Source organism: Lynx canadensis, chromosome C2, assembly GCF_007474595.2.
Source record: "Lynx canadensis isolate LIC74 chromosome C2, mLynCan4.pri.v2, whole genome shotgun sequence".
NCBI classification, from domain to species: domain Eukaryota; kingdom Metazoa; phylum Chordata; class Mammalia; order Carnivora; family Felidae; genus Lynx; species Lynx canadensis.
In genome coordinates, this window is record NC_044311.2 from 60908489 (window position 1) to 61052667 (window position 144179).

Sequence of the window (144179 nt, forward strand, 5' to 3'; positions counted from 1 at the left end):
TATTTTGCAAACAACCATCTGTCTACTTCCAAGAGTGAATAATTTATATCAAAAATAAAGAGTATTAAAATCACCAATTCCACTTGTTTTACTATGAACTTTTGAAAAAAAAAAAAACAATTCAGTAACATGTCCATAAATGATGAGATTTCATCCAATTGTCTATTTTTTTTTTTGCTTCTTTCCATATATTTCCTGTTCATATCTAATAGGAAGATATCCTCTTATGTTGCCCAAGATAGTAATTCTTTATATTTTTAGAAAAGAAAAAAGTTAAAAAAAACCTAAATTGCATTATAGCAAAGAAATTTGTATTGCCAAACAGAAATTTAGCTTAACATTTAAAATCTTTATAAAAGATAAACAAATCCTGAGTTTCCCTTTATTTTATCATAATTGAAAAATGAAATCACTTAATATGATCACCTGATACATAATTTCCGTAAAACTTCTCTATGATGAAACAAAGCTCTATATATTTAAAGAGTGTGTATAACATTTATAACTCATGACAATTCCAAACCAACTAGCACTGGTATAGCTCCAAATTACTATTAGTTGTGGCTATTTTTGGAAAAAAAAGGTACAAAGCTTATTAGGTAGGGCCCAGCATACCAGAAAAACTTAACTTTACATTGTCACAGAGTTCAAGAAGTGACATTACAGTGTGAAGACACTATAAACTGCCATTTCTTTCTCATAAGTTTCTTAAAACAGGTTGCAAAAATATTCAGTACCTCATATATAATAACTAACAAAAATATTTCCATTGGCTACTGTTTGCCCAGAGTGACTAAGGACCAAAAAATAGAATTCTTGTTGCTTTATTATCTGATAAACTGCTAGTAAGCTCCCGTTAGAAGTTCTTTAGACATTACACCAAGTTGTCTTGGTCTTCTGATCATATATATATATATTCATATATATATATATATATACATATATATATATGTATTTTTTCAAGTAAAGAAATGTTTAACAGATGTAAACTATTTATTGAATATTTGCCACCAAATATTGTTAAATACATTATCTTGCAGCATATCGCTTTCAAGTTAAAATGTCAAACAAACACCAATATTTACAATTCTTTTAAGGAATGTTATATAATGACACATTAAGGCGTAAATTCTTTTGGCTTATAATTCTTAAAAGAATGATAATAGCAAAAGTGATGCAAAATCTTCAGTGTGAGATTATGATTAAGCTACATTTTACAAAAATATGGTGTAAGATGGCAATAATCCCATTCAACATCCTGGATTAAATCCCTTCAGGAGGGACTGATAATTTATACAGTCAAACTTTAAAATTTACAGATAAAGGCAGTTCAATACTGCCACTGAGAAGTACATCTCTTAACATATACAACTTTCAGGCCACAGTTTTGAAGGTCTGAAGTATCAAGTTGGTTTGATGAATTAGTCGGTTGGCACTTATGAACACATTTATTGCCCTGTTTAAAAAAAAAAAAAAAAAAGCATTAATTTTACCAAAAAAAAAATCATCCTTTAAAAATATTTATACTTGACACCATCTGCTAACAGTAGCACTGAAATCAATTTAGGGGGAAAAAAAGAAAGGCAAGTTAGTACTGAGGATCTTATCCTTCATACCAGTTGGTACTGAATGCTCCTGCATCATTTGAAACTATCCTAGGAATTACTGCCCCCTAGTGGTTCTGGCTGGCAATAAGGTGTTGGGCTGCTAATGATAGGTGGCGCCTCAAAACCCAGATCTCATGGCTAGGTTGAACAAACTGGCCAAACAGGATTCAATGTAGTTTCCAGCTCCGATTTCATGTAAGTTACCAGAATAGAATCTTCTCCTCAAAGTCTCTATATCAATGGACATGATACTTAAGAAAAAAAAGTTAATTACTCGAAATCTGAATTATCCCAATCTCTCTTACCTTCTTTCAAAAACAAAAAACAAAACAAAAAACCAGGAGAATTCTAAACTACTTTTGAAATAAATCTACTTTTAAAATAATCATGTGGCTTCAATATTGAAAGCTGATGATATATAAATATATGTTCTTAGAAATTACTTTGTGCTGCACACATTTCTTCTATCAGCCCATCTTTGGGACAAAGAACTGATGCCCTAGTCCCATAGTGTGGTCTTATCAGTTTCTAAGTATCATAGCTAAAACTTGTATCTTTATCCTAGACATTTCTCAAAAAAGATGGACCAGAAAGAATTAGTGGAATTAATGCAAATACATCCCTCTATTGAAAGATGGCTCAAAGATCAGGTTCTGTTAACAGTTTCCAGTTTTGAGAAAGCAGGTACAAAACTCGTGGCACGTTATTCATACGCAAATAATTATAATTTAAAGAAGCTACTGAATGGAGAACTAGTAGTAGCAGGGAGCCTGAATAATCCATATGCAGAGTACGTAACTTCAGATTAATGAAAATTAGGCTCTAAAGGAATTTCAACCTTTCAATGTGCTTATTTCATGATAGTTCTTAATTAGAATCAGAAATAATGATCCCATCAAGTAAATTATTCTTTTAATGTGTTTTGGTTACTTGGGCTTAGCAGTGGAGACCAAGGAAAAACAGATGTAAGGTTATTTTCAGAACACACCTGCAAGCTTATTAAACTAAGTCGTCAAGGAACATTTCCCCTAGACTATCTGAACAGTAGTAGGGAATAACACAAAACCATTAATAAAATGTAGCTCAGTATCTTTAATTTATAATGTAAATGTAAATATTTCAACTTACTTGAACTGTTAAAAAATAACTGAAAATTAACAGACCATTCTAATGTATTTTATTGTTTTAAATATTATTATAATACTGTAATGGTTTGACATGGATTTAGGGATCTTTAAATTTCAAATGGCAGGATAAAATGTTAGAGGCCCCTGCCAGTTATAAATGAAATAATCACTACTTAGATGATTTTTCTGACTTTAAAAACAACGCCCAATTTACCTTTTTAGTATACTACTCGTAGAAGAACCCTGAAAGCTTCCCTCCTTCCACAAGTTAGTCACAACCTTTGCAGCACTTTTAAATCACCTGGAATACTTTTTTTTTTTTTTAAGTTTAATTATTTTGAGAGCAAGAGAGAATGGGGTAGGGGTACAGAGAGAGAGGGAGAAAGAGAGAATCCCAAGTAGGCTCCATGCTGTCAGCATGGAGTCCGACACGGGGCTCGATCTCACAAACTGTGAGATCGCGACCTGAGCTGAAATACAGGCGGAATGCTTGACTGAGCCACGCAGGCACCCCCTGGAATACTTTTTAAAAAGACTTAAACCCTAATTCCAAGCTAACTGAATCAGAACCTCCGAAATTGAGACCACGGCACTGGAATTTTTAAAAACTGAACCCAAGTGATTCTAATATGCAAAGTGCATTAAGAACCACTGCTTTAACTTTAGTTCTCAACAGACCTGGCAGCATCAGTATCATCTGGAAACTTCTTAGAAATGCAGATTCTTGGGTGCACTCTAGACCTACAGAATGGACAATCTGTTCTTTAATAAGCCCTTCCGGTGATTCTGAGGCTACTAAAATTTAAGAACCACAGCCTCAGGGGCTGGTAAAGTAGGGTAGTAAGCCAATCTCACTCCCCATGTTTCTGTATGGCTTGCAAGCTAAGAATACTTTTGTATTTTTAAACGGTTAAAAAAGAAGAAGAAAAATATTATGTAACAGGTGCAAATTATACAAAATTCAAATCTCAGTGTCTGTAAATAAAGTGTTGTTAGAACATGGCCATAATGCCACTTGCTCCCATACTATGACTGCTTTTGTACCGCAACAGTGGAGGTAAAGTACATAGTTCTGACAAGCCCAAGTCAAAATACTTGCCATGTGGCCTATTTCAGAAAAAGTCTGTCACCTTCTGCTCTCAACTAGTTATGACTGGATTATCAACCACACGCTATTTTTATAAACAGTCTATCTTTGTTACTAGTTAACTCGAGTATTAACAATATAGTAAAAGGGCGTAATTTACATGGTTTTAGTATTATATAAAACTACATAATTTAATTTTAAAAGACAAGGATGATAAATGACACTACTTACTTGCCATCTTTAAAATAGGTTTTCAAAGTATCACTGAAACTTTTGGAGTATTTTACAAATTCTTTCTTTTGGTGTTCAAGTGCCTATAGACATTAAACATAGTAAGAAACAAAATATTAAATAAGAAAAGAGAAATAACACAAAAGCCAAAATCAAAGACGGGAAGATTACACAGAATACAGAATGGACTTTATATTACGGATTAGAATTTTCAGAAGTATTTACTTAAATATATGTAACAGCATATTTTAATTCAATGACAAAACCAGTGGTTAATGATACAAAACTATTTCCCATAATCAAACCATCTTAGTATTTAATTCAATAAAGCAACTAAGTATAAAGCAACGTCTAAGGTGGTAGCTTATAAAGCTTCTACTAAACTTACCCTGCGGTTCTGGTATTGGTACTTCTTGAAGACATTATTCACTGTATCAAGAAGTTCTTTTATTGCACTAGCTATATCCCTGTTGGGTAAGGAAAAAAGAATCTCCTTTAAATCAGTTACATTTGGAAGAGGTTTGTCTCTGTGCATGTTTATTGTATATAATATATATAAATATACACACATATTTTAAGGATTACTAATCACGCAGTTAATGACCACACTAATCCTGCATCATGTGCAAACATCCGACTAGTAGTTTGAGTGGAGCTTTTAGCCCGTACCCTTCTGTGACCCTGACGTCTCTTGCACTGCTGACAGTTTGGTCTAGGTTTATTCTGCAACTTCAACCTTCCCAAATCAGTAACATTTCATTCAGCATTACTTACTCAAATTTTTAAGAATTATCTCTGCTTCTCATCTTTTCCAGTTATGATTTTTCCTTTCTCTGGCTAACGTAGCTAAATTCAAGCTACTATCTTCTTCACTTTTGCTATCTCATGAACAATTATATAAAATTTTTACACTACATGCAACTCCCTCCTATATTTACCAGCACTTCAAGTTACATATACCTCATACTCTGAATGTTTAAAATGAAATATTTCCTTCTCAGACTCTCTCTTTTTTATTTTTATTTTTTAATGTTTATTTATTTTTAAGAGACAGAGACAGAGTGTGAGCAGGGGAGGGGTAGAGAGAGGGGGAGACACAGAATCCGAAGCAGGCTCCAGGCTCTGAGCTGTCAGCACAGCTGAGAGGGCTCAAACTCACGAACTGTGAGATCATGACCTGAGCAGAAGTCGGACGCTTAACCGACTGAGCCACCCAGGTGCCCCATACATCTCTTAAGATATATTTACCTTCTAACAACTGCCTATCCTCCTCTTCCAAACCTTTGTTGTAATTATTTCCCTTGGAAAATACATTTAAATTTCTGAGAAAGGCAGTATCAGAATATTTTTTCTACTTTAACCCTTTTCAGCTATCATCCCTGGACTATATATGCAACAACACCTTCCTCTGCTTTTAAGGAGATAAAGAAATCAGTAATTCTTATGAGTTGAATGTTATTCTTATCCGTAAACCATTTTTTTTCTAAACTCTGGTCTTTTATATCTATGCCCTTTTCAATTTTCATCTTCTAACTTCATAGCAATATTTTTGGTCAAACTGAACTTAAACTTCTGCTATGCAAATGTAAATGTGAAGATATGAATTAGTAAGACATGAATCTAGACCATCCCAAAGATAATCTTTTATTACTGACTTTTTAATCACAAATGTCAGATTTTAGGTATTTCATACCTAAAACATTTCAGCTTTACTAAAGAAAAAAACCAAAAAAGCTCTGTGTCCAGATTTCTGTATGTGTTTCATAGATTTCCCATAAATAAGCAAGTGGGACGACTAAGAATTACAAGTATGCAGGATTTTGGTACAAAGGAAGTATTTTAGCCTATTCTGAAATAGTAAAATATTTTAATAAATATTTACTTATTACCTCCTGTATGTCAAACATTGATATCAGGCTGATACATTAAAATATGAAATATGCAAGTAGGACAATGAAGTTTACATAGAAATGGTATCTATCCACTCATTTTTTCCTCCTCTTTGCCTCTAGTTTAGGAACAGCAGTTTTAACTCATACAACAGTTCCTTTCATCTATGGTTTCAAGTAAGTTGACTCCTTCTGTATTGCTATGATGTGCATAAATTCATTACTGCTTAATAAAGTGATGTCACATGACTATGACATGAGAAAAATTATGATTTCAGAAAATAAATATTTGGAATGTACTTCAAATCCATAATGAGCCCATTTAAAACAGAACATAATGGAGCAAATTAGAGTGATCAAACAGGTGTTTATACAGAAGAACTTTGTAAATACTTTAATATTCTACTTTAAAGGAGGGATTAGGGGTGCCTGGGTGGCTCAGTCGGTTAAGTGACTTCGGCTCAGGTCATGATCTCAAGGTTTGTGAGTTCAAGCCCCGTGTTGGACTCTGTGCTGAGCATGAAGCCTGCCTGGGATTTTCTCTCTCCTTCTCTCTCTGCCCCTCCCCTGTCATGTGATTTCTCTCTCTCTCTCTCAAAATAAATAAAAATTTTTAAAAATAAAAATAAAAAAGGACAATAAGAATGTGCCTTCTGGGCTAATCAACAAGATGAATATATGCTCCATATATAATGACAATGGCTGGATTCTATAGGTCAAAAGAGCAGTGAGTTTCACCCACTCACCTCTTAGATAAAGCAAGGGTTTACTGAATAGCAGTGCCCCAGGTTTACTAATGAATATTGGGAAGCTATCTATATTTTAAAAGAAAACTTAAAAAATAAGCCCCCAGGTGATTTTGCTGATGAACCAAATTTGGAATCCAGTGTTTGGGAACCTAGAGCTTAGAACTAGGCCATAGAGTTTCATAAAGAATTCTATGGAATGATCAAGGCTGTTTATCCCTAGGCCTGCCCTCCTCTACAAACAATCTGTGGTTGGGGCACCTGGGTGGCTCAGTCAGTTAAGCATCTGACTTCGGCTCAAGTCATGGTCTCACGGTTCATGGGTTCAACCTCTGTGAGCCCAGAGCCTGCTTTGGATTCTGTGTCTCCCTCTCTCTCTCTGTTCCTCCTCCACTCACACTGTCTCATTCTCAAAAATAATAAACATTAAAAAAATTTAAAAACAATCTGGGCAATTTATGTCAAATATTACATCATCTGTATGTACACAGAAGAGTTTTTTCAGTTAAGGCACTAAGGTTTGCACCAGGGAAGCTAAACTGTATTAGTAGTTAAGGGTCCATTTCCAACAAGAGAAAATAATCAGCCCTAAAAAATACTTCAGACAATGTAACAGATCAAGAAATGGAGAAAACCTGAGGATAAAATAACTCCAGTGTAATTACAAACAGTCTGGAGTTAAGTGATTCTGTGAAAAGGGACATATAATACAGTTACAATAGGAAGGAATTTTAGCAATTTGTAGCTTTTAGTAGGGCAATTTTGGGGAAACATACACTTGAAAGAGAGGACAACAAGCATCAGACGAAATATAAACATACACCTTATCCAAAACTTGCATGGAATAGTAGAGCTTTTAATCATGTCACCCAAATTTATATAACATATGTTTATGTGAACACTTTAAAGGAAGGAAATTCCTATGCTGTATGTTTAGTTTGGTCTAGACTGGACAACTCTGGAAAGGCTATTCTGAAGCCATCTGGAAAACCAAACTCGTGAATTTTAGCATATAATTATGCAAATGAAGATTATAAAGAGTGAATAGATCAACGCATGGCTTTCTGCTTTATTAAGGTACAAGTCTCTACTAGTCATTCATTAGAATGTATCAGACTTTAAAAAAACCCCTATTAATTAATTTTATTAAATATTTGTATAAGCTTAACTGTAGTCAAACAGAAACATTCATTAATCAAAAGAACTTTTAACGTATTTGTTTGCCGGATCATTTTTCTAATCATCTCCATAGAGAAAAGGGGGAAAAAAGCCCTATAATACAATGCAACATGTGCTGTAAGCATATGTGCAGTTCTGTGTGAAGCACTTTGTGTATGTCATTTCTTTCAATTCTTGCAACTGTCACCCTCCTCTTCAGACAGAAGCTAGAAAGACAGAAGCTAATAAGCAATTTAACTGAGGCCACACTGCTAAATACTGGAATAGAAATTCAAACCCAGGTCTGCTAACATACACAAAAATACCTGGATATTTGTTAGTGGACAGGAGTCTTTTTTCTACTTTAATATAACCCATGAAATCACATGTAGTACTTGGTTTACCAAGTACATTTGATACAAATTTATTGAAAAATATTGCTAAAATAAATGAAGATAAAACTACCTCAAATATACAAAAGTAAAATATTTTAAAGAAAAAAACAGTAACTACATAATATGTTGTACCTGAAGGATAAGCCATTTTTTAATTTTGGTGTGATTTTATCCACTAATTTGTTAAACAATTAACCATGGGGACGATATGTACCAAAATGTATCAATCTATATCAGTGATACAAATAATTACACCTTACCTATCTATATTAATTCATACATGGTTGAATTTTAGTCTCAGAAATAATACATATTATCAACACAAACTTTCCATGGCCAATTATACCTCCTCAAACGGTTAAGAAATAAATGTGAATCGCCAATATTCTTAATTCAGTCATGCTGGGCACACTCCAGAAAACAGAACTGAAATATTAATACTGCCTGATAAATGAGAGACAAGCCCCTGATTCGGCCTCTGTCAAGGATTATGGACAAGACTCTTAGGCTCCTGACCTCGATTTCCTTACAATTAAAATGTGGTTGTTTACAAAGTGTTTTTCAAACCTCTCTCTCCACAGCCACAGTGGGTTTAGCAGGGATGCTTTGGGGACTCCACAGAGGGGAAAGATGGTGTCAAAGTAGCAGGATGAGGGTTCTGGGCCTATCATATCTACCCCAGCTTCAACCACAACACTGTTCTCTCTCTTACCTACCGGAATTCTATATTAAGATGTCCTTTATCACACCTCTTCCAAATGGTAGAAACTTTTTTTTTCAATCACCAGATTAGATCAGCATTATGCATCTCGGATTGGGAAGCAGCAGAGAAGACCATGGAGCGAGTTTGCCTGGGTTCAAAGCCAGATCTACCAACTTACCAGCTCTGTGACCTTGGAAAAATTACTTAATTTCTTCACTTGTTATGGCAGTGTTATAATAAGTTAATACACACAAAGCACTTAAGAAAGCACTGAATACATTATTCTAAGTGACTGCTATTACTATGAAGATGACATTGATTCTATAAGCTTCTCCTTCAATGACCTGAGGCAAAATCTGCCGAAAATATTATTTTTAAAATGTCATATTTTCATAGAAACGTAGCAGAGATTATAAGCAAATATATGATCAAAACACATTAAAATCTTATTAAATTTTTTTTGAAAATGCCAAAATAAGTTGTTTAAAAAACTGTGCTTCAGATCACTGGCAATTTATCCTTTTATGAGCTAAAACATGTTTACTTTTTATTAGACTAAAAATAAAATTTCATGCACAGTTGACTGTCTTCCTTTTTCACATATTAAAAATAGTTAAAGGAAGTTGAGGCTTTCCTATAAGGGTAAAATATCTACCTTGGTATTTGCTCCTGTGACATGAAATTTGGCTACCCAATGAAAAATCTTTCTCATACTTTCAGGTTCTCAATTAGAAGACCTACAAGAGGGGCACCTGGGGGGCTCAGTCCACTGAGCATCTGACTTCGGCTCAGGTCATGATCTCACAGTTGGTGGGTTTAAGCCCCGTGTGAAGCTCTATGTTGACAGCTCAGAGCTTGGAGCCTGCTTCCAGATTCTGTCTCCCTCTCTCTCTGCCCCTCCCCATTCGTGTTCTATCTCTCAGTCTCTCAAAAATAAAAAATGTTTAAAAAAAAAAGGGGGGGGGGTGGAAAAGAAGACCTAAAAGAGGAGGAGTGCTCCTTGATAGCTGGGTTGGGTGCCCAACATGAACCATTATTTTCTAAAATGGGATACTCCTCTCCCCATACCACTCAAAATAGGTGCCCAAACCAGCTAAAACAGCATTTTGTAATGTGAATTGCAAAGAATACTATTTCTAAGAGATGAATGTTATTATTTACTTTCAGTGAACCTCTTTATATTCTTCAACGATACGATGTATGTGAACAGACACCTTTCCAAAGAAGACATCCAGATGGCCGACACATGAAAAAATGCTCAACGTCACTCATCATCAGGGAATTACAAATCAAAACCACAATGAGATACCACCTCACACTTGTCAGAATGGCTAACATGAACAACTCAGGCAACAACAGATGTTGGCGAGGATGCGGAGAAAGAGAATCTCTTTGCATTGTTGGTGGGAATGCAAGCTGGTGCAGCCATTCTGGAAAACAGTATGGAGGTTCCTCAAAAAACCAAAAATAGAACTACCCTATGACCCAGCAATTGCACTACTAGGCATTTATCCAAGGGATACAGGTGTGCTGTTTCAAAGGGGCACACGCACCCCCATGTTTAGAGCAGCACTATAGACAATAGGCAAAGTATGGAAAGAGCCCAAATATCCATCGATGGATGAATGGATGAAGAAGATGTGGTGTGTGTGTGTGTGTGTGTGTGTATGTGTATGTATATATATATATATATATATACACATACATACATATAATGGAGTATTTCTCGGCAATCAAAAAGAATGAAATCTTGCCATTTGCAACTATGTGGCTGGAACTGGAGGGTATTATGCTAAGTGAAATTGGTCAGTAAGATAAAGACAAAAATCATATGACTTCACTCATATGAGGACTTTAAGAGACAAAACAGATGAACGTAAGGGAAGGGAAGCAAAAAGAACATAAAAACAGGGAGGGCTCTTAAATATGGAGAACAGAGTTACTGGAGGGGTTGTAGGAGGGGGGATGGGCTAAGTGGGTAAGGGGCATTAAGGAATCCACTACTGAAATCACTGTTGCACTACATGCTAACTTGGGTGTAAATTAAAAAAAATAAATTAAATAAAGATAGGATGTATGATGATGCAGCGTCTTCCAGAAAAACAAAAAAACAAAAAACAAAAACCTGAAAATCTTTCCTTGTCAGCATTTTCTACTTGTGGTTTCACTAAAAGGTTGCACTAATAATGCCATTCTAGTTATTCCCAATTTTCTTCATTTTATATCCAGTCAGGTTGAAGAAAATTATGAGACTCTTTACTCATCCGGAAATCATGTTTGGAGTTTCCCCCTCATTCTCCCACCCTTTCACCCCTGAGGAAAGTGCCCCTGGTTTGAGAACCACTACTCATGGATGATCCTTCTTGCTGCTGCTCACCAGTCAGCCTTCTGGCCCCACGCATATTCTCAGTCTAATTTAACCTGTATCCCAAAGGTAAGGATTTGGAGGTTTACGATTTGGCAAATATTAAAAAATGCTATTCAAGCCTAAGAGTACATTACTTATCTTAATGACTTATGCCATTTCTGAAACAAAAATAATACTGGTATCCTCTGTTACCGATACTATAATTTATCCAACTTCTCTATTCACTTTAATCTGACATTTACATTTTTCAATTATTTTCTATAGTTCAAACTGCATTCCAGTTTATGTACATTTCATTCACTTTTTATATTAGCATTCTAAAAAACATTACATTCTAATGCCAAATACCACAGCTTAAAAGTTAATAATAAAAAATACAGCATTTAAAAATTTCAAGTTTGATTTCAAATTAGCATTTCAATTTAATATTAATGTCATACCAAAATAAAACACCTAGAATTAGTGGTTCTTTTGAAGTATTTTCAAGAAAAGAAGAACCAAAGCCAAAAGTTGCTTACTTGATTGTCTGCAGAAACCTCACTCGGTCATTGATCTCATCTGGGATCTTACTGAGAATTTGTTTAAGTGCTCGTGCCTTTTCGTTTAGGTCCTGGAATTCTGGCTCTGGTCGTTCAATCATATACTCTGACAAAATACATAATAAAAAGCATCATGCAATTCCCTGCCAAATTCAAGTACAAGTATTCCCAGTATTGGTTAAAGAGGTGTGGCAGAGTGAGGAGAGAAAGGCCAGATGATTAGGAAAAACAAGGTTGCAAAAGCAAAATTCATTAAAATTCAACTTAGTTCGGAAATAGTATTAGGGTCTTCACTCTACAAGTGAAGTATCAGAAGATGAAAGACCAAACATTTTCCATTTTGGGATGAACGGAAATCCCATGAATCTTAAATAACTAAACAAACGTCTCAGTCAAGTTTATCAGGCCTCTGAAGCTATACTTGACACAGAAACCTTAAACCTTATGACATTCATAACAAATATAATGGCAACAGATATCTGTCAATGGGGTAGATGAGTTTAATAAAAACCTTTATATTTAATATATCAAAACCCAAACAACCTACTAATATCTTCAGCACATTCTTGAAATCTCACTTAAAACACAAACATAATTTACATTGATTTTTTTTCCCCACTATCATCACAATAATAATAACAGTAAGGAAGGGAAGGAGAAGGGAAGGGGCGGGAGGCCCTTTTGTCAAATAAAGATCTGGAGGAAATGCTTTTCAATAACTGTAAGAAAAGTAAACAAGACTCTCTGACTACCTTCTACATCATCAGCTGCCATTCGAAGAAGGGACTCTGTGAAGTTAACTTCTACACTTTTTTTCTCTAAAATTTTCATAATGATGTCTTGCGTGAGTCCTGGATTTTCTTTTTCAGCCTATAAAGAAGAGAAAGCTGGTTTTAAAATACGGAAGCTCAGTCAGCATTTTAAAGCCAAAACTTAATCGTTTAGAACCTGCTGAGAATTTCTTTCAGTGATCAACTTATGAGGGCAGAAACCTTTGTAAAGTAGGTGTCCTGATGGCATTCACTTATGTTTCCTCAGAGCTTATGCACGAGGTTTCTTGTTACAGCCAGGGTCTCTTTTGCCATTTGAACGTAAAGTACTTAACACTTCCTACTTCTCCTCTACGCTCACTTGCAATCAAACTAGTAACAAAAATAGAAATAAAGGTTATATATATTTTGATAATCCATCAATTACTCTTTTCAGTAGCTTAAATATACTAAGGATAGTTAGATTTTTTTCTCATTAGCTAATATTCCAACTTGAGAATCAAGTAATACTTATGTTACCAGTACTTTGCAGATCCTTGGCATTTAAATGAACAGTAAGTCAAGAAAAACAAAAATGAAACAAAAAAGCAGGGTTCCCTTTGCAGGTTTTATTTAAGCTATATAATCCCTTAACTACTTTCCCACATAATGATTTTCATTTCCTATTTTATTTTTGTAGCAAGAATATTTCCTTTTGTAGCAAGAATATTTGTAGCAAGGATAATTTACAGAACATCATTTCATCCTTTTGCTATCTCCTGAGCTTGTCTCACTAATGAGTTTGTATTGGTTCTATGTTACTTACATTCACCAGGGCACTAAAATCTTCCAGCCATTTCAGGACTGAACATAGGAGTTCTGAGCTTATCAAAGTTAACTTTCTGATTTGGGTCTTTCCCAGTGATTTTTGTCCCATTTTACTATTTTTAAAAATTTTGTAATGACATTCTAAGTTTGTTTTAAGATGCCTGTCAATTTGAATCATTGTGCTGATCATTTCTTATCATTTTTGCCCAATATTAAACGGCAGATAGAAACACCATTTATGATCATAATCGGATAGCGATCTATTTACTTCCTTATGTGTCAAGCACATTTAACCTCTGCCTTTACAATTCCTTTCTGGTATCACTGCAGATCTAGCTTTCTTCTGTTCCTATGCTCTTTCCATTATAACATCTTGTTTTTCAAGTACCAAACACTGAAAGGTTTTCGGATGGAATGGGAAAAGAAAATATGCACATGTATCTCAATCCTGGGACCATTTTAACTGCCGTCGTATGCTACTTAAGGAAGTCATTTTCATAGATGATTAATAACAATAAAGTGTATCCTATGAATTCACTCCCTTTATAACCTGTTTTGATTTTTCCTTCCATGAGTATATGTAAGATAGAATCTGTTTTTAAAATACAAGACTACCTTTCGAAGAAAAATTGTATAAATATGGGTTAAGATGGTATCAACATTAATTTGGTGAATTGTCACAAAATTATATACACTATGTAAATAAGCCCGTATTTGATAACAGTGGTTTATTTTCCTTCTCTGAGTAGCATTAAATTGCCTATATAATGCATTGTTTTAGGAGGCAGGAGCGCATTCCCCATCTGCTCACAAAAAGTTTCAGCAGGAAGACAATCTCTCTCTGATTAAGTTATAATACGGTGCCAAAAGAACTAAATGCTGACAGTCTGAGAATAAAGTTTCCAACATCAAGTTGGTCTGGAAACTGCCCAAACTGGAGCATTACAGAAATCTTGCAGAAGTATCGAGCCTTCTCAGTTCACAAGTGTTCTTAGTGCTAAGAAATATACCTTAATAGTGCTATGTATTAAGTAGTTAGGTTCAAACAACTTAATAAGTACTTGTGTTCTTCTAACAATGTAGTCGTCTTTAAGAAATACATAAATTGAAAGAAGAATATTTTCTTTAATTCTTAAATAACCAAGATTACTTGCTACTGAGATATATGCACCTGTTGGGCACTGCACAATTCTCAAATGTTGGAATCAGATTGGACCCTGCCCTCACTTCCTGTTGTATATTGATTTTCTTGTGGTACCTGCTTTTTCTCACAGCAATGGCCAAAATTCCAACCTCATAAAGATATGACATCATTGAAAGGAATAGGGCTTAATCTAGTATGTTGGAATTGCAAACTACTTCAAGCTAGCATAGTTCACAGGGTCTAACAGATGTTTAGCATCACTATGTTCCTTTAGATGTTTAACATAACTCATGGCACCCATCTGAGTTTGCTGTGGGGACGCAGGGTGCCTAGGCACATAGCTTAGGAATTACAGTCTTAGTATCTTCTGGCTGAAATCCTAATTAAGCTACTTACTTTTAATTTTAAATGCCTTAAATCTACCCAATTCTTCTGACTGACAAAATAAACAGATCTATGCTTAAACTGGTGACTTTATCTATCTATATCTTCAGGTCTGCCCCAGAATACAACCTTGCATTCTATGGTTGTCCAATTTTTATAAAGAACCCAACTATGACAGGAAACTATCCTCAAAGGCAGTAACATCCACTCTTGTGATTCAGTGATTCTCAACAGCAAAACCTATCAGAACTTTCCAAGAGGAAAAAGAACCAAGGAGAACAGGTATCTTAAAAGATAGTATTTATTAGTATTTCATCTTGGGAGAAACTATTTTAATCCTTTTTCTTGTGATAATAATACAAATAAATATTAAACCTTGATAGATGACACTGTGTTGTGGTCAAAGAACTGGAAACACAGGCATATATATTATGGATATTAATAGGGATATATTGGGTGAGTGAGGCTTTTAAAATCTTTTTCAGGGGCGCCTGGGTGGCTCAGTCGGTTAAGCAACCGACTCTTGATTTGGGCTCAAATCTTGCAGTTTTTAAGTGTGAGCTCTGCATAGGGCTCTGCACTGTCAGTGTGGAGCTTGCTCAGGATTCTCTCTCTCTCTCTCTCTCTCTCTCTCTCTCTGCCTCTCCCCCTCTCTCAAAATTAATAAACTTAAAAAAAATTGTCAAATAAGTTCTAGTTTTAAAAACACAAAATCTTCATCTTTTTAAGGCACGCCCTTTTAATTCCATTGGAAATTTAACAAATTAAATTTGCTCAGTCGATTAAGCATCTGACTTTGACTCAGGTCATGATCTCAAAGTTCTTGAGTTCAAGCCCGTCCTCGGGCTCTGTGCTGACAGCTCAGAGCCTGGAGCCTGCTTTGGATTCTTTGTCTCCCTCTCTCTGCTCCTTCCCCTGCCCCTCCCCACTCATAATGAGGGTCTTTCTCTCTCTCTCAAAAATGAATAAACATTTAAAACATTAACAAATTAAATATGATCATAATGATAAAATCAAGGCAAACTAATTTGTTTTCCTCTCAAAATAACTTCCACTTTCCCCAATTAAGAATCAGTGCCAAAGCTAATAAAATTTATCCATATGGTAAACCAGATCTATCATAACCACATACTTTAAACACAGTTTAAATTGTACTTTAGTGTTAAAACATCAGATTATATATAAGTATATTAAAAGAAAAAGCTTAACAAAATTATTTTGTCTCTTTTAGAAATAACATTGAGGATATCATCTACTACTTCAGACAGAGTCCTCTTTATGATGAGCAGGAGAAATTTCTCTCTGTTCTTGCTATCAGAAAAGCTGAAAAATGGACTTTTGCCTTATCAATACTATATTGTCATTTTTTGTTGTTTTTTTTTTTACATTTATTTATTTTTGAGAGATAGAGTGAGACAAAGTGAGAGTGCGGGAGGGGCAGAGAGAGAGGGACACACAGAATCTGAAGCAGGCTCCAGGCTCTGAGCTGTCAGCACAGAGCCCGACGCGGGGCTCGAACCCACAGACTGTGAGATCGTGACCTGAACCGAAGTCGGACGCTCCACTGACTGAGCCACCCAGGCGTCCCTCAATACTATATTGTGAAATAAGTTGCCTTTCCTTCCCTTCTTTGGCCACACTGAAAATAGGTTGAAAGTCAGCTTAAAACAGTTTCCATCATGCCTCCCTAATGACTAAATATGCCATTCCAAAACCACACCAAACTCAAAGAAAAAAAGAAACACAACACTGATGGTGTTACTTGATTCATTTTCTTCATTAACCCAATGATTTGTCAGAACATATTTTAATTAAGCTACTATGTACACATATACAGGCAGTGCATTTTAGAGTATTAATCACATCAAAATAGCTCTAATCTAATACATACAATGTAAATTCTTATGGTGAGGTAGGAGAGATGTCTAGTGACATAGTCTATGCTACCAGTTAAGAGTGGTATCGATAGGGGCGCCTGGGTGGCTCAGTCGGTTGGGCAGCCGACTTCAGCTCAGGTCATGATCTCGCGGTCCGTGAGTTCGAGCCCCGCGTCGGGCTCTGTGCTGACAGCTCAGAGCCTGGAGCCTGCTTCAGATTCTCCCTCTCTCTGACCCTCCCCCGTTCATGCTCTGTCTCTCTCTGTCTCAAAAAAATAAATGTTAAAAAAAAAAAATTAAAAAAAGAGTGGTATCGATAAACTAATCTTTGTCATAAAAAGAAATCAAGCTGGATGGCATTATGGTTTTATTCCAATAAAACTTAACTATACATTTTTTTTCCAGATTTAAACATTAAAATACTTTACCTGAAATATAAATTATCTTAGCTACAGACAGAAACAAATACACACAAAGTAAATAAAAATTAAAGATTTGGGCACCCTGATATGTACCGGGAAAGGAAGGGGGATGAATAAAGTTTTATATGAAAGACTGCACCCAATATGTAGGATAGGGATGTCCAACAGAAATATAACTCAAGCAACAAATGTCATTCATTGTAATTTTAAATTTCCTAGTGGCCACATTAGAAAAGTAAAAAGAAACACATGAAATCATTTTAGGAGTACAACCAAAATATTACCATTTCAGTATGTAATTACTATAAAATACTTATTGCTGAGTTATTTTACATTCTTTTTCTTGTACTAAGTCTTCAAAATCTGGTGTATATTTTATACTTGGAGTACAACTCAATTTGAACCAACCATATTTTAAGTATTCAACAGCAACACGTGGCTAGTAATTATTAAATAGTACGTGGCTAGTAATTATTAAATGTCTCCAAATCTGGAGACAATGAAAAAGTTGACTCTAAGTGACTCAACCGTATAAGGAAAAGGTATCCTTAATCTGACCTACACACAGTTCTTATTTTCCCATCAAAAATACTGTTTTATACTTAGGTTCTGTAAGTAAGCAATATGAAAAACATATTTTCAAATTATAATTTTACAAAAAGCTTTTTTTTTTTGATATTTTTGAGAGAGAGAGAGAGAGAACATGACCGAGCAGGGGAGGAGCAGAGAGTGAGGGAGACCGAGAAACCGAAGCAGGCTCCAGGTTCCAAGTTGTCAGTGCAGAGCCCGATGCAGGGCTTGACCCCGCGAACTGTGAGATCATGACCTGAGCCAAAGTCTGTCACCCAACTAACTGAGTCACCAAAAGGCTTTTATCAAGTCAAATAACAGGAAAATAAATTGAAAATATACTCTAAAGCTAAAGAGAAGAGACTCCAAAGAAATTAGTTTCAAAAGCATAAAAGTGATAAAAAGATGAATGCTAAGGAAACAGCATTTGTGTCAATTCACTTTTTGGAAGTGTTTTAAGCTTTAAAGAGTACACTAAAACAGACCTGAGATAGCTGAGAGGTTTTCACTAGAAGGAAATAAAGTGGCAATTATCACATGATATTCAGGTTTATACGTAACATACATTTTAATCATAATAAATTATGTGCACCTCACCTTAATGAAAGCTGCTCTCAGTGTCTGAGCTGCAGACAGGTTTACTCGTTCTAGCTGTAATAAAAATTTTAAATCACTGTTAATATCAATTTTCTTAGAAAAAGCACATTTCTGATATTCCACTCTATAGTAATCACACTGATACATCCATCATTTGACTAACAAAAACACTTGCTAATTATTCTAAATCACCATAATTCTTCAAATACACAGGCTATCTAAAATTTTCATTAGAGACCATGAGAAATTAAGGAATATATAGGAGTTTTTCATTGAGAGGAGAGGAGAGGAGAGGAGAGGAGAGGAGAGGAGAGGAGAGGAGAGGAGAGGAGAGGAGAAGAGAAGAGAAGAGAAGAGAAGAGAAGAAAAACACACTCGGGGCACCTGAGTGGCTCAGTTGGTTGAACTTCTGACTCTTATTTTGAGTCAGGTCATGAACTCAGGGTCCTGAGATCAAGTCCAGCATAGGGCTCCCTGCTGGGCATGGAGCCTGCTTAGGATTCTTTCTCCCTCTCCCTGCTCTCTCTCAAAATAACAAAAACAAAAACGAAGACAAGCTCTACTTTAAAAGTAGATTTAAAATAAGCATAGAATACAAAATAATATTAAGTCTCTACAGAAAGAATAAACATATTTACTTCAATTATTGAAAATGGGATTCAAGATCAATTCTCAATAGTCTATTGCAAGTACATGGTAAGTTGGGTGTGCACCGAATATAAAATGATCAATACCAAGAAAACATTTATTTAAGATTCTTTGCATTTTACTCCTTTTTAATTATTTTACAATTCCTCAGCCAGGAATTAAGCTGATGTTAGTATATTTTATTAATTAGAAAATAGCACTGATAAAAGGTTTGATACTAAATAAAGACTGTGGATCATCTGTCTTCTATGTTACCGGGATTAAAAAAAAGGTTACCTAAAATACTGTCTCAAAAGTTGAATTCCAAAGCTTTTAATTTTAGTATCAAAATGTGAGGTTTACAATTATGAAAAGTAAGTGTCCTTATCATATACTTTATAGAATTCATTTTTCAGTGAGCCAAAAATAAATAAATAAATAAAATTTCATTAAAAAAAAAAAAAAAAAAACGCCATTTGCTGGGGCACCTGGGTGGCTCAGTCGGTTAAGCATCCGACTTTGGCTCAGGTCATGATCTTGCAGTCTGTCAGTTCAAGCCCCGCATCGAGCTCTGTGCTGACAGCTCAGAGCCTGGAGCCTGCTTCGGATTCTGTGTCTCCTCTCTCTCTGCCCCTTCCATGCTCATGCTCTCTCAATAATAAATAAATGTTAAAAAAAAAAAAAAAAAGCCATTTGTTGAAGAGTTAGCTGCTAGGCTTAAAGTAACTACCTTTGGTTAAATTGATATTCCTTTGGTCTCTAAGGATTGGGCCAATTAACTCAGTAAAACTCAATGTGTATATATATGTGTATATGTGTGTGTATATTTTTGAGCTTTATATTTAAAAAAAATTATTAATGTCCATATCTGAGAGAGAGTACAAGTGGGGGAGGGGCAGAGAGAGGGGGACAGAGGAACTAAAGTAGCTTCGCCCCCACAGCAAGCAGCCCAATATGCAGCTCGAACTCACTAAGACCATGACTTGAGCTGAAGTTGGACACTCAACTGACCGAGCCACCTAAGTATCCTAAAGTATGTATTTTTTTACTGGGGACAATATTAAATGTTCAAAAACAATGTAACTTTTATAGATTTTTATGCAAGTGGAATATTTTGACAAAAACCTTATGAACATAGCATATTTTGCAGTAAATATTCCTTTCAATCCTTGGAGGCAATAAAATGTAACTTTGCCTTTATAAACAATATAAACATACATACATGTATTTAAGGAATGGCCTACACTTTATTTTCTAAACAAGACAGAAATGCCAAGAACCTTATCTCCCTACAAGTTATGCACCTGAAACATAAGGCAAAAACAACAAAATCTGCCAAGATAAATACTTTATCTCCAAAAATAAATAACAGACCATTTAATTCAGTATTTAGCTTGGCTTCTACAAATCCTGTAAAACTAACATCGCCGGGAAGATACAAGGGAACCACACAGGCAAATACAACAAAGAAGCAACTATGTAAGTTTATAAAATTAAAGAAAGTATGCTTCCAAAAATGAAAACTTCTTCCATGGAATTCATTTAATTATAATGAATACTACTTAAGATTAAAATAACAATACAGCTCTTCTCAAGTTCTTGTGCAAGGGAGGGAGAGGCAGGCAGACAGGATGAATGTTTTCCACTCTGATAGGAACCATTTCCTTATTTGGGTTTACACCACACTCTGACCTCTTTCAGCAAGTCAAAGGTCTGAGTCAGATGTGTACCTTCAAGTGTCAGCATTATTATCTCTTTCTGTACTGGTTGTTATGTGAAAGGGTCAAGGCAAGTAAAAGAGGCCCAGAAAATTCTGTGAAGAAGTAATAAAAGTACCAAGATAGACATCAGCATCTCTGGATTTCTAGATTAAGTTTACATAAGTGTATCTTAGAAAAGAAAAGGAAAAGTCAGGTATATACTAAATCAAATCTGTGAGCTGTGAAGCACCTCACCAGAACTCTGCTGGGAGTCATTTTGGGATACATTATATACCCACACAACTTGTAATAAACCCACTAGGCTTTATTACTCATATGATATCCACATTGCCCAGGGAATACCAGGCATGCAGGCACATATATATTTTTTGAATTGAACTTAATCTCTCATCCATAAATTTATCTAAATTGTTCTTGAATCTATTTATAATTTCAGCCTGTAATACTCAGGCAGCAAGATATGTTTTTATCTTCCCGAATAAAAAGTGCTTCCTTTTTAGATCTTTCACTTGTGATAGATGATTTGATTATAAAATCATGTTCATCCTACCTTTCATGACAATGTAAGGTTCTGTTGTATCCTAATGACAATTATCATTTACTTAGCACCTGTAATGAACTTTGTTATATACAGTATTTTTATAGAGTATCTCATCCTCACAATCTGTAACTAGCGATCATCATCTCTATTTTAAAAGGCAGAAATTCAGTTTGCATAAATTTACCCAATGTTCAGTAGCTATAAGTACAGAGCAGAATTCATAACAGTTCTGTCTGGTTCCAAAACCTATGCACAAGCCACTAATGCCACCCAGCCTCCCTGAATTCACCCTTTGCAGACTGGCAGTCCCCCTATCATTGAACCTCTTCAACTACTTAAGAACTAACAAATTCCTGAGTTTCTACCATGTGTAAGGAGGTCAGTGTAACAGATACAAAGAAATAGATTATAGTCCTGGAACCCCAGAAGATCAATTTAAGTAAGCCACTACACGGACACTGATGGGATCACTATCAGTTGAAGTAGGAAAAAAGTCTTAATGAAAGAGAGATCTGAATGGTCCTAAAGAGGGTATCCTCTTAAAATCTTCTTCCTTGGCTATTCTCCCACTTATGTATTTCTTCAGGTTGGTAACACATGGGGGTGTAAACACTGTATGTAAGTTCAGAACAGAAAAGAATTTCCATTTTGTTTCCAATGCTTTCATTAATTAGCCCAGTTGCTTTTTCTAGCTTTTGAGATAACAGTTGTTGGCTAGGGTATCTTTAATGAGCCAACATCCATCATTTCTTAGCTGTAATTGATAGTGCACACACCACATTTTGAATTCTAAGGAGGAGGAAAATATGATTACACCTTGATTAATGGATATCTATCTGGACAAGGAGGGACTTCCCTTGGGGCTCAGGCATCTAGGATTTCCATGTCACCAGTAAAAGGGTAAAGGAAAAAAAAATGACCACGAGAGAAAGGGGTACATAATATCTCATTTCACCAAAAACATAAGGACAAGTGCCTCAAGTCCTACCTAGAGGGTTATGATAGGCTGGGTGAAGCTAACAGCAAGGCTCACCTCACATCCTGCCTACTCTCAGTTTTGTGAGCTCCTCCTGGAACTTATTTTTGATAGCTTCTGAGAGCACTTAGTACTAACTGCAAACTTTGCCTTAGAATGTTCATGAAAATATTTCAAAAGGTTACACATAATTTTGATTCCATAGAGAGCTCATTTATTACATTGGTCCCTCCAAAAGTTATTAGTTCTTTCCTATACTTCCTTTTCTACGTATCAACCCAGTCTCTTACACCCATAATAAAAAAAAAAAGAAAAAAAATCCATTTAACCCTTTGGTTGCTCAAGTTTTACAGGTCTTGCATAAGACTTTTTTTCTTTTTTTAAATTTTGCTTCCTCAAAATCAAGCATGATTTCCCCCATGCTGACATCTTTCTCCCTTCCCCACAAAGACTACTGATCCTATTCTTTAAGGAACCAAACAGGGCCAGGACACCAGTATAAAAGGTACACTTCTTATGACTCAAATGAAAATGAGGTGAACCAGGTCAAAAAAAGAAAACAAACAAACAAACAAACAAAAAACCAAACCCTAGGACAAAAGTAGATAGAATCAAGAGGCCACCTACTAACTTCTGTGCTGCCACACAGAAGACAAATGCAGTCATGTGTTTTACACATAATAAATGCAGTTAACCGTTTCTAAATTGATCCATTCCTGGGGTTGCCAAGTTGTCCAGCAAAAAAGGTAAGCAGAGCCACCTAACTTTTACAAAAATGTCTCCTTAAGAATGGTCTATAGAAAATTACATGAAAGATTCCTGAATAACAGCTAATACTTCACTGCATGCTTGGTACTATTCTTAGCACTACAATGTTTGAAGTCATTTACTTCACAGAGTTATGAAAAATAAACATGTTACTGGTTATCATTATCTTATAAATAATAAAAGAAGATAAGATTATACAGCCTAAGTAAGAGGCAGAACGGTAATTCTTATGCACGATATCAAGTATGGTCACCTCTGGATGGTGGGATTTCAGGTAAAACCGGGTCTTCACTGTCGAGATGTTTACCATGCTCAAATTTTGGAGTTCGATTTTTTTCTTCCAATTAAAAAAAATTATACTTCACCTTAAAACAATTCCTCTACAAAGTCATAGGAAGGGGTGCCTAGGTGGCTCAATCGGTTAAGCAACCAACTTAATGCTCAGGTCATCATCTCGCGGTTCATGAGTTCGAGCCCCATGTCGGGCTCTGTGCTGACAGCTCGGAGCCTGGGGCTTGCTTCAGATTCTCTGTCTCCCTCTCTCTCTGTCCCTCCCCTGCTAGCACTTTGACTCTCTGTCTCTCTGTCTCTCAAAAATAAATAAACATTAAAAAAATTAAAAAAAAAATAATAAAATAAAAAGTCAAAGGAAAAAATGATACATGGTGTATCTTTTCCTGGAATGAAGAACTGAACTATACCTCTCTCCTCCTCCATACACAAAAATCAGTAGACAGTGATACCGTACCTGAGAATCTGATCTAAGACTTGTCATGAGGCTTCTATAAACTCATTATTTCATAATGCAACCAGGAGACCGATTACACAGTACATTTACAACACATGCAATATACTTGGGACTCTGAACTCTGCAGCAGCTGATTAAATAAGAAGCCTACTCCTTTCTCAGCGGTCTTGGCATAGCTTCATTAAGTTTAGCAAGCATCAAACTCCCAGAATACCATAAATAACTTTGCTTTGTGAGCTGGAGTAACAGTATTAAAATTTCCCAGGTGTAAGGATGTCCTACTATCTAAAACTCTGTTCTACAAGATGACTTCCAGATTACCACTGTCACTACTACGGATGTAATGTCAAGGTGAGAATGCATCAGCTTTTAAACTTACAATACACTGTGGACAAAATTAAGTGCAGCTTTTAGCTTCAGAGGAAAACATTCATCTCTACTCTGATACTATTTTCTATAAGATTAATTCGACAACCATTTTATCTTTAAATCCTCATAGCACAGAAAAACAGAGCCAAACTAGATTCTAATTTTCCCATTAGTAGACTTGTGGAAAAATCTATGTTTGAACTATAGTTAAATATTAATGTTTAACTGATTAGGTATCTTATTTAGGATGTTACGTTAATATACTGGAATGTCAGAGAACAATGCCAGTATTGTATTCTTTCCAACCAAACACTGCACATTTAAAGGCACAATTATTTTATGCCATTCCTAAATCAAGCCCCAGATTTCATTCATATCTCTATCAGAGAGGAGACCTACTACCACTATTTCTAAAAGACTTTATTTCTGAATACTTGTTTGTTTATTTTTTAATTTTTTAATGTTTATTTTTGAGAGAGACAGAGATGGAGTGTGAGCAGGGGAGGGGCAGAGAGAAAGGGAGACAGAATCCGGAACAGGCTCCAGGCTCCGAGCTGTCAGCACAGAGCCCGACATGGGGATCGAACTCACAAACCGTAAGATCATGACCGGAGTTGCAATCGGACGCTCAACCGACTGAGCCACCCAGGCGCCCCTCTGAATACTTGTGTTTAAATAACATGACAAATAATTTTTATACAAAGCTTGATACCATGGTGTTAGATCATAAATTCGAGAACTAGACCCTGACAATTTGATATAGTATCTCTCAGTCGGCTATCTCTTGCCATTTCATTTTCAAATTCGGTTCTAACAACTAATTCTTGAACCAACTATGAATCGTTTGGCAACATGTTCTAATTCTGGGCCCATTAACCCACATATTTTTTCAGATATCATCTGGCAAGAATCATTGCCTTTATTTCTGGAAAAGATTTACCAGTCCATTCATAGCCATTTCTTTTTCTTTCAAATTAATTTTTCTTACACATGAATAAATTAGAAAAGATGGATCAGTATCAATCCCAATAGTGCATTTTACCAGAATCTCATATCCTATGTAACTATTTTCCAAAGTGAAGATTCAAATAAAATCCATTTTCCATATGTAGGAAAAGATCACTCTAATTGTTAGAAAAAAAAAGCTTCTCGAATTCCTCTTCACTACCTAGAGAGTCAAACAGAAGCTCTACAATACACATTGCCCTTCCTTCAAGTAAAGACTCAAAATACTGGATGAATATAGAAATGCCCCAAAACAACTTGGACCAAAAGCCTACAGGGGTAGCTATATAGACCAGGAAAGAGAGAGCACCTCTGGGTAGAACTGCCATACTGCTTCTCGAAGTACCTGAGAAATTAAACACTAATCATCAACAAAGGTTACTCAACAGCTCTCAGTGACTATCTTCTTACCTCCTACATGGTACAAGGATAATTAAATGATGTATCTGCTTAAACATCTGTGCTCCCCACAATTCCTGAGGACAGGTATATTGCCTTTTTCTTCTCTACATCTCTAGGCCCTAGCAGGCTACTCAGCAAATAAATGGTTGACATTTAGTAAATATGTACTAAACAGAACTGAAGCATTTGCTTCTAACAATAACTGTAGTCTTGTAATAAATGGTAGGTATTAGAATAAATTGGTGGACTTACTGGAGTGTCGGTTATACTTGCAGAGATGGGTATATAACCAGACCTAAAAGAGTACCGCCATTGCTACCATGGTACCAGTGTAATAGGGACACGTTTTTCAAAAGATGCCTCCTATTGCTTCCTCTTTAGTAACAAAACTTCTAAATTTCCCAACATCCTTTGCAGGTAGGTGTGGCCATAAGACTAAGTCCTTGCCAATGAGATGTAAATGGAAGTCTTGTACAGGAATTCCAAAAAGGTTACTTTAAGGAAGCTGAATCAGCTAGAAAAAAACACCTCACCCCCTGCTCCATTTTTTTTGTACCTTCCAGACAACTTAGAACATGATGAATGGAGAATCAGCAGCCCAAGCACTATGATACTGAATCATAATAATACTAGCACTGGACCACTTACTGCCACAGTTTTTTCTGCAAGAGAAATAACTTGTATCCAAGCCACTGTTTTTGAGTTTTCTTTTATCCTCACTGAACATAACACTATTTGACAAATAGCATTTGGAATTCCAAAGTGTATGTCTGAAATGGCAACTATGTCTGTGGTTTCCAAGTTGAAGAGGATGAATCGTTCTCTATTGTCCCTAAGACTTAAGACCATAAATGCATCAAATACATGATCAATAAAACTAATAATATGGGAGAAATGGCTTTGAAACCCAGAATCTTACTCTAATATAAATACTTTACAAAAAGGAATAAAAAGTCCATGGAAATGGTGAGGGTTTCCAGGTTACAGTAGAAACAATAAGGTTAATGCTGTTGACAGCTTTATAATTAAGTGCAAAAAACCCCACAACAACCCAAAACAAACAACAACAAAAAAACGCCTTAATTAAATGGACAGAAAGGCTGAAGCCACTAAATTGAGAGTCCTAGCTCTTAGTCCTAAGTAATTTCAGGAACGCAATTTTATGTAATAGGAACTTGGCTCACGATTAAAAGGAAGGGTGATTAAATTATCTGTAAGGAACTTCCAGCTCTGTAATTCTCTACAAATCTTAGCATATTAATATTAAATTAAAAGAAAAAGTGCAAATGTACTATTATTAATTCCTAGAAAATTCCTCAAATACAAAAGCAACTACATCTGCTTTAGATACTAAAGCAATGGTATCTTCCCTTTATCAGTAGAAATGTTTTAACACTACTAATCATCAGGATATTTTTGTGCCTGTTCTTCTGCTACCTAAAATGTGCTTATCCCCAACTCTTCAACTGTCTAACCCTTTTATTTATCTCTTTTCTATCATAGTGTATAGGTCTCATCTTCACTGAGGCTGGTCCTGACCCCTAAAGCAGGTCCCACCTGCTAGGTAACAACAGGGTTTTTTTGTTGTTTACCACAACTTCCCCATTTATATAATTACTTGCATTGTTTTGTTCACTATTTGTCTTTCCCTCTATAGTGAAACTTCCAGATGGGAAGCAATATGTCTAGGTTTTTTCTTCCCCCACTTTTTTTTTTTTTTAATTTCTTTTTAACGTTTATTTCTGAGAGAGACAGAGCATGAGCAAGGGAGGGGCAGAGAGAGAGAGGGGGAGACACAGAATCTGAAGCAGGCTCCAGGCTCCGAGCTGTCAGCACAGAGCCCTATGCGGGGCCCGAACTCACAGATCGTGAGATCATGACCTAAGCCAAAGTCGGATGCTTAACCAACTGAGCTATCCAGGTGCCCCATTCCCTCTATTTTATGTCCAGTCCTGGTACAATGTCTAACACATAGATGAAACTAATTTATGCACTTGTTACATGAAGGAATAAATGAATAAATGAAGCAGGCATCAAGAATTGCAGAGACGGGGCGCCTGGGTGGCGCAGTCGGTTAAGCGTCCGACTTCAGCCAGGTCACGATCTCGCGGTTCGTGGGTTCGAGCCCTGCGTCGGGCTCTGGGCTGATGGCTCAGAGCCTGGAGCCTGCTTCCGATTCTGTGTCTCCCTCTCTCTCTGCCCCTCCCCCGTTCATGCTCTGTCTCTCTCTGTCCCAAAAATAAATAAACGTTGAAAAAAAAAAAAAATTTTAGGGGCGCCTGGGTGGCGCAGTCGGTTAAGCGTCCGACTTCAGCCAGGTCACGATCTCGCGGTCCGGGAGTTCGAGCCCCGCGTCAGGCTCTGGGCTGATGGCTCAGAGCCTGGAGCCTGTTTCCGATTCTGTGTCTCCCTCTCTCTCTGCCCCTCCCCCGTTCATGCTCTGTCTCTCTCTGTCCCAAAAATAAATAAATGTTGAAAAAAAAATTAAAAAAAAAAAAAAAAAGAATTGCAGAGACCATATGAGGAAATGTTGACCGACTTACCTCATTAAACACTGGATACATGACTGCATAGAGGGGCATAGAAACCATGGAAGTGGTCTCAGCTTCATTCTTCATCTCTTCCATTGTCATCCTCATTCAAAAGCCAACTACAGTAGAAAAGGCAGTGCTAAAATGCAGAGGAATCTTCATTCACTGCAGTATTTCTTCTCTTTTTTTGTGATAAAATAGGGCACAAAACATATACTGACCTGTTTAAAAGGGAAGAATGAACACAGGTTTACTACACAAACACCAGTAACTTTCTTTCCCAGTCCCTATCTTATGAACAACTGATTTGTTAGTATATCTTACTTATGAAGGTATCCCAGATCTGTGAGACATCTCTTCCTCCTCAGACTCAAGAATTTGCCCTTTCTTACAACAAATTTCCCTTATTAGGTACTAATTCACAAAGCTGTGATTCAGGAACCCACTCATCTTCAACTGAGACAGTGCTTTCTGAAGCACCATGGAATAATCATGCATCTAATTCCACTACATACAATCAAAAAATACAAGGAAGTACCAACAAAATACATAATTATAACATTTATATGTAATATAAAGCTGTAACTATAGAGAACCACATTAACGGACTAAGAATAAGGAATTAAGGTGTTTAGATTAAAATATTTTTTTGCTAGTAGTTCATTGATTTTGTCACCTAAACACAGCCAAGCACCAGAGATTTAAGACAAATCTTAAAACTGGGAAAATTCTATCAAATGTGGTCTATTTGGGGGGGAAAATGTTTATTTAATTTTGCTAGTGGTACTTTTCATATCTTGGTCCCCAAATCTGGCACAAAAACTTAAGTACAGAGATCCACAGACCCTGATAGCTTGGAATTAAAATACTGAGGAGCACCTGGGTGGCTCAGGTGGTTAAGCATCTGAATTCAGCTCAGGTCCTGATCTCACAGCTTATGAGTTTGAGCCCAGAGACAGGCCTTGTGCTGACAGCTCAGAGCCTGGAGCTTGCTTCAGATTCTCTGTCTCCCTCTTTCTCTGCCCCTCCCCTGCTCACACTCCGTCTCTGTCTCTCAAAAATAGATGAACATTGAAAAAATAAAAAATAAACAAAATAAAATACTGAGAATTTGGGGTGCCCGGGCAGCTCAGTTGGTTGGGCATCCAACTGTTGGTTTTGGTCATGATTCCATGGTTTCATGAGCGCAAGCCCTGCATTGATCTCCATGCTGACAGTGCGGAGCCTGCTTGGGATTCTCTGTCTCTCTCAAAATAAATAAAAACTTTAAGAATTTAACAATCTAAGAGGGAAATTTTGCCTCGAAGAGCTGAGGAAATATATTGGTTTTTAAGAGAAAGCAACTGTATTTATTTTCTTTGCTAGGCTAAAAAATGAGCCTAAGTGTAAAGTGAAAGAGTAATATTAGTGACATATTTTAAACAATATATATTAATATATATTTAAAAGCCATCAGTTTTGAATAATTTCTACCATTTACAAAGCATTTTCAGATTAGAAAACATTTTTCACATGCTTTTAGTCTTCACAATGTAACTAACTTACCTTACAGCAACTGCCATTCTAATTTTACAGATGGAAAAGCAGGTTCTGAGATGGTAAATGACTTGACCAAGAACACACATGCAGGGGCACAAGACTTAATCATAATACTTTCAATCCAGATCTGATAATTCCACATAAAAGAACTAAGTTTGAGCAGGAAACAAAGAACCTCAGCTCATCTACCCAGGAAAATGCCCAGAAGTTATTCATTAACTGAAAAATGTATGTTTAGCACCTACTGTGTATAAGATGCAGTAGGGAGTGATCAGGATGTGACCCTAATCATTAAAAACTCATCTGGGCCAGACTGTGGAAGACCTAAGCAGTTTGAAAAATAAAATCAAAGGCCCGGAGTATGTATAGCTTCAAAAAACTCTAATAACTTGTCCAATTTGAGAACTGCTTCCTATCTATCCTTCCATATTCCTACAAGTGAAGCAGAATGCAACCCCTACTGAAACAGTTTAGTCCCGTTTCTGGTAGTTCTAAACACAGGAAGTTTTTCGTTTTTGAGCTAAAAGCTGCTCCCTGACTTCACAGAACCAAATAACTAAATAAAAATAAAAAGGCTAATTCCTAAGTTTTATCTCATAGGGTAACAGAAAAACATTACCTGATGAGATCATTTATTTAAGCAGACTGCTTTGGTCATACCATTAAAGATAGAGCAGAGGAACACAAACTGAAGGGAAAACTTAAAACATCTAGTATATTTATATAAAAGACCAACCAGATCTGAGCAAGTAACAAGAGGAAGTAGGTAAATATCAACTGTGGCCCTGTTGTTTCTATTTAACTACATAAATTTGGTATTCTACTTTTCCACTTTAGAAGTAAATTGTGGGGGCACCTGGATGGCTCAGTCATGTGGTTAAGCATCTGATTCTTGGGTTTCAGCTCAGGTCATGACCTCAAGGTTCATGAGTTCAAGCCCCGCATTGGGGTCCAAGCTGACAGTGTGGAGCCTGCTTGGGATTCTCTCTCTTTCCGTCTCTCCCTGCCCCTCCCCCACTTTCAGGCAGGCTCTCTCAAAATAAATAACATTATAAAAATAAATTGTGAATACTATTTCATATTAAACTTGGAACAAAAAAAGAGGGGCTGAAATGCAAGGATAGTCAAAATGAAAATGATGGACAGTGGATGCACTGTATAAACAGTAATTGAAGGCATCAGTATCAATGAAAAAACAAGTGAGAAATAGCAGAACAGGGCCAACACTTGAAGAGTTATCTCATTACCTATACAGTATTAGACCTGGGACTAAATACAGAGCAGTGAACAAGAAAAGACAGTCTCTGACCTCATGGAGCTTATCCAGTGAAAGGAAAGCCAGAAAACAATTAGTATTACAAGGGAGAAGTTAGGATACTATATTGTAATGGGAGAATTGGGAGAGAGAACCAGTTATCACAGAAACAAGGTGTTTCAAAGAGAAGGTGGTCAAAAGTTTTAAATGTCCTGAGCATGGACAATAACTTAAAAAAAAAATTATTTGATTTCTTAAAAAAAATTTAATATTTATCTTTGAGAGAGAAAGCCAGAGCGCAAGTGGGGAGGGGCAGAGAGAGAGGGAGACACAGAATCTGAAGCAGGCTCTAGGCTCTGAGCGGTCTCAGGACTCACAAGCTGTGAGACCATGACCTGAGCCGAACTCAGTAGCTTAACTGACTGAGCCACCCAGACTCCCCAAAATCATTCAATTTCTTGATGAGCTCACGAGTAACAAAGAGTAGTGTCACTTGTATACTGGGGGGGGGGGGGGGACTACCTGTAGGAGCTGACAGCTGGTGAGTCTAATGATCTCAGTAAAAAGGAAGTGAAAAATTAAAGTAGGCTCAATTGGATCATTTTTGTATTTTTCTCTTTTGAACATATGTGTATCCCTGCATATATAAAGGCAGATGGAAGTGATCAGTAAAAGTGGCTAGAATCACTTTCAGGATTCCTGCTGGCATCCACCCATCTACCCCAATAAATCTGTTCAAACACTTAATTTTTTACCTTTTGTAAACAGCTGTATTGAATTTTTTTCCATTGTGTTTCATCAGTAGTATTGTCCCATGTCAGGAAATTTTCACTTGAGATATTTGATTCAAACTTAAGAAAACACATGTATGTATTTCTCACCTCTAAAACTAACTATGCGGTACGACAGCTACTATTTATCATCACAAAGAAAGTATTATAGCAATATTATGAGTTAAAGAGGTGGCTAAAGAGGAGGCACACATTCACAAACTGGGGCCACTCATGGTTTCATCAGTGTTTACGTGAGATTAAAAATCAACAATTTCAATTAGGTTTCTTAAATATTAAATTGTTCTGTCATTTTTAGTACAAGTTAAAAAATGCTGTCATTCCTTCTACAGGCTTCTTTATTTGAAAAGGTTCAATGAACAACCTGCAATTACTCCCATCAACAAAGAGCCTGTTACCCAAATAGCAAAGGTACTAAGCTGATCACGGGCTGAGGGCTGAGACCCTTCCCCTTTGAGAAGGATGTTCCTTTCACAGTGGGTGTGGTCAGGCCCTGAGCAGCTGGGCAGCACCTTAACAGTTTCAGCTCTCTAGTGGCTACTGGTTTCTGAGGTGAGTGCGGATCATGTATGCATAGCCAACTGAAGATTAATAACTCCAAATCCCAAACCTGGAAAGGCCTTAAGAAGTCACCACATCCACCATCTAGTACAGTAGAAACCACAGTTCAAAAAAATGACTTGCCATGGTAGTAATTGCTAACAATAAATAAAAATTTATTGTGAGTATGGTGGCAACATAACAACTACTTTGTTTCCCATTTCGAATGTGTTGCATTGGGGGAAAAGTTTTGATTTCAAAGTAAGCTTTGTTTCACAAGGAATTAGTCACACACACACACACACACACACAAAACAAAAAAACAAACAAAAAAACCAAGAACCAGAACTACAAGACCAGTAACACAAAGGTATATTTTTTTTAAAAGCGTATTTATTTATTTTTAGAGAGAGGGAAGAAAGAACGCATAGGCGGGGGGCAGAGAGAGAGGAAGAGAGAGATCCTAAGCAGACTCCATGCTGTCAGCACCGAGCCCAACTGGGGGCCTGATAATCACGAACAGGAGATTATGACCTGAGCTGAGATCAAGAGTGGGACACTTAACTGAGCCACCCAGGAGCCCCAAAAAGGTATACTTCTAAGCAAATTCTTCTTCAAAAACACCCTCTGTGATATGGGGCTACAAATACAAATAGAATATAAGCAACCTATTCATTTATATTTTCTCATTTCCTTGAGTGATCAAAATAGCACTGCTAATCTCTAACACACAATGAATAAGTATTAAATATCTCCCTGCACTTAAGACCATTATTTGTTTAGAGTGAGGAGAAAACAAAAATAGGTTCTTGTCCATTCCACTGCAAAACGATTAGTCTTAGAGGATTTCTGCCCTGCCCTGCCCAAAGAACCAACAGGAGTCTGTTCATTTAAAGAACTACACTCAGAAAGATCTCAAGGTTCAGAATCAGCAGTTCCTGAAAGAGTCTCATTTTAATCCATCTGGGCATGAGATAACTCTAGAGCTCAAGTTATTTACTCACAAATATAAGGAGTGGATAAATGGAAGTCCCTGGAACTGAAATACAAAGTTCTTAGGGAGAAAAAGAAAGCTCCTAAATAAATTCTACACTTAAAAACATTTGTGAGCAGGGCGTGACTGGGTGACTCCGTCAGTTGAGCATCTGACTCTGAATTGATTTTGGTTCAGGTCATGATCCCAGGGTCGTGGGATCGATCAAGCCCCACATCCGGCTCTGTGCTAAGTGTGGAGCCTGCTTGAGATTCTCTCTCTCTGCCCTTCTCCCTGGCTTGCACTCCTCTAAAACAAAACAAAACAAAACAAAACAAAACAAAACAAACAAAACCATTTGTAGGCAGATCTATTTGCCTTGTTTTTCTCTATAGGCAATTCCAGAACGTAGTCCCCTCACCTGGTCTTAAATTCTTATAATTCCTTTCATTTCCTTTCTTAAAGAGGAAAGTTCTATTTATTTATTTTGCTTGGGTCTCCAGTCTCCTCATGAACACTTAGCTAAAAGAAATTTATTCATTCTAGCAAGAAGCAGATTCATGTTTATGTTACCACTTATAAATATATTTCTTTTTACCAATACAGACCTTAGTGCAGCAGATACATAGTAGACACTAATAAATGTTGAATGAACAAATTAATAAGAGATGGTCAATTTATAAGTTAAACCAGCCTTGCTAATAGTTTTGAAATATCAAGCCTACCAAAACAAAACATACAAAGAAATCTAATTAATTCTATTAACAAAGATTTTAATTTACCAGTCACATTTACCAGTTTTCACTACTTCTCCCTATCCCAAGCTCTTCCTAGTATAGTAAGCTAAGAGAATATTAGCATCAGATGATTGCAACTAAAATCAGAATTCCAAAAGAAATTTACATGAAAACCAAATCAAACTAGAGAAACAAAACAGTTGCAGATTATAAATTCTAATGTCTCATTTTTATTAAGGGTGAGAGGATGTATTTTAGACCATAGGACTTAATTGGCATATAACTTAATAGTTCACAAAATTCTCAAAGTGCAAGAATTTCCAACATAGATTAGCCTTGCTATACATAGGAGCAAGATCCAAAAAGTATCAGCTTTTAGCAGAAAGCAAAACTTTCTCTAAGGGCAAGGGTGCATAAGTGGTGCAGTTCCTAAATGTTGGACAACCTAAGCCATCACAGTCACTTCAGTGCTTATTAAAAACATTCCCAAGATGACTCAATCAGAATCTCCAAGAAAGGGTCCAGGAAGCTGTGTTTTGAGTAGACAACCCAGATGATTTTCGTGAACAGGACAGGCTGAAAAGCACTGGTATGGAAAGAACAGTGCCTAGAGAGTCAGAAAAACTAGTTGCCAAGGCGAGACTCAGGGAAGGGGCACAGGTAAAACTAAGTACCTGAGACAGGGCTTCTTTTTGGTTCTGACTTTGTGTAAGTTTCACTTAATCACTGGTTTGTTTTCCCAGCAGAAACAAAGAGGGGATAAAACTACATAATTTCAAATGCTTTGAAACTCCAAATTTCAGTGATAATAAAATTTTATTACTGCGATCTACCAGAGGTTCAAAATTAATTATCATGGGAAGCTAAAATTCTTTTTATTTTTTTTTAAATTTACATCCAAATTAGTTAGCATATAGTGCAACAATGATTTCAGGAGTAGATTTCCTTAGTGCCCCTTACCCATTTTAGCCCATCCCCCCCTCCCCCAACCCCTCCCATAACCCTGTTTGTTCTCCATATTTATGAGTCTCTTCTGTTTTGTCCCCCTCCCTGTTTGTATATTATTTTTGTTTCCCTTCTCTTATGTTCATCTGTTTTGTCTCTTAAAGTCCTCATATGAGTGAAGTCATATGATTTTTGTCTTTCTCTGTGTAATTTCACAACATAATACCCTCCAGGAAACTAATTTTTTTTTTATCAGATTATAAAAACTATTTACAAATTCTAGTAAAGAGATCCTCCCCAATAGCTGGTTGATTCAAGGTTTCAAATACCTGACAACTCTTTGCTTTCTCTTAAGCACCTGGCATCATGAATCATATCCATCAGGCTCCTGGAGAAACTCGATTTATTTTAAGGCTGTGTAGCTCAGTCTGGCCATTTTGCACAGCTGAAAAGGTGAGTCTTTGATATCGCAACCTATCGTTTAGGGCCTTCTCATCTCAAAATGTAACCACTTTTAAATGAGAGACTAAAGGTTTAGAGAAGAAAGCTAGGAAAAGGGGAGGCAGAGGAATAGGGTTAAGTAGAAGATCCTACTTAGATCAAAATAACCTTGAAGCCTTCAAGATAAAGCTACATCTCTCTCCATCCTTTGCAAATTATATTGTCTAGGATTCACTCTCTTCCATATATAGTTTGCTTTTTTAGTAAGGTTATGTGGAACTCAACCTCCCTGAACATGTACTACGATCAGTTCAGTTTTTGCTGAATTTTGCAGTTAGGGACATCTAGGAACAATCTCTTTTGTTTTGGTTTGGTTTTTAGTGTTTACTTTGAGAGAGAGTGAGAATGCACATGTACGCGTGTGCACACATGCAGGGGGAGGCAGAGAGAGAATCCCAAGCAGGCTCTATGTGGATAGTGCACTACTAGTGCAGAGCCTGATGTGGGGCTCAATCTCATGAACCACCGTGAGATCATGACCTGAGTTGAAATTAAGAGTCGTATGCTTAGGACTCAAGTCGTACACCTGACCCACCCTAAAGCCCCCAAACAATCTCTTGTTAATGGTAAGGGTAACATATGACACTTTGCCACCATATTTGTTTACATATATCAATATTTTTTCTGGACATCTTCAAAATATCAATGGAGAATTTGTTCAGAGCTATGGAAAAAAAGACCATTAGGTATTAAGATCTGAAAACAAGGGCTCCAATTCTGGTACTATCATCATAAACCATCTTAGCTCTGAGCAAGTCACTTTACCTCTCCATGCTTTAGTTTCTTTAAAAAGCTGAGCTGTGGGGCGCCTGGGTGGCTTAGTCGGTTAAGTGTCCGACTTGGGCTCAGGTCATATTCTCGCGGTTTGTGAGTTCGAGCCCCGCGTGGGACTCTCTGCTGACAGCTCAGAGCCTGGAGCCTACTTTGGATTCTGTGTCTCCCTCGCTCTCTGCCCCTCCCCCACTCATGGTCTGTCTGTCTCTCTCCCAAAAAATAAATGAACATTAAAAAATTTAAAAAAAAAAGTTGAGCTGCACACTTGAAAGAGATATAGTTAGAATAAAAGATGAAGTAATTTCTAAATCAAACCATAAAGTCTCTATAATAAATACCTGTAATTTACTAAATACTATATTTTTGCACTTTTAAATAACTATTCAAAGAAAGTACGCATTCCACAGTGAATTATCACTTCAATCAAATTTTTAAAGGCACCCTCTCTATCATAACACAATTTCCAGGTATCTGATACCACTACCTAGTTGAAGGACTCCAGCTACAGTTTTCTTAAAAATAAGATCAAAAAGGTAAGTGTTCATATCTCTGTAAACATGACTGACCAAACAAGCATTTGATGAGCTATTAATTGAGAAGAGAGGTTCCAACTAAAACACCACCTGAAAGCTAAGATGTCTTTGAAAACAGGTAACACTGGCAAATTAGAATACAATGACCCATGAAGGAAAAATGCAAAATGTAAAAGTGCTCTAAATTTAACTCTATTACCTTTATCATTCTTTGTTAATTCTTATATGTCTGTCATACAGAGGTGTTCCATAACTAATAAGCAGACTTGGTTCTAAACATACACTTAAAAATCAGTCCCTTAAAGCTTACAATTTATTTTTCTATAGAGGATTGGGGTTCTAAGAAACACTTCAAAATCCACAATGCTACCTAAAGGAAAACAGGATTAGGACTGTTTCCATTATACTTAGGTAACATTAATAGCACTGTCATTAGAGAGGTGGGTAATAAGCACAGTGACTCTAGAAACCAGACTTGCTTAGATTCATTCCTGGATCTACCACTTACTAGATGGAGTGACCTGGGGCAAGTTATCTAACTAGTCTGAGCTACAGTTTTCTCATCTATGATAGGGGAATAATATAACAGTCTCCCTCTGTTAAGGCTGATGTGAAGATTCAACAAGTTATTAGATACAGTGTTTAGAACAGTGCATGGCACATAGCAATTATTCAATATTAGCTATTACTATTACATTTTTATCTCAGATGAAATAACAGATCTCTTTCTAGAAATCAGGTCTCCTGCACAATCATCTAGCCAGGAGAATCAAGGACTCCTGAAAGCCAGATAAATAGTGAAGGATAAGTGATTCTAAGCCTCTTTAAAACAACAGCAGAACTGTTGTTTTTCAAATAAAATATTTTATCAAGAGAGGTAAAACACACTAAACTGTTCATTCATCCAATAAACATATGAAGTAACTAGCTTCCTACCCCTCAGCCTCTCCCTCTCAGAGGAGCTCTTTAACAACTCTCCACAGTTGGAAAACCACTGCTCTAGACTATCAGGACACAAGCACGGTAAACAAGGCATTATGAAGAACAAAGGGGAATGGTCCCAGAAGTAAGGGTTAGGTGTTGGCAAAAGCCTTTCTAAGCCCACATTTTCCCATAATTCAGTTCTCAATCTCTCACCAGTAAATTTACTCTTACTCTTGTCATATGCTTATGCATTTAAGAAACTTAAATATTAAGACCCTCAAATTTTAAAGCTATACCAGCCATTATATATTATCTAGTCCAATTTTTATATTTTACAACTTAGAAAGAAATGCCCTTAGAGATTAACATTAAGAAACAAAACAGTGACAGACATTTTAAACAAATATGCTACTGAGCTACTCCAGCTTATCATACAGGTTATGTTAGTCTGCCAAATGAACTACTTCTAGACTAACCTGCCCTGCTCCATATGTCATCCATGGGTCAATCTGCTTACAGCCAAGACCCCCAGACTCCACGCTGAGTGAAGACTGAAGCCAGCAGGAATGGGGCTCTGATTCAAAGTCGCTCCAAGTGGTACAAAGCAGCAGAAGTTTGAGATCTTCAATTTGGTGCTGCTGAGACTTCTGACTCACTCACCTTACAAGTTAAACCGTTTCGTGTCAGTGAAAGCACTTGTAGATTTTCGAGAGTATCGTCTCTTTTGTGTGGGAAGTATTGTTTAATACAGAAATCTATATGGACAAGAATTAAGTATTTCTACACACAGATGGACAGTACAGAGCAGTAGGTAAAGCTCTCAAATTCAAAACAAAGATCTGAGTGTTACTGTTTACTAATCTCTCTATATTCAGTGAGAAATTAATGAAAATATTGACTGAACTACTCAGCTTCCTGGTTATTAAGAGTACTAAATGCATATGAAGCACTTAATACAGTAGCTGACACACAATATGCATTCAATTCATATTGTGATTGGTATCTTAGATAAAATTCACGCACCTGACATGTCCTGTGGACTGGAACTAAGGTGAGGCAAACTCACACCTAAGAGCACAAAATTTACTTCTGACTTGCATGACAGAGTAAGTGCCTCAAATTTTGTACCCTAGGCCCCTCATTTACCTCAGCCTAGTCCACACCTGCATAGCACACACAATGACAACCTCATATTGATATCACAATGTTATACAGCCCACTTTACATAGCATATTTTTAAAACTTTTTCTCCCTCATTTGCCAAAACGGAGACATAAATAAATTACTTGGGCCACCAGAAAAAAAGGTTACATGTCATCCAAAGCAAGTTACAGTATTAGAACACTTAAGAGAATTTGGTCAATAAATAAATTTTAACATTACTTGTCAAGCCTACATTAAAATTACTTTTCATTCTCTTAATGTAAATAGATCAACTTAATAAAAGAAAACTGTGGCCCAACTTAATAAAAACTGTGGCCCAACTTAATAAAAGAAAACTGAAGCGGACTGGGTAATGGAGTAAAATTAAGATGCAGTCAAAGACTTCAGGATAATTCATAAAAGGGCATAACCTATATGGGATAATGAATAGCTGACAACAAAATCAAAGGGCTAGTTACCTTTGAGTTACCTAATGGGAAATGGGAACAACAATACAAGTAGCAACAACTGGCTTCTAAGATATTTCTACAAAACTAATTTAGGGGGAAAAAATACACATCTCTTTAGTTGTGACAATCCTCAATTTTTTTCCTATCCCAATGCCTAAGTTTCCGTTAAATCCTGGTCTGAATATAAATGAAACATTTGTTGTAGGGCAGGAAACAAAGTTGTCCCCTTGAATATGTTCATCTTTTGCTTATAAAGCTCTTAATCTAGTGGCTCATGAATCAAACAATCCCAGAGTAGCCATCAAGTGTCTGAGGGACAGCTTTCTATTTTCCTTTTTATCAGTATTTGTGATCTCCTATTTTAATTTCTCCAATATGCATTTAAAATACCTTAGAAATTCAACTAAACTCAAATGCTCATACTGTTCCTATGTTCTCTATGCTTGAAGGTATAATTTAAGGAGTCTGTACCACAGGGGCTAGGCCTATCTGCTCTGTATCACTTATAATCTTAGTTATCTAAGATTTATCTTACAGACTCTTAATTGCCTATGGGGCTCTACCAAATACATTGTGTATTTTCTTTACCTTACCTTACCAAATTTCTTTCCACCAAAACACTGCCACAAGGCACTCACATGTTGATAAAATTGTTAGCTGCAGATAACAAACTGAGTAGGTCATGTGCTTAAAACTAGGAGCTAATAAAGACAAGGTTCTATCTTTATAACAGTTAACTTCACTTTTAGCTCCTAACTGATCTCCAATACAAATGCTAGGAGTCACAAAAAGAAACGAAGATATCTGCTTGTATATATACTTCCTCTTGTACCCTTCCTTTGCCAAATTAATTAATTTTTTAAGGAGGGACACCAAAATTAAGGTAGGACGTCAGAAATCTGGTGTTTTGACAACACTGCCATTGGCAAAGACATCCAGAAAGCATATATATTTCTGAACAAAAAGATCACAGCAAAATTCAAAGTGCTTTGGAATTAAATTAATTAAACCTTGCAACACTATGAACTAGTATAGGGAGCAGTTGCAGCCTAGAGGTCAGGTCTGACTCATTTATCCCTCCCAACTGGCTTTTGTTGTAGCAACCTTATATAAGTCTAAGGAGGCAGCAGGGTTGTGACATCTTAGGGTTTGGTCATTCCTTAACTCCCATCTCCACTGGAGTTCCGGTTCATCCTGAACACAGGGTGGTTGAATAAGGTAGTAAGGCATGTTTCAATACCAGGGACCACATGGCTAAGTTAGAGAAGGTGTAATTGTTTCTCCTTTGTATCAGCTCTGGCCCAAAATTACCAAACAAATTAATGCATGCAAAAAGTACATAAGAAAAGGGGTAAGAAAGGGTGAAAGATAAAAAGGAAAAATTAGAAAAAATATATATATTAGAAAGGCTAAGTGCCCACGTAACAGTTTTTCCATCCCTTTCCCCTAAAGAGAAGATTTATTACTTTCTCTATCTCCTAGCAGCTAGTACAGTACTTTGGCATAGTCAGGCTAAGTCAGCAAGTGCTAGTTGGAGATGTGGTGATGAAGTCAGAAAAAGTCTGTGCCCTTGAGGGTGGTGTCTGGCAGGGAAGAGGAACAATAAAGAAATACGTCATGTAGAGCTGCCGCTCTGCAAACCTCCGTGAGTATACCTGCCTCATGTTATACACATACTCACCAAGCAAGTTCAACACCACGTGCATGCTTAACATTTTTTGAAGAAGACAATAGAGAAAAACAACTATTGAAATACATAGATGTTCATAATTCCATTCCATACACATAAGCCCCAGAATGAAAGACAGAAAAGACAAGGATCTGCTATTTCCCCTGCCAGACTCCCAGCTGCAGTACCTCTCACAATGAGCAGCTCACCACACTGTGATGCCCATATTATACATACTACTTTTCCAACATGGCTCTGAATAACTAGTCAAATACTTCACCTACTACTCAAAGGAAAAAGTAAATCTATTCCATGGCTAAATAAAACTGGCTGCGTTAAAGTTATGTTAGTCTCCAAGGTGTAACTGCCTAAGAGATTTTTTTTAGAGTAAGTTTGAATATAAGTAATTTTTGCCTGCCATACTGACCTTACCATCTAATATAAAAGTTCTCTGTAACTGCAACTCTAAATCTAACTGCCTTCCAATAGAGCTCAATCATTGACATAATTTTTATGGCAATGATTTAAAATACGGTCTCTTGAGTGAGGCAGCTTGGATTCAAATCCTAATTCTAAGCAGCTACTGATTATATAACCTTGGGCAAGTTGCTTAACCTCTCTGTACTTTAGTTTTCCCATTTATATTGGGGATAATAGCGCATCTACTTCTACTGTTGCAAGGATTATGTGATATCATGTGAAATGCTTAGTCTGATGCCTGGCACTGAGTTACTGCTCAATAAATGGTGCTATCAGATTATATTCCAGCTTATTCTAAACACTTAGAGCAATTTCACATGTAATATATACTCAATAAATATTTGATAAATGAATGAACCAAAGTATTATTATGTAATCCATACTTACTTCTGGTAAACTTATTTCCAAGGCACTGGCCTCAGCAAACAATAGTGACTACCATTTAATATGTTCTACTGTTGTTTCCCAATAATTCATAAGCTTGCTGATAAAATCACCCTTTTTCCTTTTAAATAGTAACACTTGATTCTAAACAACTATAGTAAAGAATGAGATTGAGACCGAATAGATTCAACTCGCTCTTTGGGTAGTAAAGTTACTCAAACCAAAAATATGAATGATCTTGTAAGATTGTAATGCTGTATTACATTGAAGATGAAATTAATTTTGTAGCTAAAATTATAAAACTAAATTTTTCCATCTTCCCACAAAAAAAAATGGACCATCAACTACATTGTTTACCTTTCTGCAAATAAATTATTTCTACTTGCTGCAATAAAAGTGCTTTCATTGGTTACACTGTGATGTGCCCTAAAAATTCAGTACCTAAGACTGTAACTTTCTATTAACATTTCAAATGCAGCCATATACACTAACAATCGCACTCTTTAACTTCTAAATCCCGTTTACAGCTTATTTACTGTGAAATTAGCTTAATATTCTTTGTTTTTAAAATTTTTTAAGTCTGTTTATTTATTTTGAGAGAAACAGAGACAATAGGAGTGGGAGAAGGGCAGAGAGAGGGAGAGAGAATCCCAAGCAGGCTCTATGCTGCCAGTGCAGAGCCCGACATGGCCCCTGAACTCACCAAACCCAGCCAGAACCAAGAGGCGAATGCTTAACCAGCTGAGTCACCCAAGTACCCCTAGCTTAATATTCTTCATAACATTACCTATTATCATGACCTTAACAATCTAAAAACATGTAAGAAGCAGTACTTCAGATTTATCCTCCACATATTGGTTATGCTAGGTAAATATGATTTAAAAAAATTTTTTTTTAATGTTATTTATTTTTGAGACAATGCAAGAGACAGAGTGCAAGCAGTGGAGGGGCAGACAGAGGGAAACACAGAATCTGAAGTGGGCTCCAGGCTCTGAGCTGTCAGCCCAGAGCCTGATGTGGGGCTCAAACTCCCCAACCATGAGATCATGACCTGAGCCGAAGTCGGACGCTTAACTAACTGAGCCACTCAGGCACCCCATTATGATTGTTTTTAAATCCAAGATTCAAATAACATAAAAACTGACTTTTTTAAAAAAGTCAGTTCAGGACTTATCAAAGACTTATATTTATTAATAAAAACTGAGAGCATCATCAAATTTTAAAGCCAAATACCAGCAATCATTTTTTGACAATATCTTGTGGGACAGGGAATTGGCAAATTCATAAAAGCATATAAGGTTACAGCAACTCAGAGCTGTTGAATTTATTCTGAGATTATTATAGTATTGAAAGGATTAGGAAATTTGTTTTCACGACCAAAACCTAACACAAATTTATCCCTGAAATTTAGTTTGCATGTTTTTAAAATAATGATCTTTTTACTCTCATAAGTATATAGGTTTAAAGTAAATAAGGTATTACCTTAAGACCCAGGGAAATATGAAAATTTTCAAGAAGCCCAAAATATATAAACTTCTTTGAAACAAGCACTACTCAGTTTTACAAAGTCACCATGTCTAAAGCAGGTGATATTAAAAGTAAAATTCAAAAGAAAATGCCATGGTTAAAAAACAAAATGAAACAACAAAGGAAAAAGCAGCATGGATTCTGCTGAGGACAAAATGAGATCACATTAGGGAAGCATAGAATCCATTAAAAGTCAGTTAGTTTCCTCCACGTCTGTATTTTGTTATAATGAATGTTGCCTGCAAAAAGCAGGACAGTGATAAGGTCTCCAAAATGCTCTGTTGTACAGAAAGTTTGCTGTAACAGAATATGACTCCTTTGTCATTTTGCTATAGAAAACGATCTATTCTGATTTTAGAGATCTCCAAAAAAACCAAACATCTTTCTACAATTTATTTAATGTTTATTTTTGAGAGAGAAAGACACAGAGCACGAGTGGGGGTGGGGCAGAAAGAGAGGGAGTCACAGAATCTGAAGCAGGCTCCAGGTTCTGAGCTGTGAGCACAGAGCCTGACGCGGGGCTCAACTCAAACTCACGAACCGAACCGGGAGACATGACCTGAGCAGAAGTCGGACACTTAACTGACTGAGCCATCCAGGTGCCCCTTTCTACAATTTGTATTATAAAACTTCTGTCATAAGTCCTTTCATCTAAAGGTAGAAAGCAAGTCTGTTTTACTTATTTCTGTATTTTTGTCCCCAGCAGAGTGCTGGAGGCACTGTCCATGGATGCACTCGTTCATTCAATCATTTATGCGTTCATTCAGTGAGTATTTACTGAAAACTTACTTTGTGCCAGATACTGTGTAAGTAGTGAGGTAAGGCACGTGACAAATGACAGGACCCTACCCAGGTAGCTTATAGTCTAATGAGGGAGACAGACATATATCACATGAATTACAGAAATGATGGAGTTCCTACTGTGATGATGCTACAAAGGGGAAGTATGGAGTATGATGAAGATACAGTGGGAACTTACTATAGTTAAGTTCTAATTTTAGGAAGGAGGAGTCAAAGAAGGTTGGGAAAGGTTCCCCAGAGGAATGACATTTAAACTGAGATCTGCAAATTAACTAGGAGTTGGCCAGATCTGGGAAGGGGAGGAAGAGCAGTTCAGCAGGGAGATGGCATACGTATAAAGGCTCCCAAGTCAGGAAAGAACTTACACATGTAAAAACTGAAAGGTGCAATAAGTAAGAAAGGCTGGATACAAGGATGGAGAGTTAGGAAGGAGGCAAAGGATAAACTGCAGCATTAAACAGAGTAAGAGAATAAGGGTATTTGAATATTTAAGTAATTTTAAGTCCCTTTATCACGTAAAATAAATAATTTCAGGCACTGAGTCTTTATTCTATAATATAAAGGTCTACAATCAAAAGACCTGGATTATGCCTTAGTCACACCAGTCACTAGTTAAATGACCTTTCACGTAACCAATCTGAAACTCTTCGTTCTCTGTATAAACAGGTACTCAATTATTTTACCTACTGGGGATAGAATAATACAGAGTCCTGTTCTCATGACTTTCTATACTTAAAAATAGATGCATATGGAGACATCCTAAGTCCTGTAAGAGATGATGTCCAAAAGCTGACACCAAGGCTCCTGAAAACAAAAATAAGAACAAATGTGGACACTTGTGAACTACAAACTACGATGAAAACATAAGTGAACGCATAACTCTGTGAACCGTAACTACTTCAATGTGCAGAGATCCAAAAGGACCACAGTATTTTAGCATGTGACTGAAAGAGGATAAATGCAATAAAAACATTATTCCATCACTGCAATATAGATGAAATATCAAAACTGTAATGGACGTCAGAGACGACGAGTAATGACAGAACTGAAACAAGGAGAAAAATTAACACATACTGAACAAATGCATTAAATTAATTTTACTTATTTCCAAATTTTTCTGACTTTTGGGTCAAAAGCTCATTCCCCAACCTCATAGCTGCATGCCAAAAGTTAGAGAACTCACTTCACACTTCCCCCAACAAAAAACAAACATCTACACTGCCATCTAGAAAATATATTAACACTCTTGCTTTACTATCACTAACTCATGTTCAGTTTACAGTCTATGTAAACTACCACCATATCCTTCCAATATAGCATAGTTATCCCCACATAAATTTTCTACTTGTTTAGTTGATCTTCCTTTCCTTGTGTCCTGCATTACTCATGGTGCTACGTTATTCCTATACTTCCAACTTCATTCTATAGTATCAAACCTCCACTTTATTTTAAACGTTATGTTAACTTCTAGACCATCTTAACTTCAGTCATACGGGGAACAATATACCTCTAATCCTATAAAATGTTTCTGCATTCAAAAGTCAAACACTGTTGATAATATTTTCAAAGTACATTCAAAAATCAGCAGTTTCAATGGTTAACATATACAGTAGTAAACCATGATTAACTATTAGCTAGATACCTAAGTATTGTATATAAACTTATCACAAAGAAATTCTGATGTCAAAAAACATACACCTAAAAGTCTATTAAGGAACTATCCAATAATAACATTCATACATGGTCACACTAACAATTATAAAGGAGAAGACTGTTACAAGCATACTGCTTTCTGCTTAATACAAAATATAAACGTCAGATTTTCCCATTCTTTAACATAAAATAGAATGAATTAAAAGTCGTAAGTAATGCTAAGAAAAATAAGTGCCTGACGTTTTTACACACGTGCACGTGCACATACACACACCAGGGTCAAGAAAATCAAGGGGAACGGAGATCAACAAAAATGTGATGTTACTTCCAAAAAATGCAACGTATATTCTTTTCTAATAATGTGCACACTATACTCTCTTGTTGCTGTTATTATTTGGAAAAAAAAGTGTAAAATAAGTTTTTTGAAAGAATTCCTACACTACTGTTGTCAGTTTTACAAAATGAGAGTAAAAACAGTCAGTCCTACAGTAGGAAGGGAAAGGAATGCCTTGTAACTATAAGGGTGGGATATATTTTTTCGACATTCTCCTATCTCATTATCTGTTTAAAATGGTGGTACAGGGGCACCTGGGTGGCTCAGTGGGTTAAGTGGCAGACTCTTGGTTTCAGCTAAGGTCATGATCTCAGGGTTCGTAGGTTCAAGCCTCCAGTTGGGCTCTGTGTTCACAGCTCAGAGCTTGCTTGGGATTCTGTACCCCTCTCTCTGCACCTCCCCCACTCGCTCTCTCTCTCTTAAAAATAAGTAAACATTAAAAAAATAAAATAAAATGGCGGTACAGTTCATCACTTAATATACTTCTAATAAGTAAGTTGAAACTCAACATTATTTTTCCAAAAGTTAGAATGTGTCCTTCTTTTATTGAGGAATTGCTCCAACTCAAAAAACTCTTCACTTCGCAAAGGGCTTCTTAAAAATGCACAAAATGCATTACTTTGCGATTTTCCCCACTCATTTCAAAAGACCACCAACCTCTCTACCCCTTTTCTTTCTGGTGCGGCAGCTCTATTCAGAAGCGGGATTACAACTGGATTAGATCAGATCTGTCCCTACGTGTGTGACCTTGGGCACGTCATTTATCCCTTCAGTTTCTCATTTGCATCTTTGAAACGGTATCTTTGAAAACAGAACGGGTGTAAAAATACCTTGGGACTTATATCTAGGAGGGTTAAGGTTTTCTGCTCAGAGGCAAAACTGCCTCCTTAGAGGGGCCACATCATGAAACTAGAACTGAATCCGTAGGTCTCTGTCAACATTTGACTCTTCCTTCTACAGTTCTCTTCTTTCAAAGGGCATAACCTGAGTCACCTCAAGAGCAGACTCCCAAGCGCCCCTTCCCTCCTCCACTCCTTCCCTATCCTACTTCTAAAGCAGGGGGAAAACAGCAGCCACATCTCCCCGCCCCAAGCCACACCTTCAGAGGACCCCACCCCAGACACATCCGCCTTCTCCCTTCTCCGGGGGCACCAAAGGCCAACCTCGCCCTTCCCCTCCCGCCCCCACCTAGAGGAGACTTCCTGGAGGCGTTCAAGGCCCGAGCAGGGCAGGCAGCATTTACAAACCCGCTTTACGCCACTCGCGTAGGGTAACCTCGCTTACGCCCATAGGGCCCCGTTCCCAGCCCCGTCCGCTCCGCCTGCCAGAACCAAGCCCAAGTGCCTCAGCCACGGCCCCTGTGTGACCCCAGACCTCTTCTGCTCCGCTCGGGGCTACAGAGACTGGGAAAGAACAGCCACACCTTACCGGCAACTGAGGCACTGACTTCACTTCCCACCTTTGGAGCCCTCTTCAACTCCCGGATCAATTCACTCCGGCGACGCCGGAAGGACCCGAGAGGAACCAGGCGTTGTCCGGAATCCTGCCCAGCCGGAGTCGCGCAGGGGCCTATGGGGACTCGTAGTCCCACTCGCCGGCGTCGCTTGCAATTCCTGCACAAGCAAGACAACAACTCCCGGCAGGCCGTGCGGTAGAGCCTAAGGCGATGGGTGGGGACACTTCTACCCAATAAAAGGACAGTTCCCTGCTTTTGCGGGAGGAGGTGAGACGGATAGAGAGGGTGCTTGAAAAGCGGGGGGAAGGGAGGGGTCAGCTCTCACCTGCGCCAATCAGGGTGCTGGGTCGGCCCTGCCAGCGACTCACCCATTGTGGGGGCGGGCTAGCGGAGCAGAGGAAGGAAGGGGGTTGGGGAGAGAGCTTGAGGTGGGGGACGAGGGGTGGCTGAGCTGTGGGCGCTGCATCGGGGGGAGAGGAAGCAACGCGGGAATCGCCGGCAGAGAGGGAGGGGGCTCTGTGGGGATGCGCTCAGGCCGGAGGGGCAGCTTCCCCGAAAGCGGTAGAGCCCCAAAGACACCAGGCGGCCAGACCTGCGGGTCGCGGAGGGGTAGAGTGAGCCTGGCCTCCTCGAGGAGGCTTCCGGGCCAGGGAGGCAGCTCCAGGTGTGAAGCCACTGACTGAGGAGAGAGGGGTCCCCAGGGAAAGGGAAGGGGCAGAACAGCTGCAGAAGTGCAGGGAGCGGGAAGGTACTAGGGCAGCAGCTTCCCGCCGCCACCAGCCGGGGCAGCAGCAGGAACAGCAGGGGGAGGAGCAACAGCTGCCGAATTCACCAACTAGAGGAGGGGGAGGCGGAGCTTAGTTCACTGTAGCAGCCGGAGGCGCAGTCTGGACTGTAGTTTCCCGGGAGAGACGAGAGCAGGAACACGAGCAGAGCGGAGCGCAGTCCTCCGAGCATCAGCTCCAGCATCCCACCAGGGGTTGCAGGTGTGTGGGAGGTAAGCGTGGGTGCCTCTTCTGGGCGTCCTCATACTGCCCAGGAGAAAGCGTCTTCCAATAGGAATTCTGTCAAGGCACAGGTAGTCTCTGACTCGGGTTAGGGAACGGGTGCGAACCCTTTTAGATGAAATACGTACATTTTGGACTTTGAAGGGGGGAAAAAGCAAAAGGTGGCTTGATTGTGGGTATAAAGGGCGTGGTTAAGTGTTTTTGGCGTGAGTTACACCATTAAAACTGTTTTGGGAGACCTTAGGATTTAGGGAAACCCGGATAATTGAAGATGAGGTTGATGGTATCTGGGTAGGTGCGTAGCTGGTTAAAAAAAAAAATGTCATTGATATAGAATTACTTCAGAACTCTTTCACTAGGAAAATAACTTTGCATTCTTCTTCAGTGTCTACCCCTTACGTTTTATCAGATTGTCCTACTACCGACCTGTTTTCCAGGGTGGTTTACTGCAGGTTCCTAAAATTGAGAGAGATCTGTATTAAGGAAGAGAATGCAGGCAGAATAATCAAGATGACTAAACCTATCAGAAGTATAACTTTGCCAGCGATAATGTAAAAATGTTTTAATGGATGGATACTTAGCTTTCCTTCCAGTGGCTCTAGAATATTGGAACAAAGACCAGGACTCAGCCTACAGCGGGAACATATGGTGTATTTCGTTGCTGCTTCTTATTCTCTCATTTGGGTCTGGTAATATTTATGCATTTGAAAAAAAAACTAAAGTACAAGAAAAGCTGTACGAGGATCTTTTCTGTTAAGGGGGTATGTGCTAAATGGTTACCCTTAGTGTGTGTCGTGATGGGTTCAGGCTTAAAACACATGTAATAGTATCATTAAAAAAATAGTTTATTCTTGGTATTAAACCATGTACAATTTCTCTGATTGTTATTAAATACCTGTGGATGAAAATATGTTTTAATACTAGGTAAAGGTGAAAGTCATACCTACCTTTGTGCAACTATGATAAAATTGCAGGCTTTCTTTTTAGAAAGTATGTAAATAGCTATTTTCCTAGTCATTTTCTTTTTGTTTCCAAGGTTCTCCAGATTACACGGCTTTTAATCATAGTAGCATATTGCAGCACGTTTTCCTTAGAAATGCTTTCATTGTGACAGTTGTGTATTCCAGGGTCTGGGTGAATAATTTGGATTTTTTTTTTTTTTTAACTAGGGCCAATACAGTGGGGTAATTATCTTCTGTTTTCTGGTTTTGATGCTTTCCTCATTTACTTAGTATTTCAGGATTTTATTTTTGTAAAGCACACACAGTTCCTTTTTCAAAAAAAAAAAAAATGGCCAGAAGGAATTCTCTTTATAGATTAAAGTTCTATCCTACTGAGTGCTACTACTGATAAGCCTAAATGACTTATCAGTATATTTACTCCTCCCCTCCAGCACCCCCTGCCACATTCTTATACACCAGAGAAATATATACACGGACAGATCTTAGAAAAACAGCCGCTTTTAGATTGTCCCCAAGCAAATCAGGTATTAGAAGCAGCAAAGAGCTTAGAAAAAAGAAAAAGCAACAGTAGCCACTAAACTTAGCAGTCGTGGTAAGGATCTGAGTTTATCTTTGCTATATATCACAGGCGAGTTTATTAATCCACGTAGCTGAAAAGACACTACGTAACTGATTTTAGGAGAAAAAAATGAGTACTAGAATATAGTGAGGCTTTGAAAAGATTGTTTTTACCCTTGTTATTTGTCATTCTGTGGATTGTTCTGAATTAGTCTTAGAATCTTAGTCTCTGCTACTAATTGATTTTGTGAAACTGAACACCCGCTGTCACTGATATATTTACTCCATGTAATAATAACAATTAATAGTAATATTGGCAATGAAGTTCTTTCAAAGCCTATATTAAAAGATCTTTTGAAAGAGTTTGGTTGGGAATCAGTTTATAATCAAGTAAATGGGATAGAAAAAAAAAATATCGAAACAGTTGGAATTCAGATGTACTCTGAATCCCAACTATTTCTAGGTCTTCTGCTGTGAGGTATCATAAAGGATAGAGTCTCATTAGGAATGGCTGAGTTTGTAGTATTAAAGTACTGGATTTTTCTCCTGCTTCCAAGATTTGGATCCTTTTTATTATGTCAGTGAAAGAGATTGGGTTCCTGTATCATTTGGGAGTAAGACCATGTTTTTATAAGGGAGAAATCGTTAGCAATATATAGTACTTAGGTATTTGTTACCTTGAACTTGTGTCAAGAGATTTTAAATTGGTGTTCACATTAAATCTCATATAATATGAAGTCTTCTTGACTGTATGTTACTGGTGTTGAGATGATTGTTCATGTCACAGTTTATAATTTTATGTAAAGTACTACCTAGGTAAAAAGCATATTATTTGTTCTGCTCTTGATTTTTACTATTTGTATATGGCTATTAGTGAGCATATGATGAGAAAGAAAAACCAACAGAGTGCAGAATGTCTCTCTGGAATGGATAGTGCTCTGGAAATCACTGTTTTTTTTTAGCCAAAAGACTTGGTTAATTTCGAATTGCAATATATTTTGAACTTTTTTTAAATACAGGATTCTGACTCTAAGTTTATTGAGTGAAAATAATTGAGTAGCATAGATTTCTCTAACAGGAGGATTCACTGATGCATGCAGCACAAAAGAGCGAGACTTAAAGGTTCAAGATCAAATGGTTTTGGTGTGTTGGGAGGCTGATTTATAGAAGGAGGTAGATATGAAAAATGCTGTTTGATAAACAGCTTGAGAAACTGCCCTTAGCAAGAGAGAAAAGAGATTTGATCTGTATTGTTAAATGCCTAGAAGTGATTTCATGGCCTTTTCTCCCCCCAATCATTGCTGGAAGCCTATACCCATTGTGGGAGACAATACTTTCCTATATTGCATTTTACAAGACCAGTGCTCTAACCCCTGAGATACAGAGCCTTGTTTCCTATATTGCATTTTAAACTGGAGTCAGACTGGCAATAATTCATTAGATATTGAGTGATCGTGGGTTATTAACGCAGAGCAAAAAAAGATCCACTATGTATATATTCACTTTGAAGTGAATGAATTATTTGGACATAATATTAAAAAGAAGTAAAAACCCAAAAGGTGTTTTCCCCCTTAGTAACAGAGATACTTGAACCAGATACTAAAGATGAGCAAGAGCATCCCCCTCCCCCTTCTTCCATCAAACTTCAAAGGTTAATTACTGCTTTGGGGGATCAGGATTAATTATACAATGGTAACAATTTGTTTTTGTTTTGTTTTCAATCTAACGTCTTCAAAATTTAGTCCTTAAATTTTGGTAAGTGTGTTTGAACCAAGTAGGTTATTAGCTTCTAGAGACCACATACTTCTTTTCTATCTCCTGCTCATTCTGAGCATCTTGTGTCATGCTCAGCATAAAGTAGTGGCCCTATAATCGCTTACTGAATTAGAACTACTGGCTAAGACTTTTTAATGTACACAGTGAGACATTTTGCGTGTTGATAGACAAGGGTTAAGTTGACCTCGCAGAATAATTACTATACATTAGCCTTTCTAAGAATGTCTTTGTGCTGGTTGGCCTTTGCAGAAGTGTCCATTGAGCCCAATTTCATTCAGACAGTGTGGGCTGCAAAGACTGATGTACAACTTTGTGTGGTACCATTTCTAAATTCATCCCAGAGATAGGGAATGTGGATGAGGGGAAAGGGCTCTCCCACTGGTGACAACCAAGTTTGCATTTCCAGCCAGGTCAGTCTATGGATCAACACAATTTGACCTAAGTAAAATACCTTTGCTGAAGCTTACCCATGAAACACACATTTCATTCCATAAAACCTGAATTTATTCTTCCATTTTTATAATCATTTGTTAAAAAACAAGAAAAGGAGCAAGAAGAAAGGAAGTCAGACTGTGTTTAAGTACATGTGGAATTGGGCATTTGTTGTCTTTTGCATTTAAGCTTCCAGAAACAGATTAATCTGATTAATGTAAGAATGAAGAATTCAAATGTGATTTTTCTTCTATTACTCCAAAACCTGGAGAATTTGAGTTAGTTGTCAATAGTTCTTTAGTAGTAAATTTAATAGTAACATATTTAACTGCCTTTTATTTGCTTTTTAACATAGCTTTGCTAGCATGCAAATAGATACAAATTGCTTAGAACTGATGATTGATTAACCTTCCTTCTTCATGTTCCTTTGGCATGACTCTTCATGCTTAGCATTGTGCCTTGTGTAGAATTAGCTGAGTTCGTAACTGACTTCCTCACCAGATGCTGAGTAACTTCAGAACTGTTTCATTTACCTTTCTATTTAAGAGCCTTATGTAAAGTCTATCCTTGGTAACAATTTATTTAAATGTTTGATTACCTATAGAGAAACATAATTTTACATTTTTCACAAACAAATACAACTAAAAAAGGGATTGTTTCTTGGACCTCTCTTTTAGCACCAAATGCAGCCCTTTGCCCACAACCGTTGCTTATATAGAGTTAAATATAAATACTGATGTCTATTGTGACATTGTGAATGAACAGAGCAAACATTGCTATTAATTGCAACATTGCATAGGCGTGTACTTCAGATATAAATTTATTAATTGGATGCCTTTTAGCATTGCCTCTCTTTGCCTCTAAAATTTTGCTGACTTAAAGATGTACTTTTGAGTAACATTCCCCACACATTCATACACACACGGTCTATGGCTTTTCTTCTTGATACATAAAAACAGAGACTTAGAGAAAAACAGATAAATGTTACATGAAGCTTTGTCGTAACAAATTTAACTGGTCTTGAATGTTCAATTTTTAGTGAAATGGTTGCATTGGGAGGCCTTATTCAGGCTTATTAAACCTAAATTATATAGATATTTGTCATTTTGAGCCAGCAAGGGGAAGGGTTGAATTTGGCATTCACAGGGCTCTGTGCTAGCCTTCTGTACATCATAGCTACTGAAATGTACATGGTACCTCCAACTCCAGCCACTGCTTCAAGACCCCCTTCTGGTTCAGCCTAGGAAAGGAGACTTCTGAGCTCCTCCCAGCTTCTAATTTAGTGTGGGAAGGAAGGCAGTTAGAATTTACTTTGATTTAATAATCTCATTTTCCTAAGTGTACTGTTTTTCCCCGATAAATCTCACACCAGAGTTCTCAATAACAGTAACTGAAGGGTCACAAAGTGATTTCTATGGCACAATCTAGCAATTCAGTGAGTACCTAACAACTTGAAGTCCATTTCCCTCCCACCGTCTTGGCTTCTTCTGAGTGGGCCCAAAACAGTTCACTGGAATACTTTTGATATGTTACCCACATTGGATTGCTTCTGTCATTTTCTTGATAACTTAAATTTGCTTTGAGAAACTAACTAGTATGGAAACCAATTTGACAATAAATTTCATATATTGAAAAAAAAAAGAAAAACTAACTAGTTTTATTTGAGGTCTTTAACCGTATGTAACTTGAAGTGTTAACTTTACTTTTTCCATCTTTTAATAGTGCGCTGTAAACACTTTATTATAATGTATAATTTTAATTGTTGGGTACTTCAAAAAGCCATCAAAAATCATTGAAGCAATCAGTGTTTTTTAAGATACAGTCAGCCTTCCAGTTAAACCTGTACAAAGCATCTTAAATTGCTTACAGATATCAAATCACTTGTTCTATGGTCAAACTAAGTTAAACTGTATTTTATAAGTCACTTGACATCTAATACTGGATAAACTTTTAATAATACCAGTATCCTGACAGCCACATAACAATGGTATAATTTTTGTTTTTGCTAAGTCAGGGAACTTTTTACAAATTGTATTAAAAATAAAATGCTGGAGAGCCTGGGTGGCTCAGTTGGTCAAGCGTCCGACTTCAGCTCAAGTCATGATCTTGCAGTTTGTGGGTTCGAGCCCCACATAGGGCTCTGTGCTGACAGCTCAGAGCCTTGGAGCCTGCTTTGGATTCTGTGTCTCCCTGTCTCTCTGCCCCTCCCCCACTCATGCTCTGTCTCTCTCTCTCTCTGTCTCAAAAATAAACATTAAATAATAAAATAAAATGCCAATAATCCAAAATTATAAAAGCCTAATCATAATTATTTGTTTTTTAATTATAAGAACAGATTTAGTTAATAATTACTAATATAAAGTTAAGTATTTTGAAGGAGAAAGAAATCTTATTTTCAAGATTATTAAAAAGCAAATTCTTACTCATATGGCCCAAAAGTAATTGACAATTTAAAAAATAGTTTTACAGTACGTATCGACTAGAAATGCTTTCAGCTTCAAGTTTTATGTACAATTAATATAAAACAATAGGGATTTATTATTCTAGAACAAGAGGTCTGGAAGTAGTTGTTCACTTTTTTGTTTAGAAACTCAGTGTCGTCAAAGTTTTGTGCTCATGCTTTTTCTCGTACTTGCTGCACGTAGGGTGTTCCTCCTGATCCAGATGTCATCTTCTACTTCAAGGCAGGAAGAATAAGGAATGGCTGTACCTATTGAGTATTTCTCTTTTAGTCAGGAAATAAAAGCTTTCCCAACAACCTGTTCCTGCAGATGTCCAATGTGGACCTACTGGCATATGGCATGTGGATGCCTCTAGCTTTTTTTTTTAAAGTTTATTTATTTTTGAGACAGAGAGAGACAGACCATGAACAGGGGAGGGGGCAGAGAGAGGGAGACACAGAATCCGAAGCGGGCTCCAGGCTCTGAGCTGTCAGCACAGAGCCCGACGCGGGGCTCCATCTCACAGACCGTGAAATCATGACCTGAGCCAACGTCAGATGCTTAACCGACCGAGCCACCCAGGCACCCCTGGATGCCTCTAGCTTTAAGAGAAGCTTAGGTATCAAGGACTTTTGGCCTTTGCGGTGGATAAAGCAGGGAAACAGTAGCTTGAGAATAATTTGGGGGTAATGAGTCAATAGTTTCAGCTGTAGCCTCATAATTAAGACCGTGTTAACTTTAAATTGTATTTCTTCTCATTCTAACTCTGCCGACTGTTTATTTGTTGTTTCACCTGGGTTAGAAAAAGCTAACCATCTTATACCATGTTTTCATTTCTGTAGCTACCAAACTTCAAGTCTCTGGGCCAAGGCATTCCTCACAGACTGATGGTATCTCTGGTTAAAAGGTCATCTGGCCCATACAACACTTAATACTTGTCCTATACTTTTTATCACAGATGTAATAACACCTGAAAGGATGATTCTCTTATAAATCTACTTTAAATTTCAAGGTAACAATGAACCTCCATATAGACTGTATTTGAGAATATAGATATAATACAAATGAAAGAACAATTAAATATTAGATTCTTTTTTAAGATTTGTTTAGCTGCCTGAAAAAGTAAAATAAGCCAGTTTCATAGAGAGGAACTCACTCTAAAAGATTTTAATCCTGGAGGCGTCTGGGTGGCTCAGTTGGTTAAGCGTTCAGCTATGGCCTAGGTCATGATCTTGCCATTCCCAAGTTCGAGGCCCGCATCAGGCTCTGTGCTGACAGCTCAGAGCCTGCAGCCTGTTTCAGATTCTGTGTCTCCCTCTCTCTCTGCCCCTCCTGGGCTTGCACACTCTCTCTCTCTCTTTCTCAAAAAAATAAACATAAAAAAAAAGATTTTAATCCTGAAAATGATGTTATTACTCATTGCTAAAATGTGAAACATATCATCAACATCCATACAGTAATTATTATCTAAATTTTGACTAATTCTTACAGTGACACATCTTTGATTTATGGTTTTCATAAACTGATTCCTTGAGGTTAGGAAAGTCTGAGGAAAGAACTGAAACTGAGAAAATGGAAACAAATATATAGTTTTTCTACATTAAAAAAACTCATAAGGAAAGATGTTGACTGTAGAGTTTTTTTTTTTTTTTTTTTTTTTTTAAATTTTTTTTTTTTCCTTTCAACGTTTTTATTTATTTTTGGGACAGAGAGAGACAGAGCATGAATTGGGGAGGGGCAGAGAGAGAGGGAGACACAGAATTGGAAACAGGCTCCAGGCTCTGAGCCATCAGCCCAGAGCCTGACGCGGGGCTCGAACTCACGGACCGCGAGATCGTGACCTGGCTGAAGTCGGACGCTTAACCGACTGCGCCACCCAGGCCGCCCCTGTAGAGTCTTATATAGCAGTTGTCTGAATTTCTCTATCAATATCTTTATTTTTCAATTTTTACATTTCTGTCATTTGATTTCAGGTGAGTGGCTTTATTGTGTCAAAATTCTCCACATAGGGGCACCTGGTGGCTGTGTTGGTTAAGCATCTGATTCTTGATTTTGGCTCAGGTCATGATCTCACGGTTCAGTTCCTGGGATTGAGCCCTGCACATCAGGCTCTGCTCTGAGGCGGAACCAACTTGGGATTCTCCCTCCCTTTCTCTCTGCCCTTCCCCACCACTCGTGCTCACTCTTTCTCTCAAAATAAATAAATAAACATTAAAAAAAAAATCTCTTCAGATACAGTCATATGTAAATTTCTAAGCTACTTTCACAATCTGTAGCATGGGGTTGGTGCCTCACAGAGATACAACAAAATGTATAAAGTCACTTTTTCCTTGGCATGATCTTTTGTCAATAAAGTTAACAAAAGAAGACGTGAGACACATTTACATAAAAACAAAGATATGGGACTTAGGACTGGTACTACAACAGCTACTATGGTAGAAGTCCAGAAGAAGAGGAAATTGAGCTAATGTGGCAGTCAAGGAAGGCTTTGAGAAAGACGTAGGGTAGTGTGGTGTGTTGGTTAAGAGCACAGAGTGGCACACTACAGCCTATAGGCACACTACCTTTTTGGTAAATGAAATTTTGGTAAATGAAACACAGCTATGCCCATCATTTACATATTATGAAGATTGCTTTCTTGCTACACCAGCAGAGTTGAGTCATTGTGATAAAGACCATATGGCCCAAAGCCTAAACTATATCCTATCAGGCCCTTTAAAAAAAAAAAAAAAAAAAGTCTGTCAACCACTGGTTAAGAATGTGGGCTCTGCAGGGGCACCTGGGTAGCTTAGTCTGAGTGACTCCTGATTTCAGCTCAGGTCATGGTCCCAGGATTGTGGGATCGAGCCACACATCTGGCTCCACACTAAGTGTAAAGCCTGCTTAAGATTCTCTCTCTCCCTCTGCCTTTCTCCCCTGCTCTTTCTAAAATTAAAAAAAAAAAAAAAAAAGTGGACTCTGCAGTCATAACTGAGTTCAAATTTGGTTTTGTAATCTGTAACTTGACTCAAGTGCTGTTTATGTTGCTATAATGAGATTTCACACAAAGTGCATTGCAGAATACCTGGCATGCTCATAAATGTTATTTTATTAAATGTTAGATTTATATTGTTATGATTTATTAAGTGAACAATAACTTGTAATTCAAATAGGAACTTTAAACTCTACTCCTTAATGCTAAAATAAATGTTCAGGAAACTGGGAAGGATGTCATCTAATTGTAAACAAATTTTCAAGTGTTGCACAAAATATTGTATAGGGATAATAAGATTGATATAGAACTGAAACAACCTTGATGTATGGAAAAGTAAAGCCCAGACTTTAAAATACAATTAAGACTGAACAGCATATTGGATATTGTAGGAAGCCATGCCAGTCAATTAAGAAAGAAATTAAGATACTTAATTGAAATTTAGAAGAAAATGAGATTTAAAAGGGAATATACTACAGAAGAGACATCACTACCAATCTTATAGAAATAAAAGATTATTAAGGAATACTATGAACAATCATATGGTACAGTTAGATGAAATGGGCAAATTGCTACCAGAAGACAAACTACCAAAGCAGAAGAATAAATAGAGAATGTGAATATATACTCAGAAATCCCCCCAACAAAATACTAGCAAATCAAATCTGGCAACAAATAAAAATTATACACCATGATCAAGTGGGATTTATTCTAGGAATTCATTCTAGGTTAGTTTAACATGAAAATCAACCAGTATAATACACCATATCAATAGAATAAAAGGCACATGATCATCCCAATAGACACAGAAAAACATTTCACAAAATCCAACACATTTTCATGTTGAAAACATTCAACAAACGAGGAATAGAAAAGAATCTCCTGGGGTGCCTGGGTGGCTCAGTCGGTTAGGCGTCTGACTTCGGCTCAAGTCATGATCTCACGGTTTGTGAGTTCAAGCCCCACGTCAGGCTCTGTGCTGAGGGCTTGGAGCCTGGAGCCTGCTTCAGGTTCTGTGTCTCCTTTCTCTGCCCCTTCCCCACTTGTGCTCTGTCTCTGTCTCTCAAAAATAAATAAATGTAAAAAAATAAAAGAATCTCCTAACCTGGTAAGAGACATACAAAAACCCAACAGCTAACATCATTCTTAATGGCGAAAGACTCAATATTACTTCAAGATCAGGAATAATAAGGATGTTTGCCCTCACCTTCTATTCAACATTGTGTAGAGGTTCTAGCCAGGGTAGTTAGGCAAAGAAAGAGAAAAATAAAAAACCTCCAGATTGGAAAGGAAGAAGTAAATCTATCTATTCACAGATGAAATGATCTTGTATATAGACAACCCGAAGAAATACACACACACACACACACACACACACACACACACACAACTATTAGAACTAAATAAGTTCAGCAAGGTTGCATGATATAAGACCAAGATAAAGATATCAATTGTATGTTTATATACTAGCAATGAACATCCAAAAACAAAATTAAGAAAAATAATACAATTAAAATAGCATCAAAAAAAATCTAATACTTAGGAAGTACAAGACTTGTACACCAAGAACATAAAACGATGTACAAAATATCACTAAAAGAGAGTAAAGAAGACCTAAATAAATTGAAAGATATCTCATGTTTATGGATTGAAACATTCATTGTTAAGATGGTGCTTATTTCCTAAATGTATCTGCCAATCCAGTGCATCAAAATAGATCTTCTTGGAAAAATTGACAAGGTGATCTTAAAACTTATGTGAAAATGCAGTGTACCTAAACATACATTTATTAGTGGAGTAGCATTGAGAGTTCAGAAACAAACCTGACATGTATGGCCAATTGATTTTTGATAAGAGTAAGGACAGTCTTCAACAAATGATACTGAAACAAGTGGACATCCATATGCAAAAGAATGAAATTGGACCCTACCTCACACCATATACAAAATATGTGACACAAAATGGATCACAGACCTAAACAAATGAGCTAAAATTATAAAATGCTTACAAGAAAATATAGAAGTAGATTGTCACCACCTTGTATTAGTTTTCTTAGATATGACACCAAAAGTACAAGTGACAAAAGAAAATATAGACTTCATCAAATTTAAAACTTTTGTGTTTCAAAGGACACAGTCAAGAAAATGAGAACACAAATCATAGAAGGGGATTAAATATTTGCAAATCAAATACTTGGGAAGAGACTTCTAGCCAAAGGGCATAAAGCACTTTTTTATAATTCAAAAATAAAAGCCAACCCAATTAAAATAAGCAAAGGAATTGAGTAGAAATTTCTTTCTCCAAACAAGATACACAAATGCCTAATAAGCACAGGAAGATACAGAATAGTGGTCACTAGAAAAAGGCAAATCAAAACCACAATGAGATATTACTTCACATCCATTAGACAGCTAAAATAAAAAAGACAATAACAAGTATTAGGATGTGGAGAAAATTGTACCTTTATAATGTTGGCATTATAAAATAGTGCAGCCACATTGGAAAACAATTTGGCTAGTACTCAAAATGTTAACCATATAGCTAGCCTATGACCTAGTAATTCTACTCTAGGCATATGCCTAATAAAATTGAACAAAAAAAAAAAATCCACACAAAAACTTGTACACAAATGTTCATAGCAGCGTTATTAATAGTCAGAAAGCAGGGGCAGCTGGCTGGCTTAATAGAGCATGGGGACTCTTTATCTCAGGGTCATGAGTTCAAGCCCCACATTGGGTGTGGAGCCTACTTTAGAAAAAAAAAATGTCAAAAAGCAGAAACAGCCCACTGTCCCTCAATGAATGGATAAACAAAATGTATAGCCATACGTAGAATATTATTTGACCATAAAACGGATTGAATAACAAATGCTACAACATGAATGTCTCTTAAAAACAGTAGGCTATACAGAAAAAGGAAGACACAACAAGGTATGTTTTGTATAAAACATTCAGAATAGGCAAATCAATAAAGACAGAGAATAGGTTAATGCCAAGAGACATGGGAAATGTAGAGTGACTTCTAATGGTTATGGGGTTTCTTCCTGGGATAATGAAATGTTCTAAAATTAAATAGTGGTGATGGTACAGCTTAATGAGTACATTAAAAACCACTAAATTGTATACTTTAAAAGTGTACATATAAAAGTGTAAGTGAATACAGTTGAGCCTTGAACAACACAGGTTTGAACTGCATAGGTCCACTTATGTGCCAATTTTTTGGTATAGTACCATAAATCTATTTTCCTTATGATTTTCTTAATAGTTTCTCTAGCTTACTTTATGGAAAGAATATAGTATGATACACACACACACACACACACAGTATGTATTAATTGACCTTCCCTCTGTGTTTTTGATTTGAGTATTTGATGCAGAATATTATTAACTTTTTTCTACCATAGGCAGAATCTTATAAAAATGTTAACATCTGGTTTTAAGACAATAGCAGCAACTATATACATGTCATTTATTCCATGATTTCATAGTCCTGGTCTTGAACTCTTGATTCTCATTATGTTGCAAGGAAATATGCACTTTTTTGTTGTTGGAGGTGATGGTGGTGGTGGTACGTATGACTGAGAAGATTGCTTTTTCTTCTGCACACTGAATCGTACCTTAGCTGGATAACCAGTTTTGAGTCATGAACATATACAATTCTGTATACATTCATCTGTTACCTTTCATTATTAATTATGAAGTGCTGCAAAAAAGCAGCAAGGCTTTATCAGTAAGGCTTTCAGTCAACAGTGGACTATTAGTAGGTAAGTTTTGGAGGAGTCAAAAGTTATACACAGATTTTCAACTGCACCAAGGTCAGAGCCCCTAACTCTCGCATTGTTCAAAGGTGAACTATGTATTATAAAATCGAAAAAAAAAAAAAAGGGAAGAGTTACAGAAGATTGAACTGTAAGGAATCCAGACTAGCAGATGAAATCGAAGGAAATATCCTCCTCATTTTATAGAATTTTGTCTCAGAACACCAGGTGAAATTAATGAACAGAGACCACGATCTGGCCACACTTTGTTCAAGTTGCTTGTTTTTATTTTAAAATGAAGGGCAGAGGGAACCTAAGGAACAACAAACAAAAATGAAGGGAGTGGAAATCAGCTTGTCATCAGACTTTTCTGCAACACTTAGTAATGGCAGGTAATAGACTTCTACAGAATTATACCACCACCACCATCACCTCCAACAACAAAAAGTGCATATTTCCTTGCAACATAATGAGAATCAAGAGTTCAAGACCAGGACTATGAAATCATGGAATAAATGACATGTATATAGTTGCTGCTATTGTCTTAAAACCAGATGTTAAAATTTTTATAAGATTCTGCCTATGGTAGAAAAAAGTTAATAATATCCTGCATCAAATACTCAAATCAAAAACACAGAGGAAGCTGTATAAGAAAGCATATTAAATGCTTTACTGTATAAATCATGGATTTAGTAAATGTTTTATTCTTCACACTCCTAGAAAATATATATTTCAGAACATAGGAAAGAAATGTGATCAATGCAAAAAAAAAAAAAAAGATGAGCATGACAAAATGTTAAACAAATATATTACAATTACCAATGGATTTAGACTTTTGTTGAAAGGTAGAAATTACCATGCTGGGTGAAAAACAAAATCAAACCATTTAGTTTTTTAAAAAGACAAAGCTAAACAAAATGATACCAGTTTAAAGTAAAAATATGGTAAAGCAATAATAAACAAAAATTAGTTTAAAAATATAGGGTGGCCATATTTTTAAAATAAGACCAAATTCAAGGCAAAGGCTTTAATCTGGTGAAAAAGGGTAATTTATATTGCTAAAGGTGTAATCCGCCCTGAACATTTAACAGCCATGAGCTTATTTGTATTGATTGTGTAGAATTAAATTACATAAAACAATCTGGAAAAGAAAATATGGCCTTGGTATCAAATGTGGATTCAAGGGAAACAAGTAAATAAACATACAAAGTGAAGAATAAGGAAAGAAGAAAAATGGACTTGGGAAGAGGCAGAGGCGGAGGCAATATGCTGGCTCAGAGTGGCAGTAATGATGATCTACATCAAATTTTCAGGGAAAATTTGGGGTACACCATCAACAGTTTTTGTCCCTGTGTTAGCTAAGGTGCAGAGTTGATGAAACAAGTCAGAGGTCAGCCCACAGGTAAGTTGTGTGTGTGTCTGTTTACTGTATTTGAATACCAGTTTTCCACAATCCCCACCATCTCTTTTGTCTTCTGTGGAGCTACTTGGGGTCCTTTACATTGTGCCCTGGCCTCTGTAGACATTTCAATTTGTGACCCTGGCATGAGGTTAGGGAAATGGTGAAGGTTAGGGAAATGAGGTTAAGGAAGAGTGACTGTGAAGGTTGTGAGTCCGAGCAATAAGAGAATAATTGTAGTTCAAAAAGTAATAATTGTATATACTTAAAAAAGGTTACAACGGAAAATTCTTAATATGTTTTTTTACCACGTTAAAATATGAGTTTAGAAACCTAAAAGAAAGAGTAACAATTGGGGCGCCTGGGTGGCTTAGTCAGTTGAGCGACCGACTTTGGCTCCAGTCGTGATCTCGCTGTGGGTTCGAGCCCCGTGTCGGGCTCTGTGCTGACAGCTTGGAGCCTGGAGCCTGCTTCGGATTCTGTGTCTCCCTGTCTCTCTGCCCCTCCCCTACTCATGCTCTGTCTCTCTCTGCCTCAGAAATAAATAAACATTAAAAAAAAATTTTAAAAAGGAAATAGTAACAATTAGGAATCTACGGAAGCATTTAAATCTGTTTGTCTTAAAGGGATTGTATTTATTCATCTGCGTTCAGTTTGGTTCATATTATAAGTAATGGCTTACTGAGACGTTGATACATCACTATGTAAAAATTTCCTTTAGCTTTTAGAGTGAAGAAGTCAACTTTAAAATACTGTCTCATTTCCTCTCTTTTCGGTCTTGAAATTTTTGTTGTTGCTCTAGTTTATGCTCATATCACCTTCATTTTATGTCACCCTAATTGGAAAATTTTAGTTTTTGGTTTGCTATCTGATTCTTAAGTGCCACAAAACATAATAATTACGTATTTTACCCTCATAGAAACATAACGTTCAGCTAGCTAACTAGCATGAATAATCCATCGCTGAGAATCAGTAACCATATTTGACAAACCAGAGTAATTGCTGTCTTGATACAAGTGAAGACAAGCACTTGATTGTAAGGCTGACAGCTTAAAACCACAAGTTTATTTCACTGTATGTATTGTTTAATAGTACACCAGCTGATATTTTAAGAAACGTTTTCTTCTTTTTCCCCTTTAGAATAACTTGTAAATGAAAACCTTTAACAGGAAGATCTCATTTATCAAATGGATCCAGAATTCCTACCAAAACAGCAAACCTTAGAACCCAGGAAGTAAGCTTCACAACTCAGCCGAATTTGTTGCTCTGAAAGTCATTTTATTTGTTAGGCCCTTATGCCCTACTCAGAGCCTGTTTACTTTTAATAAACTGTTTAATTGTTGACTATTTAATTTGTATGTATAGACAAATTAAAAAGAATTCAATGACGTAAGCTGTCTCAGTGATACAAATGGGAGGAAAAATATAAAACTAAAAAAAAAAAAAAAAAGCATCGTTGTGAGAAGGGCACATGTCTTGACAACTCAGTGAAGAGATTTTGCTTAAGCCAGACAGAAAATTGGAGATGTGTGAAATTGCAAGTGCTTTTCCTGCTGAATGTGCTTACCAGGAAATGGTATTACTGGGGTTATCAACAGTCAGAATATGGTGATAGGTTGTCAATGGCATTTTAGGGCTGTCAGCTTGATTGTCAGGGTAGAACTAATTGGTAAAGGGTATGTAGCATTAGTGTGTGTGATTTGTTTTTATACCTTTAGCATATATAAGGTAATAGAGGAGCCTCTAATGTTAACAAAAGATTACTTTTCATATGTGAAAGGGCAACATTTTAGTACCGTATACTGTCCCATGATTTAAATTTTGTTCTAAATTGTGTTTGTACTAGGCTGAACTTCATGAAATTGCCAAGATTTGACTCTTTTTGACCTACCAGAAAAAAGAGAGAGAGACAGAGAGAGAGAGAGAGACAGAGAGAGAGACAGAGAGAGACAGAGGCACTTCACATGATTCAAATGAATTCAGCGGCTCTGCCAGCCTACCTACATAGTATTGTTCCAAACTGGGAAAGTGTTTTTCAACAGAAACTGAAATATAATTTTGTTTCTAGGTGAGTAATAAACATGCCTTGTGTCCCTTTTTTTCTGCCAGGCCCACATGGATGATCATTTTCTCCCTTTATCCTCCCACGCCTTACATGTATTAGAATTTCCTAGAGCTTGGCCATAGGCCATCTCCCCCACACTCCTCAGGAAATCTCATCCATTTTGACAGTCTTAACTATGCTGACAATTCCCAAATATATCTCTGTCCCTGACCTGTACTCTGAACTCTAACCTTATTTATTTAACAGCTTCCTTAACTCCCAAAGTGGATGTCATGAGGGTATTTCAGATTTATCTATCCAAAGCAAAATTCCTGATGACCTTCTCTTACCCCTCTCTGTTTTTGATCCAAACTTCTCCATCTGGAGAAGGGCACCTTCACCCACCCAGTTGGTCTAGGAGAACCTGGTGGTCATTCTTCCTTTCTGTTACCTATGTCCTATCCAGTCTCCCTCTTAATAAGAATATCCAGAATCTGTCTGCTCCTTTTCTACCTACATCAATGCAGCTACTATCTCCTTTCACCCAGATTCACCTATTCATTGTTGTAGTAGCCACTCAATTTGTCCTTAGGCTTCTACTCTGTGCTCCCTATAATCCATTCTGTAAATATTAGCTTCTTAAATGGTTCTACATTGAGGAGAAAATACAGCTTCCTTGCTGCCAACAGGGCCCTATATGATCTGGCCCCTGCCTACTAAGGCCGGCCCCCTCTTTCCCTTTTGTTCACGATATCTTTTAATTCTTCACAGTCACAAAGCTCTTTCCTGCCGTCAGGCTTTCATATTTTCCCTCTGTCTGTAATACTGCTTCTCTCTTTAACTCTTACTTATCCTTCAGTCCTCAGCCTAAGTGATCCTTGCCCAGAGAGGCCTCCCCTGATTCCCTCTCCAATATGAAGTGGGCCCCATGAATCTTTCATATAGCACATTATGTTTTATTCATTGCACTTAAGACAGTTTGCAATTAGATATTTGCACATATACTTGTTTGGTGTAAACTCCGTGACACAGGGCCCTTGTCTGCTCTGCTTACCATTGTGAGGGCCCAGAACGTAGTAGATGCTACCTGCTTAAAGTGAAAAACGGTCTATTTTGGATGTTTGTGCTTGAAGAAAACCAGATTGTTCAGACGAGGTTGTGATAGGAGAGTCCTCTGGAAATACGGTATACGACATGGGTTGTTCCCAGATCTCATCTTCATTTGGTGTGAGTTTACACAACTATTCTGAGCTCCTAAATTGTAAGTTTCTGAAAGCAGATACTTTGTCTATTTTGTTCACTATTGTATCCCCAACACCTAGAAAAGTGCTTGGTAAAAATTAATAAATATTGATTCAATTAATGAACTGTTTCCTCTTTTGCAAAGTTCTTTTCTCATGACATGAAGATTGAGAATGAGGGGCAGTGAGGTGGGTGCATTAGAATACCCTCCGAGGCTTTTTTCAAACTACCTAAACTTCACTCTCCTCGCCTCCATTGCCTATTACAGACTGGCTATTCTTGAATATATTCCATTCCTCAGATGTGCTGAAGCAAAGATTAAGAAACACCTGCCTAGAACCAACATCACTGGAATAATATCTGATAAATGAGGGCTGTATGTCAGAAGACTGTTTACGTCGTTAGTCAAAAGTGTGTGTGTGTGTGTGTGTGTGTGTGCGCGCGTGCGCGCGCGTGCACGTGTATAACTGCATATGTGTGGAACCACATATATATGGAATGGCAATGATTATATAGTGGTGCTACTGTCTTTCTGTTGGAGAGAAATACCAGAATGTGTGCTTGATAGAGCATGCCTCTGGGTCTATTACCTTGGATTTAATTCTAAAGACAGTTGCTAACCCATAACTTTTTTTAAAAAGGGAGGGAGGGTAGGAGGGCAGGAGAGTAGATTTCTTTCTCTCGGAAATCATGTATTAACCTTAAAGCTCCTTTTTCAAGGGAACTATTTATACTTTCAATGACAGTGATCGGAAGAGACTCCGTTATGCCACATTTACCTTTGTTTTATGTCGGTTTAAGCATTTGTGAGCTCTGCAATCATTTTTATATCAGTTAATTAGGCATGAAATCCAGGCAAGAGAGAGGGATGAAGGTTAGAATCACCACAGGATGTCCACAAATCCCAGAAATTGGGACAGTGGGAATTGATCAACCAACGAACCACACATCCCGGCCGGACTCCCGGCTACGGAGACACAACTTCAGCAATTGGAATAGATAGAAGTGCCTCTTAAAGCCCTCTACTGGTCTGTAATTGTAAAATGTTTACAAGCATTTGGATTATTTATGCAATTGAAATATTTAACCAATTCAAAGTGCCCTACTTCTGTGAAGCATATATTTTCATAAGTTGCAGTTTCTAGCATAAATCTGTTCTCTCCTTACTATATGGAGGCTGTTCAAATTGGAATATTTTAAATGTCAACATAGAATAACATTAAGGTTTATGACCTGGCTTTAAGAAGATCCGCAGTTCAGGGACTCCTGGGTGGCTTAGTTGGTTACGCATCCGACTTCGGCTCAGGTCATGATTTCACGGTTTGTGGGTTCAAGCCCTGTGTTGGGCTGTGTGCTGACAGCGCAGAGCCTGGAGCCTGCTTTGGATTCTGTTGTCTCCCTCTCTCTCTGCCCCTCCCCCCACCCATGCTCTGTCTCTCTGTGTCTCTCAAAACTAAATAAACATTAAAAAATAAAAAGTAAAACAAAGAAAATCCACAGTGCAAAACTGAATTTACACATCTTTGGGACACACTGGGAGTGTCCCTAACCAGATTAACCCATTAGAAGTCAAACTACTTCTGGTAAGCTATCCTCTATATAGAGAAGCAAAGTTAGTTGATCATACCCTCATGATTTGGCTTAGTTGGAACAAGCTGTAGCATCTGTCATTTTCCTGCTGCTGCTTTATAGTGCTCCCAGATTTGAAGAGCTAAATCCTTTCATTTCCTTCCACTTTAGGATTTCTCAGTCTTTCATTGCTTGTGTGCATGCCCACCCATGGACTTCAAGGTTAAACTGACCTTGTCCTGTCCCCAGCCTCCACCCCCAGGCCCCAGTACTTGTGTGCTTCCTAGATGCCCCCTAGCATGTTTTCTTTCCCTGTGACTGACCACTTGACTTGGCCTTCCTGAGTTACTTCTTTTCTTCCTTTCCTGCGGTCCACAAACATCTTTGGTAACTTCCCTGTAGCCTCAGGCTGCACAATGAGCCATTCTGTTGTCTGAGCTGATATTTTCAAAATACATTCCATCAGCAAATCTAATCCTCCGTCCACTTTTACTTTAATCTTCCAAGTCTAGCAGGTTACTAGGTCATACCTCTCACTATGAGCATTACACATATAGCCTCCCCCCCACCCCAACACACACATCCACATGTCGTAAGTGTATCTGTAAAGGGGAAAATGATACATTCTAATCCGTGGTATATTTCAGGACAGTAGTTTGGAAGCACTTCCTAATTAAGACACTGAAAGAAAGAATGTGGCATTGTGACCATGTCTCTAAGCTGAACTCCTTTTAGAGGCAGTTAAGATTTTTTTTATCTACAGCACATCTTCACCTGTGTCTTGGAGTAGGCAAGTAACCAAGGACTCTGGTAGATTCAATATTTTAAAATCAATTTACATGTGAACATAAGTTCTTGTTTTAAAAAAATTAGATGACAGCCTTAGATTCCTTCAAATGCGCTCGTTGTGATATTGCTATGCTTTGTAGAAAGAGCTGTTATTTTAGTTTAAGATGTTGGCAGAGAGGGACTATGAGAAGCCTGTGGTTAGCACTGGAACCTTGTACAATGCACACCAATATCACTGTTCATATTTGAAATTGTAAATACAAAATGTGAATTCGAGATGGCATAAGTGACTTTTTAGAAAATATCTTGGTCTTTATCTGTTTTTTTACTTTTCTGTTCTGTAACCTCTGAGATTATAGTACCAGCTATTATTAGCTATTAAAGGAAGTAGGTGTTGCTGTTTTTCGAATTTTTTTTCATGTTTATTTATTTTTATGAGAGTGAGAGACAGAGCCTGAGCAGGGGAGGGGCAAGAAAAAGGCACAGAATCCAAAGCAGGCTCCAGGCTCTGAGCTGTCAGCACAGAGTCCGATGTGGGGCTTGAACCCATGAACTGTGAGATCAATGACCTGAGCCAAAGTCGGATGCTTAACCAACTGAGCCACCCAGATGCCCCTCTAATGGTTTTTAAATTAAACATCCAAATAAGTGTATCTGGTCATCAGTCATAAGATAAGGCGTCTTTCTGATTTGGGAAGAGATAGATAAGCAAATGCCCCAAATTAATATGGCAGTCATAGCCATGGAAGCAATTTCTAGCCTTCCACTATAATTATTTAGATTAGCTATTTGATTTCCATTAATCAAAAGAAGAAAACTAAGTAACCACAATATGCAACTAACTATCTGCCTCTGACTTTAAAAATAATGTATTCTGAGTCTCCGCTGACTCTTCATTATGTCACAAGTCTAAGCCTGTGTGTGAAAAATAGAGTAAGGACTGTATGTAAATGAGGTTTTCCACCCATAGGGGATCAGCTCTGTGAGATTCAGTTAAGTATTTAAACAGCTACAAAGGATTTATTAAATAGAAAAGTGCATCTATTACTGATTAGGATATTTTGAGAGAAAGGCACATTAAACCGCAATTTTTAAATAATCAAGTTAGTGAATCACAGTATCAAATGAATTTAATGCTGAAAAGAATCTTAAAGATCAAAGACCAGCCCTCCCATTTTACTAATGAAGCCAAAAGCTTTTTCTATGACCACCTGAAACATTTCAGCTTTTTGAAAGGACCTCAGTTCCACTGAACTCAAGGTCACTGAAGACAGTATTTAATTGTTGCTTATATCCGTGGTGTTTGCACAGTGTTAGGAACATATTAAACATTCAAAGTATAAGTCTGTGTGATGAATTAGTAATTGATTTTATGAACAAACAATCACCTGTCTGTTGCACAGCGATTTATGTTATATAAATCATACTCAAGGTTGGCTTTAGCTGTTTTCAAAAAGTTCTCATTAGAGTAGTCTAAATAGGTTATAATCAATCTCTCTCTCTCTCTCTCTCTCTCTTTCTCACACACACACACCATAAGATATAGCTATTGAACTTTTAATTAATTTTTTTAAGTTTATTTATTTTTGAGAGAGAGACCGCATGAGTGGGGAGGAGCAGAGAGAGAGGAGAGAGAGAATCCCAAGCAGGCTCTGCACTGTCAGCACGGAGCCTGATGCAGGGCTTCAACTCATGAAACCATGAGATCGTGACCTGAGCTGAAACTGAGTCAGATGCCTAACCGACTGAACCACCCAAACACTCCTAAGTAATACTTCTTTCCAGCCTCTGTATATTCAGATGAACGAGGGATATAAATGTCCCTAAACACCCTTACCAATTGCCAGATGGGTAAATCTCCAGCCAGAGTATAAATGTAAAGGGTATTCAGTACCCTGAACTTCTTATATCCTTATAGGTGTTTTGTCTTCATTTTTGGAACTGCTGGTGTCTGGGTCACTGTGTCCTTGATACTCCAGACATTTTTTTACAGCTATACATTTTAATTTTTTCTCATATGCCACGTCTCCAAACAGGCGTTTCTTGGGGTAGATTGATTTTCGGCAAGGCATTGATTTGTGTGAGTTGAACCATCAAAAAAGGCCATAGCACATCTAGGACAATTTGAAAAGCAAATCAGTACTGATAGTAATGGACTGTATAACCCATGGAATAAAATAAATACCTATGGATCCATACTGATACAAATAAATAATTTGGATAAATAAGTAAATGAGAGAAAAGGGATACCTCTTTCTTGCAGTAGAATTCCTATTAAGGAATGAATGTACAAACAATAATGGAAGTAGAAAAACCACCATTTGGCAAACACTGTGTTAATTGTAGCAGATAAGGTTAATCAGTGGATATTAAAATTAGTGGCCAAAAACATGATGAGAAATAGGATATTTTCAGTCTTACTATATCTACCCATAAGATACGTTTGAAAAAATTGAAGGAGACAAAGGAGACATGACAGCTAAATGCAGTGTGAAACCCTGGATAGAATCCAGGACTGGGAAGATTAGTGGAATAATTGGAAAAAAGTTTGAATAAGGTCTATACATCAGCTAAAAGTAACATATCAAAGTTATTTTCCTGGTTTTGGTGATCGTGCATCAGTTATAAGTAAGATGGTAACATCCGGGGAAAGTAGGTAAAGGGTACACGGGAACTCTTTTTTTCCAATGTCTTTGGTAAGTCTAAAATTATTTCAAAATTAAAAAATATTTTTAAACATAAATTTTAAAGAGGCATCTGGGTGGCTCAGTCAGCTGAGTCCGACTTCAGCTCAGGTCATGATCTCACGGTCAGTGAGTTTGAGCCCCATATCAGGCTCTGTGGTGACTGACAGCTCAGAGCCTGGAGCCTGCTTCATATTCTGTGTCTCCCTCTATCTCTGCTTCTCCCCTGCTTGTGTTCTCTCTCTGTCTCTCAAAAATGAGTAAACATTTTAAAAAATACATTAAAAAAATAAATTTTAAAAAGGCCACAGCACTTTCTGGTATTTGAATGTCCCTTTATAAAAGAAGCCTAAGATAGGGAAGTTTTTTGATCCACACTTGACATAGGAAATACATGCCACCCATTTCAGTGATTTGCCCAAGGCTACCCATTATGGAGCCAGGTGTTCTGTTAGATCTGGTTTTTCTCACTATAGCCCCTTTGTTCTCATAACTGCTTAACAAAGAAGATGGAGAAGGCATTAGTATTCCCACTTAATAGACTTGGAAACAGCAAGAGTAAAAGATTTGCTGCTTAGTGAGTGGTGAAGTTAGAACTCAAGTTCAAGTCTTCTCACGCTCCATCCAGTTTCTTTTTATTCATATTCCATAAATGTGGCTATTTCTCTATTACCGTCTTTCATTCGACAAACATTTGTTTAGAATCTTCCAGTCAAAACACTGCACTGAGAACCGTACACACAAATGTGTAAATAACTTTTGGGGGCTGACTTCATTGCAGTGAGTTATGAAAGAGAAATGGAAGTTAACCAGGTGAAAAGGGCTAGGAATAGCATTCTAAGCAGGAACGGTAGTAACTCAGCCGCCAAAGATCGCAGCAAGGACAACAGAATTGGCCTTGAAGTCCAGCATCCTTGAGGTCCTGTTTATTATTTCTCTGCAAACATTCAGTGCACATCCACCAGTGAAAGGCCACTTACAGACTGTTTAAAAGTAAACTTTATTTTCTTCATATTAACTGTGCTCTGGGAATTGTTTTAGAATCTACTTACATCCTGCTTCAACTGGCAAGCTTAAATTAATCTTGCTGCCCGAATATCTCTGTGGTCCAGCTGGCTAGCCTCATCATTTCCTCTTTGTGGTGCCATCAATCATGTCTTACTAAAGTCATAATGGTTCTGGTAGGAGAAGGGCCAGCCACCAGCTAGATAACTGAAGTCAAGAGAAGATGCTCCAACCTGGCTTTGGAACTCATCACAACTTGTCCTGGCACCAGGGCGGTGGAAGGCAACCGGCCAGAGAAGAAGCCAGCCTCCAATCCTCCCACACTGTGCCCCTGGGTTGAACATACTGCCTCAGCTCAAATTCATAAGCTGGCAGCAGGAGATTCTTCAGTTCTGGTAGCCTTGCTCCAAATGGTGCAGGTGTGGTGTGTGTGTGCGTGTGCGCACGTGTGTGTGTGTGTGTACGCTTATATGCTCAGGTGTGATCTTGACTGCTTCATAATCCTTAATCTGCTTAAAGTCTATGGATTATTGACATGGAACATCTCTTCTGAATTTATCTAATCTGACCAAAGATTACACAGTTCAAAGGATCTGAATTTGCCTTTCCTTTGTTGGTTTCACACATGTGTTTTTATCAGCCTGTGCAGGGGACGAGTTCAACATCAGGATGATTTAAGGTGTTAACTCTTAAGTTTTATTCATAACAATTCTACAAATAACAGTGGCCAAGTCCAGGGAGAGTAAAACCAGATGATTATTCTCTGAATGTGGGTAGTCTTGAATCCTTAGCTTTGGAATGCCATTGTTTTGGTAGCATATGGGATATACGCATCTGTATTTGAGCAAGATTTAATGCTAGTACAATAGTTACTCCTGATACACAATTAGTGCAGATGAACTCTTTGGTTGTACAAGAGCCCTCTTCAGCCTAACCTGGAGGGGGAGAAAACAATGCTGCCTAAATGGTTTACTCAGGTGTGATATTTTTGTTCTAAGCCTGCCTTCAGATATGCGAACAATAGACTTTCGGGATCACAGTTTTGTTATAAGTTTATTCATTGCACGATTAGCCACTGAGTTGCAACAACTTTTTTTTTTCTTTCAATGTTTATTTCATTTTTTAGAGAGAGAATGAAAGCCAGGGAGGGGCAGGGAGAAAGGCAGGGAGGGGCAGGGAGGGTCTGGAGCAGGTTGTGTGCTGACAGCAGAGAGCCCTGCCTGGGGATCAAACTCAAGGAACACGAGATCATGACCTGAGCCAAAGTCACACGCTCAACCAACTCAGCCGCCCAGGTGCCCCAAGGGTTGCAACACCTGTAAGTCTTGAAGAGTCCAAATAATAAGCTACAAGTTCAGTGGTGGCACTTTCAGTTTGTTAAACCATACCTTGGCCCCAGATTAAAATCTTTGCGGGCCTCTACTTAATGGGGAGGAATTTGCCCAGATTCTCCATTAAAAAAAAAAAAAAAAAAAAATTAAGTTCCCAGCTGAATCAGCTTCCACCTGTATCATCATTTGTATTAGTATAAAAACTTTAGGCCATGCTAGCCTTATAAATTAGTTGACTTGGTAGATTGGAGGAGTGGTGAGTAGTACCTGTATTATCCGACTTATGTTTGTCTTTAAATAGTGTGCTTTCAGCCGAAATTACTTGATCTACATTAACCCTCTAACAGTTATGCATTCTACTGATGCCCTAATTTCATAAGACATTAGAGTGATTTCTGTTGCATAAATGATAGCTTTCATTGCTTATAAAATGTGCTTAGACACACTCAATAATGTTTTCTTCAAACTTGTATTGCATTGATTACATCTGGCAGTCCCATATGGTAAAAGTTAGTTACAACCCTTCCAATTAAATTACGGTTGGAAACCCACTTCTGGGGTGCAGCTCAGCAATCTACTAAATTCCTCAATGACATTCAGAACACGAAATAATTTTGAGAGAATAAATTTACAGTACAAGTGGGAGCAGAGAAGAAGGTTTTCAATCTGTATTAATTTATTTTTCAAAATTCATTACTTGCACGGTTTACTTTCCAAGCTAATTCTAACCAAAGATGAGTAACACTGCTTTGGCAAGAGTATGTGCGTAAGATATTTCCATATGTTTAAGCAGATCTACCAAGTACAGTGCTTACACACGAGTAAATGCAGTGAAAAATGTACTGAAGGCAGGTTCTCTGGCACCTGCTCCCTGGCTTGTTCTTAGCTCATGACCTTGCATCCTATTTCGTGGAGAAAAGGGAACCCATTAAAAAAACTTTCACAGTCTGGGCACCTGGGTGGCTCAGTCCGTTATGCATCTCACTCTTGATCTCTGCGCGGGTCTTGAACTCACGGTTTGTGCGATCTCATCCTGCGTCAGGCTCTGTGCTGACATTGTAGCGTCTGCTTGGGATTCTCTCTCCCTCTCTCTCTGCATTCCCCCTCTTTCTCTCTCACGTGCTCTCTCTCTCTCTGTCTCTCTAAGTAAATAAACTTAAAAAAAAAAAATTCACATTCTCCTGCTACCACAGCTCCGCACCTGAAAGCATCTGTACCCACATACTTTGCCTTTTCTCCTGTATCTATAGATGAATTATCTGTGCTTCGATGTAAGGCCACCCCCTTCCTGTGCACAGGTTCTCATCCTCTCTCCTCACAATACCTAGCTCCTGAAATGCCCTCTCCTGAATCATCAATCCCCCTTCTCTCAGTGCATGTCTACTAGGAGACAAGCGTCCTGTTTGGTACTTCAAACAGGCAAACAAAGAAGACCCTCTTCCAACTGTGGTCTCCATCCAGCTACTGCCAGATTTCTCTGTTCTTCAAAGGGGCTGTCTTTTTGCATTCCTCCCCACTCTGATTAGGCTTTCACCCACTCCCCGCTTCGCTCTCTCTATTCCATCGGGGTTGGCTGATCTTGGAACTAAAGACACACTCCTTCTTCAGGCTCTTGCTAATAATCCCTGGCCTCGGACTCCAGTTATCAGGGGCATGGCTCTTCCTTAAAGCCCATGTCCAGAAATCACCTACTCAGGGAAACCTGCCTAATCTTTTTCCTTCAAACTGCAATACTCCCTGTCACCCTCTCTCTCTCTTATTCCCTTTTGCTGAGTGGTCCCCACCCCCCCCCCCCCCCCCCCGCCCATGCCCAGGATATTTACGAATGCCTTATGACAAGGCGGGCTGTCTAGGGAAAGCAGCCTGGGCTCTGGTACCAGCCCTGAGTCTCTGCTCACTACCAACTGGGTGGTCTTAGGCTACCTACCGTCTCCAAGTCTCAATTTGTTCATCCGTGAATGCAGGTAATATACGTAAATCATTCATTCAGCATATATGGAGGTCAGACAGGCCAAGCCATGCTCTAGGCCCAGATAGTCCTGAGGGAGACAGATGTGATTGTGTCCTCATCGAGCTTACAATCTGGGGAACAGGTCAACATTCAGCCATCATCCTAGAAACAAATGTAAACATCACTGCCCACCACACTGTAAAGGAATAAATGAGCTGGTTTGTGAAGTGCCTCGTTTTAATTAGCACTCGCTATTTCCTCCTCCCCTGTTCTCTCACACCACCATTGCATTGTTTTTACCTCAGTTCTACCTACAGGTATATCCTAGTTGGTATCTACCCTTGAGTACATCCCCTGACAGATCTCTTAAAAATACTAGGGCCTGGGTCTAGAATTTCTGATTCAAGAGGTTGGTGATGTGGCCCCTACCCTGTGTTTTCATCATGTCCTAGGAAATTATGATGGTAGAAGTCCCCAGACCACACACTGAGAAGTGCTGATTTAGAGAAATAGTTTAATTATCCTTTTTTTAAATATTGGGTTATAAAAACATTTTAAAGTCATGTCATTCTGAATAAATTACACTTCCCAAGAAGCCATTTAGTCTGGGACTTTTGCCTCACATTAATGATATTAATGATCCTTACAGGCTACGCACACACTATCTAATCATACTAGATTCTCAATCTTAAAGTAACTCACCCCTCTGAGGACACCTTTTGTTGCCTAGTCACTTCATCGTCAAAAAATTGAGTTTTAAAATGCCATCCGTGTTCATTGCTAAAAAGTGAAGAACATCAAAGAAAACCACAACCAAAAAGAAAATTGACCAGAGAGCCTCCCTGCCTCAGACACTGAGGAGAGCTGTCAACAGATGATGCCGACTGCTGCCATTATGAAGCCATGCAGATTCAAATATGAACATAATCTCACTTCATTAACATAATTACATTAAGGCAAGTAATTTTGAAATATGACATGTTCTGCAGTAAGGTCATAAACCCACAAAACTATTCCTTAAGTAATTACAAGGTAAGTTAGGTATTATTCAATTCAGAATTATGGAAGCTTGGAAAAGCTGACTTGTGGGTAAAAAACAAAAGCACAAAAGCATACCAGTGACAATTTATTATTTGTCTTTTAAACTAGAGTGATCACACTTAGCTGTGTCCAAGGAGGAATTTGCACAATTGAGTTTTCTAGACAAATGAAACATATCTTGGTAAATATCCCAATATTTTGTTTCCAATGGCTTATGGGTAGTTTATCTAACATATATTACATGCATCCTTCCATATGTCCTGAGCAGAGTAAGAATTATTTTTGAGACGGCTGAAGGGCATCCTCATGAATATCTAACACTGGATGCTGCAGTAATACCATGATTCTCATAGGAAATGTGCCTATAGTAAGTCGTCCTAGGCTTTAAGTCTTTATATCAGATCTACATAGTTTTTCATTTGCTGTAGACCAACATTTTTTGTGGCTTCTTCCTAAAGTCAGTATGCCTGTCTCCAGCAACCTTTCTCTCTCCCTCTTTTTTTTTTTCTTTCTTGTAATTGCTAAAGATGGGAAACCAAATCAAAACAAAAATTTATGTTGGGACTGTATATAAAATCAAAGTAAATATTCTGAAGTAGGGTCCACGGCATGCCCCTCTGAGTCAAGTGTACAAGTTTTAATACAAAATGTGTATCTTTATGGATTTTTATTTTTGACTCTTTTTTAAAACTTAAAGATTTTATTTGTTCTAGTTTTTCCATTACATTCTGGATTAGAGAGATCATCTGATGTTGTGACCTTTGCATAAGTTAGAACCATAACACAAGCCTAAAGATTACAGGAATGTTCTATAACTTCTAAGACGTTAATGCTTTTTTGCCCCAGTCATTTTTTTTTCTACAAGTCAGATGGCCTTAGAGTCATTCTTAAATAATTAAGAATTTAGGCCTTAATATTACTTTCATCATTCTGATATGTAACTAATGGTACCTCGGTGTAGTTTTAATAATTATCAAAAAGTTTGACCATATTATTATGTGGTTAAGAGCTTTTTAAGTATCATTTTAGTGAAAGATCTATTCATGTCCTTTGCCTAATTTTCTATAGGATTTTTGTTGATTTTCTAGATTTATAGAGGTCTTGTATAAGGTAGGAAAATTATCTTTTTATCTGTAATTTAAGATTTTTCAGTTTGTCACTTCCCTTTGACTTCACTCTGTGGTTTTTGCTGTACAGATTTTTTAATTTTCCCTACAGTCATATTAATCATTTCTTTAATGGCTCCTGGGTCGTTTCTGTGTTCCCAGGATTTCTCCCTGGAATTTTAAAGCTTCAATTTTCACTTTTAAAGTTTGACCCATCTGAAATTTATTTTAATTTAAAGCACAAAGTACTCATCTTCTTTATTTTTTAATATATGGATATTCTGTTCTTAGCATGTACTCAATAATCTCCTACCCAACCGATTGGACATGCCAAGTTTTATCATATACCAAATTATATTTCTCACCACCCTCTTCTAATTATTATAGTTTTTAAATGCATTTTAGTATTTCATCGGTATTATTTTTTCCCCAGAATTTTTTTTCTTTTGCTATTCTTGCTTAGTTTTTTCTATGTGAACTTTAGAATGGCTTGTCTAATTTTTAAAGGTTGCTATTTTTACTGAAATTACACTAAATGCATACAGTAGTGTAGGGAGAACTGAAATCTTTATGGTATTGAATATTGCTATCTATGGAGAAGATGTCCATTTCCATTGATCTTAGTCATTTCCCACATTGTCTCATAATACCATACGTGATTTTTAAAGTTTGCTTGTTTCACCCAGCATCCAAATAAAGGTCAGGCATAGCAACCTGTGGCTATGTCTCTCAAGACTCTTTGAAGCCACTGGCTTCCTGCCTCCCCAGCTCTCACTGGCCTTTATTCCTGCATTTTATTTGTTGAAACTGAAGTTGTCCTGTGGAGTTTCCTACCACCTGGATCTTGTTGACTGTACCCCTATGGTGTCATTCAACATGTTCACCTGTCCTTATTTTAGGAAGATTACATAGGAGATGAAACATTCTAGTCTTTTTTGTGTCTAGTTTTTAGCAATATTTCAATTTTTCTTCTGTCTAGGTCTTCCTTATTTCTTTCTAGGGCTTTTAATGGTGTAATTTCAATGTAGGGTCAGTAGGCAATATTTATCAAAATTACAAGTACTTGTGTTTTTTGACCTAGCAGCTTAACTTCGAGGAATTTACCCTGCAGAGATCATTGCACACCTGTGAAATGATATATTTCTGAAATTACTCATTATCTCATTATTTGTAATAGCAAAAGATTATAATAATCTAAATTCCCATTGGTAGGAGACTAATTAAGTATTTTATGGCAATCCATACAGTAAAATGCTGTGCAGCTGCTAAAAAACAAAACAAAACAAAAAAACAATGAGGAAGCCTTTTATGTAATGATAGCAAATAGTTTGCAAAATGTGTTGCTAAATGAAAAAGTGAGGTTGCACACCACTGTGTATATGATGCATATTATGTTATTACTTCTATAACAAAAGATGAAATGTATATACTGTACATATATAAGATATCTCTGGATGATGACATTTGTTGGTTCTACCAAGAGAAATTGGCAAACGAGGGGATAGGAGATAGAAGATCTTCACTATAAGCCTTTTCATAACTTTTGAATTTTGTTGTCTGTGAAGGTTTTACCAATTTAACTTTCTCTAGTTAAAAAAGTTAAAGTATTATAATGTACTCTATAACAGGGTAAGACCCTAATTAATATATTTTTTACTTAAAGCCTGTTGTAGCATTATAGGCAAACATAGGATCTGTATGTTAAAGGCGGTGAGATTTCATCTAAACTACAAGATACCTTGCTAGCATGGAATCCAATAAAAAACTCAGAGGTCCCTCCTCCCCCCTCCACACCCATACACACACAAACACAAAGCTCACACACACACAAGGAATTTAAGCAGAGTTGGTTTTGTGGAATTCCTGCATTCAATATGAGAAGTGGACCAAGTGACCTCTAAGTCCTATCCACCTGGGGCAGCGTGGCACAGTAAAAATAGCATGAGATTTGAAGCCTTCAGATGAAAGCTCAGATCCCCTTTTCACTCCTTAGTAAGCCATGTGAACATGGTAAAATATCTTAAACTCACTGAATTTGAGCTTTTTAATCTGTAAAATGGGGTTACCTTCCAGCTTATTATGAGGATTAGCCATGATTTGTTTATTATGTATAGATGACTAGCCCGTTACATTATTTCAGCTCTAGAATTCCATGAAGTAGTTGGTCTCTGGGGAGAAAACTGATGTCAGATGATCTGTTTTATAGGAAGAATTTCTCTTTTAATTTGAAACTGAGATATTCCTATCATATTCTTAAAGCGTATTAACAATTCCCTAGCCTTCAAGATCCCAGACGCTCACATGTAGACTCTCAAGCAACACTAGAAATGAGAAAATATGACAGCATATCCCTCCTATCTGAGTAGATTCTTTTGAGCTTAACTCAAGTTGAACTTTGACTCTCATTGTTTTTCTTACTGGGACTATAACTGTATATTTAAAATATAGATCTGTAGATCTATTCCACTGTAAAATCTGTGAGGCTCAAACCAACCTGATGCCCATCATTCATTCATTCTCTGCAGGGCCAATTATCTGTATGTATTTTTTAAAAAGTTAACTTAAGAGAACAATTTCATTTTATTCTAATTTATGTATAGGCAAGTTGTCTGCAAGATAGACCCTGACACATATCTTGGAGTCCTAAAAATATTCTCTGAAATTTCTCTGACACAACTGGCTTTAACTTTCAGTAATGTTTAGGATATGTAAGAAGCAGCTCCCTAGTTAGGAAAATGAAAAGTAGACATCCCTGCCTGCATTTCACCATGACTCTTGTGCGATCTTTCTTTCAGTGGTTGACTGAGGAGAGCAACATGCTCTCACGGTGTGCCAGGGCAGTGGGCACTGGTGACCAATATAAGATCCAAAAAATATCCCTCCCATTTGACCTGCCCAACCATGGGGAAAGCCTTGAGCTGCTGTATAAGGAAGGAGTTTGATAAAAAGGACCATTTCCAGTCAGTGAGAACCGTGAAACTTAGAAGATGCAGAAGAAAACAATTAAATCCATGTCTCTCCAGATCTCTGAAAATGATAAGGGTTGATTGTTATTTAGATTGCTTTAAACTCTGCTTTGTGGAGGAGAAGTACACTGTCACCCCAAACTTCTTCTCCTCTCTCTCTCATTTGCTTATCTTTTTTTTTTCTTTTTTTTTTTTTTTGCCTATTCAACATTAACATTGGCTGATTTCCTTAATCATCTTTCTACACACTTCCTACAGCTATTACTATATTGTAAATGTGGTTCTGAAATTTACAGGGAGATGCAACCAGAATACTTTCATGGAGCCTTTTTATATCTACTTAATGTTTCCCTTGTTGGCCCAGGCAACAAAAATTACAAGTTGCTTTTTCAGACACTGACAGTGATGAACAGGAAGAGGAAACCAAACTTTCTTTTAGAAATCCCCCACACACAGTGTGTGTGGCAGGTTTATAAATAGAGTTAACAGGTGGATATTTTCAGGCAGCATTAATACATTCATCAATATCAGAGTAATTTTGTATTTTTAGTTTATAGGAGTATTAAAAAACAAAGCAGTAAAATTAGTTTTTGACACATTCTCACTTTCATTTTCCCCATGCTCTGTAGTCCTGCAAAAGACTGTCTAGAAAACAATGCCTGTAACTTAATTTCCCCAGGGTACAGTAAGTAAGCCACAAGTATTTTTTGTTTGTTTGTTTTTTTCTTTTCAAGAAAGAGTCACCTAATTTAGGTTGGTGTTTGTGTCAGTTTCTAGCATTTCTAACACAAGGTGAAAGAATTCTAAGAGAAAGATTATAATAAATATTTTCCAGCTTCTCAACTAGTATGCATTTTAAAAGTGTGAGATATTGTGACTTTTCAAAATACTGAAATAACTGCATGAAATAAAAAGTAGTGAAACAGCAAATGAAAGTTCTAACCTTCAGCCTGCAGCACAGCAAATTCTCACTAGATAGTAGGTTGAAGCATATGAAGGTGCCATTATTTGACCACTTTGACTTATAAAAATGGCAATTTCACAAAATTCAACCTAATATTAATATCCTTCTGCAATCATCTCGGTGTCAGAAACCCATGAACTTATGCCATTTTACTACCAGAGCACTCGGGTCTTGAGAATTTTATACTTATTAGCCAAGATAAGAAAACAGCTTTGTGTGGTCTCAACAGACCTGAGGCAAAGTGAACCTAAGCATTTCACCTCAGAAGAATTTAGGGATGTCCTCAAACCCTCACACATGATCTTATGAAATAAGGCAAGAGGTAAAAGCCGAAGGTGAAACCCAACACCAGCTGTGAGGGCTCTTCAAGCTAAAATAGTAAAATAAAGGGGGGAGACAGAGAATGTGTAAAAGAAAGACAAGGCAGGAACGCTAAATATAACCCAAATATAATTTGGTATAAATACAAATGTAAATACCTTGTATCTGGGATACTGTGGTGGGTGTGGCTAACAGCCCTAACTACTGTCCTCTATTAGGGTGTCATCGCATTACCATACTGTATTTATAGTTCTGACTGTGCATTATCCAGACCAGTTTAAAACTGGCTTTAAACACTCTGAAAGTCTTTCTGTGAGAATTTTTTCTTGACATAATTTCTCCGGATGTTTTACCTCATTTCCCAGCCCTTCAGGATACACTCAAGCATTAGTGAATGATTGGAGGGTGAGTGAGGCTCATACTCCCTCCATTAGCAAAACAGTTGAGAAGCACCCTTACAGCTGAGTATTTTCAGATTTTCAGGGGCATAGCCCGCTTGTAAAAACTTTATTACATAAGCAACATTTTCATATGGGGAATTAGAAAATCCAATATTTTTAAAGCTCTGAATTAAAAGCTGGAGATCGGGCGCCTGGGTGGCGCAGTCGGTTAAGCGTCCGACTTCAGCCAGGTCACGATCTCGCGGTCCGTGAGTTCGAGCCCCGCGTCGGGCTCTGGGCTGATGGCTCAGAGCCTGGAGCCTGTTTCCGATTCTGTGTCTCCCTCTCTCTCTGCCCCTCCCTCGTTCATGCTCTGTCTCTCTCTGTCCCAAAAATAAAAAAAAAAAAAAAAAAAGCTGGAGATCTCTTTAAAGAATGTATACCTAATACATGAAGGGAAATACCACAAAAGCCTATATTTTGTATCTTCCTGTTATCTTCTGTATCCCTAGCATTTTGCACAGGACCTGGCATGCAGTTATCAAGAATAAGTATTTTTTGAACCACTGACTGAATGAATGAGTGAATTGAATTCTAGAGATTGCATTCACGTTTCAAATTTGTATGTTTTTTAGCCTCTCTCATAGCTCATTAAACATCCTTTGTATGTAAGAAGTTGTTCAGTACAAATGACTCCATTTCCTCACCTATAAAATGAGGGTCTGGTCAAGGTGTTTCCAGCAGGAACATTCTGCAGTCTTTTAAACAGCTAAGCCCATAGGCTGGAGGAGAGCAATCAGTAGGGATTTCTTAAAGTATTAATGGGTAAGCTAAGACCATTAATGCCTGGCTTAGTTTCAAAATGGCCTTGAGCCACACATGACCTTGATTGATGATGACGTTTTAACCCATCTCTCTGAAACGACTGCCTGAATCTTGCCTTAGGGCTTGTGTGTCACTTGTCTAGCTCTCCTGACAATATTCCAAAGGAAGTCATTCACTGGCAAGGACAAAGTCTCCCTGCTTGTGCCAAACAGAATTATTCATTACCACTTTATGGAAAGCCCAAGTCACATTTCCAGGAGGGCTGGGATCTGCCAGCTCACTGGTGCTTGTTGGCATTGACTTTACTTTTCCCAGTAGTCACCCACTTTAATCAAAAGCCTTTGGAATTCTCAATGGAGCCTCTTTATTAATTGAGATCTCTTGAAGAAAAGGAGTATGTTTATAAACAAAATATCTTATGTAAGGAGACATGGTTTTTGGAGTTCATTCTACTAATTTTTCTGTTTGTTTTAAGCACTTGTGTTATAGGCTATTTGGTCAAGAACCAATGTTATGAAGAGTAAATCTATTTGGCCTACCTCTAGCTCTGCGTTGTCAAATATGATACCCACTAGCCGTATGTGGCTATTGAAATTAATTAAAATTAAAATTAAAATACTTGGTTTTCAGTTGTATTGGCCACACTACAAGTACCCAATAGCCACAGGTAGCAAATGGCTACCTCATTGAACAAGTACACATATGTAACATTTATGTCATTGCAGAAAGTTCTGCTGGACTGCATTTTTCTAACTTTCTGAAGGACACAGAGTAATTGAGTATTTTGGTTTTTGGGTTTTAGAAATTTCTTATGGCCTAACATGGGAAAATATTTGACCAGAGTCTCATTTATTCATCATTGATTTATGGAGCTAAACAGTTTCCCAAGAGGTTATCTTTGTTGTGAAGTGTTCTTGAAAGTTTATAACCCTTACCTCCTACTAGTTAGAGGATGTTTGGCACCAAAAAACTCCAAAACTCTTTGGAAGCCTTGGCATCCGCAAAGAAAGGAATTTTTTTTTTTTTTCCTCAAAATATCTGCTTGCTATTTATTTATTTATTTTTAAAGTTTTTGTGTGGACACTTTTTCTTTTGTTTTGTTTTGTTTTGTTTTAATTTATTTATTTTTTAATTTATATCCAAGTTAGTTAGTACATGGTGCAACAATGATTTCAGGAATAGATTCCTTAATGCCCCTTACGCATTTAGCCCATCCCCCCTCCCACAACCCCTCCAGCAACCCTCTATTTGTTCTCTATATTTAAGAGTCTCTTACGTTTTGTCCCCTCCCTGTTTTTATATTATTTTTGCTTCCCTTCCCTTATTTTCATCTGTTTTGTATCTTAAATTCCTCATTTGCGTAAATAAAGTCATATGATATTTGTCTTTGACTGACCAATTTCACTTAACATAATACCCTCCAGTTCCATCCACATAGTTGCAAATGGCAAGATTTCATTCTTTTTGATTGCCACATAATACTCCAATATATATGTATATACCACATCTTTAAGGAAAGGAAATCTTCTAAGTCACAGTTCATCTTCATTCCAGTTAGCCTCCTCCTGATGCTGAGGAATTCAGACTTAATATGTTCATATATACCAAAGCACTTTACAAATTCTGGGGAGTTTTAGCACATTTTCCCTTGGTTGTTTCTCAACATTTCCAGGGTTAGTTAGTCCCTAAATGAGCAGGCCACCATAGACTCTTCCAGGCCTAACCTTCTATTTGGATGCATGCAAAATACCCAAGAATTTTAGGCCTGTTGCACAGCCGCTCAGTGCCAGCTGCTATGTGATCAGTAATTCCAAGCCACAGAGTTCTACTAAATCATTCTGGGGTACCACTGATACAGTACTAATTCAACCAATAATTATGGAATATTCAATAATAAAAGACTAATGTTCCAGTTCCTTCCCACTTTGATTGTTGGAGTATCCCATGAAAATAAATATTTTTGGAAAGAAAAATTTCCAACTGCAAGGATTTTTAAAATTAGTAAAATTATCATTATTTTTTAAGGGTTATAATCTTGACTCTCAAACAAATGTAAAATGAAAAAATATCAAAGATTTTCTGTAGCTCATTAACTAATGAGAGACTCAGGAAGCTATTAAACTGATAAGAACAGATACTACACTTGATCTTAGCCACAAGGCCGAGAAGCGATGACTCAGGAGGCTATTATAACCAATTCATTAGAGAATCCAAAAGGCAGATGAATATATAAACTCATGAGGAATACTGAAACACATTTGCATTGCAGATACAAAACTAGTCAATATCCACAGGGCAATAATCAATTGCATTCAATCATACATGTACACTAAGTATTTTTTATAGATAAGAATTATTTGCATCCCTATCAATTATCTTTATCTTAGAGAGCCGTAACATTGTTCAAAGAAGATGAAGGGTTCCAAACTCATAGTCAGATACCCTGGAAGGTATGTTCTAGATAATCCATAGTTTTTCACTGAAGACATCCAGTAATCATGTTGGTCCATTTTCAAGTCTTTCATAATTTTTTTCTGGTAAATTATGTATCTGTAGCTTACTCTCTCCATAGTTCTGCCCCTTTGATTTTACCTGGCCATTTTCTCCTTATTTCTGAGATACCTGATAAGCTTTCCTTTTTGCTTGATTCAGTAGAACAGGAAAAAACATAAAGATGTGATTTTTTTTTTTGGCAAAATGTAAGAGAGTATGGAAAGAATCACAGTGGGCTAGATAGCTGGGGTGAGAAGCAAAAGAAAGAAAAGGATGGAAGGATCATAATTTCATAAATGTTGTGATTAAAGAATTAAACCTCCTGCATTCCTTTATTTCCTTGGTTCTGATCTCTTGGTTTTAAAATACATCTTTAATAACATCTTTCTTGGGAGAAAGAACATTTTAAGGAGAAAATTATACAGTTCTTTTTTAAAAATAGCACAATGAAGTATGTTTATTTATACCCTAGCATATTATGCCCCTTAATAAGCAAGATTTTTCAGTCAGAGCCTTCTTTTCATTGTTCTGAATCACTTCTGGCCATCATTTATGAGGCACATGAGATGATACTCTTCATAATGCATTTTCTGATCAAAACTTGTAGACCTTTGTGATTGAAAATATAATCTTAAGGCATTTCAAAAATTGCTGGTGTGCTCTCTCCATTTCCTTTTGATTATTTGACTAGTCTACCCCACACCCCTCCACACATCTATACAACTAATTCGAAAGTTATCAGGAAGCTATTGACGGCCTAGCACTTGAGCAACAGTCCTCCACAAAGTATGCATGTGTCATTCACCTTTCCTGGCTTTGAAAATACTATGATTTATATTGAGAGATTTGGCACATTCTTCTGCCTCTAATTGTGCTGCTTGGCATCCGACAGACCGTTCTTTTGTACATATCCCGAGGACAAGAGATATATCCACTTGCACAAATCACTTACTTACGTGGGTCTTATATTCGTGAATCCTTTGTAAAACGTTTGGCTGCTGTTTCACAAGAAAATCAGTCAGTTCATTTCTCGAGTGGTAAATGCTTGCATCACTTATAGTAAATCTACATCCTCTTCTCTGTTCTCTGCCTCCGTGGCTCCTTTTCTGCCATACAGTACAGTGCTACTGAAGATAATTCTGCCTCCAGGTTTAAGCAAAAACTCAACTGTGGGAGGCACCATCAAAGAAAACAAGTCGACTGAGAAAACAAGGATAAAAAAGTAGCTGAAAGTTTACACTTATTCAGGCGATGACACTTAGGCAGGAAATGAGCACAGTGGCACAGCTTTGCATCTGAGGACTGGCTGGTTTCTTTGGACATTGATTATAAGATTTATTCTAATTTCAGAAGAGTTAACATTGGGGGTGGAGACGAACATTACGCATGTTACAGTTGAGGAAATTTGCTACATTATAGGTTGGTAAAATATGGATTGTTTCACAAGGTAATGACTCCTTTTTTTGTGTGTGACAAATTCTTTGACAAATTTTCCAGCTTCATTGCTGCTGATCTAGGTCAGCCCTTTCTCTTAGTGAATCAGAGAACAATTCCAAATTTCCGTTCCAAATTCCACCAAGTGAACTAGAACTAACCAAACTTAGAGCAGTGGTTTCCAAACACCCAGTGCTAACCCTGCCGGGGGGGATGGTGGGAGGGGGGAGAAAAGAAAAAAAAAATTAGTGAAACCATGAATTCAAACATATCCACTTTGAAGAACGGTCTTCTTTTCATGATGAAATATTTATTCTTATATGTGACTGATACATTCATTCTTTTATGTAATTGTAAGAGGCATTATTTTTATAAAACTGTTTTGCCCCTATCCCAGTGTAATATAACTACATGTGGGGTGCCTGGATGGCTCATTGGTTAAGCATCCTACTCTTGATTTCTGCTCAGGTCATGATCTCATGGTTGTAGGATCAATCTCCACACATCCAGCGCCAACTCTGGGCATGGAGCCTGCTTGGGATTCTCTCTCTCCCTCTCTCTCTCTGCCCCTCCCCTGCTCATGCTCTCTCTCTCTCTCTCTCCCTCTCAAAATAAATAAATAAAAACATTTAAAAAATAACTACATGCAAAAATATGAGAATTAATAGGCCAGAGTGCTTCAAGATAGTGTTCTTTGCTTTAGATATTTTTTCCTTAGTTCTTTTCTTCCTTCCTTTCTTTCTTTCTTTCTTTCTTTCTTTCTATCTTCTTCCTTTTTTTTAAATGTTTATTTTGGAGAGAGAGAAATAGAGTGTGAGTGGGGGAGGGTCAGAAAGAGGAAGACACAGGATCTGAAACAGGCTCCAGGCTCTGAGCTGTCAGCACAGAGCCAACGTGGGGCTCAAACCCACAAACCGTGAAATCATGACCTAAGCCTAAGTCGGACACTTAACCAACTGAGCCACCCAGGCACCCCTTCCTTAGTTATTTTCTGTGGCTGTTTTTTTGTTGGAGAAAGGATCTTCCTCAGCAATTCTTTTCACCATCTAAAGAATACTTTCAGTTTTTCTCAGTTCGCAATTATGAAACCATTTTTTTTATTTCAAATAATTGGGTTATCCAAAAAAGGCAACAAGTTGTATTTATGAATAATCCATCTTTCTATAAATACCATTAACTACTAAGAAAGATTTTTTTTAAGTCTTTCTTACTGTGCTAGCTTTCAGCTCTGTGATCACTCATCCCTCAATTATAAGATTTAATTCCCTGACCTGTTTGAACGCAGTGTTTTCTAAAGCAAAATGCACACATGCATGGGCCACAACCTATCCGGCCACTAGTACCATAAAGGAGAGATGCAAGAGTTAATGGTAATTTATTCATAGCTCAACTACTTCTGCCTTTTCTAGCAACAGCACAATCAACTACTATTCCGGCACTGCAGCCCCTTGTTTTTATGTAAAGGCATTTTATTCAGTAGCTTGAAAATAATGAATCTATGAAGTAATGCTCCATGTAAGAGTAATTTGTTTTAGAATGTGTTGATTATTATGATTAATGGTGGGGCCCCGGCATTTTGTAGACTAATGTTAATACAGTAACATTTGGGTAGCACCTTTGGTGATTTTTCAAGGTGGTGCGCTTGTTTGTTAATGCATCCCGTGTCCAGCCATTGCATTATGCCAGCATTGGTGACAGTGCCACTTTGTCAGTCTGGAAAGACCGTCTCCGACTCAATAAGGAAACACTTTATCAAAGGGAATAAAAAATGGAAATGAGCTACTACCTGTGGACTAAGATTAAATTAGCTTTGAGAATTTAGAAGCAGCAGCTACTCCTGCTTTTCCTTCTCGTGCAGCATTTGTGAGCCTTTACATCTCAAGCTATGTTAGTTCAACAAATATTTGGTACCTACTATGTGTAAATCATTAAGTACTTATTCTGATTCTTTTAAGATATACAAAGATGAATGCACTGACATCTGTGCCTTCAGAAAACCCAGGAAAAGAGATGGCTCGTGTACAGAATTATCTGTAATGGAAGGAAGCAGTGGTATGTGCTATTGGAGAGGTAGAGATGAAATGTGCCAACATTTCAGAGGAGGGGGAAATTGTTGTTGTAACTGAAGAATCAGGAGGGTGTTCATGAAGGAAATGGAAGTAGAGCAGAACCTTGAGGAGTGGTTAGGATATGAACATATGGAACCAGGTTGAAGTAGTTCCAGAAAGAACTACACAAGCCAGCAACAGGAGGGAGAAATTCTGGGATATGTATTGCAAAAGGGAGTCTGGCAAGAATTGCAGGATCCCTGAAAGGGGAATAGTGGGTAGAAACATGTTGGATCACACTACAGTGAGACTAAAGATTTTGGGCTTTACTCTAATGGGCGTGAGGAAGAGCGTAAGATTTTGTAAAATTTTGTAAGTATACCTGTTCGTAATGGTACAATCAAAACAATTCATCTGGAGGCAATGCATACGTTGGATTAAAGAGGGCAGTAACCTAGGCTTCAGAGAATGGCTGAAAATGGTGGGTCCTTGAGAATGCATTAAGAGGAACTGCCACCATGGCCATGGGAATGGTTATGGGATAATGGATAGAAGTGTCGGGAATGCAGTATGGAGTAAGTATTGACAGCTCATTGAACATAAGGAAAAGGGAGATTGAAAGGAGTCAAAGACTTTGATGTAGAAAGAGAGAAAGAAAGAAGAAAGAAAAAAAGAAAGAAAGAGAGGGAGGGAGAGAGGGAGGGAGGGAGGGAGGGAGGAAGGAAGGAAGGAAAGAAAGAAGGAAGAAAGGGACCTGGGTGACTCAGTTGGTTAAGCGGCCGACTTTGGCTCAGGTATGATCTCATGGTTCTTGGGTTTGACCTGCACTGGGCTCTGTGCTGACAGCTCGGGGCCTGGAGCCTGCTTCAGATTCTGTGTCTCCCTCTCTCTATCTCTGCCCCTCCTCCGTTCATGCTCTATCTCTCTCTCAAAAGTAAATAAACATTAAAATTTTTTAAAAAATTAAAAAAAGGAAGGAAGAAAGAAAAGAAAAGAATGGTTTTGGTTGATAAGACATGAGCCACCTTGAATTAGAAGTGCCTGCCAGAGTCAAAGGCTAAGACAATCCCAAGATAATTTGCAATGCACATCACAAATTAAGATTAAAAATAAAGCCAGGGCTAGACTTTTACTTACTTGGGAATAATATGAATAGGGATAATAGTTGAAATATCTTTGCTTTGAGAGAAGTTCACCAGCAGACAGGAGAAGAACGTTACACGGAAGAGAAGAGAGCCAAGAATAGATCCATGGAGAACACTCCCCACTGAGAAGGTAGAAGAAGGGAAGAAAATCTTCCCTTCTCCCCAGAAAAAAAAAAAAAAAATCCTCAGAAAGAGTAGTTCAGAGGCACCAGACAGGAAAGGGCCAGTGACCAGGGGTAGGGTAAGTAGGATCAGAAAGATTGGGCCAGTCTAACAGAAGTCATTTTTCTTGCACCCTGGAAATTTTGCCTTTAAAAGAAGGAAAGATCACTTAACTATAGATAAAATGTGTGTTTCCAGAACAGAGTTCTTTAAATATTTACTAAAGAGTTTCCTGATTTAAGCCGCATGTAAATCAGTGGCTGCCGCTCACTGCCCTGGGAAGAGCCCTCTCTCACAGACATATGGCTGTTCTTTCCAGGACACCTCCAGAAGCCTAGAGATACATTAGTGGTTTTGACATCTCTTTCCCCCCATAAGGATACACCGCAGAGCCACAGGTCCACCAAACACTGCTTCTTTCTGCATCTGGCCCATCTGCCATGTAGACCAGGGGTTCCTGAGGCCAGTGAGTATCCTGGTCAGTGAAAATAATGTTCTGTTATCCACAGGTGTGCATTTTCTGAAGAGGTTATTTACCCTTCTCCTGATTCTTAAAAGAATCTCTTTCATTAAAAAGGTAAGGACTATAACTGATTATATGCTTTTGTACAATGATGGGAGTTCCTTGAGGACAAGATTCTGTGCTTATAAATTTTGGTAACTTCATGGTGCTCTTTTGATCTTGGCTGAATGAATGGCTAATTGTGCTGCATTAGATGGGCGAGCAGGAATGATAAAATACTCATTTTGGCTCTAAAGCCTCTTCCTTGACTTAGCAAATATACAAACCTAGGAAACATATTCTCTAATGATAATGCTATTATTAATATAACTTGTAGCTTAAAATGAGTGCTTCAGGGGCGCCTGGGTGGCGCAGTCGGTTGAGCGTCCGACTTCAGCCAGGTCACGATCTCGCGGTCCGTGAGTTCGAGCCCCGCGTCGGGCTCTGGGCTGATGGCTCAGAGCCTGGAGCCTGTTTCCGATGCTGTGTCTCCCTCTCTCTCTGCCCCTCCCCCGTTCATGCTCTGTCTCTCTCTGTCCCAAAAATAAATAAACGTTGAAAAAAAAAATTAAAAAAAAAAAAAATGAGTGCTTCAAACACACACTATCTCATTTATTTCTTCAATACTAGTGTGGAGTAGGGATTGGCATCTTAATTTCATGAAAGAGGAAGCTAAGACTGAGAGAAGGCATGTGATTTGCCAAAGATCATACATCATGTGTTAGCTTATTTATCTCATGGTACATTCACTTGAAAATAAAAATGCTTATGAACATAATAGACGTGGCCTTGTTTGCTGGAATGCTTGTTGGTTGGCAATAGGTTGGTTTTGTTTTATATGAAGGAAAAATGTTTATTAACCTAAAATTTGATACTCATGTTAAATGCATTGGTTTCCAAATAGCTGTGCTATTGGATGACAGATACCACTACCGTATAGTGACTTCAACTTCTTGGCCTTATACTCGATAACATTCAATGAGAGTAATGAGGCCCAGGTTTGGGTCTTTGCAGGGTATATCAGACAGCAGTATAGTGTTAGGTTTAAGAGCAGACCTTTGAGTCTGACTTATATTTCCAAGTTCTACTGAATGGTAATACCTCCCACGTATTAAATACCATATATGTCTTAAGGTCTCTTTCAACTAAGAGAGGTACCTGCTAAATTTCCATCCAGATCTAGAGCTTCAAGCTCCCCTATTCTACTTCCACCTTTTCTTTGAGTCCCCTAGAGTACAGAAGGAAGAAAGGATGCCACAGCAGCCTGCCGTTGATGGCCCCAGTTCGTAGGCTAGCAGGGGAGCTGCGTTCTCTGCCCCTGGCTTCAGTCCCTGCACCACACGCACCCCTGGCCGCTGTTCTACAGCAGTGCACTTGATCTCCCACGGGCAGCCATCGTGTCTCCCACGGGCAGCCATCGTGTCTCCCACAGCGTGGGTTTTGAGAGTCCATATTTACATACAGGCTGAACCTTACCTTCCTAAGCAAAGGAGAGTGATCTAAACCTTCACACAAAAGTGGAGGGGTGGCGGCAGTGCTCGGGATTTCTCAGACAAAAAACTGATACCTAAAACTGAGCCCTGAAACGTGAAGGACTTACAAACTAAGTAGGCAGTTCTCTGAAGTTGGAATTCAAACACCGCAGGAGGGATGAGGTCGTTGTGACTCGGAAGCTTGGCAGAAGCACACCAGTCTTAGGTGAATGTGTGCGCATCCGTTAACTGAGTAAAGGGGACTGTTAATGCTCCATGCGAACTGAAACACAATTTTCTAAATGTGTTTGCTCAGTATCACTTTACATGCTGTTTTAGTGATTTTTTTTTTTTTTTTTTAAGATCGTGAACAAGGAAGCTACTCGATTGTCCGAGTAGGCAGTTCGGCTTTTAGATGCCTGCAGTGACAAAGCGGGAGAACACAAGGAAGGAGGAAATTCTGTCCCCAGTGTGTGCTTGTCACTGTGTGCTGTTTGTGGAGAGACAGGGCTGCTGGAATACTGGAGTGCCAAGGGGCAGAAATATTATCTAGAGCTATCTGGGCACTGACACTCTCTCTTCCAGAGAGAATATGGTTCAAGAACCAGAGAAGCCTCATATTTAGAAATACTCATTTAAATAGAAGCATCAGTTTGTATAAGTTGAAATGGTAATATCAACCTGAGTACAAAAGGACAGTATTGTAGAAGGCTCCTCTGCCCCGAGATTGTCACTGGGCGTAGCTGCCTCATAGAAGCCAATGTACAAAGGGAAAGTGCATAAGGATGTGCTGACCCTGCTTTTTCTCTGGGTTACCACTTCCTGTGGGCTCTGCAGCCTGGGCTGAATAAACTGGGGCCCGTGGCAGGTGTGTGTCTGATCTTTTCCTGCCGGTTGACAACCCAGTTGCATGGTGCATTAATTTTATAAATTGTAGTAAGTAAATGGGTAAAGCGTTATTTTCAAATACCTGACTTCACTAGTTCATCTTAAACCTTGTACATATCTTTTGGTTTTCATTAGTTTTTTTCTGGACCTGTGTAGTTTAGTGTAAGCTAGAGTAAACTGTTCCAAAATCATGACCAAAATATATATGGTGAAGATATGAAAAATTGATAAATCAGCCTCATCAAACATGGTCTATAATACCTCGTTATATATGCATCTGTATACACTCTTGTACACAGTGGGGACCAGGAAATACCTTGTTCCTAGAAAATCCTCAGAATTTAGCAATATTATTTATTCATTTGACTATGAATTGCCTTTTTAAAAATAGCATCTTCCAGCATATCCTTTAAGGGGGTTTTGTTATGAGATATTAATACTGTGTACATTTAAAAACCTGGTTTGCTTTATAGCTTTGCCAAGAAATAATTATTACTTATTTTACCTTTCACTCCATTTCTCAGAGATAATTAATGATTAATACACAAACTACTGTTTTTCAGGTTTGAACTCTCCCATCATGGCTTTCCTTGGACTCTTGTCTTTGCTGGTTCTGCAAAGTTTGGCTTTAGGGGCCACTTTCCCTGATGAAACCATTGCTGAGTTGTCAGTGAATATGTATAACCATCTTCGAGCCACTGGGGAAGATGAAAATATTCTTTTCTCTCCACTGAGTGTTACCTTCGCTATGGGAATGATGGAACTTGGGGCCCAAGGATCTACCCTGAAAGAAATCCGTCATTCGATGGGATATGACAGCCTGAAAGATGGTGAGTGTGCTTAGGTTTACATTTTCAAGGTGGTTTGACTTTATTTTTATTTTTTTTTTTGAAAAAATTTTTTTCAACGTTTATTTATTTTTGGGACAGAGAGAGACAGAGCATGAACGGGGGAGGGGCAGAGAGAGAGGGAGACACAGAATCGGAAACAGGCTCCAGGCTCTGAGCCATCAGCCCAGAGCCCGACGCGGGGCTCGAACTCACGGACCGCGAGATCGTGACCTGGCTGAAGTCGGACGCCCAACCGACTGCGCCACCCAGGCGCCCCGAAGGTGGTTTGACTTTAACTGTCAACTCAGTTATGCTGTCTTATGCTACAGGCTGCAGTATTTACATGATGTGAGAAAGTGATGTCACTGAGACGGTATGGCTAGGAGAACCATTAGGGAACCCAAGAAAAGTATTAATTCCTGGCTCCACCTTTAGCTGAGTTAATCTAAGGAAATTGTATATTTTATTAGTATTATTTCAATAAGCCTCATTGTGATAAATAAAAGCACACATGATTCTTAATGAGTTTCCAGTCCAGAGGGAGAGACGTATATTAATCAATTATCACCTGAATAAGTGAAAATTTATAACTATGAGAACTGCTATAAAGAAAAGCAACATCATTCTCTAAGAATATCAGAAATTTTTGCTTAAAACCAATTGCGTCTTCATTTTTAAAGGAGCATCGAGAATTCCTTGAAATGTTTTATTGTTACGAAAATGTTATGTATTGGGGAAAGTTTTTAGCCAAAAGCTGTTTTGAAATCACTTTGACAGGATGTATGATTTTTATTTTAATGTTTTTAATATGCATGAGAACTGACTCATTAAAAAGTTGAGAACTCAATAATTTCGAATAGATTTTTCTCGTTATTAGGTAAAAAAAAGTCTAGTGAAAGTAAAGTTTCAAGGACTATTTTAATTTTTAAACTAGGTAATTAAACTTAATCCTTTTTCCTGATAATTATAAAATGAAGACCAATGTAATGAAAATAAACCTAAGTACTTTGAAAGGAAATAACCCCCAAAAATCTATAGATTCTACCAAGGTATCAATGAAAGTGAAAACTAATGCCAGTTGATAATACTAAAAGTTAATTTGAAAATCTGGAAGTAGCACAAATACCGGAGTCTTCTAATCATGTCTGTAGGGAACAAGTTAGTGCTCTTCCCTTGGGCTCCAAGTTCCATCAATCTCCCTTGCTGTGTTTCAGTGCTTCTCCACTCCCCATGATCGTTCACTGTGTTTGTTTCACTAATAAACTTATCCTTTGTCATTTTTCAGGTGACGAATTTTCCTTCTTGAAGGATTTTTCTAACATGGTAACTGCTAAAGAGAGCCAGTATGTGATGAAAATTGCCAATTCCCTCTTTGTGCAAAATGGATTTCATGTCAATGAGGAATTTTTGCAAATGCTGAAAAAGTATTTTCATGCAGAAGTAAATCATGTGGACTTCAGTCAAAATATAGCTGTGGCCAACCATATCAATAAGTGGGTGGAGAATAACACAAATAGTATGTCATTTGGTTCCTTTCTTTGTCTAATAGTTTAAACTGTCTTTTACTTCTGAAATTACTTGCCCCCTCACTCCATTTGAATTTTTGAAGGATAGCATTTAGTTGAGTATCTGATGATTATTTCGTATAGATTATAGTCTTTTTAGAAGCATTACATATGAATAAGCTTTTATGAAAGAACTTAAATCTTTTGGCATGTAAAGAATTTTGGCACTATTGATATATCAGCCTGAAATCTGTGTTCCCCAATAACGGGTTTCCTCTGTGTGGTAATCTTAACCACTGTGTGGAACTTTGTTTGAGCTAACTTATTTAATGAGTTAGAGAGCAGTTAGGATGGCAGTTCGTGGCCCTCTTAACAATATATTTAAAATAGAAAATAAGAGAGAGCTAAAAATCAGGGTTTGGCTTTTAAATGACAGAACTATAGGATTTCTTTTTAAAAGAGCGGCCCATTTTAAACCCAAATAAATGGAGAAGTAGAAAGCGGTAAGTTTATTTTAATATTTGTTTCTAATCTTAGAGCATCTGGCTGGCTCAGCTGGTAGAGCATGTGACTCTTGATCTTGGGGTTGTGAGTTTGAGCCCCACGTTGGGTGTACAGATTACTTGAAAAATAATCTTCAAAATAATAACATAATATTTCTAATCTATACTTTAAAAATGCATTTAAGCTTTCCAAATGTTTCATATTTTGTCATTTTATTTTCTAATTTTACCACCAACATAATTGAAATTAGAATTTAAAAAAATGAGACCAAACTGAAAGGAGATTACAGATGTTCATTAGATTAATTCCTACTGTCAAAACCCCCCAAATAATATCAATCTAATAAATTTTATGTGGGAACAACAAAAACCCTGACCATGTGCCTATGTCCTATTATGCCCAAAATTCGGAGGTACCTTTGTAAGGACCTAAAGAAGTTCTATGATTAATAAAATGAGAGAATATAAATTTTGGTCCTATCTTTTTCAACTATGACATTAAAATGTAGGATAAAAGAAACTTATGTTTGTATTTTAACATTCAAAGAATAAGTCAAGAATAATAATACATTTGGAATAGATTGGATTATTAAAAGCTATTTCCAAACTCTTTTTAAACATTTTCAGCTATCAACAAAAACCCAATGTTTTTGCAAATAGATTTCTAAAGGAACATTTCAAATGATAGAAATGATAGGTTTTCACTCATCTGTTTTCACCTAGTTGAATGCAGTTGTTATATTTGGTAGAAAGATATCCAGTGTTTATGGGGGGAAATTTTGAATTGGATGACATTTTAATCGTGTATGTTATTTAAGAATGAACTCTGAAATGATCATTGAGTGCTTACTCTATGTTAAGAGTTTTACATGCATCACTGCAACTAGAAAGTGGTAAAACCTGAGATTCTGTTGTATGTGGTTCCATAGTTTCTTCAAGTGTCAGGATCCTACCAGTTTTATTTTAGGTGGTGTGAATGTTTTAGATCCCTTAATCTGTAACTGTGTGTGTGTGTGTGTGTGTGTGTGTGTGTGTGCTGTGTGTGTGCGCGCATGCACGCGCGCTCGCTTGCTTGCTTAACATTTTTCCTTTGAAAGCAAGATACTTCCTTCTTTTTTTAATGTTTATTTATTTATTTTGAGAAAGAGAAAGAGAGCAGGGGAGGGGCAGAGAGAGACAGAAAGAGTCCCAGGCTCTGCTGGCAGTGCAGATTCTGACGAGGGGCTCAAACTCATGAACCATGAGATCATCACCTGAGCGGAAATCAAGAGTCAGATGCTTAACTGACTGAGCCACCCACGCATCCCAAATGCAAGACACTTTCAATTTTTATTATAAATTTGGTAATGGTATACAGTTTTTCTGGATTACTGTATCAGACGGTAGTTTGGTAATCTTTTGGTCTCCTTTCACCTTCAGATTTAATATGAATTTTCATCTCTCCACTTTTTCCTGCACAGATCTCTTGAAAGATTTGGTATCCCCAAGGGATTTTGATGCTGGCACTCATTTGGCACTCATCAATGCTGTCTATTTCAAGGGGAACTGGAAGTCACAATTTAGACCTGAAAATACTAGAACCTTTTCCTTCACTAAAGATGATGAAAGTGAAGTCCAAATTCCAATGATGTATCAACAAGGAGAATTTTATTATGGTAAGATCTTTTGGCTTTTATTTTTCTTGTCTTTCTGTATATTAACAGCTTTTTAAGAAAGAACATGAAATATTTATTACACAAATGTCAATCTTATTTGGACTACAATTCAATTTCCTTGGCTCCATTTTCAAAGGCCTCTCTAATTAGATCCTGAGTGAATATTATATGCACTGACAGTTTTCCAATATGTTTCTTTAACTTATAAAGTTGATTACACCCACAGAGTGGCTTTATTCATATGCAAACACCTGACCTGTGTAAGAACATTCTGAGTTACTCCAAAAAGCCATTGGCTTTGGGGTGGTTGTCAGTGACTCATATGTTCCACTCTGCTCTTGCTTTGGATTCCTCACCACTATTTGAATTATAAACATTTCTTTAAAATTTTACTTTCAGACTTGTGTATGACATAATTATTCATTTATAGTTTCATTTATTGTGAGTCTATGAAATGTGATACAACTCAATATCCTTGGCATTATTTTCAAAGATATTTCATTGGACCGGAGCGCCTGGGTGGCTCAGTCAGTTGGGCATCTGACTTCGGCTCAGGTCATGATCTCATGGTTTATGAGTTTGAGCCCCACATTGGGCTCTGTGCTGATGGCTCAGAGCCTAGAGCCTGCTTAGGATTCTGTGTCTCCCTCTCTCTCTGCCCCTCCCCCGCTCATGCTCTCTGTCTCTGTCTCAAATAAATAAATGTTAAGAAAATAAGTTAGAAAAAAAAGATATTTCATTGGACTTTTCAGAAGGTTAGGATGTTAATCCTTCTTACACACTATATTGAACTGTAATAATTTGTTATCATAGCAGAAATGTAATTGTAAGCCAAGTACATATTGGAACTAATAGTTCATGCTATTTAAAAGTATGATGTAAAATTAAAAGACTATAATCATAGTTAATCAAATTAACAGTCAAAATAAGAACCAAACATTTAACCAAAGTGTTTAACGGGATGTCTAAAGGACCTAGATCAGCTATAGGAAAATATTTATAACAAAAGCATTACATTTTCTTTTTGAAAATGAGGGAAATTTTAAGGTGGTGGTGGGACTATTTGTTTTAAAGATTTCTTTATTTTTTTATGGAAGCCTGGTGAATTTAGCTGAGTTATTAGAACACAAAGGCAATTACCTAATTAACCTAATTACCTAGTTTGGAGGTCTTAAGCACTACAAATACACTAGATAACTACTGTAGAATGTAATAGATTTCATCTGGACTATGCTACTCTGGCCCCAAGACTTTTAGCTATGGTGATAATACAGTCCCAGGTATTATATGGTTAATTTTTCCCTTCTTAGAAATCAGGTGGATTTCATCTAACTTGGATCCTGGGCTTCATTTTTTTACCCAGGACTTATTGTTGTTTCTAAAAATATCCCTTAAGTATATATTCATTTGAAGTATCTCATTTAAAAATAAGAAGTAAGTCTAGAGAACATATTATGACAAATGTGATGTAATTCTGGGGATTCTAAAATAAAATAATTTCTTCAGGGCCGAAGAGTCACTTGAACTTCAGGGCCTATTTTTTTCTTTTTTTTAAACCCTCCTTTCCTCAGATGCCTGCGTTTCTTATATTCTATATACTATTTTGGAAGAAAGTTATTACAAATTAAAACTTTTATTTGAACTTTGATATGGGCCTTTAATCACCTTTCTTTTCCTTTTAGGAGAATTTAGTGATGGCTCCAATGAAGCTGGTGGTATCTACCAAGTCCTAGAAATACCATATGAGGGAGAGGAGATCAGTATGATGTTGGTGTTGTCCAGACAGGAAGTTCCACTGGCCACTCTGGAGCCATTGGTCAAAGCACAGCTGATTGAAGAATGGGCAAACTCTGTGAAGAAGCAGAAAGTGGAAGTGTACCTGCCCAGGTGAGAGGCTTCTGTGTGACCCCCTCTGATACATCTCAGAGGGAGAGATAGCAATGGAGGTTCTGAATCAGAAAAAAACCCTTGCCACTTTTTTTTGAATTTTAAGTCTTAGCTACTCTCTTCAACACCCCTTCACTCTTCCCTCCTCTTCCCCTCCTCACCTGCACTTCCTTCTCCTTTTTTTTCTTTAAACTATTCTTTTGTATTCAGGAGGTCCTGCCCCCAGACACAAGCTCACTTAGTGATTCATTCAGTGCTGTTTACCAAGACCTAGTTTCAGATCCTGGTCAATATTCTTAGCTTCATTTTAGAAGATTTCTCAATAGATTGTCTCTGAATATCATTTGCATTGGCAGTCTTCTGTATTTCATTAATATTTAAAGTTGATTATAGCTGGAGAGAAAATAATCTCCGACATTGTTGGGAGAAGCACAAGCACGTTGCCGTGCTGGGTGCCAAGATGCAACCATAAATAAGCAAGAAGAGGCTTAAAATTCTCCCTGTGGCTTAAATAATAAAATCTATGCAGGGCCCCGATGTTCTTCTCAATGCTGCCTCTGGCCACACACCACAACAAACGTTTTGTGACATGTACTATCCACGTGGTTGTCGTTAGGCTACAGATAACCTGCTCTTGGCCTGCCTCTGGGTCTCTTTGCATGTTTTTCCATTGGCCTAAAATGCCCTTCCCATGCTTCTTCGCCTGATATTGATGTGTATTTTTCCTTATATTTTTAAAGAACTTCTTCTTGATAATATGAGAAATTCAGGACAGTGTTAATGCTTCCCTTATTAAATTCCATGAATTAAGTGCAGCATCTCCAAATGCTTCAATTCTGTGAGGATGCAAAGTTATTTAGGGGTATTTTAACAGAATTCTAAATGAATGCTTAATAACTATCACAAATCCTAATTCAGCCATATTCACTAGAAAATGTGGCCTCCAGGTCCTGTCCATTGAGAAATTGAACGTGGCAGAAGAAAATTAAATTTTCATTTTCTAAGAGATACTCTTCAATTATGGAATACTTTAGCTTGCTTGCTCATATTAATGCCTGATACTAAACTAGGCACAGTTAATTACCATGCATCCATTTCTCCAGAAGTTCTATGAACTCTTCCTCTGCATGGTTAATGCATAGAGAGAGAGGTTAAATCGCTAGATAAGATGAATGTGGTTTCCTTTTTTAAGAAATTGACGGTTTTCAAATACTTATATGTAGGTAATAATCAATGGGAAATGATCCATCAAATGTTCAATGAAGGTGATGATTTTTGTGCCCTCATTTTAGCAAACGTAAAAATTTTCTGGTAGCCATTTTCTAGGTTTACTCAAGTGTCTGTTTTAAATCGTTTGTATAGTTTTATTCACGTGGAGATATTACTTTGAAAACACAACTTTGCATTTCTGTAATTTGACCATATTCTTGTCCTGCTTGACAGGTACTTTTATTTTCCATTATATTAGATTGCATACTTACAGGTTTTAAATGCTTTTCTTAAAGGGTATAAAGGTGTATGGTATTTTAAAGAGGAGAATAGGCAACTACTTTTGCATTTTTATTATTTTCCCCCCTTAACAATAAGTCCTACAGGAATCAAATGCTGAATTGAAATTGTGTTTTTATCGAAAATACAAAACCCTATTCAGGAGAGGGTAAAAATTTTCCACCTATATGATATAACCAAATCTAGTGAAATACCAAAAGGTTTATGCATGGTCATACATTTCTAAGATTTAAATGAGATTACCAAATATTCTTGCAATTTATTCATGCTAGCAAAAATAGTTTGGCTAATATATATATATATATATATATATATATATATACATATATATATATATATATATATAATATATGTAAGATATCTAATAAGCACTTGAGAATAATGCCTGGCACAGATGCTTATATTATAAGCATCATATAATTATTATCTATTATCACTATTATTATTTTTCAGTGTACATTTTAACTCCTAGTATTCACCTTGTGTTAATCTATAGGTAGCTTTATATATACTTTTCTTTCAGTAGGATTTTTTAAAAACCTTGCTCTGATGAACATTACCTTCTTCATTATATAAGGTACAAAAGATTTTTCTAAAATGAAATTCAAATATCTTGGAATACTTGGAATGCAGATGTACCTGACTGTCATATCTTTCCACTCTTTTGTAGTCTCAGATTTGTCATTTTTTAAAAGTTTATTTATTTATTTTGAGAGAGAGAAAGGGAGAGAGAGAGAGTGCGTGTGTGAGTGGACGAGGGGCAAGGACACAGGGAGAGAGAGAATCCCAAGCAGGCTGCACGCTGTCAGCACAGGGCCCAGCATGGGGCTTGATCCCCCAAACTATGAGATCGGGACCTGAGCCAAAACCAAGAGTCTGAGGCTCAACTGACTGAGCCATCCCGGCGCCCCTCAGATTTGTCATTTTTGATCAGAGTGCTTGAAATCAATGGACATGAAGTGGTTTTCTATTTTGTCAACAGAGACCATCCTGTTATTTTGAAATGATTGCCTTAGAAATACAGCACTTTAGTTTGATGTTTGTAAAAGAAAACTCATATATAACCCATCTGATTTTGTTCTTTAATGTGAGTGCTTTTTATAGGTTTTTCTACAGAAGTTTTCTTGATTAGTTTCTTAATGGCCTATAAATTTTCTAAATCTCATTATATGTAACATATATTTATTCTTTCCTAACACTAGCTCTACACAGCTCAGTCTCCAATGCTTCTGCCTCCTACATGCCTCTTCAACTTACTCAGAAATTTGCAAATGCATGATTACGTTATTAAAATGTGCATGCCTTTTGGGTTTAAAAGAGCAATGTTGTGGCTTTTTCTTTTTAAATTCAGTGGGTGAAATATAAAAATCTGTCTGTAGGTTGATTGTTTTTAAATAGCCATTGTTGGAATTCTAGTTATTAGTGGTAGGGGGCCTTGCGGTCAAACAGAATTTAGCTCATATCCTCATTCTACCACCTACTAGCTGTGTGATTAGGGCTAAACTTCAGTTTGTTCTTCTGTAGAAAAGAGACAACAATGCATAATCTCATGGGATTCTGTGAGATTATCATTAGGATGATTAAATGAGATACCATAAATAACAGGATTTGCATAGTGTCTGGGAGCCCTCAGTGTATGGGAGATGACAATGATTATTTATATGAATATTGGTCTATATTAAGAAGAAAGGGATAGTAAATGGATAATAGCTATGTTTCAATAGCTTGATAAGGAAACAAAGATGAGAAATGGCTAAGTGGAAATTGTTTACATCCTGTCTTCAACTTGGAACACTCAATGCACCTAAACTTTTTTCACTTCACCCTGTGTGTATTGCCCTATGCCAGATACTACAGATATTAAAATAAAAAAGATACTAGATACAGAGTCTTGACTAATTTACAGTTAAAGCAGCATGGATTCAACAGCTATTTGATGAAATTACTCCACCACTACTGAAGTGCAAATATAAACACCTTAACGTCTATAATAATGTGAATGTTATACATAATGGCATTATCACAAGTGCTATCAACACTATCTGCCCTTTATTTCATGCCTCCTACGTGCCAGCACCATGCTAAGACTTCCAGAGACCTCATTCAGTCCCCTCAACAATACTATGATGCAGGAATTACTAAGGCCATTTCCTACACTGCAAAACCGAGGCTCAGAAATTAAGGAGCTTGCCCGAATTCAATCTGGCTGAATTACCATCCTCACCCGAAACAGCAAACCTCAGTAATGTGACAAAAACCAGGTTGCTTTTAAGAAGTACAAAGAATCCTCTCCTGATCTCTTCCTTCACTTTCCTATTTTAGGTGCATCAGGACACACAGAGTACCGCCCAGATCCCTGCTCTGCCATTTGTTAGCTGGATGACCCTGGTCACATTATCTCATCTTTCTGCTCCTCAGTTTCTTCTTCTATTAGCTGAGGATGATAATAATACCTGCCTCCAAGGGCTCTGGTGATATTTAAATTAATCTGTTATAATCTTGGAATAGTTCTTGGTAATAATCTTCATATAAGCGATCAATCAATGAATAATAAAAGTAAAGCAGACACACAAAACATCTTAATCAAGCAATTGAATGTATTCTTTGAGCCATTTCGTATTTCCCAACTCATCCCCCTTCTCTACTTTCACAACCAACACCTGCTCTTTGAAGGAAACAAAAGGAACAATGTTAAGTCCAAGTTAGAGTATAAGATACAGATAAAATTCAGTACTTGGTTTAATATGTTTGCTATACATTTATTTGTCTATTTGTCATATTTTCCCCATAAACATGAACCCGCTAAAACTATTTTCCCCTGATGATACCTCTTGATGTCTGAGTCTTGTTGACAGCAGTCATTCCCTTGTCACCAGACATCAGAAGTGATGCTAATGTAACGTTTGGTGACTGTCACAGACTTGGCTTTTTAAAGGACAAAAACTGACATTTATGATCTTTACTGATCAAGAGCCAACACCTTAGAAAAAAAAGAAACGTTTGGTTCTAACTAGTTGTTTTCACTTGTTCTAAAAAAGTAATAAAAACCTTTGCTTTCCAAGAACTGCATTCATGTGTTAATGCAGCCTTGTTTTATGCGAGAAAGATGGGTGACACATTTCATCGTTTGGGGAGAGACTCCACATTAGGACCAATCAAACTTTCTACGGAAACCATTTTTTAAATTAATATTCTATTCATGACCACGGTACTCATTTTTATTTCAGTTTTAAGAGATGTTTTATTTCTTCTTGCAAATGTGACGCACTTCTACGTATAAGAATTCATAAAGTCCATCAGAACAGAAAATTAAGATTAAAATTATTTTGCTTAAAAAATCTCTAATATAATTTTTAAAGTATATAGTTTTTAAAATGTAATATTTAGCTTACTTTCATTGATGAACGTCTTTCTGTGATGCTACCAGGAAAAACAGGCTTATGTCCTAGAGGATAATATAACCATGAGGATATATATTTTTAACACAATAGCTTTTATATTTCCTTTCTCTGAGTGTATGGAGTTGAAATGCTAAATGTATCCATTGTACTGCGATTGGCTGTCTCCACACACAGGGAATTGAGCAGGACGCTAAAAAGAGAATCAAATGCCTTGGGCAAATGTTTGGTTAGCCATTGACAGCTTAAAAAAGTCAAATATATTACTAGGTCAAAGGATTTTGAAAGCTACTCATTTACAAGTTTTACATTCTTGATCTCAAAACATTTATTCCACCGTATCTATTACAGTCCTCATCAAATAGTTTTCCTACTTAATAATTTAATACTATTCTGATAACTCCTCTTTTTATAAGCACAGTCAAATACTGAAAGTATTTTGACTGAAGCACAGTCAATACTTGCAGTCAAAAGCCAGTTTTAGCATAATTTGCTGTTCAAATCAACATATCTAACATTTTGCTCTTGGGCCAGATTAACAGGATACTGTAACTAAATACTTTAAAAATGCTGTAACTAAATGCTTTTCCCCCTATGTGTTTGTTCTCCAGGTTCACAGTGGAACAGGAAATTGACTTAAAAGATGTTTTGAAGGCCCTTGGAATAACTGAGGTTTTCATCAAAAATGCAAATTTGACAGCTCTGTCTGGTAGGAAATAAACACCAGTTTTTTTTTGTTTGTTTGTTTGTTTGTTTTTTTTTTAATGTCATTATTTCATAAAAGCTTTAAAAAGTGATGATGAAGGGGCGCCTGGGTGGCGCAGTCGGTTAAGCGTCCGACTTCAGCCAGGTCACGATCTCGCGGTCCGTGAGTTCGAGCCCCGCGTCGGGCTCTGGGCTGATGGCTCGGAGCCTGGAGCCTGTTTACGATTCTGTGTCTCCCTCTCTTTCTGCCCCTCCCCCGTTCATGCTCTGTCTCTCTCTGTCCCAAAAATAAATAAAAAACGTTGGAAAAAAAAAAAAGTGATGATGTTGAACCCTCTATTTACTATGGAGTTCTGAAGTAAAATAAAGTTATCGTTTGCCAAATAAATGTAACGAATACATTTACCTTCGATACCCCAAACTATAAATCATGGTCATAACATTGTTTATATTATTCTGGTCCGTGTCTTATCTTCAATAATGGATATTCTCCAGAAGACCTGTCTTATATATCTTTAAATTCCCCATCCTACCTGTCACAATGCCCTGTAAAGTAGATAATCAATAAACATGGTGATTTAGTATCTCAATATGTTCAGTTACAGTAAATCATATAGAAAATAAAGAAGGAAGAAAGGACAAACCCATGTCTGCTGTAAGAACTAAACAAGAACTAAACACTTTAAAAAATTGTTTTTAGTGTTTATTTTTTTTTGAGAGACAGAGCATGAATGGGGGAGGAACAGAGAGAGAGGGAGACGCAGAATCTGAAGCTGGCTGCAGGCTCTGAGCTGTCGGCACAGAGCCCGATGTGGGGCTCAAACCCACAAACCGTGAGAACATGACCTGAGCTGAAGTCAGATGCTTAACCAGCTGAGCCACCCAGGTGCCCCAACGCTTTTTAAAAGAACACTTAGTGGGATGATGTAAAGATTATCTTTAGTCTTCAATAAGAAACCAGTGGTTTTGTAGTAGCTTCAAAATATACCTGGCATATCGGGTAATTTATTTTAAGTATCCCAAGGTGGGGGAAAACCCAGTTGAATTATTTGATGCAGATGCCCTAATTTGTTCAAGGTAAAAATCATTAACATATTAGCAACATTAAGTACTTAGAACATGTAAAATCCTTTTGGAAATATTTTAAGCAGCTAACCCCAAGACACTTATCATTGAAATAAGGTACCTGTGAGTTTAAGACTTAGTTTGTATAACGTTGTTCTATCATTTCTGTGGAATATGGAAACTATCATAGATAGATAGATAGATAGATAGATAGATAGATAGAGATAGATAGGGACATAATCAAGATTAAAAAAAAAAAAAACAAAAAACCTCAGTGTGTAAGTCCTCTTTATATGTAATCTATTGGACCCAATTCTCCAACCAGAGAGAGCTGAGACAATAGAAGTTTCCTTAGCAGTTTATGTGTTCGGGAGAGAATTTAGTTTTCCTCTCCTGAAGTAGCATCCTATAGAAAATCAAGCCAACCAAATAAGAGCTTCTATGAGGAGTATGAGGATCCATGGATTGAATTCAGTGAAGTGGATGCCTCTACCCCTGAAATTGCATATAAGTGTGTACACACACACACACACACACATGCAGAAAAAGAGAGAGTGGAGATAGGTTCATAGATTTCAGGAAATTCTCAAAGAGTTTATAGTCAATAAGGCCTTGCCTCCCAGATTTAGAATTGGACGGATTGTTTTCTAAGCAGCACTCATCAATGAGATGATGTTGACGTATCTGATACCACAACTTCTACCCGATTAGAGAGCCTCCATCTCAAAACACCAGTAGAGCTTTTCTAGCTGTCTACTATATAAATGTTCCTGTCCACATCAGAGAAATGTGAATTTTGCCCGAGTAAAGGTTTTCTTGGCTTACATTCATGCTCCTAGGGCTCTGAACTCTTCAGTGGGATTGTGAATGAGGTAGGACTGGGGGAGACTCACAAGCTAATGGACACTTTTGTGCTTGAGTCAGAAATATATCTGTGGCTCAAGCATAGTATCATTTAAACTTCTTGTGCTCCCTTCCTTAGGAATTGAGAGAATCTGTACAACACACTGGCCAAATTCCAGCTGGATAATTACATTCTGCTTTCCTACCATGGCTCTATTTTCTGTTTTATTAGAGATTCCTCACTGTCTCACCCAAACATCAAGGCAGTTACTTCACACACATAAGAGTATCTGCTGCTTCTCGGTCCTGAGGGAGTAGCACTGCAGTGGCAAATCAATTATTGTGGTCAGTGTAGCTTAAAATGTTGGCAAATCTGGGAGGTTTATGATGTAATATTTAATTGCCTTTAGTATGTACAGAGACAATAGAGAATAAATATGTATTATGAATGCAGATGGTTCAGAAATTTGAAATCACACTCGGATCTCTCGGAGTTCACATAGTTTCTATGTGAAGTCTCTGTTCCTTTGACCAAACCTCAGTCAGAATTTAACAGAGGCTGCATTCCCACTACCTGGCACATGGCTGACACACAGTTGGCACACAGCAGATGTCCACTAAAGGATAAAACAAGGGAGGGAAGGAGAGAAGAGGTTTCTTCAGGGCCACCTTACATATTACATTTCTCGGAACACTTAACTCCTTAAAACATCAGTAAGAAATCCAGGATTGGCCATCCTCAAACACTACCCCGTTCGAGTCTTCAGGATAACATGATGAAAGGTCTAAAGTCAACTTCTCAAGCTTTCAGTGGGAACTCTTTATTCTTAACTCCTTAGTTTTGCCAGAACCTTGGTAGACTCATCATGTCAACCCACCCCAACCAATAAATATATCCTTTCTCTTTCTCTCCCTCTCCCTCTCTCTCATTCTCTTTCTCACACACATCCACATTAATTTATGAATCATTCTTTCAAAAACTATTTACTGACACAACTATAAAACTTGTCCCTCTGCTTTTACTGAATTCAATAGTGTTTATTCCCTGCTTTGTTCACTTGGGCGCCATATGCTCTGCCCTACATGGTTGGTGTCCTTTTCAGGTGTCCAGTTTTTTTCCTCTCCAAATGACATGAAAACCCTGATGATTAAAGTGTCTATGACAGGGCACCTGGGTGGCTCAGTTGGTTGAGCGTCTGACACTTGGTTTTGGCTCAGGTTGTGATCTTGTGATTGGTGAAATGGAGCCCCATGTCAGGCTCCCTGCTGGGCATGGAGTCTGCTTGAGATTCTCTTTCCTTCTCCCTCTGCCCCTTCCCCACTATCACGCATGTGCACATGCTCTCTCTCTCTCTCTCTCAAATTAAAAAAAAAAAAAAAAATTAAAGTGTCTGTGACAGTAACCCCTGCACATACCCAGGAAAATTATTAACGTGTATTTGATTATTACTTCCTGCCTTAATGAATTTCATGGTGAGAATTTCATGGTATTTAAGATATACAACATTAATTACATTCAATGCCATGTCTATTCATTTCATTTAATAACTCTTTGTGAGGTAGATGGTGTGAGCACGGTACTATGTCATAAAAATGAAACAATGATTAAGATATACCTACTCTGAAAACAGATGCAGACTTGTGGGGAGAAAGACATAAAGAGTGGATTTAATAAAAGGAAGAGTGGTAGAAATGCTTTATTGGAGCACTGGTTCTCAGCCAGGACAATTCTGTCCCCCAGGGAACATTTGGCGATAACCGGAGACCTTGTGGATTGTTACACCTGGGGAGTGCTATTGGCATCTATTCAATAGATGGCCAGGGATGCGTCTACATCCCAGTGATCTCTGCTGCACAGGACAGACCCCAACAAAGAATAATCCAGTCCCAAATGTCAAGAAACCCCATAGCAGAGAAAGCATTGGGAAAGCAGAGAGGGAAAAGAAAGTCAATGGGCAGACTGGGAGCTTATTGGTTCAAAAGATGGAGGAGGATGGGGTGCCTGGGTGGCTCAGATGGTTGAGTGACCATCTCTTGATTTTTGGCTCAGGTCAAGGTGCTGGGGTCATGGGATCAAGCCCTGCAACAGGCTCTCTCTCCCTCGGCCCCTCTCTCCTGCTCTCACTCTTATGTCTGTGCATTCCCTCTAAAATAATAATTTAAAAAAAAAATGGAGGAGGAGAATATAGGTATGTATTTCAGTTTTTAAATGCGTTGAACATTTTTTTAATAATGTCTTAGAAGATGATAGCAATGGTTACCTCTGGAATACAGGACAGAGGCTCTTAGATGAAAAAGGAGATGTTTCATGTACCACTGTATACCATTTAGGATTTTGCCTTGTGTATGCACAACATCTTCAATTAAAATGCTATATTGAAAACTGGGGAAAACTTTTAAAAATAGCATTATTAGTAGAATTCATAAGTTCAAAAGCACCCAGAAAACAATTCAGTACTATTGTGATACTACCAATTCTTAACTTATGCAATGAAATTGTATCTTTCTTTAAAGATAGCAAATATGATTTAGCAGTAGAACAAAAAAACAAAAACAAAAACAAAACAAAAACCCCTGCTCCACATTCTCTTCCTTCTGGAAAGATGCAGTGACTTGAGAGTCCTTTGCTAAGACCTCTTGAATCCACTCTTTCATTTTCTATTCCATGGCATCCACCTTTATTTCAGACTCTCATGACCACTGCCCCAGACTATTTCAATAGCCTCCTAAACGATTTGCAATCTCTCTTCCTTCTAATCTGTCTTATCTACCACTGCCAGGATTAATCACCTTAAAGCCCGCTCTCAGATCATCTCAGCTCCTGTTCGGAGCCTTCCTTGTTCAGTCTGCAGTGCACTGTCCGCTGCTTGGCAGGGCATTCAGACCTCAGCTCCCTCCAACCTTAACTCCGATGGAGTCCTTACATACAGCTTTCGCCAGCCAAACTGACCGCTGGCTCTGCACCTCACATCTCCCCAGGGCCCCATCATTGTAATGTCTCTCCCACCTGAAATAGATCTCGAACGGATCTTTAGCTTCGATATCGCCAACTTCATCAAGCCACGTGATTGCACCAACCAGAAGTAATTGCTCCTTCATAAATTCTGCAGTATTCTGCACTTTTCCTTATGCTGCATAACATACCCGATCTCAGATTATCATTACTTATGCATTGGATATCCTCTGCTAGAATTTAAACCTCTCCAAATTGATCCTTGTGTGTGTTTAGGAAGCACGCAGTTCTGTGCTTTCTGGCTAGTACTCACTGAAAGAAGAAATGAATAAGATGAAATGCTGTGTATTTACTGTGCTTATTTTTTTTTAATCTCAATTTGATGTCCATTGCTTTTGACGCTAAACTCCATTAACATAAAACACAGTAAAGACTCATACAATAAACATGGAATCTAGAGAGTGCTGAGAATCATTTTCTTCTCAGGCTCGATTTAAAATGCTCATCTAGTGGCAGTGAGGATCCTGTTATAGAGTAGGGCTATTTTTGTAATGGAAATGAATGACTGTCAGCATTTGGATTAATAGATAATCCTCTTGGAAGGTGGAAGGGGAAGGAGAAAGAGAGTACTAAATCCTTCAGCACAAAGTACGAGCTTTAATAAAGGAGCCAATAAAGTAAAGGAATTAAGAAGACACAGCAAAAGCCACATTCCGGTCAGACTCAAGTGCTGAGATTTATGCGGGACTGACTCTTACATCCTGCCCTTGTTTGTTCTTCTTCTTCTTGCACCTGTAAGCCAGAGGGCTGCAACTGTCTTCCGGTGCCCTACCTCCACTCTGCCTCCTACTTTTTTGCCTGAACTGTTGTAACAGCTAGCTAACTTGAACTTCTGCCCGTGGCTGTTTGCTCATCTGATTCACGCTTTACAGCTCCTGCCACAGATTATCTCCTAAAATCAAAGCAGTAGTGCCCTGTTACTTCTGGATGAAGCCCAGGCTCTCCAGACTCGTGGTTCAAGCTCCTAAAATCAGGCGCATCCCCTGCCATGCCCCGCCTCCTCATTGCCCAGGATCCAATTGGACTTCAAGTCTTTGCCGAGGCTTGTCTCATTTGCGATATAATCCTCTGCTAGGGATGTCCTTGCCCCATTCTCTGGCTCTTTTCTGCTTACCTTCAAGAACCAGCCCAAATGGCGCCGCCTCCAAGAAGCTTTCCCTGACGTCTCTCCCTTCCAAATGGTTCACTTTCCCTCATCTGGCCTGTCATCGTGCAATGTGCTATCACAGGTTCTACCTTTTCCTTAGATTGTCTGTTCACATACCTGTCTCTGTCCTCGGAGCTCCTCAGAAGCAAGGACTGTGGCATAGATGACTTTCTGTCCTCAGAGCCCAGCATGGTGTGGAGAGCAGGACAGATGCTGGCTGGGTAGGAAGTGATGATGGGCCCGCCTCACTCCAGGCGTAGAGGCTTCTCTCAAACGTCTGGCCCTCCTCACTCTCTGTGCTCCAGCCACACAGGCCTTCTTCTGGGTCCTTGAACACACCTGGCTCCTATCTGCCTCTGCGCTAGCTTTTCCCTCGGCCGAAAACTGCCTTCAGGTGTTCCTGTGGCAGGCTCCTTTGTATACTTTAGGTCTCAGTCAAATCCACCTTCTCAGATGGCCTTTCCCAACACCTTGAGTCAAGTAGTCCCCTTGCCTGCCCCCGTCACCAGCCAACACTTCACCTCATCTTGTTTCTTAGGAACACTCACCACACCCTGAAATTGTGGCCATTTATTGATTTGCTTTTTTATTGTCATTGTTATTTCATGTCTGCTTTCCTCCCATTAGGAAGGAACTTTTTAGTTTACTATAGTATATCCAGCGTATCCACAATGGCACATGGGAGGTGCTTAGTACCTGAATGAACGAACGAATGGACAGATGAATGAATATTTGCTGGTCTATAACAAAACTTCTCCAGAAAAACAAACACTCTTCCTACCTTGGAGGAACTCAAATTCTACGAACCTTTCTAAAGTTCATAGGTGGGGCTGAAGCTAAAAATATTTTAGCGACTCAAGTACAGAGACGCTTTTGATATTCTCGGGTTCTGTTATGGAACGCTCTTCATTTTGTTATTTTAAGCATGTCCTTGGTGACGCAGAAAGCTATTTAAATTGGCTGTGTTTAGGAACAGTGCCACAAGGGAGCTAGTGGCATCCACTCGCATGATGGCCATCCTGCCAACATTATGTTAATCACAGATACTTAGAGCTTTGGTTTCCTGCACAATATCTCCTATGAACAGAGTACTTGATAAATATTTGCTCAATGACTGAATGAATGCCTTAGTATTTTGCCCTGCTTTCTGCAGAAGAGCTTGAATTATTGCCCAGCTTTTCTCTGGTAAACCTAGGGCTTGCTGGCCCCTTTCCCATCTTCTCCTTTGTGAAAAGCCCAGCTCCACGCTGCCCAGAGGAAAGCAGGACTAGTTATTTGGCAGCAATGTCTGCTGCGGCCAGAAGGGGAGGACTGCTTGGGGCCAGCACACGCAATGTTTTTTTGCGTGTAGCTTTGTTTGCCTTTGATTTATTTATTTTCCTTTTCTGGAGAACAGTGAACTTTTCTCTAGTCAGTAAGACGGGCTCATCAGTGTAAATCTCCTTAATCCCCCTCACATTTTGATTCACCAAATATCCGAGTGCCTACTTGGTGCCTGGCAGTGTGCAAAGCATGGCAAGTAGGAGATAAATTGGACAGCGAGGTCTAGGCCCTGAAGGAATAGGTGTATGGCATATGGCCTAGCGAGAAAGACGGCCTTGATTGACACCTAATTACATGAGGATGAGCAATATTGGAGGCAAGCATAAGAAGCCATGAACTTGCCTAGTAGGTGCCTGCATGACCAGACTGGGTGGTGGCAAGTCCCATTCTTGTTGAAACCACTTTCGGCTTATATTTTAAGGTGGCTGCTTGCAGTGTGTCCCGAGAGAAGAAAGTTTCATTTTATTTCCCGCCCCCCCCCCCCCCCGCTATTTGTGCTGTGATTTATCTGTTACTTTTTCTCCCACTGGTATATCTCATGAGGCAGTGTGTTTCTGAAAGTTAAGTGTCCTGAGGTCTCATGTACATCTGCAGACATTTGCTGTCCGTTGGAGTTGGAACATTGGATTCAATCTTTATTTTGCTGTCTTTGAAATATATATGAGGCCACCGGCCTGTTGGATCCCGTTCCCTTAGCTCCTTCTCCACGACTGGATTTTTAAGTTTTTAGTCTGCATGTGGTCCTTGCATTCTCTCCCTGTCTAGTGCTGTTGTCCATCAATTTTCCTAGAGCATCCACTTTGGATGAATGTCATATGTTTTATCTATTACAAGAATAAACTTTATAGCCATGCTTGTGAACAGAATTGTGGCCATGACGGCCATAGAGTGACGTATCCAAAGTCTTATTATAGTAGGAAATAGCTAGTCCCTTTCATTCAACGATTACTAAATTCCTGTTAGTGCTAGGTTAAGTACTGGAAACTCACACATTACCAGGAAACTCTCTTTTCTTAACGTTAGTTCAGTCACTAGGCCCACGAAACGTCAGAAGCCAGGGACATCAAGAGCAATGACACAATCCTTGCCTTAAGGGATTTGACAGTTCAGGAAGAGAGAAATATTGCAAATATAAAGGCTTCAGTAGAATAAGACACTGGGTTCAGTGGGAAAGAGTGGTTAGTTCTACCTTAGTGATGAATAGCAGTCAGAGGAGAGCAGAAAAGCCCAACAGGGCTCAAAGCTGAGCTTTAGAAGTAGATTAGGTGTCTGACTATACAGGGGTAAGGGAGTTTCTGGGGAAACAAAGACACAGAAGGGATCAAGTATGGTATGTTTAGATTATTGCTATGCAAATAATCTGGAGCACAGAGCATGGCGAGAAGCATGCTAAATGAATGGCACAAAGGCAACCTCCTGGAGACCCCCATATTGCACCCCGAGGTTCGTGGGTACACAATATGCCAAAGGCAAGGCGGGAGGCAGAGCCAGCAGGAGTGGGGAGAAAGGGTTTGCAGTCGGGTAGTAGTGGCATAAACTGGTTTCTATTTGATAAGATCATCCTGGAGGAAGCCCTAATGTGAAATGGGGTCAGTTAGGGCAGTTCTCAACCACTGTGTCATTACACACTAGGACATCCCTTGAAACCTCATTTGAAAAAAGTATTTGCATATGTTGCTGGGTTTAATGTTCTGATTAAAAAACAAGCAAAAAAACGTTTACCTCTATGTTAACAGGTGAGTTTGGCCTATGATTTTCTTTCCTTAGACTGCCCTGGGTCAATTTTTATATCAAGGTAAAAGTATCCATAGATGACTTAGATTGCTTTTATTCTCTTTCTAGAGTTTCAAATGGTTTTATAACCATCTGTTATAAGCCTATCTGTTCTTTGGGAGATTGGTTAAATCACTTAGGAAACCACCCAGGCTTGGAGTCTTTAATTTTGAGAAGGGAGAAATTTTTGTCTACTTATTCAACTATCTTAATGGTTACTGGATTATTCAGATATTCTATTTTTTTCTTTGTTCAGTTTTATAATTTATATATTCCTATAAAATTGTCCAGTTGCTGACAAGTCTCTTTATTTTCAAAACTATCTGCATAAAGAAGCACAAGAATCTTTTAGGGGAGATAGAAATATTCTGTATCTTATTTGTGGAGAGGGGTTCAAAGATATATCAAAACTTACCAAATGTGGTGTTGTTTCGTAAAATATATTTTTGTTTTCCTGTATTGTAATTATTGTGTTGTTAATATATATAGTTCATGGTAAATAAATTACACCTCATAAAGTTGATTCACATTTATCTGCAGAAAATTGTACAAACTATTTTTTGTGATTTTTAAAAATTCTCTTCTCTATCTTAGGACGTGTTCTTTTTTGCCTTAATATTGTTCATTTGGGTAATTTCTCTTCTTTGTGAATCTTGTTAAAGGTCTGTCCACTTCATTATCTTTTAAGTGACTCACTCTGTAGGAAGAACCCTCAGCATCCTTACCTTCTTGATCTTTCTGCCATGGTGCCTTGTAGTATCCCTCCTCTCCATCTCCCTACCATTCTGGGTGGGTAAATGAGGGCATATAAGAGGTTAGGTGACTGGAGGAGAAGACCCTTGTGGCAGAAACCAGAGTGAAAGGGATGAAATTCCTTCTTTAAGGTGTCTAGTGTAGTCAAAAGATCAGACTCAAGAGCTAGGAGGCAGTTTCCTCTGTGCAAATTGATGCGGCTACCGGATCATTTGGTGTCGTTGAAAATGCCCCTCCGAATATTTAAAGAGGGCTTAGCTGGCAGTGTGAACACCCATCACCCTTTAGGAACTACGTTGTCTCACTTTTACATCCAGGGCCATCATACCGCCTCTTGATGCGTGACCCTACCTTAACTGGCAAACTGAAGAAAATGGGCAGCAGAATCTGAAAATAATATAGCATCAGTTAACTAGTAAATAGTTAATAGGTTTTACTCTCTTGGAATTCATGTATTTGTTTTGTCAGCTAAATATATCTGACTAGTTGCTTAATGCAGTTTGCATTGTTCTTTCTATTTGTTGGGGAAAAAAATGAGTCTTCTGGATTTGAGGGAGCTAATTATACTTAATTGTTTAATGTAAAAGTCTATTGCTTTTTATTTTTCTTCTAGTTACCAAGTGCATTCTAGGAGAAAATATCATAATATGTGAGACTATTTCATAATGCAGTGTTTATATCTTAATACTAAATATGAGCTGAGGAAGTAATATCCCTATTAAAAATATATTCAGAGTTGGCACTCAGTTGTCTTGGGGCTGATTCAAAATAAGCAGGTGCTGTGTGAAAGATGTACCAAAAATATTGTTGAACATTATTCCCTATCAGTGTAAGATAATTATGGGTTTTTGAAAACTAGAAAGGAAAATGTCTGTTGTAGGTAGGACTTGGTCACTTACAAAGTCTTACTAAACAGCCTAATGGGAAATCCCCTGTGCTTTTACTGCATCAGCAACAAGGTTATCTTAAATTTGAATTAGACCTCCCAGAATGGAAAAAGGGGGTGAGGGGGGTGGCAGAAACTTGAGTAATCTTTTATCTTGCTTCCTTATGCTACTTTCCTTTTTATGTATTTGAGCTATCTTTCGTTCATTTTGTTTTAACTTTGGGGACAAAAGTTGGAAACCCAAGTCTGAAAGCTGGGACTGCCATAACAAAGTCCCACAGACTGCGTGGGTTCAAACAGACCTTTGTGTTCTCACAGTTCTGGAGGCTGGACATCTGAGATCAAGATGTCTTCAGGGTTGGTTTCTTCTCAGGCCTCTCTCCTTGGCTTATAGGTGGCTGTCTTCTCATATTGTATTAATGTTCTCCAGATAAATAGGACCAACAGGATGTGTGTGCGTGTGTGTGTGTGTGTGTGTGTGTGTGTGTGTGTGTGTGTAGAGAGAGAACTATCTGTATCTATACAGAGAAAGAGACAGAAACTGAGAGTTTCACTAAGGAATTGGCTTGTATACTTGTGGTGACTTTGGAAATTTAAAATCTTCAGGGTGGACTGGCAGGCTAGAGATTCAGCGAAAAGTCCCAAGACTTCGTCTTTGTTCTTCTAAAGCCTTCAGCTGATTGGAAGAGGCCACCCACGTCACAAGGACAATCTGCTTTACTCAAAGTCCACCAATTCAAATGTTAATCTCATCCACACAAAAAAAAAAAAACCAAAACAAAACCCCACATCTGTACAGAAACATCCAGAATAATGTTTGACCCAATACCTTGGCCCAGCTGAGTTGACACATAAAATTAGCCATCATGCATGGTCTTCTCTATCTGTGTCCAAATTTCCTCTTCTTACAAGGACATAAGTCATATTGGATTAGGGCCTACCCTAATAAACTCATTTTCATTTAAGACTCCATCTCTAAATACTCTCTAGTCTGAAGTCTTAGGGGCTAGAACTTCAACAGATGAATTTTGAGAGAACACAACTGAGCGCATAACAGCCATTAATTTAAAAGTAAGCATAACTAGAAATACAACCTAAAGGGAAAAACAGCCCTCTTAATGCTGAAAATGTGTTGTTTCCTCTGACTTTAGGATAAAGCATGTTTGTGAATCCTCAGATAAACCAATTAACTGGAATGGGAAGTAACTTTTTTACATATTCATGTTTGTACAATCTAGAAGTCAATTTTGCTTTTCTTTGCCAAGGATATTTCTATTATCACCATAATTAGAGATTAGATTTTTAAACATTTCTTATTCTGGCTATATCTGGGTTTCTACCTGTTTTCATTTTGTGCTTTAAAATTTCAGATTAGAGTGTAATGTGTGAGATGTTTTATCTTGAATTATGAACTAATTTGAAGTTGCTATTAAAAACAGAGCCACATTCCTGCTTCCTCTGGCAATATAAGACATAAACATTGGGAAAATTACCAATACAAATAAGTGAAGGGTAGCACGAACAAGAGAATATAAAATAAGGACAAATCTGAAAAGGCTTCTCTGAAATAATATAATCTTACAACATGATCTCTTATGTTTTACATCAGTATCTTAAGTCACTTATATTTCCCAGATCTGTTTAAATAAAGGGTAAGATGCTTCCCTCTTTCTGACACTGAAGAAATGCTTCTCTTCTCTCTTTTTTTTTTTGTTTTTTTTTTTTTTGTTTGTTTTTTGTTTTGCAGATAACAAAGAGATTTTTCTTTCCAAAGCAATTCACAAGTCCTTCATAGAGGTTAATGAAGAAGGCTCAGAAGCTGCTGCTGCCTCAGGTGCCAAGATAGAGTTTTCTAAAATCTTCTTGTCTTTTTTAGATGTGTATTTTTAAAATCATCTTGGGTAGGGGGTGGGGGTCATTTTTAGACCCAAGCTAAAAAAAACTGACTCTGCTCTAACTCAGAAGTCAAGCTAATGCTGAGTTTTCTAAACAGAGTATGAAGTACACACGTCCTCCATTGCCCTGATACTGGAGAACTCCCACCTCTAAGGAGAGGCAGGGGGACATTGACAGCTCTGTAGAAGACATTTCCCTGCTGTGCTGCCTCTTTCGATATTTTAAATATTTTCTTGCTGCCCATTTAAACACTTTTCTTCCTGCCTAAACATTTGTGGAAACTAGTTCTTCATTTTGTTAACAGCCTTGATTTTTTAAAAGCACATCCATAAACAAGGTGTAATAAATTATTTTAAATAATTGTAACTCAATGATGTTCATAAAATACTTCTATATAAATAATTTGAAAATGTAGACCTACATCATGTGTTCCCAGCGAAATGTTAAATGTCCTTGATTGTTTTCAATGTTCTGATTTCCCTAGTTAAAGGAGAATGATTTCTCCATTGAATTTTTTCCCATTTGTTTTTGTTTTTGTTTTTTTGTTTTTGGATTTGTTTCAATCTCATGTTCAATAGCTATGTTCAAATTTTAGTAGGATTTTGCCTTCCTTTGGCAAAATGTAATATATCATTTTTTAACTTCTCCGTAAATTTGTCCACCTAAAGGATATCACCAGTTAAAACTGTTTTCAGGAAGAAATAGAAACACAGTAGTCTTAGGCATCAAGAAAGCTTAAGATCTTACACAGTTTGATCTTGACCTTTTCCTGACAACCAATCACCCTGTAGCAAGTATAACGCGATTATCCCATAATAAGGATCTCAGGGGAATTCGGTTTCCCAGCTGTAGGAAACATCATGCCTCCCTTCCTGCTGTATATTCCATTTAATCACTACCGTTCTAGCCACTTACTAAAAGCCTGATGACTTCCCACGTGAAAATCCCCATTTAGACAAAAGAAATAATGATTCGAGGATATAAAGAAACTTCGTTTTTTTGTCTGGGGTGTTTGTTAATTCTCCCCCTTTCCTTAATTCAAAGGTCATTTTAATAAAGCTATGTGTCTTCATCTGAAACAGAATAACAGGCAGAATAACTTTTTCTGGTATTTTGGTGGAGTGGAGATAGGAAACTGTATGTGTGTGTATGGTGTGTTTAAAGATCAAATAGAAATGTTAGCACCTTTACAATTTTTCCTCTAAGTCTTTAAAATCTTGTTTTCCTGTAAATTGTTGCCTTTGCATTAAACATAGATGGTTTGGAGAAATTACTCATTAGTCTCTGCACATCCACAGACATGTAATTACTTTCTCCCTGCACTGTAGGAATGATTGCAATTAGTAGGATGGCTGTGCTGTATCCTCAAGTTATTGTCGACCATCCATTTTTCTTTCTTATCAGGAACAGGAGAACAGGTAAGTCTGTTATGAGCACCGCATTGTATCTATAGGCCAAAGAGAGATAATTTTTAAAAAATTGAGAGCATTTTTACCACATTATGTATCAGATAATTTCTCATGTTCAATTTGTTTTAAAGAGAATTATTTATATTTTTATTTTGAGAACACTGCTAATTATAAGCAAGAAGGAAAGTAAATATCCCACTCTTTTGTTCACACCCTGTTCTGTTCACTTCCAACCCAATGCAGGTACAGTCCTATTCATGGGCCGGGTCATGCATCCTGAAACAATGAACACCAGTGGACATGATTTTGAGGAACTTTGAATCATTTCATATGTAAAATAGTAACCAAACACATTATGTGTGCAACTGGTACAGTTAAGATTCGTGTTTTACAGTATATCTTCTGATACTATTTAAAAATAGCTCCAGATAAAAACAGTGTATGTAAATTATAAGCCAACTTGTCAAGGAATGTTATCAGTCTCATTGAGGTGATGGTCCTGTGGTGTCACTGTGTTTGTTGTGCTGTTATTTAAAATAAAAGTACATATTGATCATGTGAACAGCTCTGTTTTCATTTTATAAATTGTAGTATAAGGATACTTCTAGGTAAAACTTGGGAACTGATTTTGTGGACATCTGAAATCTTTCATAATCATGCAAAAGCAAAGAGCCAAAGTAAATTAGCACCACCATAATAAGCAATAACAAGTCAGATGAAGACAGGTTCTCCACAAAAATTCTAATTGTTATTTCTCTGAAGATGGTGCATAGTGTAGTATAAAAGAGTATAAACTGAATATCTTCTGTAGGCTCTATGACAAAACTTGGTGGAAAAAAATAGGGCTATGCAAACCCCCAGATTATAGCTATAGTGTATTTACTATGTCAGAAACCTGGTATATCACCATGTTTTGCTGCTGCAAGTCACATCCAAATTTCAACAAAGTTCCCAAAATAAACCACATGAGCATATTAATAATAAAAATGTTCCCTTTGGTAGGTCACCAGAAAATTAACTAGAAAAACCACGCTAGTATAGATACTGGAAACTGGTAGGTCAAGGGCTGAATGCTGCCCACAGAGATGTTCTTGTTTATTCTATGTGGAAGGATTTTATGTTTTGAACTTGAATGTCTATAATTGGGGTATCACATTCTGGGTTTCTCTCATGGCTCTTGGATGCATTGGTATTTGGGACCTCTGGAGAGTCATGGTAAGTGCTTAGCAGAATATATTGGCCTTATTTTAGCAGAATATATTAGCAGAGTATATTGGTCTTATTTTCTAGTACAAGAAGATTCCAGTGGGGGCTATGCCCACTTCTTATGTCTCCAGTAAATTACTTAGTTATCCTTTGACTGAGATAATGGTATTCCTTGGATGGGTGGGGGAAGGAGCTGGGGGAGATGATTTCATCACGTTCCATGAATGGAACACCAAATTTTTGATTCTGTGATTAATGGTTGTAGAAAAAGTTTTAAACAGTTTCCAAACTTCACAGAAACAATTGGCATGTGACTTACTTGTGTGTTAGGTATTTTGCTATGATTTGGAGCCATCAACAAGAATTGATATTATCATTAACTTTAATTCTGTTCAAGGAGGTAATGATTTGGGGAAACCAGGCTTGACCCTAGACCTACCGAGTTCTAAACTCTGGGGAAAAACTTGAAAATCTGTTTTTAACAGATTCCCCGTGGTGATTTTGTTATACACCAGATCTTAAATATTGCGCCCCCCCTCAAAAAAAAAAAAAAAAAAGGATACACATGGAATACTTACATAGTAATTTAGAGACAGTATATTTATAGAAAATTAGATCAATCAATTAAGTATCCTAAAGTATTAGTGCTTTTCAAACTTTATGTGTAAGGGAGTAACCTGGGGGTCTTATTAAAAATGCAGATTCTCATTTAGAAGGTCTGGGGTGTGACCTGACATTCTGCATTTCTGACAAGCTGCCAGGTGATGTGACTGCTTTTGGTACATGGACTCAGATTAGTATCAAAACTCCACTTAACATAAGGTTTGCACGTTTCGTACTTTTATATATGGAAACACAAAAACCGTGTAATATTCATACAGCTTGGAGAGATTCAGGGGGTGGGATAGTAGTCTCCATTAAAAATGCAATGCACTTATACAAAAAGAGAAAACAATGGTTTTACTCTAAAGCTTCTTTTTTCATGGACATACAATGGAAAAATGCAGGCCTCCTCTGCATATTAGAACACTTGAAATATATTCTTTAACAATATGGAGACATTTATAGGCAGTGCCCACAAAAAATTTATGAATACCCAAGGATACAATGCTTAACACTGAATCTTTTACAGCTTATGTTTTCAGAAGACTTATAGTTTATTCATAAAGCTGAGGTTATTGTAAAACAGTGCTCTTGTTTTCATGTATAATGTACACAGATTGGGCTAACTGATGTTGATTCAGTGTTGATATTCTAGGTTTGTGATATTCTTTATTACCGTATCACCACTTGTTAAGTATTACATCTATTGCTATATCTGTAAGTCCATCAGTCAACTAAATGAGTTATCTGTAAGGAAGAGTAAATATCATTAGACAAGCATGAGAATGTTATAAAGCCCCAAATGCAATTTTTATTAGCTGGTATAAGATTAAACTCTACCATTCAGAATGTTGACCTTAAACTGTTTCATTACAATTTAGATGTCCCTTAAATGAAAATGGATTCTGCCTTGGTATTAGCATGTCTGTGGAGTTCTTTAAAAATACAATACTTGATAGTACGAAGTTTTTCCTATTGTTTGACTTTGTTTATAATTTCTTCAATATCTTCATTTCTGTTGAAAAGGTAACATCTCATAGTTCAGTTCCATTTCCTTTAAAATGTATAATTTATCTCTCTCTCTCTCTCTCTCTCTCTCTCTCTCTCTCTCACACACACACACACACACACACACACACACACACACACTGTGCACAGCTTATGGAAACTTCTTTCTCTTTGACTATATATTTTGGGAAGAAATCAACAATTATATATCTTTTGCTTTTATTTTAAATCTTTCCAGCTTTACTGAGGTATAATTGACAAATAAAATTGTGTCTATTAAAGAGTACAATGAAATTTCACATACATATACATTGTGAAATGATTAACACAATCAAACTGATTAACACATCCATTATCTCACATAGCTACCTTTGTGTGTGTGTGGTGAGGTTTACTCTCTTAGCAAATTTCAAGCATACGATATAGTATTCTTTTTATTTTTAAAGTTTATTTATTTAGAGAGAGCACACACACAACTGGGGTAGGGGCAGAGAGAGAGGGAGACAGAGAGAGAATCCCAAGCAGGCTCCACACTGTCAGCACAGAGCCTATGCGTGGCTTGATTTCATGAACTGTGAGATCATGACCTGAGCTAAAATCAAGAATCAGATGTTTAACCAACTGGGGTACCCAGGTACCCCCAATGTAGTATTCTAAACTATAGTCACCACGTTGTAGCTCAGAATCCCAGAACTTGTTCATATTACAACTTGTGCTTCTTTGACCAACGTCTCTCTATTTCTCCCACCACCACCCCTGAGCCCCTGACAACAATGAGTCTACTTTATTTCTATGAGTTCCACTTTTCCTTTGTTTTTTTTTTTTTTAAGATTCCATATTATGAATGAAACCATACAATCTTTGTCTTTGTTTGGCTTATTTCACTTAGCACAATGTCCTGCAGATTTATCCATGTTGTTGCAAATGGCAGGATTTCCTGCTTTTTTATGGCTGAACAATATTCTTGTGTGTGTGTGTGTGTGTGTGTGTGTGTGTATATATATATATATATACACACACACACACATTTGATATATATACATATATTTGTATGTATATACATAATTACAAAGGTAAATATATATTACATTTTCTTTATTCATACATCAATGGACGCAGGTCGTTTCCATAATTTGGCTATTATGAATAATACTGCAATAAACATGGGAGTACAGGTGTCTCTTCAAGATACTGATTCTGTTTCCTTCGGATAAATATTTTAGAGATTAACATTTTATCATATATGTGATTTGCATATATTTCCTCCCATTCTGTAGGTTGTCTTTTCATTTTGTTGATGATTTCTTTTGCTGTGCTAAAGCTTTTTAAATTGATGGAGTGCCACATGTCACTTTTGCCTTTGCCGCCTGTGTTTTTGGTGTCACAACCAAAAAATTATTGCCAAGACCAATGTCAAGAGCTCTTTCCGTGTGCTTTCTTCTAAGAGTGCACACATGGAGAATATGAGGCTTAGCCCAGCCGCTTTGTTTCGTGTCTGCCAACAAAGTTATTCTTGAGGGAATGTTGAAGCCTCTATATGCACATAAAAATAGCTCATGGAAAAAAGATCTGTGTCTTATGAAGAAAATGAGAGAAATTTCCACAGAAGAATCAGTTTATTTGTTTTTTATTAATTACTTTGGCTTAAAATATCATCTTGTTCGTATCAGTTTCTGATTTTGGTGAGACAAAGATCCACGTATTTGTGAAAAGGATGTTTAATTAATGAAAATCAAACCGGTGCAGATAATACATGTACTGTCCTTTGTCCAAATACACTTTTTATTATACATTAAGTATAGATGAACTTTTCCTCTATTTGAAAATTGCAGGGTTTTTTTCTTTAACTGGGGAGAAATAAAGTGGTTATGTGTGACATATGGCATGTTCCAGAAAATGTTTCTTCAGCAGTCATCACAGCTTCTAGCTGATATAGCAGTTTTTTTCTCTTCCTCAAATAGGAGACAGTGTTTCATCTCTCTCCTTTTTTGAAAGTTTTGTGATAATTCATGGATACATAAATCTGACATTTGTCCACACAATGGCTCTGTGCTCTGTCTGTTATTCAAAGAAAATTACTGATGGAGAGATTATCTTTTTTCCATATGATTGAGTGACCCCCTCTTCTGGTATTTTCTGCTTAAATATTTATAACCAAACTGCTGTGGAAAAAAACACAGGCTGTGATATGGGAGAGAACCAAGTTTAAACACGAGATCTGCCACTTACTAGATGCCTGTCCCTGGAACAAGTTGTGTAATCTATATATTCAAATAATAACATTTACTTCATAGGATTATGTTAAATATTAAATAGTAGTCACTCATCAAAGGCTAGCTATTAGCATTAATATCATCATATTGCAGACCATGTAAGGCACATCATTTCTCACGTTTGCACATTTATGAAAATGGAGTGATTCATAGGGTCTCACACTTGCCAGTAGAGGTGGCAGCTGTGACATGACATTGCTTGTGCATGCAGTAATCTTGTTGATGATGACCGTCTGTCAACAAACTATTTGAGAACAAGTCATAATGACTATTTGAGGAAGCATTGCAAATCCTGATTATCACCTAAAAACCTTGCATTGATTTTTTTTTTCTTTTCTGTAAGATACGGTGCCAGTTTCAAAGTTTACAGAATAGTTGTCAACAGCTTAGAAGAAAGTTCTAGAGACAAAAATGGCAGTCTGGGCAGGACTGTGTGTCACCAATGATCTCAGGGGCACAAAGGACAGCAGTGTGGGCAAACATGGACATCAAGCGCTGCACAGAAAGTGACTTGGATCTGGACTCTATTTTTTTACAGTTTTTATTTATTTAAAAAAAAAATTTTAACGTTTATTATTGAGAGAGAGAGAGACAGAGAGACAGAGCATGAGCAGGGGAGGGGCAGAGAGAGGGGGAGACACAGAATCCGAAGCAGGCTCCAGGCTCTGAGCTGTTAGCACAGAGCCCCACGCGGGGCTCAAACTCAAAAACCGCGAGATCATGACCTGAGCCGAAGTCAGTCGCTCAACCAACTGAGCCACCCAGGCTCCCCTGGACTCTGTTTTAGAAATGTTGTATTTTGCATATTTTCATTTAAAAATGTACATAATGATGACATATGAGAAAACTCATTTAAATAAGTCCACAAAGCATACTTACTGTTTTGAATGAGTTGAAAATAAATGTTTATCCTATTCAATGTGTCATAGTTTAACTGAGTGATTTTTCTTTCTTAGTACCTAAAACAAAGGAGTGTCTTACAGCTTATGTCTCGAATTGCATAAAACTGCATATTATTCACATCAAGACTTGTGAAGGAATCACATTTATTAAAGTACGTAAAGTACATGTCACCTATAATTTTCAGGAGTTTGCCTTCACTGGCTGTTAGGGATTGCTTAGCAGTTCAAATTCAAAAGGAGATGGAGGAGAAGTTCAAATTCAAAAGGAGGGGCGGGAGAAAGCAAGAGGGGAGTAAAAAAGCAAATGTTCCCAAACTACCTGCACACAGTAACTACTTTCAGCAAAATGATTCTACAGTACCTGAAGTGGACTAAACTTGGTCATTAAAAAAATATCTGAAAGAAGTTTATTTCTGGCATTCATCACAGGGAGGTGAACATTAATGACTGAAATGTATCTGTGTGATGAGGGCAGGGGAAGGGCTGGGGCTATTGAATCCACTTTGTCTTTTTAAAAAATTACATCTCAATATAGCTTAATAACATTCTCACTTTACATACTGCACATGCTAATTAGAGGCAGTCCATGAGGAGGCTACTAATGATCAGATTTAAAGTGCAGAGGCTGCATTTTGCCCTGAAATTTCTTTTTCTTTCAATAACATCCTTTTCTCCAATAAGATTGTTTTAATTAGCTGGTCTAACAATTCACAGAAGTTATGAACACACAACACTTCCTTAACAGCAGACTTCTAATTTTTTTTTTATTTTTTAAAAAAAATTTTTTTTTTCAACGTTTATTTATTTTTGGGACAGAGAGAGACAGAGCATGAACGGGGGAGGGGCAGAGAGAGAGGGAGACACAGAATCGGAAACAGGCTCCAGGCTCTGAGCCATCAGCCCAGAGCCCGACGCGGGGCTCGAACTCACGGACCGCGAGATCGTGACCTGGCTGAAGTCGGACGCTTAACCGACTGCGCCACCCAGGCGCCCCCAGACTTCTAATTTTTAATTTCATTCTCTTTACAAGGATTAAATGGAAGCCAATTTCTAGAGCATTTCCTATGTCAAAATGACGCCAGTGGAAGAAAGTTTAAAAAGAAATCCTAGCTCTTGATTTTTGAAATAAAATATCTTTCCAATTGAAACTATTCAAAAATATTTATTTGAACCAAATGAAGTTCATCTGGTTTCTACTTCAAGTAGTTGCTTCTGAATTTTTTCACCAATGTAAATTACATTCATAAAGCTAAAATTTTTCAGCAAGAACTAAAGTGTCATTTACCTGAGCAAGTTTTAAAAGGGAAAATGATATGCCACAAGATGTCACTGTAATCCTAATAAATGGGTAAGGGTAATCACTTTTATTTCTACGTTTAAAGAAATTAGGTGAAAAATCCTCACAATAGGCACAACACAGTTGCTAATATTACAGTCTATTTTCCAGATCTATACCTATAAAAAGCACATCAGAATAAACCCCTGCCATTAAATGGCAACTCTCATAAAATAAGAATCTTCTGCTCTTTTGAAAAAAAAATCATCTTCATTTTCATGACACAATTCCATCTAGCCTATTTCTGATTCAGATTTGAAGTACAATAATACACTGGACTCATTGGAAATAAAAAACTCCAGGTTAAAGATCCAGTAGAAGCTCTTTATACTCATCCTATGATGTCTTTGATATCTATGAAAGATTCAATTGCCAGCCAGAATGGAGATAAAATTGTGAAAAAACACAGTTTGGATTGAGAAAGAAACAAAGAAAGAAAGAAGAAAAGAAAGAAAAAAGAAAAGAAAATTCCTGCTTGATAATGTACTTGAGACACAAATTGTAAATGAAATACCCATTCTTGTTAATTTCCCCTCTGAAAATCTTTTTCTGATTCGCATCCTATAGTCAAAGCACACAGATGAAAGGGACATCTATAAACCTATTTCAACTATACTGACAAAAATAGGGGAAAAGTGAGTTTAGTTGGTTCTTTCAAGATCGCTTTTACCATTACTGGTGGACAGAATAATATATCATTTCTGAAAGGAGGCACTTCCCTGTCTCTGAATGTGTAAAATAATGTTATATTCAGAGTCCTTAGGTGATATGTACAAGGGACTGATTGGCTGGCATACATGGATGTGGAGGCAATTTTTTTAAGCTGTCCCTTACTTTTTAAAAAAGAATGTCTCAGTGAAAAAAACTTTTGCAAAGCAAATCCTTATAGCTAAGCATATGAAAGCCTTTGCTACCTGTAACTTTGGTGGTCAGTTTTCATTTGACTGAAGTTTTTCCATATTTATTCACTTAAATATTGCTAATTTATCATGCACTAAAGATACTAAAATAAATTAGACACAGAGCCAATGGACTATTAAAGCTCTTGAAAACTAGCTGAAGATGGGAACTGTATTAGCAGATGCTGTTAGGATAGCAGCTCATATTGTGTGCAGCTGGGGCATAGAGGAAATGAGTTCCTCAGGAGTTGGGGTAAAGAGGTCTAGTTCTCTATAAATCCCAAATAGGGGGCAACGAAGATCTTCAGGTGATTGTTTTTTCATTTGATATGCTGATTTATTTTCTCTGTCCTAAAAGAAAACCTGACAAAATGCATGGTTTCAGTTTTGTTTTCAGCTTGATAAATTTATTTAACTAATCAAACCATTTTCTAATTTGCATGATGTTGTTAACACGACAGAAATGTAAGAAATTGCTCACTTGAAGATAGAAAACATTTCTAAAGAGATGTTCTCTAATGCTCCTGTGGGTGCATAGTCTTATTGAATTCTATACTTTTTTGTCTCTGCACATAACTTATTGTAAAAAAGGGGGGGCTATCCAGTGCTTATACACTGTTCTGTAAAAAAGGAAAAGATTTTTAAAAATCATTTTAGGGGCGCCTGGGTGGCGCAGTCGGTTAAGTGTCCGACTTCAGCCAGGTCACGATCTCGCGGTCCGTGAGTTCGAGCCCCGCGTCAGGCTCTGGGCTGATGGCTCAGAGCCTGGAGCCTGTTTCCGATTCTGTGTCTCCCTCTCTCTCTGCCCCTCCCCCGTTCATGCTCTGTCTCTCTCTGTCCCAAAAATAAATAAACGTTGAAAAAAAATTAAAAAAAAATCATTTTAATGGCTAATAAAGATACAGCAAAGTCTATACATTTATCTTATCAGCTAGAAGTTCTCTCCCCATTAGTAAAGCATTTTACATCCCCCGTATCTATTCTCTAGAGCTGTGACAGGAAAATGGATTCTCACCTGTGAGACATGTAAGCTTTTTCTGGGCAATGACTTGGCTAGGAGTGGACAGGAACAGGTTCATATCCTAATGCTCCTCCAGCTCTGGGGAGATCTCTGTCCATGAACATCACTAGGACCACCACCTCTTGGGCCACCTCTATAAGGGATGTATGGAATACTGTGCCTAACCACCCACATCTGATGTTGTTTATGTCCTTTGCACAGCTTCATTGTCTTTTGGAGCAGAAACTTACATACCGGCAACCTAAACTAGGTGCAAATCATTCTCACTGACTCTGCAACCCCAACCAGCTTCTTTGGTCTGGCCCAGAATCTGCTATGGTTGTTATTAAAGTAAAAGTTCCAGCAAATACAAATTAAAACCACAGTGAGATACCACCTCACACCAGTCAGAATGGCTAATATTAGCAACTCAGGCAACAACAGATATTGGCGAGGATGTGGAGAAAGAGGATCTCTTCTGCACTGCTGGTGGGGAATGCAAACTGGTGCAGCCACTCTGGAAAACAGCATGGAGGTTCCTCAAAAAATTAAAACTAGAACTACCCTATGACCCAGCAACTGCACTACTAGGTATTTATCCAAGGGATACAGGAGTGCTGTTTCAAAAGGGCACATGCACCCCAATGTTTATAGCAGCACTATTGACAATAGCCAAAGTATGGAAAGAGCCCAAATGTCCATCAATGGATGAATGGATAAAGAAGATGTGGTGTATATATATACACACACACACACACACACACACACACACACATACATACACATACACACACACACACACACACACACACACATACAATGGAGTATTACTCAGCAATCAAAAAGAATGAAATCTTGCCATTTGCAACTACGTGGATGGAACTAGAGGGTATTATGCTAAGTGATTTTAGTCAGAGAAAGCAAATATATGATTTCACTCATCTGAGGATTTCAAGATACAAAACAGATGAACATAAGGGAAGGGAAGCAAAAATAATATAAGAACAAGGAAGGAGAACAAAACATAGGAGACCTTTAAATACAGAGAACAAACTGAGGGTTGCTGCGGGGTGGGGGGGGAGGTTGTGGGTGGAGGGATGGGCTAAATGGGTAAGGGGCATTAAGGAAGACACTTGTTGGGATGAGCACTGGGTTTTATACATAGGGGATAGATCACTGGAATCTAATCCTGAAATCATTATAGCACTATATGCTAACTAACTTGGATGTAAGTTAATGAATAAATTTTTAAAAATCATAAAAAAAAATGGGAGAGCTGCCTGGCAAGATTGAGATGTATCATTTCTGGGCTGCTGTCTAAGTAAAAGATATGTGTCTATTTATATTTATTTAAACATTAAAATTTGAGGATACTGTTAAAGTGGATTCTAAAATAAGAGCTTAAATACTCAAGTTAAATTATTTGTAGAAAATTGTTAAGTCATTGCCTCATACTAAAGCACAAATAAATGTTGTAAGAGTTAGGGGCTTAAAAATAAAACCATAAATTAAAACATAAAACAAAAAAAAAGTAAAAGTTCCAGTTGCTGTCAAACAGGAGACATTTTCTTCAGAGAATTGGATTTTTTTTAATTAAAAATAATCATTAAAAGAAGACTTAATAACAAAAAAACAAAACCAAAAACAGAAAAACCCAAAAAACCCCCAAATAATCCAATTACAAAATAGGCAGAGGAACTGAATAGAGATTTTTCCAAAGAAGACATACACATGGCCAATAGGTCATGAAAAAGTACTCAACATCACTAATCATCAGGGAAATGCAAATCAAATCCACAATGAGCTATCACCTCACGTCTGTTAGAATGACTATCATAAAAAAGACAAGCAATAGAAGTGTTGGCAAGGATGCAGAGGAAAGTGAACCCTTGTGCATTGTTGGTGGGAATGCAAATTGGTACAGCCACTATGGAAAACAGTACGGAGGTTCCTCAAAAAATTAAAAATAGAAATACCATACGAGTCAGCAATTCCACTTCTGGGTGTATATCCAAAAGAAATAAAATCACTATCTCAAAGTGACACCTGCACCCCCATGTTCAATGCAGCATTTATTAACAATGGCCAAGACACAGAAAAACAAACTAAGGGTCCACAACGGATGGATGGATAAAGAAAATGTGGTGTACATATACAATGGAATATTATTCTGCCGAAAAGAAGGAACTTTTGTCATTTATAATAACACGCATGGGCCTTGAAGACATCATACCAAGTGAGGTAAGTCAGATAGAGAAACGCTAATAATACTGTGTGATCTCATGTGTGGAATCTAGAAAAGTTGAACTTACAGAAGCAGAGAACGGATTGGTGGTTGCCAGAGACCAGGGGTTGAAGGTGGGGAAGATGGGTGAAGGTGGTCCAAATGTACAAACAAACAAACTAAAACAAACCTAACAGTTCATAGGAAGGGAAAAGACAGACCCAGCCAGCCCTATGGCAAAAAAACTTGGCTATCTTTTGCCACCCGTTCCTTTTTCTCCTGGACACATAACATATCCCAGCTTGCCTTGCAGATGCATGCAGCCAAGCAACTAAATTCTGGCCAAACGGTCGTGAGTGGACATATGTATGTCATTTTCCTATCCTCTACCTCTTTTTCTCCCGTCACCTGTTGGCCGGATATAGAATGTCTGGAGATGTTCTCAGGCCCTAGGCACTAGCACTACAAGAGGGAAGGAGGCTGGTTCCCTGAATGGCCACTTGCAGAAAAGATATCCAAAGGAGCCATGGGACCAAGAACTCACTCATTTGACCAGTGCATCAGCAAAAAACTACAACTTGTATAGTTACATCACTAAATTCAAGTCTGTTAGGGCAGTTACCCTGCTATGACTTCTCTAAGCAAATGCATGACGGATTTATTCTCATAAGTATGCTGTATACCTTTTCGCTCTTTTTTCCATTTTTCTTTTCCTTGACATTTTACCAAAATAATACACTGGAAGATACTTATCCTAGATACCAGTGTGGTCCCCAGTTAGCCAGACAGATTTGTTCTGAATTAATGTTTGATCTTTGTGAGGTTGCTCTCACTGAACACTGCTAAGTAATGGAGGATATTACTTTCACGAGGGATTTTCAAATGCTGGCACCTTAAATAGCCCCCTTGCACCAGCCTAGTGTGTCAACGAACAGGTATTGATTAGATTTTTGCCACTTCTCTGCTTCCGGCTCCAAGAACCAAATACTTGAAACAGACTTTGGTTTCCTGGGTCAGTCTGCCCCGAGACACAGCATCCCCACCGCCGCCCCGATTGCCTCTTTCTGAGCAGCTCAGAACTGTACTTAAAGAGAGACCTGACTGATGGATTGCCTCCAACACCCTCAGGCTGAGGCTGCTACAGGTACTGTCTACTTGTAACCTCATCATCTCTTCCCAGGTCTGATTCACTAAGAAAAGCAGCCAGGCAGTATAATAGGATATCCTACTAATGAGTGCTCATTTATTTATTAATTCATCCATCATTGATTAAGTACCTATCAGGCTCTATGGGGGCACAAAGGAGCAAGTGAACTTAGCTCAGCCCCTACCCTCAAGAGAGCTTACACTGTTGTCGAAGGAGCTGGGAGAGAGACAGACGAGACGGTACACAGGAAGTTATGATCCTGTGCAAGGTGTGTGGTACAGGGGAGCTCCAGGTAGGTATTTGTCAGAATTAACTGAGCTGTGCAAACATAAGATTTGTGCACTTTGCTGTATGTAATATAATACACTTTAAAAAATTTTTTTTCAACGTTTATTTATTTTTGGGACAGAGAGAGACAGAGCATGAACGGGGGAGGGGCAGAGAGAGAGGGAGACACAGAATCGGAAACAGGCTCCAGGCTCTGAGCCATCAGCCCAGAGCCCGACGCGGGGCTCGAACTCACAGACCGCGAGATCGTGACCTGGCTGAAGTCGGACGCTTAACCGACTGCGCCACCCAGGCGCCCCAGTACACTTTTAAAAGTACTGTTAAAAAGGAACCTATTAAAGCATTTTTTAAAAAAATAACATTTGTTTGTAGCCCCCCCTTTCTCTGTTGCAAGGAACACTTCCTTCAGATTTGTTTTCATATTGCATTTATTTAAATATATTTACCTGTTATTTCTGATGTTTAGTTTGGGCCTTTATTTTCCCTTGGAAATGAAGATGTTTACTGATCCTTTATAAAGTAACCTACTTTGGGGGTATTTATGGCATTCGCATTTCACAGGCATAACACAAATTAAAACAGTGTTAAAATACTTTGAAAATGTTAACAGGCTATGGAAGCTCTAAATGATAATACAGCAGATGAGGGAAAACTTGCAAGTAATTTAGCAGTTTTGTGTGCACTTTCCCCCAGAGAGACAAAACTGAGTTCAAGCTATAAATATAAGCAATCAGCTCTGAGAGGGGCACCTGGATGGCTCAGTCGGTTGAGCGTCCGACTTCAGCTCAGGCCATGATTTTGTGATTCACAAGTTCGAGTCCCGCATCAGGCTCTGTGCTGACAGCTCGGAGCCTGGAACCTGCTTCAGCTTCTCTCTCTCTCTCTCTCTCTCTCTCTCTCTCTCTCTCTCTCTCTCTCTCCCTGCCCCTCCCCACTCGCACTCTATCTCTCTCTCTCTCACACACACAAATAAATACAAAAATTAAAAAAAACATTAAAAAAAAAAGAAATCAGGGGCGCCTGGGTGGCTCAGTCGGTTAAGCGTCCGACTTCAGCTCAGGTCACGATCTCACACTCCGTGAGTTCGAGCCCCGCGTCGGGCTCTGGGCTGATGGCTCAGAGCCTGGAGCCTGCTTCCGATTCTGTGTCTCCCTCTCTCTCTGCCCCTCCCCCGATCATGCTCTGTCTCTCTCTGTCTCAAAAATAAATAAACGTTAAAAAAAATTAAAAAAAAAAAAAGAAATCAGCACTGAGAATACATTTCAAAATCAAAACAGAACAGAGAAAACCCCAAAACCCAAAATGTCAAGCAAAAACAAATAAAAGAAATAGTCTAAAACAAAACTATGTGCCCCAAAGAGACATACTATAATAAAAAGGGACATAAATAGAACAATTTTAAAAAATTTTTTCTTAATGTTTATTTCTGAGAGAGAGGCAGAGTGCAAGCGGGGAAGGGGCAGAGAGAGAGAGAGGGAGACACAGAATCTGAAGCAGGCTCTAGGCTCTGAGCCGTCAGCACAGAGCCCGACACGGGGCACGAACCCACAAACGGCAAGATCATGACCTGAACTGAAGTCGGCGCTCAACCAACTGAGCCACCCAGGCAGCCCAAAATAGAACAATTTTTAATGACAGTATAGAAAATAACAGATCATCAAATATGATCTTTGAAACAGATATTAAAGATAGTTTTCAAAAATAAACTGTTCTATTTTTTAAGTGTTAAAATCCTGACACACTCAGTAAATCCCATGAGTAATGTATCAAGTAGTAATGTATTTGGTATTATGAATGTGTAAGTTTACAAGGCAGACCTTAAAAGTTTTGAAAGTGGGAAGAAGTATAATCAGTCATTCCTTCAGTGGTGACTTTGCAGTTTCAACTCTAACCAAGATCACTTTTTAGTTCACTGTGTTAAATTAAAGAAAGTATGACGTTGGCTAGAATTTGGCAGAAGTCACATATGGGGCTGCAAACACTATGGAAAATTAACCTATGCACATCTCAGGAACAGGATTGTGATTTTTGTGTATTTGCACTTCCCACTAGCCCTCAACTATCTCCCAGGATGCAGTTTACCCTAAGGCAATGGAGGTACAAATGTTTTCTGCTAGTAGTGACCCACAGGCACCAAATAATCCTTAATTTGCTCTTAAAGAGAACTTGGTTCAATCTTGCATTTTACAGCTGAGGAAACAGAGACCCTAAGAGTATGTAGCTCTTGCCCAACATAACCATCATTATCAGCTTCGTCATCATCTTGAACTTACCGTGCCCTCTCCATGTGCTGGCCACTGAGATGTATGCACATCGTACCATATCATCCTCTTACAATCCTCGGTGCTATTTTCACCCTTATTTATCAATGAGGAAATGAATGCTCAAAGCAATGGTATACCATGCTCAGGGTCACACAGGTGAAAGAAAAGTCTTGGGTTCCTCCTTCAGAGCCAGAATTCTTTTTTAAATTTTTTAAATTTATTTTATTTTTAACATGTGTTTATTTCTGAGAGACAGAGAGAGGCAGAGCACAAGCAGGGGAGGGGCAAGAGAGAGAAGGAGCCACAGAATCCGAAGCAGGCTCCAGGCTCTGAGCGGTCAGCACAGAGCCGGACCTGGGGCTTGAACCCACAGACCACGAGATCATGACCTGCTTAGAAGTGTGACACCTAACCGAAGGAGGCACCCAGGTGCCCCAGAGCCAGCATCATTAATCACTGTATCAAACTGCCTATTGATTGTGCTGTCATAGTTAGAGCTTAGGGCTCAGGACTACCAAACAGTCGGTACAGCTGATACACAATTTATCACATTTTAGGCATTCAAAGATACTGTGGAGCAAATGAATAAATGAAAACTATAAGCACAAAACATAATGTTACGTCTTCACAAATTTATCCGCAACAAATTTTCACCAATACATTTGAAAGAGTGGCTCCATCAACACAGTTACTTAGACATGCTTTATTTTCTTTCAAAATTACTTCTACATTTAATCACTATTTTAACAGAAAATAAAAGATACTTGAGAGAGGGAGAGTGTGCATTAACTGCCAGAAGTTGTGTCCTGAGAATATGGCTAACATATATGAGGATACATTGAAGAAAATAAGAATAAATATAAACAACAAAGAAATAATTAATGATAAAATTGAAACTAGTAGTTTTTTAAAGAATTAATATAACGTCAACTTTTTGAAGTTTCTAAAAAGATGGCCTATGTAGTATATAGTGATATGTATATACACATACCTATATTTCCCTAAATGAGCATTGACTTATATGTCAATATACTGTCTTCTGATACCCTTTATTGGTGCTTTAATGTCATCTAGCAGGTATTGAATAAAAATGTCAGTAAGGCAGACAAGAATTCGTTTTAATCTACCATAATCATATGTTACAGATTTTCTAAAAATTACAAATTTTATTATTTTTTAACATTTTTTAATGTTTATTTTTGAGAGAGAGAGAGTCAAAGCATGAGCAGGGGAGGGGCAGAAAGAAAGGGAGACACAGAATCTGAAGCAGGCTCCAGGCTCCAAGCTGTCAGCACAGAGCCGGATGCAGGGCTTGAACTCATGGATCGTGAGATCATGACCTGAGCTGAAGTCAGATGCTTATCCAACTGAGCCACCCACGCACCCCAGAAAATACACATTTAAAGTATATGTTCTACCCACACATTGTATTGCAAAACACACTCTTTATTTCTCCATTTTGATACCAACATGCTCAGTCCCAGACTTTCTTTTCAAGCCAAAAATATATCAATATATTCAATATCAGTTTATTCAACAAATATTTCCTGGCTACCCATTATGTGCCAAGCCCCTAGGATAAAGAAGGGGGCATTAGTCCTATTTTTGCATTCAAAAAAATAAGTAGCTCTGTCAACTTGGTGGTGAATTATACGTTAAAATTCAGTTGACCTTTAAAAAAGGCTAAAACTGTCTTTTTGCCAGATGTGTGATTGCCTGGGAAACTTTTATAACAAAGAGTCTAAATAGGTTTTTGCTTTTTCTTTTAAATTCTTCTTAGTATTTCAGAAGATAAGGAGCTTTTTTAAAATTAAAGATGGAAAAATTTTAAGTTATTACGAGTTAAACAGAGTTCATCTCTACAAAAGGAGAACTTATCCATGGATATTTTCATTTTAGGGGCAAAATCATATAATTCCTATAAGATATTGCAGCCAAATGTATTTTTTGAATTCATTGTGTAATATTTTTCACCACTGCTCAGCATTCCTAATAGCTTCTGTGATTTTTGTAGAAGTAATATCCACTCATTGTATAAAATATGAGCTAAATGTCCATCAAAACAGGAATAGATATGCAGCTAAAGAAAATAAACCAGAGTTTCTGGGATTAATCTGAAAAAAAATCTTAAATACAGAGTATTGAGCAAAATACATATTTATAGTATGATTACATTTCTTTCTTTTTTTTTCCTTTCTTGTCCTAGTCTTTTATTTGTTAACCAGTAATCTTTAAAAATAAATGCACAGGAATGCAAATTGGTACAGCCACTCTGGAGAACAGTATGGAGGTTCCTCAAAAAATTAAAACTAGGACTACCTTATGACCCAGCAACTACACTACTAAGTATTTACTCAAAGGATACAAAAATACAGAATCAAAGGGGTACATGCACCCCGATGTTTATAGCAGCACTAACAACAATAGCCAAATGAATGGATAAACAAATTGTGGTATGTGTATATATATATATATATATATATATATATATACACAAATATATACATTGTATATATATATAAATATATATATTTGTATTTATATACTATATATATAAATATATATGTATTTATATACATATAATGTATGAATAATACATACATATAATGTATGAATAATAAATGCATGGATAAACAAATTGTGGTATTTTATATATATATATATATATATATATATACGTATATATACACACACACACATACAAACACACACACACAATGGAATATTATTCGGCCATAACAGAATGAAATCTTGCCATTTGCAATGATGTGGATAGAGCTGGAGAGTATTATGCTAAGCAAAGTAAGTCAGAGAAAGACAAATACCACATGATTTCACTCATATGTGGAATTTAAGAAACAACAAATGTTCATGGGGGGGGGTTGGAAAAGAGAGGCAAATAAGGAAACAGACTCTTAAGTATAAAGAACAAACTGATGGTTAGTAGAGGCAAGGTCGGTTGGGGGATGTGTTAAATAGGTGATGGGGATTCGGAGGACACTTCTTGAGATGAGCCATGGGTGTTAAATGTAAGCAATGAATCACTAAATTCTTGAAACTAATATTACACTCTGTTAACTAACTGGAATTTAAATAAAAACTAAAAAACTAAAAAAAGAAACATTATAGTTAACTAAAAAAATAAATAAATGCAGAAGGAAAGCAACAAACAAAAGCGGGCGATCTGCATAGTGGGTGGAAAATGACCGTAAGCCACCGCACAAGAGAAGTTCCTGTTTTGTTCTGTGGGGCCAGGAGGTTACAGTACTGTGTGCTCACCTTTCTTCTCCCCGATGAAGGTCGCAAACAGCTAATTTTTGCTTTTCAACCATTTTTATTCATCTTATTCTCTGACTCCATACATTCCAGAAGGCTCAACGGATTTGTAATACACTTCCAAGATGAAGGGAAATTTCTTGCTCATTGTTTGCCTGACATGTTGGCTTGTGTCCATCTTATTAAACAAAAAATATGCTCCAAAAACACCCACAAATTCAACTACTAAAACTCCTTTAAAGATCTTCTTGGCCAGTGGTTCCACAGTGTGGGCCATCATGTAACCAACAGGCAGGTGAGTGGGCAGCAAGGGAGAACTGCATTGCTGTTTATAATGCTATACCCGAGACGCTTACATCTGATACCATTTCTATAAAACTTTAAGCCATATATAACAATACCATATAGTACTAAATGGCTGTACATAGTAAAAATATAAAAATCTCTGTGGGTCGATAAACAAGTTTGGAATAGTGGAGATGGAGAGAAAAGACTAGAAATGAGATCAAAGAAGGGTACCCAAGGGAGGAAGAGGTCAAATGTATTTGTACTAGACGAACAATTAACCTCTAGGCAGAACTTACAGGTGATTCTAGGGGCCCAATGCTGATGGCCTTTTGACCAATGTCAGAAAGTGGCTGTTTCCTATCATTTAATGTTTTCAGGTTGTTTAAGGTAAGAAAGTCACTCCTGACCTTATTTTCTTGTGGTTTGAGTACAAATCTTAATTCTGAAAAATAACAAAGAAAAAGGGAAAAGAAAGAAAAGTAAAAATAAAAAAATAAATAAAAGAAAAGCCTCTGAAATTGGCATAGTAAAATGTTGTTAAGAGCTGGCACTTTGAATTTCCAGTTCTGAGATGTTTATTATACTATACTTTATACTTTTCTATATACTTGAGCTGTGTCACAATTTAAAAACGTAAATTATATGAAATTAGAAATAAGAGAACACTTAAAAAAAATTCTGACAAGCCAAAAGGCCACAATTCTACCATCCAGAAATAGCCGCCTCTACATTTCGGTGTGTTTTTATAGTCCTATGTGTGGGAAATGAGACAATACTTTTTGTTACAATTTTAAAAAATTATATAAGTATATTTTCAGAATATAAATATTCATCCTCACATCTTTCCTGAATGACATTTCATTGTATTTCTGTAAAATGCTATATTTAATCAATCCTCCCTTCCTGGAAATACAGGCTGTTTCAACTTTCATAATTTGAAATAATGTTTTAACGAATGTTCTTCTACATGTATTTTCTATACACAACCATGATAACTTCCTTAAAGTATAGTTTTGTAAGTAAAGTTTCTGGGCCAAAACTATACACAGAACTTTAGGTTTAAAGCATATTTTGAAATTGCTTTCCAAAAAGATATTAAGCTACATTAACATGAGAGACCCTATATTCTCAGAATAGCACTTATTATTTAAAAAATCTTTAATAGTTGCGTAATATTGAATTTTACTCTTTTTACTATTAGAATTTTCTTTTTCACACCTTTGCCTATATCTTAGCCAGACATTTATCTTCTTTCCTATAGTTCTATAAGATTTTTATGTTAAATAAATTCACTTTTTCTTATGCATTTTGAATATTTTCTCTATGTTGTGTTTTGCCTTTCCTTTTAGTTTAGAGTGTTTTTAATGTCTTGAAATGTATAAGTTAAATCTATCAATATTTCCCTTTATGTTTTCTGCTTATATGTATAGTCATTTATGTAATCTGTAGCATTTCTGTTTCACTTTCTATTTGGATATTCAACACATATGGAGTTTATTTTAGTATATTTGGGCATATGGTGCTAGGAATCTAATTCTATTTTATTATAGATTATTACAAATAGTCGATCAGCTGTCTCCAAGGCATTCATTGAATAATCCAGACTTAACCTGCTAACTTGAATTTTTTTCAATACTTAATTCTCATATATTCTGTTTGTGAATTTTCCATTCTTTTGCCATAGTCAAATAAGTTATTTTTTTTTCACGAAAAGATGTATTTCTAGTACATTTTTGAAAGAACTTTAAGAATTGAGTTTTCCTACAGTTAACATTGTGTTAATTTTTTTTTTTTTTTTAGTATTTTTTTTTTCAACGTTTATTTATTTTTTGGGACAGAGAGAGACAGAGCATGAACGGGGGAAGGGCAGAGAGAGAGGGAGACACAGAATCGGAAACAGGCTCCAGGCTCTGAGCCATCAGCCCAGAGCCCGACGCGGGGCTCGAACTCACGGACCGCGAGATCGTGACCTGGCTGAAGTCGGACGCTTAACCGACTGCGCCACCCAGGCGCCCCGTGTGTTAAATTTTTTAATGCAATTGACATAACTTGAAGTTGTTCTTGGAATTCTCGTCTACTTATGCCTAGAGAAGATAAAAAATTGAGGCACAATCTATCGATTCCTGACATTTGGAATCATTCTAATCAAAATGAAAATCCAAGGAAATGGAATTTATAATCACAACAATTACAATATATGATGCACAAAGACTTAGGCAATACTGACCCTTCATTGGCTAAAATGATAATAACAGGAAGTTGCAAAGCTGGGCTAGCTTGTTATCCTTGCTTAAGCTACTGGGTGTTATCATCCACCTGATAGAAATCTCAGGTTTATACCTCTCTATTTTATTTCTATCTCTTCTTTGGGTCAGTGGAAAGGATGAAAATTCAAAGGACATGATCCAAACCTTCTTACTCTTATCCTCGTTCTCACCTTTGGACAATGAGTATTTGAATTTCTTACATTCTCCCTTCTCAAATTACATGAAATTACAGTTATTGCCATGGACGAGGGAATGTACATAAGATATTCCTTCATTGGACAAAACCCCCTGAGCCTTAAGATCTACATCTGCTGTATTTTTTAATTAAATGAGCTATAAATGTGCACAATGTCATTGCGATAGAAATTCATGAATGACTTGGCTAAAGCATCATGTTTCAAAGTAAATGTTTCAACCCTTATCTTTCCAGGTCTCCAGGAAGCTCAATAACCATTTTGCATTATAGGGATTTTAATATATGTAAATACAGAGAAAACAGGAACAACGAACTACCATGTGTCCATCACTGAATGCAAGTAATCATCAACATTCTGCTGTTTTTGTCTCAATAGCCTTTGATATGATGGCATCTCCCTCCTTTTCTTCTGACAACACACTATCCAAGTTTGCCCCTATCCATCTGGCAGTTCCTTCTCAGGCTCTTCCTCTTTTCCTTAAACTATCTGTTTCCCCTTGAACCCAACTACTCCCATGGCCTCATTTACCATATTTAAGCAACTCCTAAATTCATACATCCTGCTCAGATATCTTTTCCGGGGAACATTAAACTCAACATGACCAAATGTACACACATTATCTTTAAACTCTCCTTAGCACAGCTCCTCTCTGATGTCTCAAGAAATGATGTATCCATCCAATTACTCATAATGCAAACAGAGATCTGATCACTGATAATTTTCTCTTCCACAAAAAATTACCAAATTAGCCAACTTAGTGTCCTAAACACTTTTCAAGTATGTCTCCTTTCCATTTGCACTGTCAACACGATGATCAGCACTGTCTGATGAAATATAATGAAATCCGTACATCCAAGCCACACATAAAATTTTATATTTCCTGGTTGCCACATTAAAGAGGTAAGTTTAAGAAGACGTATCATTTAGTTCAATTTTTATCCCAGATATTGTCATTTTAAACATGTAAGCAATGTAAAATACTATCAATAAGATGTTTATACTCTTTTTTTTTTTTTCTTACGAAGTCTTTGCAATCTGGTGTGTATTTTGCACTGCTCAGGACATCCTAATTTGGACAAACCACACTTCAAGCACTGAGTGGCCACATGGAGCTGGTGCTCACCACATTGGAAGAGCAGTTTTAGTCCAAGCTGTGACCATCTCTTTTTGGTGGTGTCTGTTAATGGGCTTCAAACATTGCTACTTGGTTTCCTTTCAGTTCATTCTTTTGAATTTCCATTGGAAACTGGAGTTTCCATTCAGTTCATTATTTTTCCAATGCAGATCTGTCTCATGATTGCAAACTATAATCCTTTAGTGACTTTCCATTTTTCCTTTTTGGCTAAAATCTGAGACTCCTAACATAACCTACAACACTCTCCTTGATCTGATCACATTTGATATCTCCAATCTGTGTCATGTACAAAGCCTCTTCCCATTCACAGCCTTTATACAAGCTTGAAATATTCTTGTTCCTATCATCTTTATTTATTAGCGTAAGTGTCGCTTACTTAGAGAAATCTTCCTTGACACCACGTTCCTCTTGTTCCTCCCAAGAATCCAATTACGTTGTCTTTCTACCCACAATGCTTTTACTTCATGGCGAAAATTATTTGTGTTATTATTTGTTCAAGACAGGCCTCCAATTTGGGTCTGCTAGTTATTCTGGTTCGTCTTTATATCTCCTCACCAAGAATAGTGCTTTGTACTGAATAAATATAGGCTAAATGTATAAATTTTACTTTCTTAGCATTATTCACATGAGAAAAAGCTGAGGTTACCAAGATGGGCTTAGACCAATCATGATTCACATCCCCAGTCTAGGGAAGGGACTCTTATCCTTGAGCACAAAGACACCTCATCCTTGAACAAAATTACTATTCTGTGAACAAGAAAAAAAAGAAGAGGTGGCTATTGGGTATGCTACCAGCGCTGTCTACCAGAAATTTCCAATTTATCTTTGTGATAGACTGTTCACCTACTTCGGCTTACAGCAGCCCAAGAAAAGCAAGACTGAGCCATCTGGAGATAAATTTGTGGATGGAGGTTTTATTTTGTTTTTAAACTATAAAAATAAAGAGGAAGAAACACACTGTATTAGTCAGGTTCTGCAGAGAAACAGAACCAATAGGATATATATATATATATATATATATATATATATATATACATATGAAAAGATTTATTATAGAAATTGGCTCACGCGATTATGGAGGCCGAGAAGTCCCACAGTCAGCTGTCTGCAAGCTGGAGAACCAGGAAAGCTGATAATATAATTCAGTCCAAGTCCAAAGGCCTGAGAATGAGGAGCTGCTATGTCCAAGGACAAGAGAAGATGGACATCCCAGCTCAAGAACAAAGAAAGAGAATTTCTCCTTTCTCTGTCCTATTGTACTGTTAAAGCCCTCAATGATTGACGATACCCATTTATACTAGTGAGGGGAGATTTCTTTACTCAGTCTACTGATTCAGATGCTAATTGTTTGGGGAAATACCTTCACAGACACACTCAGAAATAATGTTTTATGAGCTGTCTGAGCATCACTTGGTCCACTCAGATTGACACATGAAGTTAACCATTACACATGCACTATTAACTAACATTCACAAACATTTTCCTTCATCATCACATTTGGTCCTCCCAATAATTCTGGACAACCTCATTAAGTTAGTGTTATTACTTATCATCTTGCATAATTTACAAAGGAGAAATCTCAATCAAAAAGGTTAAGAGACTTGTCCAAGGATACTCAGAAATCACATAATGACTTGGACAAGGACATAGGTGTTCTTTTTTTTTTAATGGACATATGCTTTTTATTATTATGATGAATTTCTAAACTTTTTAAAAATTGTAATATTATTTATTTATTTATGTATGTATTTAATTACTTTTTAAATTTACATCCAAATTAGTTAGCATATAGTGCAACAATGATTTCAGGAGTAGATTCCTTAGGGCCCCTTACCCATTTAGCCCATCCCCCCTCTCCTCCAGTAACCCTCAGTTTGTTCTCCATATTTGAGTCTCTTCTGTTTTGTCCCCCTCCCTGTTTTTATATTATTTTTGTTTCCCTTTCCTTATGTTCATCTGTTTTGTCTCTTAAAGTCCTCATATGAGTGAAGTCATATGATTTTTGTCTTTCTCTGACTGACTAATTTCACTAAGCATAATACCCTCCAGTTTCATCCATGTAGTTGCAAATGGCAAGATTTCATTCTTTTTGATTGCCAAGTAATACCCCATTGTATATATACCCCACACCTTCTTCATCCATTCATCCATAGATGGACATTTGGGCTCTTTCCATACTTTGGCTATTGTTGATAGTGCTCCTATAAACATGGGGGTGCATGTGTCCCTTCAAAACAGCACACACGTATCCCTTGGATACATGCCTAGTAGTGCAATTGCTGGGTCATAGGGTAGTTCTATGTTTAGTTTTTTGAGGAACCTCCATACTATTTTCCAGAGTGGCTGCACCAGCTTGCATTGCCGCCAACAATGCAAAAGAGATCCTCTTTCTCCACATCCTCGCCAACATCTGTTGTTTCCTGAGTTGTTCATGTTAGCCATTCTGACAGGTGTAAGGTGGTATTTCATTGTGGTTTTGATTTATATTTCCCTGGTGATGAGTGATGTTGAGCATTTTTTCATGTGTCAGTTGGCCATCTGGATGTCTTCTTTGGAGAAGTGT

The 144179-nt window shown here is 37.5% G+C and overlaps 3 protein-coding genes and 1 pseudogene across 6 annotated transcripts; 1 reads left to right on the forward strand and 3 right to left on the reverse strand.

Moving 5' to 3' along the window:
* Window positions 1-974: 974 nt before the first annotated feature.
* Window positions 975-47626, reverse strand: PDCD10 (programmed cell death 10). Its single transcript, XM_030328757.2, has 8 exons — window positions 47511-47626; window positions 28122-28330; window positions 18422-18475; window positions 12603-12720; window positions 11830-11956; window positions 4441-4519; window positions 4053-4135; window positions 975-1456 (listed from the first exon to the last, which is right to left on the reverse strand). The coding sequence occupies exons 2-8, from the start codon at window positions 28215-28217 to the stop codon at window positions 1375-1377; spliced, it is 639 nt and encodes a 212-aa protein (XP_030184617.1). The 5' UTR covers window positions 28218-28330; window positions 47511-47626; the 3' UTR covers window positions 975-1374.
* A 437-nt stretch (window positions 47627-48063) lies between these two features.
* SERPINI1 (serpin family I member 1) lies at window positions 48064-119865 on the forward strand. Of its 4 annotated transcripts, XM_030328752.1 has the most exons (10): window positions 48064-48535; window positions 90851-90918; window positions 93767-94033; window positions 95319-95549; window positions 97502-97696; window positions 99379-99583; window positions 105102-105199; window positions 117746-117832; window positions 119223-119312; window positions 119547-119865. In XM_030328752.1, exons 3-10 carry the CDS (start codon window positions 93784-93786, stop codon window positions 119621-119623), a joined length of 1233 nt encoding a protein of 410 aa, XP_030184612.1. In that variant the 5' UTR covers window positions 48064-48535; window positions 90851-90918; window positions 93767-93783; the 3' UTR covers window positions 119624-119865. The 4 variants fall into 4 exon arrangements, with proteins under 4 accessions (XP_030184612.1, XP_030184611.1, XP_030184615.1 ...); XM_030328751.1 differs by lacking the exon at window positions 90851-90918; XM_030328755.1 differs by lacking the exons at window positions 48064-48535; window positions 90851-90918 and adding an exon at window positions 81032-81037.
* Window positions 85082-85232, reverse strand: LOC115524400 (annotated as a pseudogene).
* Window positions 119866-137796: 17931 nt separating the features above from the next.
* On the reverse strand, window positions 137797-138006 carry LOC115524280 (protein CEBPZOS-like). The gene has a single exon (XM_030330701.1). The coding sequence runs from the start codon at window positions 138004-138006 to the stop codon at window positions 137797-137799; it is 210 nt and encodes a 69-aa protein (XP_030186561.1).
* Window positions 138007-144179: the final 6173 nt, after the last annotated feature.

Coding starts and splice junctions, on each gene's coding strand:
- PDCD10 (XM_030328757.2), bottom strand. CDS start 28,217: ATGAGGATGACAATGGAAGAGATGAAGAATGAAGCTGAGACCACTTCC. Junction 18,476..28,121: donor TGTATCCAGTGTTTAATGAG/GTAAGTCGGTCA, acceptor TTTTTATTACAG/CTAGAACGAGTAAACCTGTC. Junction 1,457..4,052: donor ACCTATTTTAAAGATGGCAA/GTAAGTAGTGTC, acceptor TTTTTTAAACAG/GGCAATAAATGTGTTCATAA.
- SERPINI1 (XM_030328752.1), top strand. CDS start 93,784: ATGGCTTTCCTTGGACTCTTGTCTTTGCTGGTTCTGCAAAGTTTGGCT. Junction 94,034..95,318: donor ATATGACAGCCTGAAAGATG/GTGAGTGTGCTT, acceptor GTCATTTTTCAG/GTGACGAATTTTCCTTCTTG. Junction 105,200..117,745: donor AAATTTGACAGCTCTGTCTG/GTAGGAAATAAA, acceptor TTTGTTTTGCAG/ATAACAAAGAGATTTTTCTT.
- LOC115524280 (XM_030330701.1), bottom strand. CDS start 138,006: ATGGCCCACACTGTGGAACCACTGGCCAAGAAGATCTTTAAAGGAGTT.